Raw genomic sequence first — 144,179 nt, forward strand, 5'->3', positions numbered from 1 at the left:
ATTTTCTGTATGTCAGCAGCTGTCTAAGGACTGTGATGCTTTTAATAATTACAAAATAAGATATCATTAGGAAAAGTAGACCACAAACTTCCCTTTCCCCCCTCCTCCTCCCTTCCTGGTTTATTTTATTCTTGAATGAAAGGCTGGCATAAGTGAAGAACATCTAGCTCTAGGACACTTTATAGGACATAATGTAAGAGTTTTATGCAATACAAAAAAAGATAGTGCTAGGCAGTGCCAGAGGACTTTCAAAATGAGAGCCACTTAAATTTTCTCTGGATGCAATTATTTGTAGCTGGGATGTAAAAGTACTACATGAACCTTTTGGTAAATTCAAGAACTAAGCTTATACAGATGCTTGAATTCATTTGAAGACTGCAGTACTGATGATTTTTTTCACAGAGAAGGACCTCATAGTTTTTACTGCTTTTATTTTTTTTATCTGAGTTTGTTTGGGGGTCTGGTCTTTGATTGCCATTTGCTAGATATTTCTGCAACAGCTCCTCAAAATGCACATTCTCAGAGCAATTCTTCCAAAGCTATTACATATTAGAATCTGTTGTGTCTACTTTGTTTAGCACTGTGCAATTTATTTACTTATCTAAAATGTTACTACTTATCCCAAGTTTTGTTTTTTGGTGATTAATTGGAGTTACTTTTCACATGTTGTCTGATCATTGTGCTCCAGTGGAGATTTTTCTTGGAAACACCTGCTGGAATGCAGTGTGTGTGCTGGATCACCTTAAAGCAATGCAAGCTGCCCAAAAACCTCAGAAATGTGACCTGTGTTACAATGCATCATATCTGACTACAGGAAAATATGTAGCCTGCTTTGGTAAATCCAGCAGACATATGTTAAACATCAAAAGTGTCTGGGGACAGCATTTTATTTTGGACCACTCCATGTTTAATTCCCCACTTAATTGGAAATTATATCTGTAAGAGAGCTTGACGTGAGCCATAGGATACAATAGCTGTAAAAAAGTCATACATTATCTAGGGCAAACCAGCAGGAAGGCAGAATGCAACCTCTGCCTGTATCCTTAGCTCCACGTGAATCCCAAACAACAGAGAACACCAAGAACAAAATTATTGCCAGCCCCAACAAAAAAAAAATCTGTAATTGGAAAAAAAGAGCATCTCCATGACTCACCAGAGCTGACAATCTGGAACTGTGAAAAGGGACTTGAACTGTGTTTTGGTCCAGATTTGCAAGTCATGGGAGCCAGCAAAACACCCCCAGAAAATGCTTTTATTTTTATGCCTTAACATACCTGGTCTTAAAGCATTTCACATTTTAAATTATTATCTGTGAACTCAGGATCAGCAGGGTCGTTGCAAAGCTGTACTACAGAAATGGGAAGAGTACTTTATGCAAGCAAAGAACAAAAAGTGATCCTGCTTAATCGTGCAATTTTTAAGCAGAGCATACGAGCAAAAATGATTTTGTTCTCAGAGGTTGCTCTTCCTCTCCTCTTCTGGACTAAGAATTGGATTGTCCAGGAAATGCTGAAGGAGCATGAACTCCGGATTGTCAGTGCTTCCCTTGCGAAGTGTGTGTTGCTGCATCCCTGGCTGGACTTGGTTGAACAGATTGCTACCTGAGGTGTGATGAGGAATCCAGAACAGCATCAGGGAAGAGACACGAGATGGAGCAGCTGCTGGACCAAGAGAGAGAGGAAAGCTGCCTGCTCCTCCTCTGGAGCCTGGGGCAGGCAGAGCGGCGCTGCTGCGTGACTCAGCCCTGCATGCCGAACGAGCCACGTCTTCAAGAGACTCCTTGGCTCCAAGTGGTTTCTGGGCAAAGTACGTGTCCTCTTGACACAAAAGAAATAAACTTTGCTGCATCGTGTCTGTAGTCCGTGTTATCCTGGGAAACTCGTGCTCTGACCGTGCTGAAATCAGTCTCAGGGATAAATAAGTGAGATGGGAGTGTCAGCAGAATGAACTGGGGTTCCTGCTTCCCTCTCACAAAGACAGTTTCTCCCTCATAAGATGAGGTCAGAATCCACCCAGGCCAGTATATCACCAGAAGCACTCAGGGAGGCAGGAGCTGGATGTACCATACATTACTACTCCCTGCTGGTCCAAGAGCAGAAAAGAATTAGCAGCAGATGTGCCAGGACAATTAGCAACAGATGCAGAGGCTAAAGCTCACAGAATGCAAACATTATTCCTCTATATTAAGGAAGATAAAAGGCCGAATTCTGGTCCTCTGGTGTAAGGTACTTGTGCATGAGATGCTGCTGGAGCTAACTATGGGCTGAGTTATCACTCCTAGAGGAGAGGCAGGCAATGGGAACTTGTCTCTAGCACGGGGGAGGGCAGGTGTTTGCATTGGGGCACTCGGTGTGGCACTCTGTGGGGTGATTTGGCACAGCGTCCCAGGAGGAATCCTGCTCTCTGCCACCACTGAAAGCAGAGAACAAATTGCCTGCTTACAAATGCTGCTGCCCTGTGCTCCTGGCAGATCATGAGCCTGAGCTTGTGTGCTGTGGCCCAACAGCTTCTGGCCCATAGTCTACTGCTGTCAGGGAGGCTAGGTGCCAGGAGAGATGGTGTTACTGCTTAAAGACCTGCAAGCTGCACAGAGAGGAGTCATTTTACCCGTGCTGGGCTTGAAAGGCCTATTCTCTTAGAGAACAGGGGGGGAAAAAAAAATTATGGGAAAATTAATGATATGTCACTGTATGGTCTTCCTCTGATTTGTGTTATTTTGTATTCAGATACCTGTTTGAAGACAGGCAGTGATGGAGAGCTGGGGAAGTAAGTTTTCAGCCATTCCAGAACATTCTGGTGATAGATAGGGACTTTTGGAAAAACCCTAATAACATGATATTTTATTTTTACTTCAGTCCAGATTTCTATTTCCTCCCCTCTGGCCTTTTATAAATTTCAGAGTTACACAAACACTTTCTAAGAATGCCCTTCTCCCTGCCTTTATGTTGGCCTTGCACATAAACAGGGAGAGCTTGAAATCTGATTGTGAAAGCTCCCCTTTAACTGGGCAATTACAGCCCCATCTCCTGCACTATTCATTTGACACAGTAAAGTAATTGTTCTTTGTTAATGATGGGAGCTGTTTCCTATTTAAAAGGTTTTCTACCTGTGTTTTACACCAGTGACATTCATGTGCTGCTGTTTTCATAGTCAGAAATGGGCTGTTAGTTTATATGGCATTTTTCAAGACTCTTCTCTATAACAAGGAAATATTGAATTGCCTTTGCATATTTTAATTCACCTTAATCTGTTTGAGTTGTATTGGTCAAATTTTTGTATGACATGAATTAAGTTGCGTGACTTTTGTCTATTTTTTTTTTCTAAATTAAAACCATTTGAAGGTGCAGAGGAAAGAAGCAAAAGTTTATTTCTTCTCTGACAAGGTTAAAGCCAGACAAAAGTAAGTCAGACAAAAACCCCCAAAAGCTCACACTGGATATGTTTATTGAAATATTCAAATAGAATTCATTCTCTCTATAGAGTGAAACTGTGGTGGCATATGGGGAAGTAAGATATATTACAATAAAACTGATATAAAACAGTTGAATTTAGAAATAGTGGCAGGAGATAATTTTAGTTCATTGTGATTTAATTCAATTAAATGCAACACTGTTAACTGCAGACTAAGAAGTATTACTTGTGCCTGTGCAGGCACACACAAGCATTATTTATTCTCTGCTGCATCTTTCTTTGCAGAAAAAATTACACCAGTGAAAGGGGGGTGCTCAATGCTTTCATAGCATTGTAAAACTCTCTGTACCTCACAGGCCTCAGTGGAAATTTGACCTGAGCAGGGAGAAACATTGAGGTAAGGTGTTGGAGAGTCGACCCCTCAAAACCCAGAATGATGTCCTTGGGTAGTATATGCTCTTTGAATGTCAACAGTGTTGGTGCCGGCTTAATGGTGGATTAATATAGCAGATAGTACCTTAAATGAGGTTGGCACCAGCAGGGAAAATATAACTGCTAATTTTATTTTTTTTTTCCTTCAGAACCAAAAAAATCCATCAGAACAAACTGCTCAGTTTGAGCTGCCTGTGCCTTGTCTATCCCAGGCACTGCTCTGAGTCTCCTGAAGGAGAGAAGTTACTGATCCCTGTCCTCCTCCTGCAGTTACCTGAGCTGTTCCCTGCTCTGTACCCGAGCACAACAGCTCAAACTCACAGAGGCATTCAAGGTCTGTGGATTTCAATCTGAGCTATCTGCCTAAATGCCTTTGTGCATCCGTGCCTAAGGGCCGTGCTGGCCATGTCCCAAATCCCAGCTCGGGCTCACAGCCTGGGAGGAGGCTAATGGAGGGCAGGTGGCACAGGACTCAGCTCTCTCCTCTCTCCCAGGGCTTTCTGACCCTGTGGGTGTGGGATGGTGAGCTGTGACAGAGAGTGTGTTTGTTGTGGTAGTGGGAAAATATTTAGCATGGACCCAAAGGCACCTGCATGAATGCTTGGCATGATGGCATAGAGTAACAGGTAGAAGCTTGGCTGGGATTTTTGTATGGATTCAGCAGAAAGAAATTTCTTATTTGTCAGGTATGTTTCATTTGACTGTGTAAGCTGAGATGTGTGACACTGTCCTACCTGGATCAGGCACCCAGTGCTCATGCTTAAGGATTCCCTATGGTCTTTACAACCTCAGACCCTGTAGCAGATGGTTGTATTATAAAGTCCTTGCTTATGTTTTGTGATTATGTGTTTCCATCATGGCATGGTTTAAACACCCAGCTCCTGTAGCTGCAAACAAAAGGATGCTTCCAGTCCCAAACAGTGAGTCTGCAGTTTAAATCTAGGATAAAATCTTACAGCAAATGAACAATAACTGTGAACCAGAAACAAAGTAATAAAATTTTAATAGTGATAATGATTACCCTTACACAGCTGCTTGACCACTGTCTGCTAATATGTAAGCTCTCAGAAGAGCATATACTGTTGAATTCTTAAGACAAGAGTCAGCCTGGGAAGCAAGAGAGAAACTGAAAAGGGGGCTGTGATAGAGCAATGATTTCATCTGTGAATGCTTTGGGATTGTTGGATATTGCAGGTAACTGTCTTTGATCACAGCCTTATAACCATCACCTTTAATTTGTAGCACAGAGGTTACTATCTAGCACCCAGCTAGCCAAATGAAATGTATGGCTTGATTAAGGATCTCTTTTGTCAGTAATTTGTGCCTAATGTTTTTAGCTTTCCCACGGGCTGTTACAGAAAATGGTAAATCTGGTTTAAATGAAACCTGATACTGTTAATGGTTTAATAGCAGCTGCCACAGGGTTATGGCATTTTTCAACAGATGCTTCTGTTTCATTTTAAGTCTAAACTAAGTCTTAGAATATATTTACATAATTAATATAAAGTACACGTACACAATAATGACAATATTTATAATTTTAAAAGATTTCCTTAAATGACTTTGCTGTTATCTAATCACAATATAAAACTTGAAAAAGGAAGGCATATTATTAGAAATAATAATTTATATTCACCTCTTCAAAAAAAGTTGTAGATGCAGTGCGACTGTGAACACTTGTCATCTCCTAACATGGCAGTTATTGGTGTAGGCAAATCCCTTGCTGCTTCAGAAAAAGAGACAAAAAGCTTCGCTGCACCTGAGTTATGCTTGTTATCTTACCTACTGCTCAGTCAGGAGTATAAAAGAGGTGATGCTTGTATTTAAATATACACATCAAGAAAGAGCTGTGCTGAGGTGTGTGCTTATAAACAGAAATACTTGAAGCAGTAAAGATTTGTGGATGACTATTGGCTGCACGATGTTGTCTGATTGAGGAAGTACCCACTAATTGAAGAAGACTTTGGCATTTTAGGCCTGTTCATAGTGTGTGATTGGTTTGAATGGATTTCTTCTGTTTGGAGGTCTTATTCTTGACTTCCTGGAAGTACTGAGAGTGTATCCTACAGGATATTCAGAGTGAGAGGATGCTGCTGAGTATTGTGACCTCCTTCAAGTACGTGTCCGTTCACAGTGAGGAGAGAAGGAGAAAAGGCTCCTCTTTCTCTGCCTTGGCTGGAAGGCAGGGTAATGTTGAGCAGGCAAGTGTACCAAGGCGTTTGCTGCTATGAACTGTGAAGACTGAAATGGGAACTATAAAACATGAAAAACATGCAAATAACAGAAAATTGTCTCTATTAAAGAAGCATCCAAGATTGTTTATTTAAGAGATTAGGCAGTCGCAGTTCTCTCAGGAGAATGTGTAGGAGCAGTGGTGAAGCAGATGTTTCACTGTGTGAGGAGTGTGGCTGATGTATTTGCTCCCCTTGTCCCAAAGGTGGCTACCCTTCATAGTGGTTAGCCTGGTAAGATGGCAGCCATCTTCTGTTCTGGGTTTTATTTGTCATTTTAAATGTATTAGAATTGTTCAACAGCACCTGGGTCAATGCCTACTTTAATTAATGAAAACAGTTAAAAATGTGGCATAGGACCAAATTTCTTTTTCTTTGTGTTTACTTTTCTTTCTTCTGTACCCACCAAAACCTTACAGATGGATTTACATAAGTTCATTACTTCAGAGTGTTTCTTCACCACTAGATTTCAAGTCTTTGCTATGGGAACACAATTGCTTCAGGCCCTAAGGCATTGGTAACCCTCTCCCACACCTCCAAGCTGCTCAGAAGAATATCTACACCTATCTTATGAAAAGTGTAAACTGTGTTTGCCAGTTCTCTGTGAGAACTTTTTACCTTAAAATCCTTTTAAACTCTACACTGAGGTTCACATACTTTTCACTAAGAGCTTTAATTTAAAGGAAGAAGGCTATTAAGTACCAACATCGTTCCCACAACTGGGTGGAGAAGAATTGGTGACTCAGTGAGGAGCAAGTTTGCAAGTGCTCTTATTGGGTGTTTAGATGAACTTTCCAAAGCTGCTGCAAAACTAATCCAGTGGTGAATCTCAGCAAGCCCTCACAGGGACACCTCAGATTTCCAAGTTGGTTTGTTATTCTCTCTTAAAGATTTCTAGTGGCAATGTTTTTCCACTTCTGGTAAATAAAGACAGAATATGAAAACTTTCTGAAAGCAAAGGGGGAAAGAAAAGAAATCATTAAATAACCACACTTGAAAAAGCACAAATCTTTTGTTGGAGTGGAAAATTGTTCAAATATATGATTTTTGGGAAGAGTTGTTAATTGTTTTAGCGTGCAAAATTGGACCAAAGGTATGATGTTTGTAGAGCTTAATGTGATAAAAGAAAGTCAGTTCTCTTGTGATGTTTTTGTAACAAATAAATCTTTCTTCCTCCTTTTCTAGGTTCTACCACATAGAAAAGCTCTGAAACCAGGCATGGTACTCCTCTTTGAACTCTTCCTTCTTCGTGGCACCTATACCTGGATTGATCGAGAAGCGGGATGGGGAGCTTTTCCCTTATGTGATAACAATTTTAATGCTTTGGAGGGAAAATTTAAATGTCCCTTCCTCAGAGGACATTATGACTCCAAAATTGATCGATTCAAAAAAATCGAAAATTTTATTTCTCAGGACTTGGATCATTGGTTATGCAATCTCTACTTTCAGGTTTGTATTTTAAAAAATTGTTTAGTTTTCTCTATATTTTTCTTTTTGATTCTGAAATTGGATTGTGGCTCATCTCCTATTTACTGGGATGTCTGCTTTAAGCAGTAAGCATGGGGAAGGAATACATGGGAAAATTTTATGGGAGAAAAGTGTAGTACAGAGAAGCAAGAACTTCCTAAAATTCTTATGACAACATCTTGGACTGCTAGGCTTCACAAACAGTGTACAACAAGCATGTTCTGGCTTTGTGGAATTCCAAACTACTTTTTTTTTTTTCTTTCTCTTCTTAGATAATTAAACTACCGCAGGATTCAGATAAGCAAAGTAAGCATGGTATGCATGTTCATCTGCCACCTGAACTTCTTATGTATTCAAGAACTGCTGAAAAGAATGGTGTCTCAGAGAATGTTGTACAGTCTGGACCACAAGGTGATGGATTCAAACTTTGATGTTTACATTCAGGTTTTTGCTGGATCAACCTCTAATTTCATTTCAATGTTGGCTAGTCTTTATTGTTCTTGTTAAGCTAGATTTTCTTCATTCAGATGTGGGTCCAGCATGTGTTATAGCAGGAATACTCTGACTCTTTTTATTAAGGTGATTTAATTTTGTTTTCAGGTGTGAACAGTTCAAACCAGCCTCATTGCTGAGGATGGAATGGCCATGCTGGCCTATGCTTAAGGCTGAATAATGCTTGGAATGTCACAGCAATAACAGTTCAGCTGTTTATGGCTCCAAGCTTACAGGAAGAGAAAAGAAAAAGATGCTTTTTGTGTACTTCTGGAAGAACTTCAGCACCTCTCTGGGCTACGACAAGGACTTCAGCTTTGTCAGGGAGATAGTTCTGACATCAGAAGCAGGCCTTATGCTGCCCTGAAATTCTGTTAAGATTCAATCAAGTGATAACCCATAGGAAGGACAATTATAATTTTCTTGTGTACAGCAGACCTCCCCAGAAGCTTTCTCAAAAAATCGCTGAATGTTCTTTTTATACTGATTCTCCCTGGCCTCTGTGAACCTTTTGATGTAGCTACACTGAGGACACAACTGACCATATTGCAATGGACTCACAAGTTGCTCCTCTACGGGTAGAAATCCAGTAATGAGAAGAATTGTAGGATGCTGCTGTTCTTTTCCTTTTCCAACACATGGGGATGAGACTTCCATGAACAAACAGAATTCATTTTTGCTATACACATATTTCTGTATTTCCTCTTGTTTAATGAACTGAAGCATTCAGTCAACTCATTGATTGTAGTGTATGTGTGAATATTATGTATAGATCTAAAGTAGAGAATTATTTATTCAGGACAGAGGTTCCTTAGGCATTTGAGAACAGCAGTACTGATGCACTGTAGATGGCACAGGAGGATAAAGAAGAGGATATGGAAAGGAAAGAAAGAATGCATAAGCAATAATAATTTAGCATGGTAAATGGGCAGCTCAGGTTGGAACCATAACTTGAAAAGAGTCCAGGAGAAGTATTTTTTCAGACAGTTACTGGTGATTTAAAAGATAAAGAAAATGAGGTTTGCCCTGAGATGCTTTTAGGCTAAGCAGCAACTGCACTGTGATCAAAAGGCTTTTATATAACTACCCTGATAAGAGAAGCATGGAGATGTAAACATACACTATACTGAGGATTAAATTCTTTTTTGTTGTCATATATCTTCTACATATCTGCTAAGTTGCTTTGAGATGCAGCAAACCATGAATAGCGGATCCAAAAGGTAGCATTGCAGGCAACACTTACCAGCAGTGAGGAATTATGGACAAACTCTTAATGGATCAAACTTGTTTGGTCCTACCATCAATCTTCACATGCATTTGGAACTACACATAGAGGGTGCAGCTAGATAGGTCATGCTTTCTGGAAACACTTGGAAAAACTCGTGATGCTCAGTTTGAAAAGTCCAGAAAGACATGTTTATAAGAACTGAAAAGGAGCGTTAGTGTATGTCCTCTTTTGCATGCAGACCTCTGAAATTTGCTGATAAGGCAGTCATGGAAGATCTGTAATTTTCCTGCCAAACAGATTTGTACAAACTAAACTTTTAGGGGTAATTTTTGATATTGCTTATATTTATTTATTTTTCTTGGAGCGTTCTTTAAAGATATTATTAGCTGCCAATATCCCCCATGGGTTTGTTTTTTAATGTATCTATGCAGTGCTACAGTATGCTGTTTCTGCTGGTGATATGTTGCTAAGAGATTTAATAATGGGTAAACAAACACAACATGTGGTAATCCTTTTCAAATTAAAAGTTTATTAAATGCTAGCTTGATGACTTTCTGGCTATTTACAATTAAAGGAACAAACCTTAGAGAACTGGAGATCACATGGTGAAAATCACAACTTCAACATTTCCAGCAGAAAAATGTGTTTATGATCTGTGGCAAGCTGTCGCACATTGATATGTCCTATAAATACAGTATTATATCTGTTAAACCACCAAAAACTGGGGTGGGGAGGGGAAAGCTCTGTTAGAGTGACATTAAGGTGGAGACACAAACCAGAGAAAGCAAGAACAGTCTAAATGAAGACGGGTGCTCTGTAACTCACTCGACTGCAGTAGTCTAAATAGTGAGTGATCTTATATATCAATACCATATGTGGTACTGCAACATATAAGCGAAATAAAGCAGGTTAGGAGATGGTGTTTTAGCCTTCACTTCAAGTTTGTCTTGGTTTTAGAAGCTTAAAACAGAACCTTCATATTATTTCCATTAACTCCAGGCTACGTTATTCCTTTAAGCCACAGCTCCATGTAGGGCTAGGTAAAGCTCTTCCCTGCTGCACAGGCTCTCTGGTCTAGAGCACAGTGCAGGGAAATGCAACATAATGCCTCCCATTCTACCTCGTTTGCAGATCAAAGATGCACATTATCAGATCTGGCGTGTCTCTTAGTCCAAACCATATCTTCTCTCCATTCTTTTGAAGTGGTATTGTCTAAGAGGTTCATGGCAGAAGACAGCTTCTGCTTTTGCCACCACCATCCTTTGTTTTTCTTAGGAAAATATTTTGCTGTTGATCTGTTGCTCCTTACAGGGTCAACAGTCCCTGTCAGAGAATAAATGGCAATTTCTGAGTAGAATTCATTATCTACTGTTGTGTGAAAGGTGGTAACAGCTCTAGTAGAGGGAGCTTAGGTAAGAAAATTTGATGCAACTACCAGGAATGTTGCTTTGGTAGGCTTGGATCTAAGTAATAAGGGCTTCTAAAATGCATGACAACTTCAAAACTGTGAGTCTCCATATAGACACTAAATATACAAATCCATCAAGAAAACATTCTCACAGTGAAATCCAGCAGGACCCCTTTCAACTGTAGGATCCACAGGAAGAGGGGATTCACATGTGCAAAATGTCAGCATAACAGTATTTTTTGGAATTGGCAGCCCTTTCATCCTCAGAATAGTCGATGGACAGCACTCATATATTAGTTCTACAGCTCAAACACTTTTTAGGTCAGACATAGGCTCATTTGAAAAGTATTGCTCCACATTTGTTGGGAACCTTCATCCAAATGCTTTCTTTTGCAGCTGTGCTGTTGATCTGACTTGACACACAAACACCATTTTGTGCCCATCTGAACTTGTGATCAGATAAAACAGGCAAGTGGAAAGCTAGGGATGATGCTATCCACTGTAGGTTTTAGAACCAAAGGAAAACCTTTCTCATTCCAGTTGACATTTATGCCACTTTAAAGTTGGCCATTTTGAAGTCCTGAAGCTATGGTCAGCACTGTACCAGCACATACTGATGTACACTCAAGACCTAAAAAATGTGCTTATAAGGTAGAAGGTGGAACAGTCACTGGAGATTAGGATACTAAAGTAGTACTTTTCTATTTTTTAGTTCTAAGCTTCGTGTATTTTTGGTGAACCTAAAGAGTCATGACTGATTGTCCATTTTTTTTGTAAGCAGTAATTTTGCCAAGCTCTGGAGTATGAAATCAAGAAAGGAGTTTTACTTAGCCTGACTGTGCTGGGGAAGAGGTGTTATCAGACAAGATTTTGAGGGAAAGTGCTCAAAGGTAGCTAGTTAGGTCCCAGCACCAGGATGATCTTGTTGTAGTAGAACCGGTACAGTGTCGCATTAGCGTAAACACACTGCTCCCAGTGTCTGGGCTAACAGAAATGTTTGCTGCTATTGCTTTGTTGGATAGATTTGTCACATAGAAAGACTACCTCAGCTGTTTTGTGTTGGAGTAAACACCTGCATGCAGATTTTCTGAGTCTAAAATCTTCTTTCCACAAAGTCTTCTTGTCCCTTATTCGCCCCGGCTCTCCTGTGGGAGCAAAAAGAAAAAAAAATGCAGCTGTTTGGGAATGGTTTTAAAGACACTAATTTTTTTACAATGAACAAATATCTCATTTTCCCCTTGCACTTTATTTTTTCTTTCCCCTTACAAGGTTTTCTGTCTAACAGCATGTGGCTCCTGTGCCCTATGCATCAACCAGAAAGAAAGTTAGAACTACTGAAATGTCTTTAGTTCTCAGATTATGAGCTTATAACAGAAATAAATATTAGAGAGAGAGACAATTTTCAGGTGTACAATTTTTCTGGTTACTGTACAATTTGGAGTATTTTTTGGTCTATCTTCCTTCTGTCTGTCTGTCTTGCTGTTAATAATAAGGTTGGTTTGTACCACTTGGCTTCAGCAGTCCTTGAAACTCGCCAGGGTTGTAAAGCTTTAAACAGTTGCACAGGTCTTTAATTGTAAATTAGTTTTGACAGGACTGCTAAGACAAAGGCCTGGCCCATCCCATCGTGATGCTAGCCGACAACCCCTTACTGCTCCTGGAGCAAGGAAACATGTGGAAGGAATTGTTCTTTTACATTTCACAGCTTGTCATTTCCTCTGCAGGGCAACCTCTGACCTCCCCGAAAGATCCTGACACTCATAAGGGAAGTATTCCCACTGTTGTAAAGGAAGTGGAAAAGCAGTTTAATGCTGCCAAAGGAGGAGAAGCGTGTGTGTCAGAAGAAGCTGTGAGGAAAAGAGAAGAGCTTAAAATGCTTCCAGCAGGTTAGGACTTTTATTGCGTTACTTAATTTACTGAAAGTTTGCAAGTAGATCTGCCTGGCATGTGTGTAAATACCCCCATTTGCCTTCCCCCTCACCCTGTGATATCATCTCGTCATTATTTCACTGGGCAGAGGAAGTGATGGAAGAGTTTAAATCAATTGTTAGGGATCAAAAGCAGCTTAGGCAAAAAGGTACAGAAGCAGTGGAGTCCCCTGTCTAAAATATATTTGTAGGCCAAATGTGTTAGTAATTACAAGGTGTGTGTGCAGTGCACTGACAACATTAGATTACGGCTGGTGTTTCTGTGACATTTTTACATCCTTTCATTTTATTTGGTCGTTTATATCCATGGATCACAACATGTTGCTGTTAGGTGCTTGGGAAGTACTTGTTTCTTCCTGCAGCACATTAATAGCAGCATCCTTTGTTAATTGTGCCGAGCTAAATTACATAAAAGTGCCTGCCTGTATTTACATCAGGTAACATTTGCTTCTGGGGCATGGGATTTCTTCCAAAGGCAAAGCCTGGCAAGTTGCTATGGTGGTTTTTTATTCTCTTGATTTTGTTGATGTGTTTATTTTTTTTATTGGTTGTTTTTGGGATTTTTGTTAGTTTGGTTTTTCTTTTATTTTGAAGTCACAGTTAAAATGTATATATTTATCTGAGAATTGAGTAATATAACTCCTAGGTCCTCTCCAAACTCAAAGACCACCATGATGGCCAGAGGTGGATTTACCATGGGGCAGGGATTTGAAGGTACCAAGGATATCTGGATATCTACTCCCACTTCATGGCCTAGGCTAGTGAGAGGAGATGAAAGTGCAAGTGGGAATAAATTAATCACACCTTTTGAAGGAGAGGGTGACTTTCCTTCTGTACCAGGAAGCTGTAATAGGTCAGGTTAGACACTGAACTGCGAAATACTAGGTAAGAGAGAGCTACCTGAGGTCTGACAGCTGCCTCCTACCTGTGTGAACAGTAGCTTGTTATCTTCTTCCCGTCTGCAGGCTCCCTGAAATAATGCAGTAGAATTTTGGATGAATGTTATTTTGAAGCTAATGCCAATTTCCCTTTCACAGCAATCCATGAAATGTCATTCAAAAACAGTTTCTTTGGAGCCCTCTTTCTCTCTTGACTGTCCAGGAAGTCTGGAACTATGCATCTCCTATCATACACGGGCTGAGTATCTCATGATTAGTGGGCACAAATAGAGGTAGGAGCTAGTATGGCATTGCCAAGACAGGATTCATAAATGCTGAATATTGATACTGACTATCATAGATGAGTGAGAAATAGAATACAGAGCTGGTGTCATTTTTTGTTAAAACAGTGTTTGTGGCCAAATGTTAAGCATATTACAGAAAAAAAGTAATAATAATTTTCAGTCTTTCAGAGGTTCCCATTACATGTCTTGATAAGATCAACACCTAACATGTCTTTCCTAGATTTTGGTTCTGAGAATATAAACAGAGCCCTAGCTTAGAAATTTTGTTCAACTTCTACATTAGTAGAATCTACTTTGAAATTAATTTTGTTCATTTGCCCAATATTAGTTGTGCAAAGCAGCTTAAAATACTCAAAATAATAAAAACATAAGTAGCCTACAAGAACAAAAGGGTTTTAAAATAATGCCTAGTGGTGTTTGACATTTGCTTTTATCTGCTTTTAATTTTTTTTCAGATTTCTTTTCCTTGCCAACATTTGGATGTTTCCACCTTTAGAGTGTGTCTCAAAACCCAATTATTAATTGTGCGGGTAGACAGGTATTCCCTCTCCCCTCTTCCCATCACTAATGTTTATCTAGATCTAAAACTAGCATGTTGAATTTTTATTCAAAATATTTATGTGGAGTTTGGCAGAGACCCAGTGGCAAACACAGCATTTTAGAACCCACATTTTCAGTTCAAGGCAGCCTCTTACCCTGAAATGATGTAGTTACAGAAGTGGCCTGATTTGGAAAGTACTGAATTACCACAACCTTTATCAAAGCAAGGTTCAAAGGGCTTTATTTTGCATCATAATCACATCTGACTAGGTATATTAAAGAGATAATACTATAATTGACTGAGGACTTAAAAATAAAAAAAAATTAAAAAAAGAAAGTTCTGAGTTTACCTGAACTTACCTGAACTACAAGCGGATCTCCAAAACATACATGCACTTTGAATTAGGGGAAAAGAGTTTTTTGCTTATCTTTATTCATGACACGACAGAAATTTTCCTTGATGAGCTCAGTTTCTGGTACTGCATCTATTGCATATTATTTTAATGAAAACTTGTTTCAAAAGTCCCATCACTAAAGCACAGGTCTTCTGATGGAACACTGTCAGTAATGTCACCACTAAACTCATTATCTGCACTCAGAATGATGGAGAGAAAAAAGCTTCATTTTGAAATCCCCAGATACTTTCTGCAGGATGACATATAAACTAGGATTTGTACTGTACTGGATGTTTAATTTGAAGCTTCAACAGTGCCTGCATTTTTTTCTCCACCAATCCTCATCCCGGCAGGCACCTTATCCCCAGCCTTTCTCTCTTATGAAGCCTAATTTCTTTTTTCAAAGCCCCCAGTTATGCATGCACCACAAGTAAAACCCCTGGAAACATATGAAATATTTCTCATAAATATTGTTAGTCTTAGTCAAACTGTTACAAGCAACTGGCATTCTGCTCATTTTTGGGGTTTGGCAGAACCTCTGTGATTCCTTCAGCTCTCTATTCTATCACCTTTCTAGGGCATACCCAGGATGAAGTTTTAGCTCCTATTTTCAGATCTTCTACCTCAGAAGGAATCTTTTGCTTGATATCTGTCTTCTAAAACAAACTGAGTATTGAAAATAAGGTGTTCAATATTGTTCATATTTAAGATTTCAAATTCAACACCCTTCCTGCATTTGTGGAGAAATGTTGGGAAGTGAATTTTGTCCTTTTGTGACATCAAAAGACATTTCTGTCAGAGCAAAGCTTCAGAATAATGTCTAAGCAAAGATGGCATCAGGCTAACCAAGGGGCTTGTTACAGTAGCAGCAGATAACACTCAAAACTGTATTCAGAATTTATTAAAATGGTCCTTCAATATCAAAATACCAAACACAAAACACACTTCATTCTAATTTTATCATTGCCTTTGGAGAGGAGGCTTTACATTTGTTAAAATGTGCTTATATAAGTGAGAAATTGTTTCATTGAGAGGATTGTATTTATGCTCACAAGTATTTCAGAAGCAATTTTATGAAAAACAGTGAATCTTCATTATAATATTTCCCCTTATACTCCAATAATGTTCTTTCCCTACTGAGGTGCTGTTTGCTTCTACATAAAATTTGTATGCAGATGCAAAAATATTTACCTAAACAAACAAACAAACCCCCAAAAAACCAAACCAAAACAAAAAACCAAACCAAGCCAAAAAAAGGCTATTCTCATTGGCAATTCTTCATGGGTGCCACTTTAAAGGAATCAAAGTGATAGTATAAAATGAAGATTGCTTAGACCTCATTTTTTAATACAGGTAGGGCCCCTGAGGCAGAGCCTCATATGGTGGAAACTTCTTTCTGTGCTGGTCTTTTCCTTCTCTGAGCAGGACTGCATAAAGGATTGCATTGATTTTTCCAGTTAGGATCAAAGTCAGATCCTGCTTCTGGTTCTGAAATCCTCAGAATCCAAACTCTTCCATTTTCCAGCTCTTGCCAAGCTATTTGATTTTCCATAGGCTGGTGCATTACTAGGAAAGGAGTGTAAATAGGATCTTCATCTTATTTTCTGTCCCTTCTGGGGTGATTTCTTTGTCTTCTGCTCCACTCTTGGATTGTACCACTCTAAATCCCTTTCCTACTGACTTAAAGAGAGATTGTAGCTATCAGAAGGCGCTGCACTTCTCTTCTTTGGCCCCATATAAATCAGAAGTAGTTCCCATCAAACTTGTGCAAGGTAATTTCCTAGCTGTGCAATTTCTTTTTGCCCATATTTTATGAAAATCATTTAGACTCCCCATGCCCCCCATACATAAATAATAAATATTTCACAGGATCAGCCCTACATGCATTTAGGGTGAAGCTGAGCAAGGGGATATACTTTAAATGTACATCTCAGGTATTAATGGGCCATCAGTTACCAGGGCCAGACTAAAAAGCTGGTCTGACATGAAATCTCCAACACAGAGTGGGATCCCCACTGTTCAGTGGTGTCACCCCAAACCTTGGTTCCATTCTACAGGTTCACTCCTCTTGCACCACAGTACTTGTTACAGAAGACATAACCAAAGATGATAACTTCCAGACTGAAGACAGAGGGTAAAAATAAGTGTTATTCTCCAAGGGTTTGGAAGCAGTAGGACACCCTCTAAAGGGTGAATTTAAAGGCCATGCTATTATGCTCTGCTATTTCCCTGAAAAGGCTGGTGTGGAGAAAGGTAACAGAGTAGCAGTAATAGTTTTGTTTCCAACCTCTTTCCGTGGTGTTTTGAAAACTCAAGCCCCAGAAGAGCTCAGGGGTTTTGTACTGGTAACGCTTTCTTTGTATCCCTCATCAGGCATGATCCGTGTGGTATCTAAACTATTTGGTTGGGACTTAATATCACCCAAAAATGACTGCTCTCAGCATTGTCAAGGTCTGCAAATAACCTTCATATCACCACAATTTTCCAAATCCAGACATTGGTTTTGTCATGGCCATTCCACCATGGTGGGAAAAAATGCCACCCTGTTTTTCCTATTTGTCTTATATGAAAGTAGACATTTAAACTATTCTGCTGGTCTTCTTATTAATAGCTGATCACAGATCTATATCTTTGGGCTAAGGATCTTATTGCCTTTTCCATGCTCTGGTGTAATCATATTTTCCTGCTTTTATGTGTATGTTTCTTGACTTCCAAATAAACCCATTAACAGAGAGTCTGCCTCTGCCACTGTGCCTTTGTCACAGCTAGGGTACCTGTCTCTGATCATTCTTTCTTGGTGCTGTTTTCTCCTCCACAAATTGTTCATTTTTATCATGAATGATATTATGTTCCCCTGTCAGGGAACAAAATGTATTTTGAGTCAATTTACTAAAATAGTCACTGCTAAGTGTTATATCCGGACAAAGTTGACACCTTTGACATTTTCTAAAATGGCAAAAATAACTGTATTTAAGGTATGATTTATGGGTACTCCATGTCAAAGGAATTTCTGTGCTATTACAATTTCTGATGCAGTAGTCCCAACTCTTTCAATGGAGAAATTGCTGATAGTGCAGCTAATTAATGCTTTATTAGGATTCTGTGGTCAATTATAAAAAGTTATAAAAAAGTAAAATGCAATTTAATAATAAAGAATGGTGTGGTTCTCATTTCTCTCTCAGAACTGCTTTGTTTTTTTGCATGTGGAAGAAAATTTCTGCACAGCTCAGTTTTATAAGACACATTCCCTTCCCCCAACCACTAAGTAGGAGCAACTCCTATGATTAAAAAGTAGACTGGAGTCTTTAAATGTCTTTCTGATTGCTGGCCTCTATTAAAAACTTCTTAAAATAATAGATAGGTTTAATTCCTCAAGCCAAAGAAAAATTGTATCATCTTAAGTATTTTCCATATTTATTATATTGATGAGATTTGGCTACTGAGAAAAAAAGGAAGTAAAATCTCTTGTATTGCAAGTTTTAAATGTACCAGGCTAAGGTTTACTTAATTAGAACCTCCAGGCAATAAAGGAGCCCTTTTTTAAATTCTGTGAATCTTAATATGCTAAATAATGCAAAGCTTCAACTCTTCAAGCATGAGACACACATCTGGCAGCTTAACATTTAAATTACAGAAAAAAAACCCACTTCAGTAGTAATTTTCATGAAGAAAAGAATGGGAAATGTATTACAACTAAATTTAATTTCTTTTTAGATTTTTCATCCTGTCTAATTGCAGGCATTTCCCATCTCCTCTTTTATTTATTTATTTTCATACAGATTTTTTCTGTACTTTTTATTGATCTTTAATTTGAGCAGCTTCTTACTGTTACAGCTATTGAAGAATTACATTGTGTTTTTGCTTAGCAAAAATTGTTCAGAGAAATCTATGAGGAATTAAAGTAGTGAGCTCACTGGTATAGAAAGAAAAGAGCATTCAGAGCCTAACAAATAAAATATAAAAAGAGCACGTCATGATTAAATAACAGACTTGAGTTCCTTCTCCCTCCCATTTCTTAAATGTAGAATATTATTGTTTTCTTTATTCTTTTTATTGTCCTTTTTTTTTTTTTTTTTGCCAAGATAATTACTGCTTTATTCATTTGACTCCAAAAACATTGTTAAAGTATTCATCATTTCAGCAAGGCTGTTTGGAAACCCATTTTTGTGCACTGGGTGAAAATAAAAATAAGTAGAAAAATTAAACAAAGAAAACCACAAGAACCATCTTTACAAAGGTATATTTATATTTTAATGTGTGTTTATGGGTCCATACAGGTATCCCATATACAAAATATGTAGAGACAGTTTGAACAGGTTATACTGCATGTGTGCACACACGTGACATACCCAGCAGCAGTATTTTAAGCTGTCTTGTTTATTTCAGTAGACCTCTTCTTTCACCCCAGATGATGTAAAAATCTGTAAATTCCTCATTCCTCAACATAGATACACCTGTACATGAGTGTATATATGTGTAGAAAGTAAGAAATATATCCATAGCTGTGTACCAACACAGACTTAAAACTGTGACATGGTATGTGCATATATTGTGTTTCAACCGCTGTAACACTTAAGAGCAGATACTTCCTGTACTGTGGTTTTAAATAGGCTTGACTGTCTTTTACTGTGTGGAACTCAAAATATCTTAAAAAGAAAAAATTGAAATAGTTGTTAAGTGTGTTTTTTGCTTATTCTCCTTGTGCCATACATTAAAACATGTAATACAGACCTTTATTTTTGCCACACCACTGCTTACTGTGATGTGGGAGTACATTTTTGTTCATTCCACAGGTCACTGCTTTTCAGGAGCTTGAGGGATGCGTGATTTGTGTTTTCTAAGAAAAGTTTATTCTAGTACTTCATGTCCCTGTGCCTTGTTCTTGATCCGCAACTGTGCCCATTTAAGAAAATTAACCTCCTTCTGTCTTCTGAAGAACACTTCCCAGGGTGTTTAAAATACCTTCTTGAATCTATTATTTCTTTATTTCTAATTTTCCCCCTGGTTTTCATCTATGCAGTTGGTATTTCCAACACCACAGCATCTGAAGTCTTCTCTGCATTTATTATACTAACACTTTCGGAATGTAGGAGAGAAATAGCCGCCTATTTATAACTCAGATGAAGGGGGAAAAATGATCAGCCTGAAGTTAGTCAGCATCTTGTTGGGAGAGAGACCAAAAACCCAGCTGAATCCTTTCCAGAGGTTTACCTTGTGCACAAATATAAAAATAATTTCTGTTTGATTTTGTTTGTGGTTTTTTTTTTTCCTTACAGAGGATTGCCAAGATTGCCATGGCAATGCAGACAAGCACTGTGGCTCGTTTTGGCTGGAGGAGGTCCAAGAAGGACATCACAAGGTACTGGTCTTGATAGGAACATCACCATCTCCCTTAAAGCTCACAGAGAAACCACTGGAGCTTGTGTCATTTGAGAATGATTTGTGGTCTTGCTTGCTCTGGTTGTTGTGTTTCTTTAATCTATCCCTGTGAATTTTTTAAGAGCCACAATAAGGCTTCCCATGACCAGGTGTATTGCTGTCTCCTGTACAGTTAATCTCTCCGGCAATGAAACTTCAAAGGAGGAAAGACCACCAAGCAATCAAACAACAGGAGCTTGATCAAGCTGCAGGATGATATAACTTCAGTAATGTGTAAACATGGGATATGTTTCATATGCATCCATAAGCTTCAAGCTCTCGTGTACTTGTGCAGAGGACCATCAGAAAATTTTAGTATCTGTATTTGTAGTATCCTGGCCAAGGAAACCATTAAGTTGGGAACAAATATTGTGTCCTCAGTACAAGTAACCATGGAATTTTATCTGCAATATAATAACACTTTCAGGGTGAGATGCTAATGAAGCTTTCAGATTTAAGGTAGATCCTGAAAAGTGAGACACAAAGACGATTCTGTATTCCTGAAAATTGCTTCTCTCTGCACTATATTATTAATTTAGGTATTTTCCAATGATAGTTGCAATTTTTTCTCAGTAAGTGTTACTCCACTTCTATCCTTAAATCAGTATGGCTGCAGTGAATGGACTGCAAGCATGAACATTCAAATTAATAATTCTGGTAATTTGTCTCACCCTGTTCTAGATACACTCTGAAGCACTTTTAATCCTTTTAATTGCCCATAACAAAAAATCTCTACAGTACTCAGAGTACCCAAAACCTTGTGCAGTGCAGCACACATACTCAATAACTGGGGATTATAATTACAACTTTCCACTTTAGTAGAGTGATGATCTACATTTGTGGGCAAAACCAGATTGGCCAGCTGGATATTCCCTTGCCTTTCAATAAGTTTCCAAGTGTTTTATTTCTTCAGGAAGATAAAGGTAACTGGAAGAAAACAGAGTTTCATATAAATTTAGCTGCAGACTGAGGTGTGCATGGGTGAGTGTCTTCAGCCTCATATCTAGAGGAGGGATGATTCAAGGACCGATGGAGTGGGTGTAATGGGCAAAGCAACCCGGCCCAACCCATGGGAGTGGCAGAGTGAAATTCATTTCCTACAATCCCATAATAGCACAATGCCTTTGAACAAAATGCCATAGTCTTATAGGAACTTCAGTTGTGGGTGGCTCTCAAAGCCACATTAAAGTGACCTGGTTTCAGTGAGGTGCATAAAACCATGGGCAATTCAGCACTGTCTAGTCCCTTTGGTCTCACTGAAATGACTCACAAGCTTACAGTTATTGACATGTTTGAATAGATTTCTGAACTGAGTCTCTTATGAGAATCCTTCTGCACAAAAGAAATGTGAGCATGTGAAATCTCCTTTCAGAGGTTGTGAGAGCCCCTCATTTCTTAATGGTGTGAGTAAATCCCAATGTTCAGAAAAAACCTTGTTTTAGCATGTTCAGGAGTTAGGCATTTGGCCTGATTTATATAATTTGGGTCTCATTGTATCTCTAGATAGCATCTTCTAAGATTACTTTACCAAACAATTGTAGATAGGAAATAATGACAAACTAATGCAAAGAACATACTTAAAGAAAAAGACACAAGTTCAAGGTCATGTTTATTCTCCTCAGAAGTCCCTTTGCTTTTTGTAAATAGATCTTTGCTTTGCTTTGCTCTGCTTTTCTTCTTATTTATTTTTTTTAATTTTTTGTAAATTTTTCTATTTTTTAAATATATTTTGACTTTATTTTATTTTTAATTTTTTAAAATTAATTTTATTTTTATTTTTATGTTTAAAATGTTTTATTTTTATCTTTATTTTTTATTATTTTTATTTTTATTTTATTTTTATTTTTAAATTTTAATTTTTATTATTTTAATTTTATTTTATTTTATTTTTAAATTTTAAAATTTTATTATTTTTATTATTTTATTTTTTTCTTTTCTTTTCTTTTCCTAATTTTTAAAAATTTTTCTATTTTGTAAATTTATTTTGATTTTATTTGATTTTTTAATTTTTAAAATTTGATTTAATTAAATTTAATTTTATTTTTATTTTTAAAATGTTTTATTTTTATTCTTAAATTTTTAATTTTTTTATTTTTATTTGTAAATTTTAATTTTTTAATTTTACTTTACTTTTATTTTATTTATTTAAAAAATATTTTATTTTATTTTATTTTATTTTATTTTATTTTATTTTATTTTATTTTATTTTATTTTATTTTATTTTATTTTATTTTATTTTATTTATTTTGAAAAGGAATGAGAAAGGTCTTTGAATCCGACCTCAACTTTTTTGGGGAATATAGATTTCTCTGCTTTGCCCTCCCTACCCTAAATTCATCTATACTAAAGAGGTGCAAAACTCTCCCTCTAAGTGTATTCTGAGTGATGGGCATTAGCAACAATTCAGCTTTTGTTGCAATGAGTGTGCAAACCACTGCATGTACTAAGATATTGGATGGTAGCAATAAAAGAGAGAATGCTCACAGTCAGTGACTTCTGAGAGAAGTAAAACACATTCTGTGGTAATAATGCCAACCTCATGCAGCTGACTGAGTTCCTGCTTTTTGTACCTCAGACAAGAAAACACAATCTCAGAGAAATTAACTCATAATACTCTTTAACACCTTTGGGATTTATGTCTTAAATAATGTCTTTACATGTACTTTGCATGGGAATAGTTGAATGGAGAAAATTTCAGTGCAAACAAGGCACCTTGCACACACTACGGATTCTGAAACCTTGTCTTCTAGGGAATAAAGCTGGGCAGTCGTGGTTGAAATCCAAAATGTGCATGAGATCCATGTAATCCAAGATTCAGAATACAAGTTCACCTTTTAAAGCAAAATGGTTTACAGAGTTAAAAAAACCCCAGAACCAAAAATGTAAAACCAGCAGATCTAAACAAAAATCTTTGTAGTTTTCATAATTAGCAAAGTGTAAAGTGATGTGACTGCACCAATGCATCCATCCACTTGTCCTCTCTGGACTTATTCACTAAATGTTAGCCAACCCTTTGCAGAGTTTGGTATTGTGCCTGGGAAGGTATTAATGGATATTGTCATGGAAGTCACCTGCAGATGTTTGTCTGGTAAATTATGACCTTATTGTGTCTCCTGGTGGAAGTGATGTTTGGCTCTCTGTCCAGGGGCAATGCTGCCAAACATCCAGGGAATCTCATAGTCAATTCTGAGAGGCAATGCCAGAGCTGAATCAGACCCTGTGTATGCAAACGTGTTGTTCCAGGGGTGAGCACAGATCAGGATCCTCTGCTTTGTAGCTCATAGAGTAATTTAAATGAGCATAAGCTGGCACCAGCACTGAAAGATGAGGTACTGTCCCTCTCCTTTGTGCTGGCAACTGGGGCAGAGTGGCCTGGATCAGAATGGGTCCAGCTGAGAGCTAACCTAATTAATAAAAAAAAGGAAAAAAAAAAAATCCGAACAGTATTAACTCAATTCCCAGGTCAGTTCCTTCCATAGGGCTTACTTACATCCAGATTTTTGCACTGGCAGAGTGTGATGTCCAAGACTGGAAAAAGCAAGCACGTGGAGGAAGAGTGGCTGACTGCTGGTGCCACCATGAGCTTGCACCTCCTTGAGAGGGATTGTCACAGCCCCATTGGAGCATAAATCAATCCATAGAAAAATATTCTGTGTGCAGCTATAGGCTCCACCATTTTAGAAGGTCAAAAAGGTCCTTGGATGTGTCCAGAGGAGGGGAAAACAGGGAGCTGGAAGGCATGTCCTGTCAGGAATGGCAGAGGACTTGTTTTGCTTGGAGAAAAGCTGGTTCGGGAGAACCTTGTTCTCTTCAGCTTCCTGGGGAGAGAAGGTGGAAAGGGAGGTGCTGAGATCTTCTCTCGAATCCAGTGACAGGACATGTGTAAATGTTTCAAAGATGCACCTGGGGAGGTTCAGACTGGACAGCAGGAAGCAATTCTTTACTCAGAGGGTGGCCAAAAGCCTGGAACAGGCTAGAGAGGTGGTTGATATCACCAGACTGTCAGTGTTTAAGAGGCATTTGGGCAGTGTCCTTAACAGCATGCTTTAACTTTTGGTCAGCCCTGAATTGCACCTCAGATGCCTGTTGTAGGTCCCTTCAATAGGCTAGTCTATTCAAAGTGTTTTGAATACATACTCAAAGCAGCTTTGCCACTGCTGTTTCCCACGTTTGTTATAGAGTGAAAACAGAGCTAGAATTCAAAACAGAGAAAGTGGCACCTCTTACTTTGCTAGTTAATTGTGTCCAGCTAATTACCTTAGTATTCTAACTTGTTTCTTATTTTCATTTAAAGGTCAGCAGGAATAACCCACCTGACCAATGCTATGAATTAAAATCAGGTCCAGAGAACAATGCAAGCCAAGAAGAAGGGAAAACATCTGCAGACAGCAATTTTCATTTGGAAGACTTGGAGAAATATACCTTTTCTGTATGGTAAGTGATCTCAGCATCAAACAGTTGCACAACCCGTAAGTTCACCTTGCCATATGTGTATTACAGAGGCTTCTACTTTTAGATGAAAGTTATTGGGCTAAAAAACCCCTAAAAAACAAAACACAAAACCCATGGTATTTTCTTGGACTTCTTAGGATTATATATGATTGAAGATGAATTCGAAAAATTAGAAGAACTTTTTGTCTGAGAATGCAATTTTGACATTTCTACATTGTTTTGAAAGGCTGTGTCAGGGGAATAAAGGCAAAAAGAATTTCAGCAAAATCTTTTCAGCATTTTAGGAGCAATACACTACCTTTTTTGGATGTTACTTTAAATATTATTACTGTTCTCTTTTATAAAATGCACATATGGGGAATGACTTAAATGAATAGATAAAGTGAAATTAAAAAGACTATATAAAAATGAAATCTTTTCATTTACTTATAATTATATATCCTGGAATATCATCTTCTAGGTTATTGCAAAAGTTGGACAGTTATTTGTAATTAGTAAAAAACAATGAAGACCTAATCCTTTACTAAATGAAAGGATCTGATAATCTTTCATATAGCTCCCTACTGTGCTTTGAATATTCAAAATCCAGCTGTAATGTACATTTCTGGAACCCATAATCTTCTCCAAATCAGCCCCTAGAGTTTCAAATTAAGCATCCAGAAAACAAACATCAGAATAGGGTGCATGTCTATGAAAATTTAATTTTAAATCACTTCCCTATCAAAATATGAGACAGGATTATCTCTCTGGCAAGCCAAGCAGCCCTCACCATCTCTAGTGCTGTCTATGCCCTGCCCTCGTTTGCCTTGGTGCCTTTAAAATTGGCAGGAAGTCAGGTAAAGACCTTACAGACACAAAGTGCATTTTCACTGCGGTAATCTGAACTCATCCCTAGAGGTGATTAACCCTGAATACTAGAGAAGGCATAAATCAGGCAGGAGAATAACATACACTCATATAATTAGCCTTTCATAATTCTTCTGGATTAATTATGGTTATTTTGGACAATTAAGGACTCCCCCATCCTGGCCATAGTATAAGAGTAGATTTTAGAGCAGCAGTGCTCATCCAAATATCCTTGCCAGCTCCCACTGTTTCATTTAACCTACCTCAATTTTCAAATTAAATTGACCAAATTATCATCAATTATCTATCTCAAGGTGCTTGCTTTCTACAGTGGTGAACTTCACTTTTTCTCTTCTGTGTCTTTCACAGTTACAGTGATAGAATTAATGTTTAATTGTATATGCCCTATCCCTGGAAGTGTTCATGGCCAGGTCGGATGGAGCCCTGGACATCCTGGTCTGGTTGAATGTGTCCCTACCCATGGCAGAGGGTTTGGAACTAGACAGCTTTTAGGGTCTCTGCTAACCCAAACCATTCTGTGATTCTGTCTACCTTTAAAGTTAGCAGTTTTGATCCTTTATTCTTTTCAAAGTTGTTCTGCTTAAAAGTATTGGGGAAGGGGCTCAACTTCACTCTAATCAGCCTGGCCCCAGGCTTTGAACTCCATAGCCTTTGACATTACACAAAGTATCTGGAAAAGCAGAGGAGAGAGGCACTTGTCTCTGTTGGCATGCACTTCACCTTCTGATTTGGGGAATAAGAGAAAACATCTGCCCTTTCTGCCATTTTGTTTTCTATTTCTTTTCTTTGTCCTTTCCTAGGAAGCCCAGCTGTCCCTGAGCCCCATGCCTGCAGGGACACTGACTTTGCCAGGATTCCCTGGGCAGGCAGAGTTAAATATGGACACAGGAAGTTACAGGGTATGAACCAGATCTTCCTGGTACAAAACAAAAGCAACAAGGCATGTGTCAGGGTGCTGCCAGTGCTAGCTGAGGCCAGTATTTTGTTATTTCAATATGCCATTCTATTTACTGCATCCATCATCCTGTTGGAAATAAGGACCAGTATTTGCCTTATTTACATATTTGTTATGTTCAAGTCCTATGACATTAGAACTCAACAGAATTTAGAGGGAATCTCTTTGCTTCCTGCTTCACTTGTGGTCATCCTGTTTATCAGAAAGAAAAAAATAGGAAAATGAAATGACTCCACTCTTGGTCAAGTAATATAGGTGTTACACACAGCATGTAGTGTAAAGAATGTATAATAATATAATGTAATAATGTATTAGTAACCTATTTCTTAGCTATAGAGTTATTCAGGTAATTTACTTGGGAATCTGATACCTTATGAGTTGTTAATTCCATTTGTTACTGTACCAGCATGATGTTTCCATTGTTACTCATTTCTGTCTGTCTCCTCCTTTCCTTCTCTTCTACTTTCTCCATCAAAGGGCATCAACTCCTCTTTGTCTGTTTCCAGACCTTCCTCTGTACTACAATTGCTACCTTTTAAAAAATGCAATGCAAGATAATTAGCTACTACAAAAATTTTTAATAGCACTGTAGATCTGGGGGCAGCTTAGATCTCCATAAACTTCAGAGTTTTAGATGCTCCAAGATGCAATCTGAGCAATTTCCTTGATCTTTTATTGCAGCTGGTAAATCATTTATTGGGCTAGGTTATTTTACAAAATCCTCTTTAGAAACAAAATCCCATAAAATGTATTTATCATAAAGTACTGTATGACCAGCAGTCTTCAAAGCTGTGCATACCCTGTATTAATTAAAAGCTAGTGTTGTTCTGTGACAAGGTAAAAGTATGCACTGTCTCAGTCTCTCTCTTCCCCCCCACCCCCTGCCTCTCCCAATGATTTTTTTCTCTCTTCTTTTCCTTCTCTCATATGCTCTTCTCTTTTAGGGCTTGCCAAAGGGGAGATTGGTGAGTAAGAACAAGATATTCTTTTGTGATCACAAATATTTTTCTGATAATTGTAATTTTTCTTTCTTCCATTGCTAGAGCATGCTTGTCCTTTTCCATTCATATTAATTTGGCAGTGGTGTCTCACATCCGTAGGCCATAGACAAACCTCCTTACAGTGGACATTATACACGTACGTAATAAAAAGATCATTTTGGCTGCAGCAGCCCACAGGCTTCAGCTTCCATCTCACAGCCAACACGAGTTCCTTTCCCACTGTGCCCACGTTCAGCCTTGCTCAGAGCAGCAGGCTTTTGCTTGGGTGCACTGAGTTGAGGGTGAGGGGGATGAGTCCAAGAGATGAGGTGGAGGCAAAGAGGTTAAAGGCAACAGGCAGATGTGGTTGCATGTTGCAGGGCCACCCCTGCTGCTGAGGTGGTCAGCTGCAGTCACAGCCTGGCAGGTGCCAGGTACTCACCAAGTGCTTCGCTGGCCTTCCTGGAGAGCTCACCCCAGGACTTTGCCTTGCACCACAGCATGGCTGAAACTCCTTTCTCTGAGATTTGTGTTCCTGGAGTCAAAAGCCTGTGTGATCTGCAGCAGAACATCAATATTATTCGTGACTATTGTCTAAATAATACAGGTGACATCTGTAACCTTGAGAGAAATGGAGGAAAGTTTGGAGGAATTTTGACCTTGCAGCCCAAAACCTGCTCTCAGAAACTCTCTAGCTCTCCTCTTCTGTTCTCTGAAACAAGCAAAATTTGAGGAAAAAAATGTTCTTCATGTCTGTCACTATAAAGCCAGATTTCCTGAACATGTATAAAAAAACAGATGTGAGAAATAATTATAACGCTTCAGTGCTTTAACATTGCTTTTTATGTATAGTTCTAGAGGAGATGTGAAAAAACCCCAGATTTCAAAAACCTTCATTTGTCTTAATACAAAAAAAAAAAAAAAAGAAAAAGATAATGACATACACTTTCTGTGACTTTAGGAATCTTCAGGCTTGAGTTTAAATATAAAAACTAGCAGTTTCAATTGCCAGCAACTTATCATCAAACTCAGCTCTCAAGGGTTAACATTACACACTAATATAAAAGTAACGATCATCCTTTGTCTCCGTGCAATTAGCTTTTTAACAACGTGCCTGTAGCTCCTACCCAGGCTAAATGCTGCTTTGAAATATTTTCTCCTCTGCTCCAAACGTGTTGAGCTGACTCTGGCCAGCTTCTATAAAACCAATTAATTGTTGGGCACTGCCTTTTGTGGGGAAGTACCCAGCGCCCCACGCAGCAGCGCCATGTGCTGCCCGTGGTGGCTCAGCTGCAGGCTGGTCAGTGCAGCACCCGTGCAGGACCAGACAGCATCTTGATGCAGGAGACAAGCTGGTAAATCCTATATAGAGTCATATTCTTGCATGTCTGGAATCCAGAGTGCCGGACCAGCCTTTGGACCTCACTTGCACCCATCAGGAGCAGATGCAGCCCTTGTTCAAGAGAGATAGAAGGGGATGGTGAGGATAAAATAGGCTCTTGGCAGCATGTCGCAGCCTGGGTAGGGTGAACAAGGTTGAAGACCCCTTTACAACCCTGCCACTGCACCTGTGGACTTTATGAATTTTATCAATTTTATTTCAAAATGGAGGAGGATACTGAAAGGCAGGAAGAGTTAACTGTAAAGAGCACAATACAGTAAACTTCTTTTTTATATAAAGACAATAAAATTCCCTTTATAATACACATGTGATTTGACATTGAAATAAATGCAGATGCTTCTTTGCTTGGTGTATTCCCTGTTGTGCTTTCTAAAACACCTTCACATATGGTTTGTCTCATTCCTGTGAAACTGCTTGTTGTTTATGTCATACAAACAGAACAGATTGAATTTATACCAAGTTAGGAGGGTGATGAATCCTGCGTTAGAGGAAAATTCTTGCCTGAGTGTTTTGAATTTGTTCAAAATTAGCGTTGCCTGTTAAAAATTGCCCTGGATTGTCCCCTGAGCTTTTCTAAAGATTTCATTTAAATTAAAAAAAAATAAAAAAGAATTCTGTGGCTGCCTATAAATGCAACCTTTTATTCAAATATGTAACATTTACCTAAAATCAAAGGTCAGATTTTGCCAGTTTTTTATAGCTGTCCTAGTAGGATCTGTTTCATGCACTACATATAAAGTACTGCCATTAAAAGCGGACATTCAACTTTCTTTGTGAAAACCAGAATAACCCTTTATTGCTTGCTTTAAAAAGTGCTAATCTTTTAAAAATTTCTCAGTAACTTCTGATAGTCCACCTAAACCCTGTTTCATTGTTTCTAATTTCATTTTGAAATGTAATTAAAGGCAGGCCAAGCTTGAACTCTTAGGAGAAATCAGAAGTCCCACTGTTTTCTTTAAATGCTTTCAAATCTTTCACACATTATTCTCAAAAAGACTTAAGCTTTAGTTGTGTGAGCACAATTCCCTGATTCTGAAGACTTTGTGGGACTTTTTTTTTGCAGGCAAGTCTCAGCAGGACACAAGTAATATTTTTGTTTTGGTCTGTATTTTTTAACATATTCAGGTATTAGATGGTGTTTACTTTAGTGCATGTACTCAGATCTTTGGGGATTGAATTTTTACAGCAGACCAGTACATATTTCTGTGGAGTTTTTGCTTTAGTTTTAGTCTCATGGGAGATTTTTCTGCTACAGGAAAAGTTTATTTTTTGGAAAGTTATTCTATAGAAAAATCATTAAGTATGACTATGGCATCTTTCCTGTGCACTCTAATTTTTCTGAAGTTGTCAGTTTCTACTTTTATTATATAATTTAATTCATATTTGGGCAAATTCCAATGAACTGCACACATTCAGAGATTTTATTTCTTTTCTCTCTTATGCAGTGAAAGAGTTATTTCCCTCTTCTGGTGTGTTGTGGTAAAATTTTGACAGTGAAAATTGAATGAGAAATAAATTGTTTAGAAAAAAATTTGAAGTCAACAAAAAGTATAATTTCAAAATTAATCTAAACTGCTGGAAAAAAATAGGAAACAAACTTTAAAGACTGAAAATAAATGAAAAAGGTAAGGACTCATAAAAATACATGAGTCTTTGCTAAGAATTGTTTTCTCTGGGAGTCTTTTGCAAACCTCTCCAATATGTATGCACACTCTTAATTTTGTCATGATTGGATATTGTTATGGTGAGGGGAAACATGTATTATTGCAGTTACCTATGGACATCAGTGCAATTCTATTTGATGATAATTTTATTTATATGTTCAGGATGATGGACAGAGTTGGCAGCCAATGCGCTTCCTCCTGCAGGTTCCAGAGCTGCAGAACTCCATCAGCTGAGAGCTGGTCTCTAGCAGCAGAGAAGAGAAATTAGTGATACAAAGAGTTAGATGAGAGTTGTCAGTGACTGAGGAGTCACAATTACTAGGGAGATGTTTGTCTGGTTGGTGCTCTTCTTTTCTTTTGTATTGGCTTTTATGTCCTTGAGCAGAAAGGAATAGTGAGCTTAGTCATGGAACAACTTCAGTACAGACCCAAAGTTTTCCTAGAGATCTTGTCAAGGGAATTGGGTGGTTGACATCTGATTATGAGTAATGGAGCTGAAAGAGCAGGGAAAATGCTCCCCAGTGTTGAAGTAGTTCACAGTTTGACCTAGACCTCTCCAGGACTGTGTGTTAATAATTCCTCAGCAAAATGCTCTTTTTTCTCTTCCTCCATCTTAGAGAATTCTTATCTGGTGAAAGTGAAAGGATATGGTTCAAATTTGGTAATTGTTGGGGGGAAAATTGGTGTGACTACTATGCAGCTCTTTGAAAATAAATCGCTAATTTCTCTTCTTAAATATGGAAAATGTTGAGTCTCCAGTAACTGAGCAATGTGAACTTGCAAAGTTGTTGGAGCCTTTTCCCTGAGTGCAGTCAAAATATCTTCAAGACAGCACTGCCAGCTTTTCTCCCTCACAGGCATTTCACACGATTCAGCTTGGATTCCTGCTCAGCACAAAAGCACTTTCTGACTTAGCTGAATTGCCCTTTGGTTTGTTCAGCCTCATAGGAGAGTAGAAGACTTGGGAAACTGGCTGTGAAACGTGGTGTTGAGAGAGATGTGGTTGTTGTTTGTCATTTAATAAACACTTTGTTTTCATGAGCTAGAAAAGATGACATTACTGATGACTACTGGAGAAAAGTGAAGCTATAAGTGTGCCATACATGGTCATCTCTAATGAATAGAATGAATAAAAATAATAAGTGCATTACATAGCTAACTGTCACTTCTTCGGGGCACTACAGTAAATAAGTGGGAGTTATGCATGTGCATTAGTAGCAAAATGGGTACCACACTTTGGATCCTATTGAGTACAGTGTGGAGAGAAAAATATGATAGATGGCTGCTTTTTATCTGTCACTGCTGTGGCACAGAAGCATAGACCATATGTATGTAAAATGACTTTGTTATTTCAGTAAATTCTCTAACTCTTTCTGTTGTAGCCTGTAGCAAAATGAATAAGTAGCTGAAGATCCTGGTGGGATAGTTCTGATTTTATCAGAATAAAATACCTCTGCAGAGGCATAATTATTATTAAATATACAGTGATGTGTGACAAAACAGCCAGAGAAGTTAGCAGGGTCTCTGCTTTTACAAGTTTTCAGTACAAACTGGGATGCTTCACAAAGGGTGGGAACAAGGAGCTGTGATGGTGAAGCTGAAAAGGGCAGGAAAGTTTGGGCAAATGTGGGCCTTGTTAACTGTGATTCTTGTTTCCTATTTCAGAGGTGATGAGAAAACTGTGTGTGACAGTCAAAATGTTCCTCCTCAATCACCTAATGGAACCAATATTTCTTGCCTTCTATTTTGTCCTTCTTTAGGTAGAATACAGTATCTCCTTCTCTGGCAAAGTCAGATTTGGGCAGAAGAGAACAGGAAGACTTGCTATTTGCCTGGCCTTGGATCTGAACATTCAAACCAAACTGCCAGGTTTGGGAGTCTGGTTACAAAATTCTGAATAAAATGCAGTCTGTCTGCCCTTTGATTTAAGAGGAAGTCCAGCCAGTGAGGAATTTACAGTGGTCATGCTTAATTCTTACGATGGTGTGATTCACTGTCTTGAGCTTAGTTTTTGAACAACTCGGTAACCCTCCGGTGTACTTTGTCTTCGTAAGATTTTCAGCCTGGTATCTAAATCTATCCCAGGTTTTGGTTTAGGTATCTGCTGAAAGCTAATGACTGAAAACATTCCAGACTGGGTTGTGGAATTAACAGTGGTGAAACTCCTGGTTCAGCTATTCTTTCTTGCAGCTGTAGTGAATGCTATGTCTTTCTCACAATGTGAAGAGATGCTCTTCCTGGCTGTTAATTCTCAGTCTAAACCACTGCAGGGGAAGAGAGTTGGGGATTGGAAAAAAAAAAAATCCCATTCCTTCATCAGTTCCATTACTCGGAAATAGAGGGCAAGCTATTTTACAGAGCTTTTAACTAACTACTAATGTAATTTGTTCTGCATTGTTTGCCCATTAATCCAAAAATTACTTTTCCCTTTGAAGCTTGCTTTATGTAGAGGAAACAATGCCACCTTTAACCATTATGTGTATCATTGTATGCAGGATAACTGTTTTTATTTGCCTTGCATTTCGGTTAAATGCAGTACATGGGGCTCTGAGCGTCTTTGGTTGCTTGGTAAGTTATAGTATTTCAAAGTTGGAATAATTTCCATTTCAAAACATTGTCTCATGATCCTCATCTTCTAAAAGACACTTGGATGTATGTTCATACCACAAGTATTCAATTTATCCTTAGATGTGCCAGGAATTTTGAGGAATGAAAGGATTCTCTTGTCTCTTAGAATATGCCTTTCTTTCTCTGGCCTAAAGTGCATACATCAGATACAGAGTTTGACCTACAAAATGTCAGAGGGTGAAAGATATGTATTCAGTCTGGTTTATCACGCATTTCACTATCCTGCACAGTGCACGTGGAGAAATACTTCCCTATCTGCACATGCCTTATATACATAAGCACATAAAAATTCTCTTAAATACTTTACAGTTTTCCTTGAGATAGTTATAAGAACCAGCATCTCCATGATGGGAATGTCTTCCTTATGCCTCAACTTTCAGGAAAAAAACCTGATATAATAAATTAAAGGTTTTAAACCCATAATCCTATTTTTTTTTCCTGATGGTTAGCACTGAATAAATACTGGATTTTGAGATTTGAGGTTTTGAAAGAAAATAAATAACTGGTCCTGGAAATCAAATGATCTTCTCATGGCTTTAGATGGAAATATGTTTCCTCAGTATTTTTAATCAGTCTCTGAGACTGATACTGTGATCATAGCAGGACTGTCCAAACAGTGGCCCAAGGAATGACTCCACTCAGCATCTCAGTACCTTCCAGCAATTCCTTTTGATTGTGTATTCCCAAAAGCTGAACGCCAGCTGTGTGGCAGTCACAGAGATGTGACTGTAGTGTGGAGTCATGGGAGATTAAAAAGCCTACTCTAGTTCATTTGTAAATTGGCTATTATTTTTAGTTAGTTCCCCAGGTGAACGCATCCATGCTATGCTAATCAGTCTGAATTAATTCTAGGAGACAGTTTCCAAAGCAGGCTGGTGTCCCAGTGGTAGGTTCTCTCCTGTGTATTAGTGTGGAAACATGTTACATTAAAAGCTTTGTTTATTAGACAATCCTATTTCTCTAAAGCACTGAGTCTGTATAACCTACTGTGCTAGTTATTTTCCTAAAGATTTCCAGACTTGCATTTTTCTAATAAAACTTATCACCGAAAGAAAAGATGGGTGGGTGGCAAATTCAATGAGATATGACTTGGGCAACGTGAGAAATTCTGAAATCAAGTGACAGGAGAAGTAATATTTTAAGTCTGGCCCACAGAAAACAGAGGCCATGTGGAATCTTCCCATTTGCCTTCGCTGGGCTTTGGATCAGACGCTGGAGATACCAACAATATTTCAAGGGTTTATGATCATTGCTAACTTTGGAAACAGTGCCAGGCTTCAAGAATAGGGACTGCATTCCACATGCAGCAGGAATAGCCTTTTCCCTACTTTGAGTAATGTTACAGGAACAATAAAAAATTCTTGCTGCTGGGAATGCCAGGCTCTGTGGGACTTGGACAGGACCTGACATTTATACAGTTCATCACTACTGTAGATCAAGGAATGCTACTTTTAGCAAAGAATGCATATTCATTCTTTTTTGTTAACCTTTGCTTCAGTGCATTCATGACATGATTGTATGGGTATGTAGCTGTGTTTTAACAGTTTTTTAATTTCAGTTGTTGCTTGAAGCACTACTCTGGAAATTAGACACTTTTAGTAGTTCAATTATTGTTGATTTATTCATCCCTCTTGTAGATACAGTGAATGTAGTTACTATAGGAAGGTTATCTAGTCCTGAATGCCAAATGCCAAGCTTCAGAGCTTACATCTTGGCAACTGCAAGACTTATTGGCTTGGAATTTGTCATGCCAGCAGTGCTGCCTTGTAGCATTTATTTCACAGATTTTCATTAAATGGGGGAAGACAAGAGAGAATAGTGCTACTAGTGACATGATGCATCAAACTGTTTACTAACGTTACAGGGAAATCAGCTCAAAATAATATAACTTCAGGCTTCATTCTGCCATTTTCCTAGACTTCATTGGAAGACTAGAAACAATACATTAAATGTAAAGCATGTCAAATTCCCAACTGGGAAAAATGTTTTAGTTAATGATACCCACTTGGAAAACATCGGAAAGTGTAGAATAGTAAAATAAACTAAAAATACTGTACAATGCTTGGAACTGTCATTAACTTAGTTCTAATTTCTCTTTTGGGGGACAATGAGTCAGCAGAAACTTGCTTAAGTTCCACCACCTTTAGCATCTGCTCTGAGTATGTTGCTAGACAGCAAATGCTGCAGTAACACCGAGGGGCAGATCCTCAGCTGAGGGAAGCTGTTGAAGTGCCATTTCCACTGAAGTGATAACAATTTGCTTTGACTGAAGCATAAACTTTCATGCTAACCTGCTGTAACGCTTTCCATCACCCTGTAGACTGTCTGCATGTGAAATATAATGCACCTAATGGCATTTAAATTAGCTATCATTGGAGGCATCTGTCATACTATAATCTTTCCCAGTCATTTGTAAGGTCCTCTACCACTTAGCCTCCCTCCACTTTTCAGTGGCATCTCTTCTGCTGATGTTACCCTACTACCACAGATATCAGCTCTCATCTCCCCTCGCCACTACTTCCAGCTTTAACCCACGACTTTTACTCAGAGATAACTCCTCAGGAAATCTGTGACGTTTTTCCTCTAATCCCATCCTCCCCAAAAAAGGCGGGTTCAAATCATTAGCACCTAGCTGTGCTTGGAGTGGTGATAACCTGAATCTGCTGAGACTAACATGCTGCTGCACAAAAACACAGCCCCACACACGGCTTTCAGCTTAGGTTTGTGTTTAATCCTCCACTGTGCAGTTTCAGTGCTATGCTACAAGCTCTCTGAAGCATGACTTGACAATTTTACTAGTTCAACCAGTGCCTTAGCTGCTTACAGAATAACCAAACAAGGAATTTGGATTCGCCATTTAGCAACTACAGGATTTCAGCTCCAGGTCAGTGTAATTGCACGGATCTGATTCTAATAGTTCAGACAAAATCTGCAGCAAGTGTCTGAGTGTGATCAGTCTAAAGGACTGATCCATAATCAGCTGATAAATAACATTATGTACCATAGCTGTTATTTCTGTTTCACTACAAATTCTGTCTTTGTTTAGGATTAAAATGAAAAATCACAGATCTTTTCCTTAATCCTTAACTCAAACCTTCTCCCAAAATGACCAAATCAAAACTTTCAACTGGAGAAAAGGACTGTAAACTTTACTTCCACTGTGATTTTTTTTCCTAGAGTTTGAGAACAGTATTTTGCACTCTAAATGGAGATTTTGCACTGAAGCTTTCTTTCTATTTTATTCACCAAAATCTGAAGATTTCATCTTTAGAAAAATGACCCCTTTTTCACTGCTTTTTTTTCTCTGGATTAAAAAAAGCCTTTTTTTTTTTTTTTTTTTTAGGAAACTCAAAATCTAAACTATATAAAATGGTAATATTCTTTTGATCTGTATGTTCATTTCTCATTGTCTTTGAATCTCTGACCCACTGATTGAATAACTCTCTCTTCTTTACCTGGCTAATTTGTGTGTGTGAAATATTTTTGGTTTCATTGCTGTCCCCTTTCCCTAGTTAGTGGTTCACAGTTTTTCTCAGGCAGTTGGAAAACACATGCTGTTGCAGGATACTTTCTAATCCATGTTTGCCACTAACTGAATTATACATGGGTGGCATAGCACATATTCAGTCTTTCATCCTTATCAGTTGCTTCATCATTACTTTCAATCTTCAGTGAAAAATGTGACTAACATGTTGTGTGGTATAAATAGACACTGCAGTTTGAGATCATTTGTGCATGGTTTGAATTTTGATGAAATTTTATACTGCCCTCTGGGCTAAACACTTAACCTAAGTGATTGTCCCAATAATTCTGTTGAAGCAAACCTTTTCAGATGGAAGTTTTACCTTTCATTATCTTCTAAACTGTTTACTATAAAGCTTTCCAGGAGTGTTGAGAAGCAAATAAAAAAGGACACAGTTGCTGTTTATCAGTGATCCTGTGAATCATTATCTTGTCACTGCAAATGAATGGAAATAGGAAAATAAAATACTTCAACTCAAAAGACATTTTTAAGGTGATCCCAGGTCATCCTCAATATTTTTTTTTCTTTGACACCTACAAAATTGGGAGTTATACAAAATGTGAAAGCATAAGTGTAGATTGATATAAGTATTTGTGTATAAATATATCAGGGTTTGGCACCATTCAATGTGCCAATTTATGCGATTCTTTATTTTAATTTCTTTAGTTTCTAATTAGAAACTTCTAGTTGCCACAATTTCATGCTCTTTGCATATTTATTTATTTGCTATTAAAATGACTCAGCAATATTTCTGTCATTTTTACAGACGTTGCTCCAGCTCAGTATTTGGGATAATTCTTATTTCAATGACAAACATTCTCTCTGTGTAGCTTTATTGGTTTGGATGTCTAAAAGTCTGAAGTTAATTTTTATAAGCTGAAAGCAATCGTTGAACACTGACACTTTGAGCATTACAATAATGCAGAAAATCATCATTGACTCAGTTAAGATGTTTCTATTTCTTACAAGAACGAATTACAATACAGTGCCCTTGTTTTTTAACTAGAAAAGGGTCTCCTTTGGTTTTAATCTGAGTCTTTTGAAGAGGTTTTCACTGTTTATAAGCATCATGAGTTTTTGTTCAATCACTTCCTTCTTACCCTTAGCCAGTCTTGGCGGTTCTAATTTGCTAATGAAATTTAGGCATTTCCCCACCCCCTAGAAAACAATATCTTTTCAAGAAAGCTGAAACACCCAGTCCAGAAGAATTAAGTGACTCAGTTCAGAGAAGCTGTCCCTGGATTGCATGCCCAGTGTGGCAGAGGCAGGTCCCTCTGTGGTCCCTGTCTTCTGGTCCCCTTGACCAAGGTGGGACATGAGGGGGTCTCCTGCCCTCCCCATCCTCCTGGGTTTCTTTGTCAGAGCACTGAGTGCAGGTGGAGTGGGTGGGGGGTGTAGGGGATGGCACTCAGCTCTGATCTCCCCCTACTCCTTGGAATCCAGGGCTCCTGAGGCAGGCTCTGTGCATGTCCATGTCCAGGGTGGTCTGTCTGCCCCTGCGTTGCATTTTGGCACACTGGACTCTGCTACACCCAAATGAGGTGATCGAGCAAGAATGCCTCACACTTGAGCTTGTGCAAATGAGCAGCTGGTGACTGATTCCTGTGAGAAGGACTGCTGGGGGGGAAGAAAGTTCTATTTTTCCAGCACCAAAATCTGAACATTTTATCTAGAAAAATTTCCCACAGAAAGGCAGTTTTCTGGCAAGCTCTACTAGTCAGAAGTCTCAGCTCCCCTTCACACAGGAGTCTCGATGGAAAATTTTATAGCTAGCCCTAGTGCAGAGTCTTTCAGAGGTGTTGAGCACCCACTGTGACCATTAATTTAAATAAGCTCATAATGTGGTTTACATTTAATAAAGTTGCAGCCTCTGCATGAACCAGGTTTACTGAGTGTTGCCTTCTTTCCTGCTGGGTCTGAGTCTGCTGGTCTGGCTAGTGTAAAAGTCTTGGGCTCAGAGCACGCCTTCCCCCCGTGTGTTCATTAGGAATATCCAAGAAAAGACTGCAGACTGTGTGTTTTCATCTCCAGTAGAGATGACTTTTATTCAGGGATAAGAATGCACACAAGAAAAGTGGCAAATAAATAGGTTTGTACTTGGAAGAGCCCTTTCGTTTCTTGCCCTACTACTGACATATTAGAATTGATAATTCTGATAAAAGCAATATATTGCTTTAGTACTTACACAGCGCTAGAAAGATAGCATACTATTAATTCTAAAATCTTCAGAGGTAGTGGCAGAATAAAAGGCATCAAGTGCTTATGAAGAAAATAAGCAAAATGAAAACAGAACAGATACTTTGGCAGTGTGAATTAGCTTTCAAGTCTGCTGGCTTCAGCAGGGCAGTAATATGAGCTGAGAAACTGAAGTTTAGCTGCACTGTTTACAAGAAGAAGTATATGCTGCTTACAGAAAGGAAGTGTGAAAAGCAATGTATGTCTGACTTGTTCATATTTACAGTGAGAGAGCCCAAGTAGCTGTAGCTGTAGCTTACACGAAGCATTCCTTACCTTTGGCATTCTGAATTTAAATATTCTGGTGGTGGATGGTTTTGTGAGCAAGCTGGTCTCATAGGCTGGCTGCTTATGCTTCCAACATTTTGTCATTCCACTTTGCTTCTAATGAATCCAACCAGTTTCTTGTTCACCTCTCTGTACCAAGCTCTGGGGTCGGCTGTCTGTCTCTGCCCCCAGACACGCTCAGGATGGTTCTTGCACTCTGGGCTTCAAAGGATGAGACTGGACGCTAGGTTTTCTCGGTCTTCAGAATTGTTTATTATCTCTTATCTAAAAAGTCCTTTCCCTGCCTGAAGGATCTGACCAGCACGGCAGCCAAAGGCACTCTGCCCACCCCTAAGGCGGCCACATCTTTTATAACAAAAACTACGTATATCATATTTACATTTTGTCCCCAATACCTATCATCTTCGTCACTAAGTACACCCTCATCCCAGACCAATCCACAAGTGCCAACACCACCCCAGAAGATGGAAGACAGGAAGAAGAAGGAAAAGCCTGGTGGCACACCCTGATTCCTCCATCTTGTCTCTACAACCCCCCTGTACCGAAACCCCAAAATTTGTGATTCACTCTATAATGATATCTTCCCTTCACCATTTACACCCGAGTGGTTCTCGCAGGTTCCATTTCCTCATACATCGGTGGCACATCTCTAGATGGATCAAAATCAAGCCACCAAGTGCTTTTGGCAACATTCCAGGACTCCTGAGCCCCCCAAGGGTTCTCTCGGTAGCTCTGGACATCAGGAGTGATGTGCTGAGCTCCCACACCAAGCTCTTGTCTACAAGGGAGTCCCAGCTTATTTGCAATAAGGAGGAAAGGAGGATTTGTGGGAAAAATATTTCAAAAACCCACTGACCAGAGTTTTCAGTACTTCAGTGTTAACTGATTAGACAGATCCATAGTCACCTTTTAGCTGTTCTATTTGTGTCGTGGAAGCTTGGGTTTGCCTTTCAGTGGCATACCAGGGGTAATTTGCTCAGTGTAGAGCTCTCCTCTTCTCCGTCTTTGCCAGGGATTTCCCAAGCATTTCCTTGTCCTCCCACACAGCTTGTGGCAGCTCTCTGTCCAAGCCAGAGCACAGCACAGTCTCTCAGCATAAGGTCAGTCCCCAGATCCTTTGAATCACACACAGTGGAAGACATATTTTCAACTTGCACTTCTGACTATGAGTGCAATCTCAGTGCCCTGTATGATCTTTCCCAACACTTGCCAGAACAGTGCCAGAATGGGTGAGACACCAGTATTTTACAGTATTTTACCAGTATTTGTCTCAACCTACCCACTGAAATGAAGGAGCCATATGACCCCATCAGAATCAAGAATGTGTGGTATTACTGCTGTGGTTGAAAGGGTTTTCTTTTACAAAGTGCTTTGCACTGGAAAACTGTGACTTTCAAAAAATGAAATTGTGGAGAAGGATAATTGAAACAAAATTTGCACACTCTTGAAATATTCCATCTTGATATTTTAAAAAGAACATTTATTTGAAATTACTTTATCCCCCCACATTTTAATGTATAAGATGGGTTAATTTTCTATTGAAAAGGTCAAGATAATTTCAAGCTAGTTTAAATTATCAAAACAGGTCTTTTCACTAACCAAAATATCTACACATGAACTTTTTTGTTTTCACCATTTTTATCCAAATTTTGGATCAGAGTTGTCTCTTGAAAACCTTCAAATGAAGGGGAAGTTACTTCTAATGCATCTCTATTCTGCAATTAAAAACTTCTAAGAGATCTTCATGTATTAGTTAAGGTGAGGTCTCACGCAGCATGAAGTAAGTAAGGTTTTCTTTGCCTGCATTGGCCATTACCTTGTGTAACTCCCACATCTCAGCAAAATCTAAAAAAATTGGATTTTGCATGAAAGAAGAACAAATGGGCAATAAGGATATTTCCCCATCTTGCTACTTGCTTGCCTTATCTTGGAAAATATTCTTCTTGTCTGTACCTCAGCATCCTTACTGTATTCTTGTTACAATGTGTGTCATGGAAAAATATTATAGGTACAGACCTTCACGCTCATTCTGCATCACATGCCTTTATTCATGCTTGCAAACTGCCTCTCTTCCATTTCTGCCCATTCTCCTGTGTTTTACCTGCTTTCTTGTTTCAGTTTCTGCCAAAATCAAGTGTCCATGACAATGATAGTTATGGTATTCCCTGAATTTTTAGTGCTGATTGGTTGGATTATTCAAAAATTATCACATAATAGGACACTCAGAGAAATGTTACTGAATTTTATGTTCATTTCTCACCCAGTTTCATAGAACCTGGATTTTCCCAGATTCTTCCTTTTGGGCCTGAGTGAAAGCTGAAGACTTCCAACATTTGTTCAAGATGTCTGGATGTCTTACAGCCCATGTGGCAATTCCAAATGCATCCATTCAGCTGTACAGTCTTTCTCTACAGCACATGAGAAGGAACTCCTCTGTGCCTGAGACATGCTAAATCTATTGTGTGTGGACTAATAGCCTTCAAATGTGCAAGAAATCTGTTACTCTCAGACTTACTGCACACTTGCAGCTCTGTGGGACAGTACTTCTGAAGTGCTTCCTTAACCATTGGATTGAGTGTGTTTATGCTCTGCAGCACGTGCAGATCTGTTTCTTATGAAAAAGCCAAAGGATATAAATACCCTAAGCAGAATGGCAAAGATTATTTATTATAGAATGAAAAATATCTTAATGACTTTTTATCATTTCTTTTTTTTAACGAATCATAAAGATCTGATATGCTCTTTTGCAGCAATTTTCATTCTGCCCAATGAGCAGCATTTTTCCAGTATGAGATTCATTGCTATAAAGGGTTAATTTCTGAAACACATCACTTAATCCACATATGCAAAATCAGCCCCAAACAAATCACATTGAAATCAGGGTTTCTTCAGTTTCTGGGATTATGACTCAGAGAATTTGCCAATATGAAGTTCTCAGATGCTGCTTAATTTTGGGAATCCCGAGGATTTTTGTCCTGGACTACAAACAGCAGATGCAATACACGACCCATATGCCTTCTCTTTGTTTCCTTTTATTCCTAACTTCGTGTAGGACAGAAACACCAACTGATGAAATAGCAGCAACAATTACAATGTTCCATTACATAAACTTAGATGAGCTTAATATACACAGTATAACAGTCTTGATCAAAGGATTTGCTGTCAGGCAGAGACTTGACTAACAGGCAAATGATTGGAAACAGCTTTTTTTCCAGCCTGGATTGGGTGATAATAATGTGAAAAGAATGGAAGCTCTAAAAGGAATGCTCTTTCACTGCCTGTGTTGGAGCAAGCATGAAAGCCTGTCATAGGGTGGCAGAGGCTGTCTCTTTCTGAGGCTAGACCATTGCTGGGGAAGCAGAGGCAGAGAGGATCCTGCCTTGCTGAAAGGAACTCTCACCTAAGTCAAAGCAGTGCACAAGAGTGGCAGGGATGTGTAGAAAGGCTGATACATTTAGGCTTTTTAAAGCTTGTGGGTTTTTTAACCACTGTATGCCCCAGGAAAGATCCATCATTGACACAGCCATCACAAAGCTGCAGTTCTGTAGTTTGGAAGGTTAGACCTGATCTGGAGAGAGGTTAAAGCAGCTGGGGTGCATGCATCTCATTTTTCTGGAGGCCTAACACCCTGGGCCAGAAAGTATGCTGAGAGAGGCCAAGGAAAGTAATGTTAATTTTCTCTCCTAGAAATTCAGCACAAGATCACTGAGACAAAGAAAGTACGCCAGGGGTAATTTGACAATTGACACATCAAGGCTTAGAGGCTATATTAAAAGAACTATTAGACATGTCAATTAATTTTCCTTTGCCTCATTAATGAGCATCTGAGCTATGCATCTTCTGTTTGAAGCAGCAAGTAATCATTTTTCTAGGTTCCTTCATGCTACGACAAGTCACAGCCCTCTCGAGACACACACGAGACAGGGCATAATAGAGTATGATTATTGTTCCTAATTTCATGAGTGACTCTAAACTTTCAAATTGAAGGGAAATTTAATATTTATTTTGAATGTTAAATTTTGCCACTGAAAAATGCAATTCAATGTTTTTCAAAGGACCAGCTTGTTCCATACTTTTAATTTGATCCTTTAGCAGTAACTGAGTTTATCCACTAATTCCAATCCCAGATTCCAACGAAAGCTCCAAAAGAAAAAAGGGGGGGGAACCCCCAACAACCCATGCCCCAAAACCAAAGCTCTTTCTTTTGCTATGGGAACTATGAAGTTGCTGACAACCTTCATTAAATGCCACAGCCAACTTCTGACATGCTCAGCAGTGAGTCTCATGACCCACAAACAGAAAGCCAATCTGAATCATGGAGTGGTTGTATTTGTCTTTTGTGTCTAGAAACCCGCTGCTGGAATTTGCTGAGTGCTTCTAAAAATGTAGCAGAAGGTTCACTGTCAAAAAGCATTGTCTTTGTAAATTTTACCTTCAAACCTTGAGCGCAGCAAGCAAAAACTATTTAACAGGCAGACGAAAAAACCCATGCAACACAAGAACTAAACCACCAAAACCTTCTGTGTCTCTCTTTTCCTGTGATGATTTGAAGTCTTTAAGCTGAAAGAATAACATCAAATATGACTTGAATCAATATACCTTCAGGTTAAAATAGAAGCAAAATTAAAAAATAGTGAAGAGTTTTAAACAAATGTTAAGGCCACACAACTGAAACATCCCCATCATGATACTAGATTTGATAATTAAAATTTTAATGCAAATATAAGTTCTGATGCATTGTAGATCATGCAAATTTTAGGTTGATCCTTAAGGAAATAAAGGTTATTAAAGCTACATACTAAGCTGAAAAAGAGGCTGTGAAATGCAGAGGACCTGAGAGAGCATTATTGCCTGAGGCTTTGAGAGTAGCCTGTATCCTGTAACCACAGTGTTCTAACTTTAGTTTGAGGTTGTCTCATTTGTTTTGTTTTTTAGCTAGTTAGTTTTTTATCTAGTTTAGATTTTTTCTAGTCTCATTTTAACTGCATTTCATCAGCTACATTCTTTTGCTGTCTTAGGAATTCTCACCCTGACTGCCCCCAGTTTCTTGAGGCTCTTGCATCCATACGTTGCTCCCTAATTTATTGGAATTCATAGGAAGGTGAGCAGGCTACTTTGCTGAGCAAAATTAGGATTGTTTATGTGGTTATTATGCAATGTTTTGCAATTAAATAAAAAACTCTAAATAGGAAGGAAGGAGCAATAAGGATCCTTCTGTAAACATCCTATCAAGAGCCGTAGGAGTGGCAAAGAGCATCAAATTCACAGCACTGTTAGTCTGTCACCCTGAGTTTTGACAAGGGTAGGTTTTTCCATCTGAGAAAGATATGACTATTTTGTAGGTGCTTCTATTAGAATGACTTATGAATCACATGGAGTCAAAGGAGCACAGTGTACTACAAGCCAGTGTAATTCTGTCTGAATTCAGACCAGTAGTGGGAAACCTTATGGGTCAAAGATAAGGGGACTTTGTCCTCTGGGGTTGTGATTATGATTGTTTCTATTGTACGTAGAAAATGAATAAGCATTATGGATGATGGGCAAACTGATCTTTCCCCAATAATCCAGCCTTTCAGCAGAGGAAACTAAAACCTAAATTCAGAATCACCTCTGTGGTGACTCCTTGAACGTTATTTAAGTCTTTCTTGTGTTTATTGTCTGCCTGAACTTGGCTCTTTGAAAAACTGCACTATGTCTTTCAGGTATTTAGAGTTCTTGGACAAAAAATCTAAGGGTTCCAAGAAAAAGCAGAATCATATCTTTGTAAAAAGTTAAAAATAATATTTTCCATGAGTTTAAAAAACAATAAATCTTTCAACAAAGAATATTATTTACAAATACCCTTTCAGGCAAATATACACAGGGGGAAAGAAAAGCCCAAACCAAACAAACAGAGAAGTTAATTTGCATGGTAAGTTCAATACCTGCCAACTGTTGTTTATCAGAGACAGCAAAATAACAAGCCTTTTGTTCTGCCCAAATGCATTATTCTTCTGTTTTGGAAGCTTTGGTCTAATGCCTCCTGAACACTGGAGTTTATTTCTTTGCCAGAAATTTTAGCAAGGCAAAGTAGATGCAGTAAGGCTGTCTGTCAGTCTTCCCCAGTAACTTCTGGACCTGTTGGCCAAGAGAGGTAGAAGGGAATTACTTCAGTTGCTGCCTCCACAGAGAGAGAAACACTCAGACCCAACCTACTAGAAAGTCAGCTCCCTTCTTCCTAAAAATCCTTATTTTATGAGTGAAGTCTGAGAACTGAGTGTCTTTTAAACGTTTTCTTTTTAGAAATTGTGCATGGGGGTCGATAAGCGGTGTGGTACTTTGTATTTGAATGGGTGGAACAAGCTTAGTGACATCTCTAAAGTGTGTGCCTCTTCTTTACTCTTGAGCAAATCTTCTGTTTGGGAGTGTCAAGTCCAAAATATTCTAGAGCCCATAAAATATTTGATTATTTTCTTTTATAAATGCTTCCCTTGGTTGTTCTTTTTCAGTCTGATGAAACTGCAGTTACCTAGGAGCCATATCAAAACCTCTTCAAAACTGTAAAGATTCACATGGATGTTGATTAGGTATCAATTTTTATAAGTGAGATTTATTTTATTCTTAAAGGAATGTGTCTTTTCTATATCCTAGTTTTCTACTCTCTAGTCAGATAAAGCTTTTTCTGGTGGTGCTGGTATCTTAGGCCAGCACACTATGTTATCTCTCTCTCTCCTCGGCCCATAGATGCACAAATGTAGCTGGTTTTTTTCTGGGATGTTTTTTGTAGGTCTAGTGTTCTTTCAGTACCCCAGCATCCTATACTTACCTCTCTGCTTCTTGTTACTCTTTGATACTGTTGTTTCTCATGGTGACACTCTTTTGTGCTCTGGCACAAGCTGGAGTCACTTAGTCACATCTGGGATAGGAGTTCTGAATGTGTCTGAGAGGAAATGCACCTGAAGGAAAACATAGACCCAGAGCACATTTTTATCTAAAGCATAAAGAAAAATCATAATGAGCTTATTTTATTGCATTTTCATTATTGAAAAACAACTTCTCTAACTGGAAAAGGATGACATCAGCCTCATTTCAGCTTCATTTGTTGGTTTTGGTTTTTGGGTTTTTTTTTTTTTTTAACATCTTTTTAGAGATGTGTAATACTATGGTCCTGTGCAGTAATTAGCAGAGAGTTTTAGGATTTCTTAGCATCAGTCAGAAAGCTTTTCTTCTCATAGCAAATGTCCCCTTTGGGAAAAGCATTTCACTGGATCAATAGATGACACCAACAGAAAAGGAAGCTGGCATTTGTCTTGTCGTGTCTTACATGCAGCTATGGGCTATAGAGGAAAGTATGTTATCTAGAGATTGCCTCTGATAAGGGGATATCCCTCAAACTCCCAGTGCAGCTAGCAATCACACATTGATTTTTGAGAAACAAGCTGTAGCAATTTTTAAGTTTCTGTTTTATCCTGTGGAACCAGAGGAATAAACGTTGTCTTCACACTGAGGGAAAATTTGTGAAATTTCTTTCCAAAGGCAGCCAGGCAGGCTATTATAGCACTACCTGGACACCTTAAACACAGCTAGTATCCCTTGTGTCATACAGTATAACAAGTGGGAAGGAGACCACTGCACAAGGAATTATACTGTTTTCCTTCTTTTTCTTTTTTTCTTTCTTTCTTTCTTTCTTTCTTTCTTTCTTTCTTTCTTTCTTTCTTTCTTTCTTTCTTTCTTTCTTTCTTTCTTTCTTTCTTTCTCTTTCTTTCTTTCTTTCTTTCTTTCTTTCTTTCTTTCTTTCTTTCTTTCTTTCTTTCTTTCTTTCTTTCTTTCTTTCTTTCTTTCTCTTTCTCTATTTTTTCTTAAAGGCGGAAGACCTGATTTCTGTAAACAACCCCCTAAAGGTACTCCCCCACCAACAGCAGCCCACTGTAAAATGGATAAGGTTCTCATTATGTATCCTCCATGTCTTGATCATAATTTCTTATCATGGTTGACATTCTGGTCCAGTTATATCAGGTACATTCTGTGTAAGTCCTTTAGAAGACCGGGATAAAACCCTGCTGAATGCAGGATCATTTTGCCTTGGGCAGAGAGTTAGTCAAAGTGCACATAGTTCAAGGTGGATTTCTAGTCAGATTCTGCAGTACTGGGACATTCTGAAAGAAGTATTTTTGAATTGAACATAGCTCAGAAGGAATTAAATTAGTTCTTTAATGCTTGGTTTTTCTCCAGAGCCATCAACACAAATTACTTTCTAAAATAGGCAGCAAATATAATAACACAGCATTAAACTGAAAAGAAAAAGTTAATACTGTTATTACGTGATGCATTTTGTTTCACTAAATTGTATGGATAATTTCCACCATAATTTCAGTGGTGTTTACAAAGATCTTTTAAAAATATTTGAGTTTTACATTTGCTATAACTGTGTTTTTCATAATGTAATTGATTTTAAGATATCTGTACAGTATCTCAGTTTTCTGAGATAACTGTTTAATGGTGTTTTTTTCTGAGATAACTGGTAAATGGTGTTTTAAATATAATAGTGTCCTAGAGTATTCTGCACATGCATATAAGGCTTTTCTTTCTGAAGGCTCTTAAAGATTTAATTAAGGTGGCCTAATGCAGGTTTACTTTGAGAAAGCATGTTGTGTTAAAGCAAAAATATTTTTGTAGTATGCAGTGTAGTAGCATCAGTCATCTGCTCAAACCTGAGATTGTTCTCTTTCATCAAACTGTGAAGAAGAGTTCTTCCAAAATTGTTATAGGTATATTTGGAAAATGTATGACTCATAAATACTCTAAACATTGCAAGCAATTTTCTGTTTGTGAGATTTCTTTTTTTAATGTACTACACTTTGTTGTAGTTTCATGAATTGCCTTGTCTGGCCATGTTTAAATCTACAGGGATTTATTTTTAAATGTATTCTAATAGGTGTTACCTGGGTCATGTCTTACTTCATTCTCGTCACGGGGGCTATTCCCGAGTCAAGCACTTCTGTTTGTGGACACGATGCTTCACAAAATAATAAAAATCAAAAAGCTCTAATTGATATAGAGCAAAAAAAATAATTTCCAATATCAAAATTTCTCTAAATACACGCTCCATTGTTCCCACAGACTCCAGCCATTTTTTTTTTTTCTGCCTAGTTCTTCCTTGTAAATTTGCTATGAAAAAGAAAAGGTCATTTTTGTCAGGTCAGTACAGAAACTTCTGGAGATCTGACTGGAATAACACTAAAGGTGTTTTAGAAGCATTTTTATACACAAGCTTACACCTATAAGTTAACTTTTTTTCTTTCTTTTTATCTTTACACTCCCCTATTCCTATGAGGCATAAGAATTATAAATCTGCACAAGAAGTGAATGGTGCATTTGGTTTAACAGCTGACATCCTAACTCCAGCACTTGCACATACATACAATTTAATTGTGGCAAGAGAAGCAATGCATGCAGGAATTCAGTTTTTGTTTCATCCTCTTGCTGTGAACACCAGACAGAAGTCAAAGGGCTTTGACTCATGGCTTGTCTGTGTTTGTGTAAGATGAAGTTTCATTGCTGTATGGCCAGGCCTTCAGAAAGAAAGGGAGGATCAGTTGTGGTGTGCTGTCTTCTGCCTGCTCTGCCCACTGCAGCCGCCAGTCTGTTGATTCTCATGGAAGGAAGGTGTTTGTTTGTCTCCAGCTGTACAGGCCCATGCTCCTAGTGTGATGCTGCTGCTAATTAAGCACCGGATGGAAAAGATCAAAGCTGTGCCTTTCCCTCCCCCCCCACCTTTTTTTTTTTTATTTTTTTTAAATCCACTCCACAAGGCTGTTTCTTATTTTGGTGTTTCTCTGCTGCAACGTTTTTTGGTAATCTCACCAGTTTGCTTGGTGGAGTTTCAGCTGGTGCTGGATTGCCATTTTAACTTGGCAACTTCAGAGTCTTGTTTCCCAATGGCCTGCCAGCTAAATTGGTGTGTTACAGATGAATGCACAGCTCACAGATGGTGTTTGAGTGTTTAGTGGCTCTCAGAAGTAGATATGTATTTGGTCAGGAGGAAGATTGCATTTTTTCTCCAGACAGAGCAAATGTCCTTGGGGAGGTTTTCTGTGTCAAGGTAGAAAACAGTTCCACACATCAGGTACAGGGGACTCTCCTAGCTTAGGCACAAGTACTGCCTACAAATATATATGTATTTCTTTTTTTTCTGGGTAGGGTACAATGCTCCTATTAACATAAACAAGAAGTTTTAAGTCTTGATTCTCCTGAATGTCTATAGACATTTTAAGGCCAGCATTTCACTTCCTGTAGCCTTTCATTTGTTTTTTAACTGAGATAACTTGAGAGTGACCCTGTAAACTTCTTCTCCAGGTCCTAAATGCTGTTTTATTGCTCATGCACAAGATTGAGCATTCAGCATTACTTACTGGGTGAACAGCTTTACAGATAATGCTGGCTTTTTTTGCAAGCTATACTTCCTCTGACGTCTTGCATCCTCCACTCTGTGGTTTGTGCCTTTTTCTCGTTCATTCATTGTCATCTTATTTACTTAAAGCAGTCAGAGGGCAAGAAGTAGGGGAGGAGTTACATGCCTTCTTTTGCTTCTTGACTGGCCTAGTCATGTCATGAGGATGAATAACAGAGGCTGTCTACTGCCTTTTGTTCCTTTCTAGAATGAAATAAAAACCAGAGCTGCTTAAAAGTTCTGAAAGCTGCACTCGATTTCTTCACTTCATGTTTGTACCCATCCAGAGCTGGAAGCAGCCAGACTGGAATATTTTAACAAAGTCTGTTCTTGTAAGATTTCCAGACTGTTTTGCCAAGCCACTAAGCTCTTGAAAATGCAGTTAAGCATGAAATAGGCAAAGTTTTAGTTGCTTACCTAAACAGCGGCCATGATGATAATAATTTGGTTTTTTGTAATTTTTGCTTTGTCATTGTCAGATGCTGCTCAAATCTGGAATGTGCAAAGCTTTGCCAGCTCTCCACAAGGAGCCACACTGTCCTCCACCACTATTGCCACTCTGCTTAAATTTTGTGATTCTTTCTTTGTCCAATGCTTTCTTGCCCAGCTGGGTAAGAAATATCTTCTTGCAAATGTCTCCGTTAATTCCCTTAGGAAATTCTTAGTTAGCTAAAGTCAGGAGATGAGCTCCTCTGCCAGCCTAACACTGTTGGGTAAAGGGACTGCTAAGGACATGAATCTGCTGCTCTTTGCCAATTTTCTGTTGTCATAAACTCTTTTATAGTGAAAGCTGACTGTCCACCATCTTTCAGGCTAGCACAGTTATATCCAGAGCAATATGAATCTGTCAGCACTTTCTTCCCATCCTCTTTAATGAATATTTCTTGGCCCACTGACCCAGAGTGTGCCCCCGCCCAGTATAGAAGAGCATAGTGGTTCCTCCAAGGCTACAGCTGTGCCAGCACATAACCCCAGGAGTGTGTTGTGGGAAAAGTTCAGCTGCTGTGTTTGTTCTGGCTCTTGGCTATGCATGTAACGCAAACACACCTAAGATGTAGCTGATCCAGAGTTTACTGCTTGCTGGCTGTCTCCCATGAGTTGGCACCTTGGAAGAAGAAGCCATCATCAGCCTCCTCCTCCCCAGCTTGGTGGGGCAGCATGGATGTTTACAGGTGCAGTCACGTACCCGTGTCATATTCTTCGCAATAACTGAAAAACAATTATTGCAGTTATTGGATTACTCTTTTTTCCTGTTTCACACAAGTGTTTAATTCCTAAAAGCCCTGCTTTTGGATTTTGGATTTTGCTTCTGGCAGTTTCTTTTTCCCACCACAGCTGCACCTGAAAAATAAACGTGCCATGATTTCCAGCATTCCTTCTACATCATGACTTTGGGTTTTTCAGTAAGCAGTAGGTCAAATTCTCCTATGAGCATTTGTATGTTGAGGAACTACCTAATGCCCCCTCAGGTCTTTTGTCACCTCTCTCACAGCAGACAGCCCCTAGGCAGCCCTTGTAACTGTTCATGATACCTGCTTTCTTGGTTGCTTGCAAACTGAAGAATATGAAGCATAGGTGTGTCCTGGAAAGAGCTAGGAAAAAACAGTGCCTCCATCCTTGCCAAATGCTCTCCCTGGTTATATTCGCTTTGCATACAAATAAACAAAAAAGTAATATTTTATTAGGAATCCAGTGGGTAGAATAATGGACTGTAACTCAGCAGAGCTCGGTTCGCAGCTCTGCCGTTGGCTTATTGGGCAAAGTCATTTGTGTCATCACCATACGGCCCGGGATAAAGAAAATTTCTTTGTAATGCAATATGAGCCTTGAAAAGGAAGAATATTATGCAGAGGGAATAATAATAAAGTCCTTCTAACAATAATGAAATTATGTGCTTTATATATATGTTTATGTTGTGCACAGTGGAACGAAGCACATTCTCTTCTGTCTCATCCTTCATCAGTGGTGCTTTGAACTGGATTCCATTTGAAGGGTTACATGTATTAGTGCACTAATTTTAGATGTGCCTTCAGATACAGGTGTGATTTTACCCTGAAGGTGATAACATTTCATTGTACTAACACTGGGCAGCATTTCCTGCATCTTCATTCCTGTTGATAAGCCATAAAAGACTAAGTTTAGAGACCCTGCCATTTAGGGTGGTGGTGGGGAGGGCTATCTTTTATTTGTGAACTGGGTAAACGTGTTGCACTGACTCTTGGGCTGTAAAGACTGCATACGATTCCCTGAAGGTAATTTGCATAAACTAATTTATATCTGCATTGGCTCTTTAAATCTTCTCTATCTGTATGGGTGACAAAGAAACATTTATTTTGCCTTATTTTATGCATTGTAAATAATAGATACATTCAGGATAGATCCTGAATACCTCAGCTGGTGAGCACCAGTGTAGCTCTGGAGTAAGCAGGGTTGCATCAGCTGAGCATCTAGCCCGCCATCAGCCCTAAGTGCCAGCCTTGCAGTGCATTATACAAATGTTCACCGTAGTTTGTCAGCCACAAAGCTGTCACCCAACAGTACACACTGCCTTCTATCAGCCATTACTTTTCTGTCATCATCATCAAGTGCAGCTTAAGAGAATCTGTGCATCGTTTCTTTCCTTCTGAACAATTTCCATAGAAATAATTGACCTGCTTTTATGGTAATTCGGTCTCTGCTGTTTGTTACTGCAGCATTTCCCAAGGAAAAATGCAAAACTAATGCCCTAGAACAAATACATTCAGCCAAATTACTTACCAGTAATCCAAGGAATCATGGATAAATCCATTGCTCAAGTGGCTTCTCATTTGGAACTTTATATAGTTTTCACCCAAGGGTTAAGGTTTGGTTTTTTTGTGGGTGGAGGGGTTATTTTGTTTTTGATGCTCTCTGCCCTACAGCAACTTTATATAAATCTCTTCTGAAAACTGTATCTGCCAGCACTGTCACTCCACCCCCAAGCTTTTACTACTAACACCAGCAAAAAATATTTAAAGGGACTGTTTCCACTTGTTTGGTGCATTTCATTTCATGTTTCTGCCTCTTCCTTTCTTCATTTTTCAAAAAAGTCAATAAGGGAGGTTATTTAAGCCTAGTGTTTTGAAGTGGCAACCAGTAAACAGCCTTACAGCATGATTAATGAGTTCTCAGGAGCAGTTTCCTGAAACTCACAAGTAAGTTGGGGCCAACTGATTTTGTTTTAAAGTAAATGAAGATATTCCAGTTATGGGCTGGGACTTTCACCAAGTCACTGTGTAGGCTACATTTTCCACCAGTTTCTACCACTGGCTGATGGTGCTCATGTCAAGGTATAACCTTGGGAAGTATAACCTAGCACAGAAGTGACATTCCAAATCTGGACTGCCAACAAGATAAACAAATAAATGCTTAATTTCCATTTAAGAGCAGGAAATTGTGATCAAGGCATTTGATGAGAATCGTGAAGTCTTAAAAAGGATAATTACTGTTACAAAAATATAAACAAATGTCGTTTGATTCTACCCAGTGGACATATTTTTCTTGATTTCTTTGACTTCCAACAAGCTTGGGTTTCTGTGGAGTTTCTAGGCTGCTATTGCTTTTGTCAGAGGAAAGGTGGAACTAAGCAAAGTCATCATAAATGCTGCTCTGCTCGTTTGGGCAGGGTCATTCTGTGGAAGGCTTTTGGGTTTGATAAGTGAGCACATTCTGAATTTCTCTACTTTCATTTATAAGTTTATTGAGCAGATGGCTGACAGAGTCAGCATCTCAGCAGGGATGACATAGGGGAAGACATCAGTTCTCTTTTGACCTCTTGAAAGTGGGAGTAGTGTGTGGAGCTATGGAGTGATGGAAGCACATATTATTTTCATTGCTGCCTAAACCCTCGGGGAGTTCCATAGCCACACTTTGTATGGTGTGCTCACACTGTGTACAGAAGCACCTTCCACACAGCAAGTGACAGAGCTGGAGCAAGTGTGTTCATGGAGAGTACTGACTGCCCTGGGAGGTCCTGCTGCAGTGAGCAAGGGCTTTACCCACCTTCCCAACCAATTGTTTTGGTCCCCAAGGTTTTTCACTATTCCTGGTGCTCGAGGACTGCCATGAATGAAAAAGGATTGACTATTTTTAGTGCTCTGAGCTGTGTGCTTTCCTTCTCTGTATGCTGGGTTGGAGGAAGGATTTACATTCTTGAAACATTTTACAGGTGGTCCATTGAATATTTTGTTCTGGTGTTGCTTATTTAGAGGTAGCTTCAATTAGTAAATTGAGACTAAATGAACTAATAGTAGAGGATTCTTACATAAAGTGTTGTGCTAAATCCAAATTTTTTTTAAATATACATGGTTACTCGTGCTCTTGGCACAGAGATGAAGATTGGCTGTGATCCCTGTAGGATGTGGATTTCTGACATGGGTGAGGCTGGATGGAACGTCTATGTAATTCTGCTTGTTTGATGAAGGATGAGTATTATGAGCTAAGAGTATTTTTTTTTCTTTTTTTCTTTTTGTTTTTTTTTACAAATAAACTATTTGGTCTAACTAAAATACAGTGTGGTTAATCCTGCCCTATTAACTTTTCTCAAGGAGTGAATGCTTTAAGAGTAAATTTAATGGAAGTTATTAAGGATGACAAAAACTTCTTTATATGAAAGGAAGTGTAGTGCAATCTAGCTGCAGAGTTCAGAACATTTAGAATTCCGTGGTTATTGTAGTATAATACCACAGTCAATTATATTTCTTATTTTACATTTTTCCTTGTCTCTTTCTCACACAAGCCTAGACTATGAATTCATAATGTTAATGAAAAGTGTTGTGATGTTCCTGTAGGCTGCTGTGGGAAAATAACTACAACATGAGGAAGGTCATTCATGATGTGGCCCTTCTCTAAAGCAGGACTTTGTGGTTGATGAGGACATAAGCAAAATGGACTACATAACTTGAAAAAACCTTCAAAACTCCTGATAAATCAACCTACAGTCGCTGCAAGAATCAGCTTTCTCAGCCCAACAGATCTTTCTCCAAGAAGTTTTAGTTATTTGTGCTTGAGGCCTTTAGTGACCCAAACCCTAAGTTTTGGTGCTGTGCCCCTGACAAGTTCTCGTCCTCTCCTTCTCCAACCATGTAACTAAAGCCTGAGCCTTCTCATGAACAAAGGGGTTGGCTGACAGCCTGCTATCTCCTCCACATGCATCCTGCTCAACACTGAGGATCAGGAGTAACATCATGCCAAGGCTGGTCTCAAAATCCAGCCTTATGGCTGGCAGATTTGGGGGGGTTTGTTTTTTCCTTCTCATTCAAACCTAGACTAAATGTAGAAACCTTTCAAGTTTCCTCTCTTTTGTTATTCACAGTTCTATTTGTGACTGCTGGAGAAATAGATGTACACAGCTACTTAAGAAATATGTGTAGACAGGAAAGTTCTTTAAAAGAGCACAAAATACAGTGCAAGTATGTCTGCTGCTTCTTCTTCAGTCACATGCTACAGTTTAAAAAGCCAGCATGTTTTCATCCACAAAAAGACCTTTATATTTCTGAACTTTCAGAAGCCTTAATCAATATAAATAACAATTTGAGCATGATGACATCATATTCAGTCCTAGAGTTGTGCGTCTCAGCTGCTTAGTCATTTAAATCAGTGGAAATAAGCATAGCAGTTAGAAGTCTTAAAAGGTCAAAGAAGCTACTGTCTTTTCAGCTTTGAATCAGCTGAGAGACTCCAGTTTCTGGGAAACAATGCCAAGGCTGCATCTTGCCATCTCATTTCCTCCCTCCCCCTCCTTTGAAGCACCACAGTAGTTAGCTTAAAGGGAAAATCACACCACATTTAGTAGCAGAATCCTTTACAGTGGAAGTTCCTTTCTATTTTCTCTTTTACTTGAAACTAAAGAGAGTTTTAGCCCACATTGTGTCCTGAAATATTTTGACTGAAGTGCTCTTACCCAAACGCCAAAAAGCTGTTCACAGGTTTTCAGTAAAATTAATACTTTTCAGTACAAATATGACAAGCCTCAAGCACAAATAACTAAAGTTTACCATTTTCTCAGAAGGAAAACAAGTGATAAAGTGTTCCTCAGAGAACAATTTGTGAGAAAAATTAAAATAAAAATGAAACCAAAAGGCTTTTAAAGCCTTTGTTTTAAATGTGATTTGTTGTCCTTGTAAAAGTGGCGGTGTGATTTCTGGGAGGAAGCCACCTCTCACCTAGACTGCCATTAAAAAAACCACTTTTTTTTTTTTTCTTGTTTTTAATGTCAGGTGCATTGTTTAATCAAAGTTGTAATCAGAACCTGTGCTACATTATCTGAACCTGTACAGCAGGACTCTGCAACTGCTGCTTCTTATGTGCTTTTGTGAATGACTCTTTGTTTTGTTTCCATGCATCTCTAGCTGCCGCTCTTCTGCTTCTGCTGATGTGAAACTATGCAGGCAGGTTGTGGAGCGTTTCCATTTCGTGGTGTACACGGCCTTTTCAGAGCTGGGAGCCACACACTGGCGCTCCAAGGACTTTTGGCTGCTTGCACTGCTGGTAGTTGTGCTTTGGTTCCTGAGACTTTACCTGCATTATTTGAGCCAGTGGCTCTTCCTTCGGACCATCTCAGTTCCTGTTGCAAAGTAAGTCCTGCTAAACTCTTTTCTCTGTAAGGATATTTCTCCAAATATCTTGATTCAAAGCAGGTTGTTTGCACTACGAGGAGAACTGATGGCTAAGACTCATGCTGAGAGCCCAACATGCAAGCTCTGACAGGAGCCCCTGGAGAAACTAAGAGTGCAGAACAAGGACTGCATCCAGAGTCCAGTGATCTGATATGCAAGAGTGTGTATCAGGTGAAGGTGTTAGTTATGCAGACTTTAAACCCAGAACATGACGTGTCCATTTGTGAATCTTGAGTCATTCCTACCTCTCTCGCATCTGAAACACTCAGCAGGTTATGTATCTTCCAGAAGATTAATTTATCACTTTGGATAAAGTATTTCAAAATGCCTAAGGAGTGCACAAAACTGAAGAAGCATTTAAATCATATTTCATGCTAACAAAGTGATCTATGAGTAAAATACTTATAAGAATTTAACTTTGATATATCAGTTTTACTGTGAGTACTGCAATGAGTTGACATATTTTAACTGTATAATACATTAACTTTAGCTCAGGAATTAGACCTCTCTAGAGTGTTGCAGGAAAATCATTGCTTGTCATTACCTGGCATGAAAAAACCCAGAGATGGAGTACAAGTCCACTAGGTGATAAATACCTGATTCTATTCATGTTTCTGTGTGGTAGAGAAGGGTTTTACAGAGCAAAAAGGTTCCATCATGCTTAGGAAAGGAAATATTTCTCTGATAGAAACCTTTTTTTTTTCTTTTATTCATCTCAAAGCTTCACATAAACTTGAATCAGTCAGTATGAGCCAGTAATTTGTAACTCTCTGACCTATGTCTGGTGTGGTAGTGGTATTGATTATTGGCTGAAATTTGAACAAGGTGTCTGAGCAGACTCTGGACAGTGCTGGGTATTGTTAAGGTGGTCTTTTAGATCTTAATGCAAAGCCAGCCATCTCTCACTTCTGGCCTTGCACAGCCCCTGTCAACTTAGCCAGCTGGCACTAAAACTTCTGGGAGGCCAAGCATCGAGAGTCTGTGAAAACAAAGGGAACTCAACAGAAGGAAGCAATGCATGAGAGAGTGGTGGTCATGTTCAAAGCCACTAGTCACAGCTGTCCCAGGCAGTCAGCTAGATAAAGGATAATGGTCTCAAGCCAAAATGCCCTGGATCAGCATCCCAGTCTATAACTGTGTGCCTGAACAATGAGACTGAGCTGAGCACTCTCTAGTCCTACCAAATGTAGAGGTAGCACTCACAAGGAGGGAACAGAGTGAGAATCAAGCCACTTCACCTTTAGTTAGGAGCAGAATTTAAACTATTTCAATAGGACTGAATATTTTGCCTCAATTTTCTTCATCTGTGTGTAGCTCACAATGCCATGCTGTTCCTGTCTCTTACAGTGCCAGTAAACTTGCTCATGGTATGAGCTTTGCAAATCCCACCATCTCATGGTGGTGAGAGGGACATTTCCAATCACTTTAGGCGTGCTAACTTTTAGCTGTGTCTTCCACAGAATATTTTCTACTTTGTGCAGTGCCCAAATATGCTGCTGCAGAGGTGGGTGAGCTCCTGGGACCTGTGCTCATGTTGGTGTGTCTGGGAGGTAACACCTTCCTATAGCCTTTCCTGAACAATCCCTAGAGCCTGGATGTAAACTGAGAGTCAGAGGCGACCAAGGATGCAGAGACAGGAGGAGGAAGAGAAAGTGGTTTTTTTTCTGACTAGCTTCATAGAGTTTTTTGGTCGGAGTGTTGTGACCCAGATAGGGATGCAACTTTACAATGCAACATGCCTGATTCTACCTTCTTTCAATGGCTTGCTCAGGAGCACAGACAAATGCTCTCCTTTTGCTTCTTTACAGATTCCAGCTCCTCCCTCACACTGTGGAGCTGTGCTACCAGAACTCCCTGCTGCACACCAGTGAAGAGTTGGCCATGGTTGTGGTGGGACCCCTAACCTTGAATGCAGTGCTGCTTCTCATGGTCCTGATCAGATGGGGCTGTCAGCAGCTGTTTGACTCATTCCCTCCCTTCTTGTCAAAGTTTATCATAGCTATGGGACTATGGACAGTGCTAGACCCCTTGGCAGTGTTTGTAGTGGATTCATTCCTGGGGGTGAGTCACTTAAAATAACTTGGACATGAGAACTTGACGTAGAAGTTTGTTTTCTTCAGTGAATCACTGAAAGATATGAAAATCCACCCCTGGCAATGGAACATGAAAGTTAAAAAGAAATTAAATAATAATGTTTTACATTACCTTTTTATTAACAAAATTCCCATCTAATGGAGTCACTGTGTTTCTGCATAAAATTAAGAGCCCTGTACATGCCATATTTGGAGATAAGAAAGTAAATCCACTGCTGGAGTGATTGCATCTGCTTTGAAAAGAATTACTGCAATTTTGGATGTTAATGGGCATGGTTTAATGAGCAATCCTGATTATAAACGCTTCAGATTTTTCTAAGCATCGGAACAGACAAAATTAAAAAAGTGCAGGTTATCATGCACTTCTCTGACATGCAAGGTAGTTAACATAATTTACTGGCACATCTAAAAAGACTTGTGAGATTGAAAGACAGGCAACTTTCAGGAGAGAGTTTCATCATATGAAAAAACAGGAGAGCAAAGTTCCCAACTCTGTCTGTGCCTGTGTATGGGCTGTGTAGCCCAACTCTTCTTGGGTGGCTGCAGACTTTTATCACATCTGAGACAATGCCCAGCATCCCAGAGCAGAAGTTTCGAATTTGGGTCTCACTGTGTATGTGACACAGGCTCCTTTCAATGGTTGCAGGATGCTGAGAGTTTTTCTGGGATTGTGGTCTTGCTCCTCTTCTGCCCTTGCTGGTCTTTCAAAGTCATCTATGTTTCTGATACTTGCTCCAGATAAAGCACTAATTTACAGGTCTTGTTGTGGATTAGGCTTTCTCAAGTCTCTTGGTTCTTTGTCATCTATCCTGTGCTCTGCAGGGGATTTTTCGCTCTTTACACAGTGTTTTCCATTGCAGTGGTTTTGAAAATTAAAATTCAGCTCTTCAAGAACTTTAATTTATGCTCACTTGAGAGGTAATTGCAATACTTTAACCATGTGGCAACATTCTCTAGTTTTTTCTTGGGCAGCCTGCATTTATTTATTTATTTTTAAATTCTATGATGTAAAATATGCATAGTGAATTTTAATTGTAATTATTCAGATTATGATTTTTTTTTCCTAAAAGAAAAAGGTGAATTTCCTCAATAACCAGGCTAGGAATGCTGAAATGTTTAAATGGATTTTTTATCCCCTCTAATACTGGTGTATTAATAAAAACTGGAAGAGAGAATGAGGTCTGCCTTATCTTTCTCACACTTGCATTGAGAAAATCGTTGCCATTGACTTCAGTGGAATTATGCTCAGTTCTACACAGACTGGATTACTTATCAATTTCAAATAGCACTTGGTCGGGGGAAACGTGAGATACAAGTAAAATAACTTAGTTTTTCATTAAAGTGTTAAAAATGCACATACTTCTCTGTACTTCATATTGAAAATTTGGCATCTTACCCACCAAGATTATCTTTGGTAGAAACTCATTTGTTCAAATATTACACAATATACTGTATGTATCCTTTCCAAAATGAAACTATATCTCTTACATGTGTTTTCATTATTACATTTGTAATTTTTTTTCTCTTGGCATTCTTTCAGCTGCTATTTCAGATTTGCTTGCCAATCTATTTTAGATCAAGCCTTTTAAAAATACTGTGTTGTGGTAATATGAGTTATTTTAGTGCTAGAATGTATTTTAGTATTCAAAATGGCCTTAATACTTATGAAAGATGACAGATAGCCCTGGAGACAAAGGTTTCTGTGTTTACTAACTAATGTTTTCTATTGTTAAGGAAAGGCTAGAGAGCAGTTGCATGTTTGGGGGGGTTCAAGTCATCATCCAAAATGCTGTGTCAAATGTGTTCTTTCAAATTTCATTTACTGTCAGCTTGTAGAAGGATGTTTCAGGGATTAGAAAAATTCCCATGCAGTTCAAGTTCCTGTTCTGTCAGAGCTTTCCTGGGACCTCACTCACTTTGTCTGTCAGTGGCTTCCAAGATGCAGAAAACAATAACACCTCCTTGTCCACATGGATGCGTGTCATTATGAAAAACAGGAGTCATTGCAAAAGGCTCACATGACCACCACATGTGGTGGTGTGATGAGTACCTGAGAGAGATATTACAAATGTTATTTAAGCTATTTAAACTGAAGACACCTTTATTGGATCATGTCTTTGAGGACCACAGTAGATGTACATATTGACAGAGTACCTTTGTTAGGAAAAAAGTATAGAGAAGTAAAGTTCTCCCACACCACTTTTGCTTTGCCAGAGAGAATTGCTTGGATAAGGGAGAAATTTATTCTTATTTGCCATTCAGACTTTTGCCTCTCTGGAGGAATGTCAGGACGTGACTGCTGTGCAGAGGATTTTCCTTGGTAGACAGTTGCTTCAGTAGGAAAGCAGTGGCAGCAGCCAACTTGTTCTTTTTACTTTTTTTTTTTCCCAAGAAGAGAAGATGGGACAGGGAGATAGAAGAGAACCAGGGTATTTAATTATTTTTGCAATAAATATGTGACTTGTCTTCATGTCATTACCAGTCTCCTGGGACCTTTAATTACCATGACAGAAACATAGTAGCATTGCAAATGGTGAAGAGAGAACAAAAATATACTCAAGAATCACAGTCCTTCAATAGCTGGACTTGTAGTTGTCCTTCCTTTTCTACCTCCATTATTTTACTATGCACATGAGTGCCAAGGCAGCCAGAAATGTGCAGAAAGTTATGACACTTCCTAAGGGTTAATCTAGGCAAGTTGCTCAGAAAGGTGCAGATTTCTTGAAGCCTAAAGGTCACAGATCCTCTCTGAACGATGGACACTGGATGCTTTGGTAGTGCGGTTTCACATCCTTGCAAAATGTGTCAGCGTGATCTAATATGGATATGGCTGTCACTATGTGACTTTAAAAAGGCAAAAGTGGGGAGAGGAATTTATTTTAGTTCTGAGCAGTAGAAGACCCATGATATGTAGTTGAATTCTTCTAAATTGATCCAGCAGAGGGCAATAATATGTCAATACAGTAGCTAGTTCTTAAGAACTAGATATGAGGGAAAAAAGATAAAGAAAGGAAAATAATAGATTTTTGGAAAATAAATAATTCAATATTATGCCTCCTTAGTCATTACATAAAGGCAAATTTCAGCCTTCTGCCCCTGCCACTTGTCCTGAAATACACTGAGAGATTTCACTTCAAGCATTTTCACTGTGAGATGGGTTTTGTTCAATGAGGCACCTCTATATGGTAGATTTTAACTGTACTAAATAAAAGCTAGAAAATAGTTTATTTCACATTCTGTGCCTAATTTCAAATTCTGTCTAGCAGACTCCTAAGTTTCAGACTGTGTGCCCCACAAATTACATTTAAATCCTTATTGTACAGAGATTCATGTTCTTTTGTCTCTGTAGTCTAATCAGGTGTGACATTTTCTTATGCTGATTTTTTCTCCATGACAGCGATTTGGGAACAGCGTAGAGAAACCCATTGCTGATGCTGCAAAACTCTCCTGGGTGTTTCTAAGAGCAGGGGAGTCAGGAGTTCCTGGTGCCTTAATCACAGTGATGCTTTATACCATCCTGTTCATGATCTCATCAACAGTGTTGTACCTGTATTTTTTAAGGTATGTCTCTTAATTTCATTATTCCCTTAGGAACTTAGGTTCGTGCCTCTTCTCCTGTTAGATAAAATAAGGTGACATCAGAAAAGATGTATCAGTGTCACACACCCAGAGACCAGAACTGCAGATAATCAAGGAGAGGTTTGCTCCTGCTTAACTTTTAATGCACTGGGATTGATGGGCACAGCAAGTCAGAGACGGAGTCACTTATTTCCTCAACAGGAACACAATTGATATAATGATTTTTCATAGATTCTAGAAGCCTCTGCTTCTTTGGCTTCAGGCAATTGTGTCTATGAAAGGACTTAAGCTGTAAAGTATGTGTACCTTTCATTTAGGTACTTTGGAAGATGTTGTCTTTAGCCTTACGAGAAGCGGTTTTGTGAGAAATAGGAAAAATTTCAGAAAGCTACATATGACATGAAGTGCAAAATCTCTGAATCTGCAGTGGCTTCCAGAGCCTTATAGGCCTTTGATGATATGGGATTTTTGACTTGTGACTGGGTCATCATGACAATATTTAATCCAAATAATGTTTCTGTGACATAAGCTCATTTTCTAAACTCAGTTCCTCATGACATTTGGCCGACTACTTTTCTTGCCAGCTTTCTAGTAGACACCATCAGCTGTGCAGTAAATAGGGACAGGTATGGGACACTGGAAATTATTTAGATAGATTGTCAAATATATTGAATGAAAAAGTGTATATTTTTTATAAGTGGGTTGTTTATAATGCAGTAGGGATTTTGTGCTGGCCCTCAATTCACCCAGGGATGAACATTGGCAAGCACCAATAAAAAGGCACGTGCAAAGGCAAGATGCAGGCAGGTGTAAGAACAGAAAATCTCAGCATACGCCCTCTGCCTTACTGTATCACCCCTTGGTCCCCCTTCCACAAACTCTGTTGCAGCAGGCAGAAAAAGATAAATGGCATTCTAAATTTCTGCAAAGTATTTCAGAGCTCCTACGTTCCTGGGAGCTGTACACAACTCCAATGTACTGGCAGTCTAGTTAATTAGTTTTTGAGACGTTAATGCCTTCTTAATCATTGACTTAATAGTTTTGAATAGCTTTGTAAGTTTTAGCTGCTGTCGTTTATTACTCAGGAAAATTAATTTAAATTAAAACATTTGTAAGGCAGGTTTTTATGAGAATATTACCAACATCTTCATTGTCTGGGGAACAGGTGCAAGATCATCAAAGGTATCTTTCCTTCTGGATCAATTTTCCTGTAATGTTTTCCAATAAAGGGGTGGGGGAACAATGTTACTAGGGGGGAAAAAGTTGTCTTAGCACAACACATTTTAAAAATGATTCATAGCAAAGTACAAAAGCAAAGGGAAGATAACAAAATCTGTTACAGTGCATAAGGTCTTTGAAGTTCTTTGCTTGATAACAAAAGGAAGCATTTTGAATATTGGAGTCTGTGCCGAGTAAACTTATATAATGAGCTTCTGCAATTGTATCAAGTTTCTCTTCCTTGAATATCTACAGCCAACACCATGAGAAACTTGGACCTAGGTAGGACTCTTGAGCAGCACACTGTCAGCCTAATAAAGATAGAATTAAAACCTTTTCAAATGCTTTTAAGGACGACATCTCTGCATTTCATAACACTGTTTCCTGAATGTGGATGTAACAGCATCTGTTTTCAAGAGAGAATAGTATTAATGCCAGGGCAGTAGCATCCCTTTGCGTGAGTATTTCTCAGATGCCATATCTCAAATACCTTCAAGTGGAATGTTGCTCAGCACAGAAAAAATGTATTTGTAAACAAGCATCCATCACATTTTTTGCTTGGAAAGTAAACCAATATAAATATCGGGGGATTCCTTCTGTGCCCGAAGACTCCAAGCCACAGGGGAGATTTTGGCTGTTGTATGGAGGAGGTGGTGCTGTTTATTGGAATTACTCAGCAGTTTGCCATTAAACTGAAGTGTTTTGGTAGAGTGTAAAAGAAGGGATAAGAGCACTGAACCCCCAATACCACCAAAGCAAGCAGGGGGAGTGTCTGTTTCTGCCACAGCTAGAAAACTTCATGGCAGCACTGGTGAACAGCCAGGAAGATAATGAAATAATGGGCTGGGGTTAAGTAGCATCTACTTGTGTCTTTAAAGACCAAAATACCTCAATAAATCTGATTCCCCATGCTTGTGTTGGGAGTCTGTAGTACAACTAGCATAGAGAAATACTCTAATTACTTTTTAGAACCATGAAGAGGCATTGGTTGCAATTTCTTTCTTTTAATTCTACCAGATATTAGAAACAGACAGGAGTTTGTTGGTGAAATATTTTCTTCACTGCGAGAAAATGCAGACCCGTCTGAACGAAAAGTGGCTGGTGGAAAGCATCTGAGTTTCCTGGTATTGAAACTTTTTTCAGGGAAAAGCCTCAGAAATCTACATTTTTCTGTGTTAATAGCAAAACTGGTTTTTGTATTTTCAATGGTGGTTTTCCAAAAAAGGATGAGAAAGGCTCAAGCTAAGAGTAATAAATTGTTTTAAACCACTAAAACTACCCTTTAATTTTTGGTTTGTGTAATTCTTTGAAAAGCCCATTTTTTAATCAGACTCTTGGTAGGAAATAATTTCAAGGTTTTCTGTTCTTTCTGATAGGTAAATAAATGAACCTGTGGACTGTTATACTGGTTCTCATATGTCTAGAAAACATAATCTGTGTTTTGTTCTTTCTATTGTATTAGCAGTAAAAATAACTACCCTCATGCTTATAACAAGGTATGTTAAGGTATAAGAAATGTTTTATTCGTTTTCATGCCAAAGAAAAGAAATTAAGGCAGGTAACAGGAGAAGGCTGAGTACTTTTGGACAAAAGGAACAAAGCTGAAAGAGAGGCTTCATGATTCTTAATTAATTCAAAGTTAATTATATTGTTTATAACCATGTGCTTAAAATCTTCATATAGAAAATGTTTATGGCAGCAAATAGACAGTAATTTAACTGCATTAAATTTTACTTAATTTGAAATAAGAATGTTGCATTAAGTAAGCTTAAATAAATGGCAAGGTCTTTCTCTTGTTTAGCAAGACAAGTGGCAAACAATTTAAACTGCTGACCTGGAATGTCATACACAAACACCATGGAATAATATTGCTTCAACATGAACAGAAGGTCTGAAAGTCCACCAGCTTAACTGCTAGTTTTTCAACCAAGCACAAGATAATTCTAAATTATGAGTAAATTCTTCCAAAAGATATCTATTGCATCGAAAGAATATCTAATGTTGATCCAGAGATTAAGAGAAAAACTTTTTATTTAAAAATATTGTGGAGTTTGGTAAATTATTACATAAAGGGTACTAGATACTTATAAAAAAATAATCTCTTCTGTAGTGTGTTACTACTTTAGTATCCTACTCTGCTTTAGCACTGATTTGTATTTCACACTTTAAAGCATTTTCTATTATTCCTGGATAGCCAGTTTGTTTATCTTCCCAGACTACCTGCATCTTGATCAGATGATCTTCCACCTGCTCTCCCCTTTTGATAAGAGAATCCCAAAATGGCATCTCGGAAACTACAGCAAATTTGGGGCTGCCAGTTCAAAAAGGAATGTTTCAAAAAAGAAGGGTGGGGAAAAAAGTACAGAGAGAACCTTTGCAGCAAAGCCTGAGATATAAATTCTTAATCTGATGTTGAGTCAGGCTGCCAGATTTTGGGATCAGAATAGCTACTTCATCACAGAAACTCTTGGATATGGTGCTTGACCTTGAGGTACATATTCCCCTTTGAAGAGAGAGCTAAAGCTCCTCCCGAGATCAAGTTGAAAAATTGTTTGTTGGTGCATCTCCTTCTTTCTGTTCCATGCTAAATCTCGGCTGTGGGCAAAATTGTGCTAAGCAACTAACTTGTTGAGTGTGCTGCTCTGCACTTGCTGTGAGCACTGTAAGGTGTGATGTAGAGCTGGTGTAAATGTGAACTTCATTCTGGTTTAGCTGAACAACCTTCTGCCTCTGCCAGGCACACACGTTGTTCACCACATGCAGGCCAACACAAGACCCAAGGATAAGGACCAGCCACAAGAACTGGCACTGGTGCTGCTGTATGTGAGAAGGGTGAGAATTCAGAGGGCCTAAGGACTTTGGGCCTGTGCTTCATCTCCCACCTGCCAAGGAATGAAGGACCTAAACAGCTCCACAGAAATCCAGGCATTTTGTTGGTTGCAGTGCCACAGCAATCCGTGCACTGCTCATGATTACACAGCCAGTCTATGGAAAGGATGAAAATATTGAAATTGGCACCAAGAAACAGCTGAATTGGAGTTATGTTGGAACAGTATTATCTTGGAAAAGGGTGCAAAAGAGAAGACCTCTGTTCAATATCCAAAACTCAGACTCTGGATTTTCTGATTTCTCTTTTCTAAATCCCTGTTTTTGGAATAAAAGAAGAATGAGAAAGAGATTAATTGAAGAGGATCCATTTGACTCAAACAGCACTGTTTTGATGTTTTAAAGTTCAATTTAGGTTAAAAATGTGACACCAGGCTTTTCCAAAAGCCCCACAGTATTTCTTGGTTTCACCTACATCAAGAAATGCCACACAGCAAGCCTTTCTTGTGGTAGAAAATTTTACTGTGTGGTGCTTAGTCAATTCCTTACCACAGAACAGAAATGTCATGGAAAAACAAAGCCAACAAATGAAATGAACTTTTCTAACATCAAGAGAAGTTTAGATTGTATAGGCTTCAGGCTTGGGGTTGAAAAAAAGGGTGAGTGGTTCCCTTCTATATGATGTGGTTTGCCCATTGTTGAACCCTGGCGCAGCAGGACTTCCATTCATGTCTAACCATGCTACTGGAACTAGTTACCCTGCCCAGTGCTGAGGACAGACATTAGACATTTCTGAAGGGAAGGAATATCAGGATCTTTTTGAGAAGTCAATATCTTTAAATAATTTAAAAAAAATTGCTGCTTACATTTATGTGATTTTATTCAGGTACTGTAAATTCTCCAGAGGGCTGTGGAGGGCTGTATGTTGGAGATCTTCTTACTCATGGGCAGAGACCATGGTCATGAAGGGAAAACCTAAACATAAGTCTACAAAAGAATGACTTATTTTTCTTTTTTTTTTTTCTATTAAGAGTCTTTTAAAAGATGAACAAAATATGTAATTTCTATCTTTAGGCTACATAGTGAAGGTTGGCTGTTGGATGTATTTCGACGTATCCATGGTGAGGAAGGCACGTTCTTTGTTCCACTGGACTTGGAGATTTCCATTCAGGAGCTGAGCTACATTATGAAGAGGGCTGAGCAGTGGAGAGGAATCAATGGTGAAAGACGGGTGGTGAGTGGTGAACAGTCTCCAAAAAGAGTCTCTGGTCCATTAATGCTTTGCATTGCTTAGTGTTATTCAAAAGAATCTAGATATTAGAAAATTATTCTTAGGGTGCTTCGTTGAATGGAGAAGCTAAGAAGCAGCATGTTCAGGAGAATTTTGTGACATTGCATGTGCATTGCCTGAACATCCTGAGGGGTTACAATCTGCTTAGTAACCAAAGGCTTAGATGCATCCCTGATGTCAAAAATTATCCGTGCTGTCTGATGGTTCTTCACTGGCTCTTAGAGACTTCCTACTGGTTTAAATATCAATATCATCCCAGATGATTTCTTAGCCAGCTCAGCAAACGGAGTATTTCCATGAACAAGCAGAATTCATTCCTTAAGAGGGCATGGGTGAGGCTGCCCTGAGAAGGGGATGTGCTTTCGGTCTATCAGATATGACAGCCATGCTCTTCTCCCTGGCCGTTTTCCTCCAGAATTGCCCAGAAGAGTGGGCTAAGCTGGAAATCTGCAGGGAAAGGTACTCTGCTTTGGTTATCAAAATAATTCCTCTTTCATTTCCATTAAGTCCCTAGCCTCTAGTCACATATAAAGACCTTAAGCTGTGATGTATAGGAAATACAGTCTGTGTTTGCAAAGGGTCCAGTGGGGAGGAAGTCATCCACAGTTGAGGCTTCTGGTCATGATTGCTTTCAGAGAACTGAAAATAGAAGAAGTAACGTGGTCAGTAGTCTCTGAGGGACATTGTCCTCCTTCCTTCCTTGCTTTATAGCTTTGCTTCAGTGTTATTAATTCCCATAGGACTAATTTACAAACCAGCTCTTGGACAATTGGTAAAGTGCTCATCACTTTGATCTATGTATCTGTGAATGCCTCTGTGTACAATGCTTTGTTTGGTAACTCTCCTGCTTCAATGTAAAAAAGATCAGATTCCCCAATAGGAAGGAAATTAGTCCTCTTAAGCCTGTATGAGTTGTTTTGTTTTTCTTTTCTAACCCTCTGGAACAAGGGACTTAAGATTAGGGTCTGCAGGTTTTTCAAATCTCTATAACTACCTCTGAAAGATCAGCAGTTTATATAAATATATAGCCTCAGTTGTCACTGTTATAAACATCTGCCACAGCTGTAATTATTTTCCACTTTTTTTTTTTTCCTGTGATGACAGTTTGGACCCTGAAAGGAAAAACTGAATGAAAAAGCAGATACTCAGTAAGCTGAATTTTTGTGGGAAAGTGCAGAGCAGCACATGGAATTTCAGCAGAGGGGAGGGAAAAGGTTTGAAAGAGTAAACGTGCTTCCACAACCACCTGCCTCAGACATTCCCTCTTTTTGTAGCTATAGTACTTATTTTGTCTTTCCCAGTAAGTAAAATAACTTTTTTTTTTTCTTCCACTTCAAAACTTTCTGCAAAAAGTCAAAGTATTACCACTGACAATTGGTTTCTATTATCTTTGTTACAAATTAAGTAAGGTCAAACAAAGAATACATGTAGTGGACCAAATTTTGCATGCCAGGACCACCAATGGCATTTGAAAAAGTGGCAGATAAAGAAACTGCAAACAACTGCGTTTTTAAGTACTGAATAAATTTCTAATGATATTTCCAGCATATAATTTCTTGCAGCAGAACAGAAAGGGCCAGATAAGGTGAACAAGAAAGAAAATAAAAAGAAAAGAAAAACAAAAAGAATGGTAGGAGGAAAGGAGGAAGTGTGGGGGTAAAGACAAATGGAAATGAAGGGAAAGAAAAATTACTTCTCCGTATACAGGTAGTCTGTACCTGAATGGAGGAAACCTGAATGGGTTGTCCACTGCTACAGTAAGACATAACTCAAGGGACAGAACATTGAAAGGCATGACCCATAGCTATAGAAACATGTAAGTGCCTAGTTTTACTCCCAGTATGCAGCCTAGCATGCATGAAAGGCCACACTGAAATGTGAAACCTTAGTCTGAGATCCTTTAAAATGGACCCAGCCTCAGCTGGTTCCAGCACCTCAGAGGGTGCAATTGGAACAGATGGAAGAATCCCGATGCCTCACAGGGAGCAGCACACATTTCATTCCACAAAGCAAAGTGATGTACAGTTTTGTCTTTACTAAACCCCTAAGTTTCTGGTTCCTATTCTGTTTCTGGTTCCTATTCTGTCTACATCTGCATGAATTTCATGCCTTTTCCTTGACGTCATCCCTAACCAAAAGCTAGGCTGTGACAGTGTTAAACGTTTCTATTCTCTGGGGGAAACACTGGTGCAGACTATATGATGTAAGAAGATATGAGCAATGTGGAAAGAGCACAGGAATTTGCCTCACTGGCATCTCTAGAGATGATCTCCACCACCTACTTCAGTGGACACAGGATCTGCCTCACAATGGGGAAAATTTGTGAGTGGAGACTAGTGTTCAAAGGTCCTGAATTATCAGTACAAAACACAAATACTGTGAAAAAAGAACCAGTCTTCAAAAATCAAAACCTTCCCCATCTCATCCCTTTTTCTTTTTTTTTGGTGTTATTTTGATGAAAAAGGGAACCATCAAAGGAAGTGCTGTTAGCTCTTTACAAATCTAGTTTTGCAATAAAAACTTGCTCCATTCACAAATATGTTCCCCACATGGAGCAACACCCTGCAAGAGTGGGAGCTGTATTTGCAGGTCTTTTTATGCTCCTAGGCATTGCAGATACTGAAAGACCCTTTTTTCTGCCATAGATTTGCATAAGGTATTTATCTTGTCCCTTTCTTTTTGTATGTCTAATTGTACAAAGTAATCAGTATGGAAGACACATCACTAGGTCTTATTGCGTGCATTATTAATGTGTTAATTTTTAAATAAAATACGAAATTAACTGTGAACAATTTTTATAAAGGGAAGCATGAGACTGCCATATCTTACATCACTCCATATAAAAAATATATTTTAAATGGAGGTCATTCAAGTAAATAGTCAGTCAAACCTTCTGGAAAAAATAGGTCCACATTTTTGCAATATTTTCTTGCTATTAACCATGTGCTTCTCATTTTTATTCACTGGATTAAAAATTGCCCCATAAATGGGTATTTTATAATATGCTTAATTTCCTTTTATTAAATTGATAAATGCAGCAGCAGAGGACACATTTACAATATGATGAGAATTTAAGGTTATTGCATTTTATAATTTTTATATTGTTCAGAGGAGCGATTTGTCATTTGTGGAATGACATCCATGCCATCATTTCAAAGTATTTTCAGTCTTTCTTTTGATAGGAAAAAGGTCACTTTCTGTAGACCAGAAAGACATCAGTCTATTAAACTAATTTGCCTACATGCAAATTTTGTCATTTTTACCTCATTAACTATTTATCATAGAGTAAAAAAATATATATATTCATGAAGGGGCAGCTAACAGCCTGATGGAGCTGGAACTAATATTTTGCAACTCTAATGATTTTTTGCATCCTTAATTAGATAGCATAAGGTTGATATGATTAGGTCAGGATGTAGTGTTTTTCATTAAAATACATTTTAGAAGCTGTATTCATAATCTGCCCTTGCAATTAAATAATGAGCCTATGAGTTTAATATTATCGACCCAATTATTATCCCACGGAAAAGTATACCTTTAATAAATTTGTGCCGTAGGACGTTCATTAGCAACAAAACGAATTATATTTCCAGGTACACAGATTACACGGCCACAATCACATTTTTGGAGTGGCTGGGAAGGCACAGTGCAGGCAGAGCTGCCGTAGCCCTGTACCTCACAGAAAGGCCCTTGATTATTCTGGAAAAAGCCGTTTACAATGCCTTTAACGAGGAAAGCTGCAAAGAAGTAAAAATGCCACCTACAGAGGCAGGCAGAAACATTTCTAGAAACAAACATGCGCTGAAGCAGCGTTCTGTGCACCAGTGCTAGGAGGAATCCTGGGCCCCCATTCCTCCATTCCTGTTACAAACATGGAGGCAGAGCTGAATATTTGCTGATCTTTTATTAGAGGCAGTCTAGTGGTAAATGTGTGTCAGATTCTAGAACTGGTAAAATCAGGACCAGAGGCAGACTGGAATATTTTAATCTGCTATTGTTAGCAGATCGGTGATGAGGGCAGGAGCCTGAATTTTAGCCAAGAATTTCCTTTTCTTTCTAGAACTGGTAAAAGTGACAATATCTTTCTGTCCTCACTGAGTAATTGCTTTTTCAATGTTAGGTTATAGTTTACAGCCAAGGTGTGAGGTAGGGTTTTCTTTTGTCTAAACAAATAAGAATTAAAAAAAAAAACAAAAAAAAAAAAAAAAAACAAAAAAAAAAAAAAAAAAAAGAGGGGGCAAGTATTTCTAGTAAAACAGCTGACCAGAGATAGTCTTTTAAGTGGGATCTGTTGTGATCTGATTGTTAGGTGTGCATCAGTTTGGTCCTGTCTAAAGACTTTGAACTATTTATCAGATCAATTGCTATTAGCAGGAATAAAAAGGAAAAAATATGGCCCTTGGAGGTTGTTACTAGACTTAGCCCTCAAAGTACCAGCCCTGCTTGCAGTGGGACTTTTTATGTAGTAATACTAACGGTGAGAAAAGTTGTGCAAGTAGAAAGCTGAAACAAAACTGCACACCAAGCACAGGCCCAAAATATTGGCACATGAGAAGGTTTTCTGGAAAAAAAATTCAAGGTCTGTAGGCAAGAAGATAATGTGAAACTTACACTTGAAATAAAGCCTGATGCACTGCAAAATTATTTTAATGAGACTAGGGCTAATTTTCTAATTTTAAAATGATATTATAGCAAACCATAAAAAATTACCCGGCAGTAGATTTTTGAAAGGAAAATATATTTGTAATTATCTTGAACACACAAGATTACTTCAGGGCCTATTATCGACACAATTTTTGGTACCACTTTACACTAATTTGCATTTATTACTCTCAGGCCAACTATTAATATGTTAATAAATAAGTCATTAATACTTGTTATTTAATTGCTATCTATTTATTCCTGTTCAATAATGCATTAATTACTTGTGAATAGTTGAGGGCAAAATTCTGCCCTTCCTAGTGGAATCAACACTGGCAGGAGAGGAAACTGATGTTGGATACAGCAGCATTGCAAGGGCTGCTGGAGAGCAAGTCTTTTAACTCATTTAGCACAAGGGGGTTAATTTTGATTTTGTCTTGGAGGAGGCTTCATGAGCCTCCAGCCTGTGCTGCAGCAAAGCTGCTGGACCACAGGTGGAGGCTGATGAAGGCAGGCAGTACCACACCTGAGATTGATGCAATTTGCCTCTTGTTATGGTCCTGGTCCTGCTCCAACACTGCAGTTTGGAGCTTGCTTGCACATATAGGCTCATGGATAAAGAGAAGGGAAGGGCAAAAATCGAAGTAATCTGAAGGTCAGCTCTACACAGGGGAAACGGTGGCACATAGTGTAGAGTGAGAAATGGAAATAGGTACATTGCTTTCTTGCTCTTGGATATTGGAAAGAGAAAACGTAGAATCCCCAACTGTGCTCTAATTCAAAATCCCAGATTCATGGTCTCCAGAACCCCTTGTGTAAATTGACTGTAGTGTAGATCAAAAAAGGCTGAAAAATATACTGACATCATAATTGGTGTATTTTCTGTTTGCAGGTTTACTGAATCACTCTGAATGTGATTTCTTGACTTTTTTTGATGAAAAAAATGGTGAGACCAGGCCAAATTCTGAACAAGAACACCAGCCTGTTTTTGTGACTAACAGATCTGATCATCTTAAATTCGATCTTTTTGGAGTTGTAGGGTGAATTTTTCCCATGAGTACAAACAGAAAGTTTGCTGTCCCCTTTCAGGAAGACCAATTTCCAAAAGACAGGTAAAAAATTGCAGGGGTATTTTGACTTGAAGTAAAAAAATTATTGAGGAAATGAACAGGAAGGGATAATACCATAGTACAGATTGTGGGGGCCTGAAGGAAAAGTCAGAAAGCACAAGGTAGTAATAGGAGAAAAGAAACAGAAGTGGTTCAGGAATTTGTGCAGAAGACAGAATCACGCCAAAGAAAATAGAAGGAAACTGAGAGAAATGCAAGGTAAGAGAAGTTGTTTGGAAAGTACAGCTATACATGATAGCTACAGTCATGGTTCTGTAGAAGAACTCTTCTCAAATTGCTGATTAAGATACCATTGATCTGCAAATGCAGACAGGAAGACATGTTGAGGAAGCAGAAGTATACAAGATGTAAATTTCTTTTTTACTCATTCACTCTCCTGTTTCCAAACTTTTTTTTTTTACTTTGAGTTATACCTTATATATAAATATATCTCATGTACACTGTATTATGTGTTTAAGAAATAGCAAATGGCTGACATCACTCAAGCTGCTGCTCACAAGATCTTATAATTTTGATCTGTGGTTTCTTCTCCCCAAACTACTTTCAGTGATCTTTTAGAAATCTAGCATTTTGCAAGTTTGCATTTAGATTTCTTTGTCCTAACCTTAACCCATACTGCAAAATCTTTTGGAGCTGCTAACTGGAGCTCTCACTAAGACGTCTCCCACAATTTAGATCAGATGAAGAATCAAAACTTCTATGCTGTAAGAGTAGCATAAAAAGCAATAGCAAAGCTGATTGTGAGCCTATCTAGAAAAATTAGCAGTAGTATAGAATTTAATTCCTTACATGCCAGTATGAATAAATCACTGTGTTGATCTGGGGTAATGCACAGTTCTTACAGCCAGTACAAGCAAAGTACCCTGCTAGTGCAGAACAATGTAGCTCAGCATGTTAAGGTGACTTGTAATCACCTGTCTGCTACAGAAATTGCAGGAGGAGAACATCGACCCCTTGCAGTCAACAGCAAAACTTGCACTGACTTTATTAGGGCCAGAATTTCCATCTGTCTGTGTAAGCAAAGGGGAGGGGAGGAAATAGGGCCATGTCCCACTGAAATTCTTTGTGATCTGTGTGTATAAGGTCAGATTCTCATTTGGGATAAATTATTGAAGGCAGGGTCTGTATTTTTTTTTAAAGATTAAATGGAGATTGAAAGTCAGAGATGAGCAGAGGGAAAGCTCAGCCCAGTAATGAAACAGAAAACAGCAAAATGTAAGGTCAGAAGAGAGGGTAGCACCCTCTTGCCTCTTAGGTTTAAACCAAAATGATTTCTGTATGAAAAGACAAGGCCTTGAACTGTGTAGGATTAAAATGGCCATATGGTTCTGAAACACTTTGCTCTCTATTCCTTTAGAGTATTTAGTCCACAGGGAGTGGTGGGTGAAAAGAAGAAAGGGGGGGAAATGCAGATGCTCGGAAACATCTGGACTAGCCAAATATACTGACCATACCCAGGCATGCCATTAAACCTCACAACTGTTGATTAGTACTTCGTCAGAAAGTGTGCAAGTGCAAGCTTTGGGAAACAAGGTAATGCAGTCTAGGTAAAGCAAAACCTTCTTTTGCCTGTGTGGATAGGTCTAACGAGTGGAACTGCTTAAACAGATGTGCACACAAAAAGAGGCCTTGTAATAAATTACAACAATGGTAGAACAGATATAATCAACAAGTAAACTAATGGAAACAGCATTTGAAATTGAGCTGCTAGAGTAACACTGCACAGCACTTCCTTGATTCCATGTTGTATCCCATCTTAAAGAGAAAAAATAACTAAAATAAGGAGAAAATGGGGATTAAAACCCCCACATCTATGAAAGCTTCTCTGAATCTGAAAGTTGCATGACAATAAGTTAATAGATTAAAACAGATAAAAATAATAGCAAGCTATGCAAGCTATGTGGATGCAAGTACTATGAGTTACTTACAGCATTTCTTTTTTTTGGTTGGCATGCTCACGGTAAGTCTATAAATTGAAAACAAAATGATTTAGTCAGACTCCATGGAATTTACTTAGAGAGGTAGTATACATTATCTTGTGTTTAGAAAACATGTATTTTATTTCCCCTTTCAGTTTGTATTTTGCTTCCCTTTCAAATGAGAACTGATTTATTCAAGTCTCCTTTACTACCCCCATTATATGCACAGTATAGTATTTCCAGAGTAAAAGGTAACAAATCATTTTAATCCTAAAATCAATAAATTAATTATATAAAGGCGTTAGTGAAGATGAACCAAACTAATAGTCTGCTGACATCCTTCTGATTATACACTGGCAGAAAGGTGTTAATTTCTCTAATACTTCAACAGACATCCAAACTCTTTTGTCAGAGATGTTGGACAGTGATGGAGGAGGAGTACACTTAACTGTAATTTTTGTAGTCATTCATGGGAAGCCTCATTGACATGTGCTAATGGCACTTGATTGCCCTCAAGATGTTTTCACAACAGAACTCTGCAAGTGCCACATCAAGGTTTGCTCAGTCAAATAGTTTTTTCTCCTTGCATCTAGATAATTTGTGACCACAGGCAAACTTTTGAAAATCCAAGGTGGTTTGCAACACTCCGTTGGGGTGAATCTGTCATCAGCCGGCTGGTACAGATCGGTGCACTAATGAAGAGCAAGCTCTTTGGGTTTTTTGTCATTTCTGTGCAAGCAATCCATTTTGTTTCTCCTCAGTGGCAGGGTATGTTATACATCTCATCCCGTATAATCTGACTTACATTATAATTTGATTCATACACAGCCTTTCCACAGAGATTAATTAGCATCAGGCTTGAAGTTTGCAAGTGAAAATATGATAATTAGTTTTCTTGGAACGTTAACATTTCAACACTTCAGGTTCTCTCCATCTTTGTCTTCAATGAAGCTGCAGTAAACGAGCACTATTTCTCTTCTAAATCAGACTCTTGTGAGGTTTGAAATACAGACATTTTCATCAAGCTGGATAATTTCCATAGAAAATTTACTAGCTCATGAAATATTGCAGGAGTAATTCATACAATGACTCCCTCCTCCCCTTGGTAGGTTGAAGTATGATGTGAGCAGTTCTGAAAACCCCCAGGACAGTCACTTATTTAACAACGGTGATTCCTACTCTTTGTAACAAAAATCAGCTGACTCTTCATTTTTTGCACAAGACAGAATTAGCCAATAGGTCTCTCCTGTGGTTGTCGGGTAGCGCTGCAAACAAGGTTACATTAGTGCTGTAAACAAGGTTACTCCCCGCACTCGTTTGTTCTCTCGGAGTATTTCGTACAGGTAACTCATTTGGCATATACAACATCTCAGGAACAGTAACTTAGCAGGATTCTGAAAAAAAAATAGCAATAGATCTGAGTAATGAGAACATTCAACATTACAATAGTAAGTAAAAATGTTATATGAAATATCAACCCTGATGATTTAAGGACACAATGTAATCGCTAACATATGGGGCTTAAGAAGAAACTCACATTACGGAAAAGTTATTGTGTTGTTGTCCATTATGTGTGTGTGTAGCTGTTTAAAAACCAGTACTTGCTTAAAAATTTCTGATTTATACTCCCTGGTGTTAAACAAATTTCCTTTTACCAAGGATGTGGATGTTTTAAAACATCTCAGTCTTCTCTAATTACTAAATTCTCTATTTAAGATGTAATTAATCTTATTGCAACTCTGGCATCAGACATCCTCTGAGCTTGGGCAGCATACTGTTGATGCCCATTGATTTAGTCATGTTAGGGGTAAGTGAAATTCTTAACCAAGGTAGAATCTAAATTACCATGTGGTTGTGAGCTTGCATATGTGAAAGCATGGAGTTCATGTGTCAATTGTGTATGTAACTGTGAGATGGTTTTGCAGATCAGGCTCTTTTTTTTCTTCTTTTAAAGGAAATTAAATTTGCTACCATTTTGTGATTGTCACACATAAGGCTGCTGACAAAGACTGAATTACTTTAGATGCACTAGAGAACACTTAAACAATGTTATGAAACTGAAGCCTCAGTAGCTTGCTTTCTAGTAATGACCTTTAAATATTCTGGGAACTAATGATATTTAAATGTAAAATTCCACACACTGACAGCAGAGACTACTGAAGACACTTGTGCAGGGCAGAGCAAAATCTCCTTGCCCACTAAATGGGGCAGGTCCATTCTCTTCTTTGTCTTAACCTGACCTCAGAAGGAAAAGTAAACTGTGCCTGAGCCTACAGGTGAGCTTTGTCAGAGCTAAAACCAAGTGCAGGCAGAATGAATGTAGGTCATAGGACTCAGCAAGGATACCTGTCCTTCCTGCTATAGATATGCTAAAATTTCTGGTCTCAGTGGGTTACAAAACCCAGCTGTGGATTTGAAATAGCTACCCTTGGAAGCTTAGAAATAGGGGATGGATTAGACTTCCTCTACTGAAGCCTGAAAGCACTGTCCAGAGCTTATATGCTGAAGTTTCCTGAAGGGGTCACGATTTTCACCCTGACATGTTTGTCGGGGCAGAAATGTGCTCTCACCAAGCTTCCCATCTACATCATTTTTCCTATCTTAGCAATAATCAGGGCATCTAAACCAACAGTAATTTCCTGGGTCTGTCTGAAACCTGGTGTGAGCGTCTCTGAGGCCAGCCAGCGAGACTTTGTTGTTGAACAGAGCCTTGTTTTCTCCTGATCGACAAAGGGGGAGAGGAAGACATGCCCCAGGGAGGTGAGGTTGTAAGGAATTCCTTCCAACAACAAAAAAGAGAAGGAGGCAAATTGACTGTTTTATTAGGAACATGATCTGTAGTGTTTTTCATCTGGAGAGAGGATTGTTGCATGCTGATGAATAACGGGTATCGTATCACAAGAGTGCTAAAATGCCCCTGAGCAAGTTTGTTCCTTCAGCTCTCCTTCAGCAGCTCCTGCTATCCCAGCCACTGACCTGTGAAATGTGGTCGCGTGCTCTGGATTTTTTCCTGTATTTTGAAAGCTGTTCTTTTCATCTTTCAAAATATTAGGCTGAACAGTTAAATGGGAGTTGCATTTGTAAGAGTTTGTGTATTAATATTAATGGAAAGTCTGACAGGTTGGGTGGCCAGAGAGGAATAATCATGCCTTTCAGGTGACATGTAAGTATACAGCAGGTTATATGGATTTATTGTTTTGAAACTTAGTTTTGTCAAAAACAGAATGGCCTTCTAAAAATCCATATTTTTGGAATAAAATACTATGGTTCTAGAGAGAAATGTCTAGAAATGATCAAGGGAAAAGGTTGGCTCCATCTTCATCAGAGCATGCCAAAGTTAGAAGCTCCAAACTTTGAGCCTCACTCCACCTTGATCGAAATGCACACTGTTCAGACAATCTACTTTCCACATGAATCCTAGGGCCTTCCTTCTCTCCTGCTGCCTTTGAATACCTCTCACTGTTCCTAACACAAGGATCACCTCGACAGCTCTGAGGTGTTTATTTCCTCCACTGGTCGGGGGCAGGGACTTATTTGCACATCACGCTCCCTGATTATAGACCTAAAGTGCATAACTTACCCAGAGACACTAGAATCAGCATATTGATATAACATTTCAGTGCTACCATCAGGCACTAGGACTGAATTCCTGTTTCCTCAAAATGAGAGAGGAAAAAGGAAAGGGCAAAGCTAGGCAGTGCCTTAGGGAGCTGTGCTCCTCCTGAACCTTGCCTGGGCTACAGCAGTGGGAGCAACTCATCTGGTTTTGTAGGGCATTTGTCTGGCTGGAGTAACCATGAAAGGTTATTTAAAAATAGGAAAATTGCACCTGGTCATTTAAAACATTTCAGAAGGGGTTGTTGCGCCTGTCAGATGAACGGCCATTGAAATTGGCACGTTGGCCATGACATGAGTAATTCTTCAATGAATCAGTCTTTTTGCATAGAAAATTATCCCATCAGAAACACTCTGAGTAGCACTAGCCTGCAGGCTTGAAGCTTAAGCTCAGTCACGGCATAAAAACCTCCCCAGCCTTGTTTTCTTTTGCAGCTGAGATTACCCATTTAGAACTCGTAATTTAGACTTTTCTCAGATAAACCCCCTTTTGTATTAATGAGTCTTGCCTGAGAGAGCAAGCCTGCCAACTGGATCCTTACTTCACTAGTTCACAAAGAAAGATGCTTATTTTAGCCTTATGAAGCAGACTTGGGCTATGCATTGCCATTTAACAAGTGGGAAATAATGTACTAAAGGTAGAAAGCTGGTTTCTGTCTCTTTCAAAGTCAATATACACAGAGAAAAAAAACATACACGATAGTGCCTTGTTAAGCTTTTTAGGATTACTCTTCTCTTTACCTTGATTATTTCCTCTTTGCTGAAGTCTGATGGGCTTCAAATATACTGAAGGCTTGTGAACCTGGGAGCCTAAGCCCTCCTGCTGCTAGGGAAAGGTTTACAGACTAGTTCCTTTCATTATCGCTTTATAAATGGCATTGTTTGAAGCAGTGTGTACTGCAGCTTGAATAACAACTTGGAGGATGTTAGTTAATTTGCTGTTTGCAAACTAGTGTCTTTTCAAGTGGTGTTTGCGGGGTTCAGGTAATTGTTAGTATGTGGGACTGATGGGAAATATTTTATCAGCAAGTTATCCCACTTCATGCTTAAGTCTGGGCAGCACCCATTGGATGTATGCAGGCCTTCAGGGCTACAGATATCTGTGGGTGCCTTTGGCTCAGTAGCTAGGTGTAACACTGACATAAGCCCGGCATATTTCATCAGGCCCTTGCACAGGATGAGGGAGTCAGAACCTCCATCAGCACACAGCAGACCTCTGTGGGTCACTCCTCCCTTCAAACAGCAGTGCCGGGATTGGAGCAATGTATTCACGCACAGCCTGGTTCAGCCACAATGCCCTCCCCCATTGGGTGATCTTCTATTGCTTGGTACTGTCAGCATCCCCCTTTCAGAATAGCTGAGTCTGTGGTGTCCACAACACCAAATTGCTTGCTCCAGTGGCAGAGAAAAAGAACTTTGGAATGGGAAAAGGTCTGGGATGTCTGACGTTTAAAGTGTCTTCTTGAAAGCTCTGCCCTTTCTGTCATAGCCCCATCCATTATTGTCTTCCTCTCCAAACTTCACAGAATCATCAAAGCAAAGAATATGCTGATTAGGAAGTGACCCACAAGGATCATCGAGTCCAGCTTCTGACCTGCATGGAACAGCCCCAGGAATCACACCATGTGCCCAAGAGCACTGTCTGAAATCTTCTTAAATTCTGTCAGGCATAGTGCTATTACCACTTTCCTGGGGAGCCTAACCATCCTTTGGATGAAGGACCTTTTTCTAATATCCAGCCTAAATCTCTCCTGACACAACTTCAGGCCATTCCTTCAGGTCCTGTAACTGATCACCAGAGAGAAGAGATCAGTGTCTGCCCCTCCTCTTCCCCTCATAAGGAAATTGTAGACCAAAATGACGTCTCCCCTCAGTCTTCTTCAGGCTGAAGACACCAAGTGACCTCAGTCACCCCTCATATGGCTTCCTCTCAAGGCTCTTCATCATCTTCCTCACCCTCCTTTGGATGCTCTTTAAGAGCTCAATATCTTTCTAATATTGCAGTGCCTGAAAGTGCACACAGCACTTGAGGTGAGGCCACCTCAGGGCAGAGCAGAGCTGGACAATCCTCTCCCTTGACTGGCCATGCTGTGCCTGATGCTTCCTCGGACATGATTGGCCAACCCAGAGTCTTCTTGCTTGGTACCATGGCTTCCTTGTGTTTGCCTGATAGGATAACCTTTTTGGCTCTGTACCTGAACAAGCGAGTCCTGACCACTGTGGTGGTGCCAGCTCAGCATGGGTGTCCAGAGGAGGACAATTTTAGGATTTGAGATGCATTCTTCAAAGAAAACAGATGTACAATCAAATAGTTGAAGTATGTTGAGCATCCACAGTGGCACAGATATATTGCTTATCTGAAAAACACTGCAAGTTTTTGTGATGTCTTTAAACTGACCAGATGTCCAGCCAGTGACTGAGAACGTGCTTTAGCCTGCATGAGGAGAGCAGAAACCTATTGCAGACCTTCCTAGCAGGTTGAAATGCCCCCTTTTCATCACTTTTCATTACTCTTCATCTAAGATGGAGATCCTTATCTGTGCTGGGTCAGGGACCATGGCTCCCTCTACACGGAATGGCTGGAGAGCCCTGGACTGTGGAGATGCTTGCAAAGAAACTCAAGGCATGCAGTTAGATGTTGTACAGAGAGACTAAAAGAAAAGGAGGCCCAGCAATAGTAAAGTATACAAAATATTTTCTTGATCAGTTTTAGCAACTAGAAGTATAAACATATGTGCATGAGTGAGAATGATATGACAATGGATTATGACTGGTTTTGAGTCTTTACCCTCAATTTCCTCTTGCTTACACTCTGAAAAGCATGCATGTCAACCAGGATTGATGTCACTCATATACATCCATCTCGAGAAGCTATAAACAGCTTTTAGACATTACAAAAGCAGTTTTTACATTGATTTCAATGTCTCATTGGTGTTAATTTATTTGTATGTGGTACTAAATACTTGAAATCAACCCTTTAGATAGCTTCCAAATGAGTACCCTGTGATGAAAAATACAAGCAAATGGAATGAGTTTTTGAGGGAACAAAGAGGGAGAAAACCACCAAAAATGGCAAATAACAAACAAAAAGCCTCAAAACCAAAACAAAATACTGGAATCTTTTAGTAAACACAAAATTCTTCTGCACTGTTTACACTCCGAATGCTGGGATATAGCAGAGGGTAAGCAATCAGGAGTGAGACAATATTTCTATCATTATTAATTACTATAAATGCCCATTGAATTTTTATTTATTGTCAAGCTGAATGCAAAACACCATGAAAATAAGTGAGTCAAATTTTCCAGAAAATAAAACCAACTTTGTTTTTGCACAGGTGATGGTGCAAGTAATGGTGTCTGTTGTAAGGGTTTGGGGTCTGACTCTCGTATATGCTCTGACACCTCGACAAAGCTCTAGCTTGGGCATAAATGCATGCCAGAGCTGTGTGAAAAGGCCTGAGCAGTGCACAATGAGACAGAGATTTATGATTTTCAAACCTGACAGTGCCCTTTAGGCTAACCATGGAGGAACTCTGCTTGGTCTGCCATATATTGCCTCATCTTGGGTCAGTAAGGGTTACTTATTGCCATTTGTTGAATTTGTAATAGGATCTAGAGATGGATTAAGCTAAGTGTTTTGGCTTTAAAATATTGTTTTGCTTTGTTTTTCTTTAGTTTCATGGAACAAACCTCACTTCTGCCTGCACAAGAAAGGTTGAACAGTTTAAATGGAACCTAATGAAAATTCTTGAATAAGGCAAAGATGCTGACGTTCAAATACGTTCATTCTGGTTTTGTGGTGATGTGGCATCATCATGACTAGAGTTTCTTGTTTGTTTTCCTGACTGATGTGCAGCCAGGCAGAGATTCTAACTTAAAAGCTTAGGATGCAGATTCTCAGCCCAGACATTTCTGGAGAATCATTATCACTGCAATTGAGCAAGGAGAGGTTTTACGGAATAAACAAACCAAAAAAAAATAAACATAGAGCTCACAGCATTTTTTCATGTTTGCAACCCCGTAATGTTTTGTTTTTCATATCTGTATTAATCATGTGATGTTGAAAGTTACCAAAGGTCAAAGACTTTTTCTTATTTCCTGAAGGATTCTAATACTCCATTTTCTTTTTCTTTCATAAGGGAGTAAAAGCTGTTTCAGAGCACAAACAACCATTTTCATAACTTCCCTAAATTCAGAGAAATAATGATACAATCAACTAGGCTATGTATTCAGTGGAGTGCTGAAGTATATTTACTATGACATTAATCCTGTTCTAATGCAGTTCTTTCAACTGAAAGTTTTTTTCTCTGGTCTGGGCTGAATTTTGCTTATTCTAGAACTCGGCTGTGTCTAGGAAGAGAGAGAGGAAGAGAGAAAAGGGGCATTTCTTCATTCAAAAGATCAAGTACACGCACATAATTCACTTGTGCCAGGAAGCTGATCCCTCTGCTCTGGGTTTCTGCTGCTTTGCCATCACCCACAGCACCTTTTCTGATCCTTTCAGCGCAAGGACAGGCCCTAGCAGGTATGTTTGTTGCCAGACTGGCAAGGTGCTGTGACCTGTGCCTGCCACGTGATTTGTCAGATCGGACAAATGATTCCTGTATCTGTGCCTCTGTTACCTCTGGAAGGCATTTTCAACTCGCACACAATCCTGGGAGTTGTTGCATTTAGACTGAAACAATCACAGAAAATACAAACCAGAACCATATCACGGCACTGCGTTATTCAAATGAGAGGTCAAATTACCTCCACTGATGTAAGCAGGGTTGCCAAGGTCTGAACGAAGACACAACTTGGCCAAAGGTCTGTTTCTAATGTGAGGTTTGAAGGCTGGTAGGTCTTGACTCTAATATCAAACAGCTGCAAGTCAGTACCAGCTCCATTGAAAAATACACATGCATTTCCAAAAAAAACCCTCCACAAACAAAACCATAAAACCCAACAACTCTGAATCTTGATATGTTATTTAAACTTTGGCAGTGTTAAACTATGGTTGCTCATTGTTGCCTACTATTTTAGCTCGAGTTCCCTGTATGAGACTATTTAGGTGCATTAAAGCATGCTAAAATATTTCAGTATAGTGCTCACACTGCTTCTCCTCCCTGCTCTCTCTCTCTCACACACACACATCCCCCCTCAAGGCCCTTTACTAAAGTGCAATCTCGGTTCTTGTATCATTTGTACCCCTGTAGATCTGTGTCAGCTTCTCTTCATTTGCATTTAATAGGAGAAAGGAAATGCTGGATGTGAATTTAGTGAACTGTTAGCATGAGCAAGGAGGGAGGTCATTTATTAATCCTTACTTTCATTTTGCCATGCAGCTTCTGGTGTCCTAAGATTACATGAGAAGACACTGTTATAACTGTAATCACTCAGGAACTCAACTACAGACATATATAAAAAATGTATACATTGCTCAGAAATTGTTAATGGCCAGCAAAGTGTTCTTTTTCTGAATTACTGCCAAGTTTCAAAACTGCATGTGTCATCTTATCACGTACTATACATTAAGTGTTGGTCATGTAAGTCAGATCTGCCCTATGGGTATTTTAAATTGCAAACATAACTTTTTGAAACTCTATTGTAATGGTTTTTATTTGGCTTGGTTTCTAAATCAACATAGTTTGTTCATACCACTTCAATTGCTTTTTCCTTATTCTTTGCCACTCCTAAATCCTTTATCTGAACAAGATACAAAGATCAAGTAATTTGTTTGGTAGCTGAGCATCTAATGCTGCCTAAACTCTCCATAAAATATGTAGTAAATTTATGGTATGTACCTTTTTTTTCATATGTAACCAGTATAGAAGTGGAATAAAAACAGCGTTGAAGTTAGTAATGAAAGAATGTTCTTTTTTTTTTTTTTCCCCATCAATTTTTGGCAATAATAAACTTAAACCATTAAAGATAATAATGATCTCAAAACATTTGAGTTTAGGCATCTTTCTCTGATGTACAGTTGTAGTTTTCCAACTCACCTGAAACCCTCCTGCTGTATAACATAGCTCTTAGTTTGGATCTAGTTTTTTGTACAATATCTTTGAGGTTTCAACCCATTGCACATCTTTCCTCCTGCCTGAGACCAACTGGACTCTAACAATACCCAATGCTTATTCTGGTTTCTTTTTTTCTTGCCACATAGTGGCTGACTCTATAAGCAGTTGCTCTTGAAATTCCCAAACCAACAAGAAGAATGTGAGAACATGAGGGGATGGTGCACCAGAACCTAATTGGGTTGTTTCTGCCTTGGATGCTATCTGTTCTTTTGAGAGCATTTTAGGTAGAAAATCTTTACTGTTGAGAGTGGTAAGTTACTGGCACAGGTTGTCCAGAGAAGTTGTGGATGCCCCATCACTGGAACTCTTCAGGGCTGGGTTGGATGGGGCTTTAAGAAACCTGGTCTAGTGGAAGTGTCCCTGCCCACAGCAGGGGTCTGAAACTCGATAGTCTTTAAGGTCCCTTCCAACCCAAACAGTTCCATGATTCTGTAAGTCTATGGTTTTTCTTCTGTCATCTTTCTGAGTAGAAAAAAGCAGAAGATACTAATGTGCAGATGAAAGCTTTGAAGGGAAATAGATAGAACTGTCTCCAAGAGTTACAGGTGGACTAATGGATCAGTAAAGAGTTATATATTACGTGCTAATATATCTGTGAGGTATGAACAAACTGTGAGGAAAACACAAGTCTAGAAAATGGAACTGCAACATCTCAAGGCAGAGAAGATTAAAGTAGTTCTTCCAGCCATTCTATTTCAATGAATTATTGTCTATATAAATCCATTTATGCTGGAAATTGGAGAGGTCATTTGTTTCACAAATACTAGTGTTATCCCAGGAGATAGAAACGGGATTCTGAAATTAGTTAATAAAGATCACACTTTAGTGATTAAGATAGCTCGAGTTCCAAGGGGCCACACATGATATAATTCTGGGAGTCAAATTAGCATTCTGTTGGAATGGCTTTTGCCAGATAGGACACTACAGCTGCTTTTAGCTAAATCCAGAAGAACAAATCCCATTGTCATCAGTCCTTGTCCACAGCATCTCAAATTCAAGGTTTCTTTGCAGCACAGGTAAAATGGGATGCTGCTACCACAGGGTCAGGGTGGTTTTGGCTGCTGCATCACAGTTATGATGGAGACTCCCAAGCTACCTTTGGTCTTGCTGTCTCCAGAGGAGCAGCCCAGTATGAGGATCTTCCCTGGCTGCAGCAGCAGGCATCAGTGTGGCTGCTGGGGCACTGCTGCAGGCAAAAGAGATGGAGAAGACAACCTCATGTCCCAGGCACCTGCCTGCTTTAGTTATGCCTGAAGCTGGTCCTGCTTCAAGAAAGCAGATAGTCTGGGCAAACAGAAGAGTGCTTTTCATGGGTGATTGCATACTAACATAGCCTGATCTTTAATCTGCAATCTTAACTAGAAATCCAAGTTACAGTTGGCTAGAAAGTGCTTAAATAAGAGCAGAATCAAGTAGGACTGGTGATCCTCTTGCAATTACAGGAAATGTGCCCTTAATATGAAAGAAAATATCTTTTCATAATATGCCTTTTCCAGATTAACTCCCAGAAAAGATCTCAAAATATTTTTCTCATTATTTTTTCTCAAAATATATTTTAGCTTGAGAAAAAGATGGAGCATCTCCACTTTCTATGTGCCAAGACTTCGGAAGTCAACAGCCTTTTGGAAGCATTTCTCTAAAACCAAACCATCAAAATGTGCTGGGAGTAAGGGATATGTTGAGTATTTTCTGATTTACTTTGAATGGGGTTCACGCCTTCCCATAAAAGATCCCCATCCCATGTAATGAGAAAAGAAACCAGCAAAGAGCTGAGAAATGGTGTTCTGATTAGAAACTCACACTTCTGCATGTACCATAAAACTGGGGTGGACAGTTAAATCAATCTAAACTAATTTCAGTAGCCAGAAAAAAAGCTCTTGGTGCTCTCCATCCTTGAAAAAGATCAGCCAAGTTTTTGTTAACTCTGCCAACTTCAGAAGCATTACACTACACTTGGGTACACGTGCCCCTTTTCTTCTCAAATAATGCACTAGTTTGATTGATTTTTTCTATGCTTACCATTCTGTGGATTGATATGTTTTTCTTTGACAATGTGGAAATGTTCTGGTTACAGTTAAATAATATGAAATGTATGAGTGTGATAAATTCCTGTGCTGCTGTCCCTTACTCTAATTTTACTTGATCAAAGTAGCTACATCACCATAAAAGCACCAGAGATGCAGTGAATCAAGCACACATGCAAAGCAGAAAACATATTTTTTAATGAAATATGAAATTACTTCAGTGTACTATCTAAATTATGATACAGTATGTTTTCTACTGAAATGATTTATGCAATGTGATACAAATCTCACTGTAAGAGACATATTTACTTACAACAAATGGTGAAAAGACGTCAGATCTATATTATTAAAGATCTATTGTTAATTTTACAAATAATTTTCTCAAAATTTTCCCTTTTGAAAATAGATATGTCAGTAACAGGTGCTATTTTTTGTATTCCCTGTAGCAAAAGCTCAGTCATCTTTACTCAGAGCAAAGTAATTTTCAGTGTTCACCTTTTTAAATCTTTTCTTTACGTAACAGAAGTCTAGTATAAAATAAGAACATCTTTCATTAGTTTTTCTGTGAGTGGATAAGAAACCTGTGCTATATTAAGCAATCAGAATTGAAGCAAAATCATTAGGGAGTAAACAATCATCTTCCTGCTCAGTGTCCACTGACTGATGTAATGAGGATGGTGAACTGCTTGCATTCCTTACATGATTTGTGGGAGGAATTGCTATCCAAGCAGAGCAAAAGATAGATTCTGGTATAAAACTTTGTTAAAATTTAGACTCCCAGATCTGTTTGGTTTGCCAACCCAGGATCCTGAGGTTTGGTCTCTTTGCTATTATGGTCTTCTACTCAGACTTAGCTGCCTTTTAATATATCAGTTGGGACTAGCTTAATTTATTTGGGTTTCTTTTCCACACTTTACCATTTGTAACTTGTGATATACCTCTTGTGGTAATATATGAGTGAACTATAAGGTGCTTTCATACATGAAAGAGATATTACCTCCCCCTCTTGTGGACTGAGGGCTCAAATTATGCCCTCCTAGACTGTGCCCTTCCCAGGGCTCCCTTCCCTTGTCCTAGTGCAAGCACTGCTTGACACTGCTCCCAGGGGATTTTATCTGGCCTCCGGCCTCACTGCTGTAAGCGCCTCAGTGACCCCCAGGAGAGAGGACAGTATGCAGTCCTTCTCTGCAAGTGGGACAAGTGGCATTGTCCTCCTACCAGAAGACATGGTCACCAAACTAGAAGCTGTGGGAGGAAAATGGGGGAATGACTATTTCTGAAACTTATTAGGATGCTATGTTTGGGCAAAATACATTTTATTATAACTGGATTTTACTATGAGTAATATTTCCTAATTAACCACAGGGATTCATGAGCTTTGCAGACTGAAAGACTGAGCATAGGAAATGTCCCAGGTCTGGTTTTAATCAAGTTTATGTCCTTATGAATTGCTTGCTTTTGCAAAAAGTTTCAGGAGTAGCTAGTCTGAGGTTACCCAGGGGGTGTAACAATACTTCCAGTTACATACTTGAAACATCTCTGGAGCTGTACCTGCCTTAGCTAGAAAAGAATTATCTCTTCAGAGCTAGAGCACACTTCTGAGTGGACATGGGAATGGCAGATGATCTCATTACTTCCATCCTCCTTAGATCTATTTCAAACCTTTTCAAGCTCCTTGGGGACTGTCTTCCAGTCCATGTAGACCTTGGTGGGTCATGAATCTGCAAGCTGGATTTTTGCACACAGAGGACGATGGACTTGCAACTATGGAAACCTTCAGCTCTCAAAAATGGTTGGGTTTTTTTAAGAATTCCTTAATGGAAAATACTTTTTTTCTGGTGTGGATCAGGCTGATTCTGACTGGGCACACACACACACACACACACACACACACACACACACCAGGGCTATCAGTATATGCTGTGTGTTAAAAATGTGGCAGCAGTAACTGTGTGGATAAGTGCAGGGGGACCCTGTGCTCATGCAGTTGACAGTATTAAAGAGGGAAGAGGAAGAAGAAATTGCAGCATGGATACCAAATTTACCCTGGGTCACACTGGGTCTGTATGTCACTCAATGTCACAGCCCTACCCAGAACAAAAAAAGGCAGCATTTATCAGAGCTAATGCACAAGAAGGTGTGACTAGAGTACACATTTTGACATCTTTCTTTTTCATGGCAAACTTGTGTAAAGAAACATGTTACAGCTAGGAGATGTACAATATTTTTCTGGCTTGTGGCTATTCTCCAGCCAGGAATATACTGTTTATGAAAATTAGTGAGTGGCTACTTCTGATAAAATTATCGTAATCAGAAACTTAAACAAAAAAGTCCTGGATTTCTTCTTCTCAAAACCAAACAAAAACAAGAACAAAAAGAGCCTTAGAAAAAAGATTTTCTGGTTGCTTACTTCTATGTAGGGGCAAACGAGGGATCCGAGTGCACTGTTGTGATCCTATTGTGGAGTCACTGATGGCACCAGAAGTCAAAGTGTCTATGTTTATGTGGCTGTGCCAGTGCACCAGTGTTGTGAGGAGCTCTGTGTAGTGGGCACCTGCTGAGCCAAAGATTTGAGATGAATAGCACCCATATTGATTTGCCTATAATGGAGTGGAAAAGAAAAATGTCCAGGTTTTGTTGCAGGTATTTTCATGGGGTATTAAATTGGTGGATTAGTTGCAAACAGCAGTACTGATAAAGTCTCCTGTCCATCTTGATGGTTGGGCCTTTCTATTAAAATGACACATAAATAACCTATTATGTCCCCCACCCATGGAAATTCAAATGCACCTGTCAAGTTGATAAAGCACTTGCCTGGAGGGAAGCATTGTTTACATTTTCACTCCATTCTTCAGAAAAAGTGAGATTCTAATTATTTTTCCCACTGTAAATTAATGCTGACTATGATGGTTAGCATATCTCTGTATTGTTATATCTATGCAAAAGTTAAATAATAGAACTGATCCATCATGTATTATGCAATGTGCATTTTTATGACAGGCTTCCCTCTGATCTTATTATGCCTTTCTTCACAAATACTTACTTTTTTTTTTTCCTAGCAGCTGGGGGAATCTTTGTTGACTGCTGGTTCAGAAGTTGAAATCTGTCCTGTGTGAAAAGAAAAAGGCAATTTACATGTTTATCGGATGCTGAACTCTGCTATCTTCCAAGAAGGAAAAAATAAGGATATAAGAGTATACTCCATTAATAATAAGCTTTATTATAATAGGCAATTGGTCACAGTAGACTAAACCATTTTTCTACAAACCAAGCACATCAAATTCAGTAATACAATACAATTGTTTCTGGATATCTCAGACAGTAACTTTTAATTCAGAAATAGTAAACTAGTTAAGGTAAAATCAAATGCCAACAGTATCTTTCCTGCATGCATAAAATCACGCCCCACCTTTGCACAAAACTTTAAGCTGTACCATAAACCATTTCTTAGGGTTCCTAGCAGTCATTTCTGCTTTGTTTATAAATTATTTTTTTGTACATTTCATGGTTCCTATTTGAACTGAAGACAAAACTGCTGAAATTCCGCAAAGGGGCCGTTTTTGCAATAGGGTGCTACAAGTGGAAAATATTGTGAGAAGAATTTTGCTATCTGGTTTCTTAACTGAAGCAGGGAAGAAGACATTGCTGAGAGGCTCTTGGTACACTCAGAGAGCTTTGGGAGACAGCCTGATCTTGCAAGTTACATTTGCAAGTGTGGCAGACCCAACTGGTTTGCATACCCTGTTGAAGGCTCATGCAAACTTCTCTGAGCCTTTTACTCTTTGTCTCTTCTTGCTACAGTGGATTTCCATTCCTAGATTTCTAGAGAAGCATCAATTCCAGGCATGGTTAAACTGTTTGCAAGTGTCAAAAACAAAACCCTGGCACAGAAAAAGAAAGAGTAAACTGACAAGGAAATACCTTGGCAATTGAGGCACTTTGGGTTTAGTTTCTGATGAGCTTGCAATTGGGATGCTGGCCCTATGGAGGCAGAAAAAGCATCCTTGGAGTGAAGAAGGCAGAGGGGATGACATGAGAATGGTGAGTGTCAATATCTTAATCACAAAGAAATACCCAAACCTCTGCTTTCTTAATTTTCTTCCTTCCCTTCTTTTCCATAACGAAACCAGCATTTACTTTAGCACCACAGCTTACAAAAATATGTCATGCCCCTCCACTACTCTTTCACAAACACCTTGCCAGGGAGGTGTTTGTGAAACATTTTTTTTCAGTTCTTCCTCCATGGCCTATTTCTGCAGTGATGTCTGCAAGAAAGCATCTGATTGCTGGTGATTATCTGGAAAATCAGAGGAGATAATTTATGGGCAGTTAAAGCAAGTAGCCACATAAATGTCCTCTGATCTCAACACAGACTGCTAACTCCTTGTTATGCAAGCAGCCCATTTCTACCTGCCCCTACAGTGCTGAAGCAATGGGGCTGCAGTGGGAGTGAGAGGTTCTAGATAATTCTGTGGTAAATGTTTGCTAATAATTAACATCTGTGCTGGAGCAGTCTGTGTACTTATTAGGGTTACTGAAAGATCAGAGCAAAATTACAGTATTTCTATAAGAGGATAACCACCCTTCACAGATGTTCACATATGTTTTACTAAGTGTTTAAATTTGCTTTTCTCTTTCACTGTCATTTTCTTAGACTCCTTCCATCTGCTTCAAAAAAAAGCTGGATCTAAACAGGCAAACTAGGAACATTTTGGTACTTAGCAAAACTTTACAGCAAATTTGCTATTGTTTGAATTAAAAAAAGGGAAAATATAAATTAAAATTCAAAAGGCACCTTCCACAAGAGCACAATTGCTCAACCCCACTAGCACAAGGATGCATTATGCCACTGCCTGCACAGGAGGAAATTTTCTGAAGCTGAAGAAGATGCAACAAGAAGCCACTAGTCCAATGTATTTTAAGTTCTCAGCTTACTGTTCATGTAATGATTCAGGTTTAAAAATGTTATTTAACTGCCAGGAAAAGATCTGTCCATCTGATGTAAGTCACAGGTGACTAAGAGCCTGTCTCATTTCCAGACACACATCTTGAATGCACAAGGTCTTGGACAAATTTAGTTAAATCTGTGAACATGGACTTGTTTCTTTTAGCTATCTTTTCTCTGCATTTAATCAGTTCCAAACAGTAAAAATAAAATGCTCATTGCCAATAAATTAGTTGACAAACTTAGCTCCTTTGTTTTCTGTTTACATATTAGTTTTGAACTTCATTGTAACTTACAGATCTGTCAGGGTTATTTTCACAAATTTTTCACAGAATGTCTTCTGTGGGCAAACTTTATCCCATAAGATGAACTGCTCCATGGATCTATTTACTATTTGTTGTTTCTGGTATATTTTTGGTCACCAAAGTCATATAGTATTATTTCTGCTTTCTGACTGCATTACATTTGTAAACAAATGAGTAATGAATAACAAATGTTGATGAGCAGATAATGAATAGCAGACACTCTTATTTACACAGATATGCCCTTGTATGCATTAAAATCCTGACTTCCATAGGAAAAATAACTTTTCCTAAACACTTTTGTATATAACATCCTGTCTGTCTGAAGTTACTGAAGATGCTGTCTTAAGTAACTGATTCCAGCATCCCTTGTAAAATTTGGGAAATGAGGCATGGAGAGAGATTTCTCTTGCCGATCTGAACCAAACCTACTCTGGGCTTGGAAGATAGCAGGATTCTCTGGTGTAGGACGGGGATGTATTTTTTTCTCCTTTCCTTAGGGCAAATCAATGGACAAAGACATTTCTATGCACAAGGAAATGCAAGAAAGCTGTGGCCTTTAATTTTTACTCACTAAGGTTTTTTCTGCATTGAATATCAGTTTTCCTTGAATTAATTCTTGAGATGACTTCCCCTCCCTCCCCCAGATTTATTATTGTTTGGAAGAGACTATTTCTACATTTGTTTTTTTTTAATGGGTGACTGAAGTGTGGACACGTAAAACCACAACAGATTGAGATCTGAAAAAATGGGATGGTGAGCAGCAGACTACACAAGCAGGGTGTGCAGTTTAGCAACAGAATATGTGGCTGCACTTTGCAACATCTAAAAGCAGGAGATGAAAATCATTCCCTAGAAAAGATCTGCATTGTTGTTCACTGGACATATCCATAAATAGGATGCTATTGCAAATCAGAAACAAAAAGACCTGCTGCTGTTTCCTAGTGCTATGGTGCTAAGCAGCTTTCCATAAATCTATTCTCGGATTTCTCCTTAGCCATTTACAAAGAGGTTATTCTCTGTGTATGCCTTTTTTTCACCATTTAGTCTGTCCATGTCTGTTTGTTAAATAAATCAGGGAAGACTGTAACAACAATGCTTCAGGCATTCATAATTTGAAACAAACAATTCCCGGATACTACTGGTCGCTTATGCTGGTCCATTATGTTGATAAATAGGATGATCTAGAAACAAGGTATCTCTCTGCAGAGTTACCAGGAGCCCACAAAGGCCTTTGCTAACCTGAGACACTCCCATGGCTCATTATTGTCCCAGGAAGGAGAGCACACACCGCTGTCCCACCAAAGCACGCTGCACTCGCATAAACGTGCGTGAGCGCTTTGTGCGTGTAAGGGTTAAACGGGAGGGGTGTTGGTGTGGCTTTCTCGTGGTGGTATGATTTTTGGCAATCCTAATAGCTTTTCTTGTTCTTGCTTTTGCTTGCCATTTCTCCAATTTCATGATTTATTCAAACTGAGTTGATTTTCATGACTTGTGAAGTGCCCCATCCTTCCTACAGTGGCTTGGAAACTTTCCCCACTGTCACATCTGATTCCAGCTGAGGTCCAGTGACAACCTCACTGGAATCTGGACACCACCAAGGTGCCTTTGACACAACAGGAGGGATGATTTTAGATATTTCCATGTAAATTCTTCTTTTACTAGACCTTGATGGCAAGGTTTTTAGCAACAGTTTGTCAGAAATGGGGTTTGCAATGCTTAAGGGGTGCTGTGCTTCCCTCAGAGGTTAGCACTAGCCAGCTTTTGTTTTTTTAATTGTAAAGCTACGCTGGTTTAACAAAGATTGCCTCCAGGACAGTAATTCCCATATTTACGACTCTTACCACAGAAAATGCATTTACCATGTTTATGAAAGTTACTTGAAGTAAATATGGCACTCTTGACTTTTGATGTCTTTTTTTTTCCCCTATCATTTCAACAGCTTTTTGCCCTTTTGACTAAAGTTAACAGCTTGTAACTTCTACTAATTATTTGTCATGACCAGTGTTCAGTTCCACCCATTCTCAGTTGGTTGATTTGATCCATTTGACTCATTTTATGCATTTTTTTGAATGCTGTTTTCAAATAGTTTTTTTTATACATTTTGCAATGCATGAGCCTGGAATTGATTCACATGACATAGCTAATAATCATGCTGCTGCAAACAGTTAAGAATCATAATCAAGTGTTTGGACACACATGTATATTTCTCAACTTTTTAAAAGAGCTTTTTCATGCTGATGTCTTTGTTTTTAGACACTAGAAGTCAGTCTTCCTCTCATTCTCACTGCAGCTCAGAAAATCTGAGGAAATAGTCTTTCTTCTTTCACAAAAGCTGTCAAACAATAGAAAACATCACAGTACCTTTACACACTAGCATGGCATTTTCCGTACCCTGACCTCAGAAATATTGGTAATTATAATTGGCTGTGCCTCAGTTGTGTAATATATTTATAAATATGCAATTATCAAAATATATTTGTGTTTAAAATGTGTTGTACTTCAATAACGTATCTCTCTACACTTGGTGTGGCATAATGCATTTATACAACAAAATACATTTGTATTTGTACTTACAAATGTATTCTTGTCTTTTTTCTAGGTTATGCCCTATAATTTCCAAAGGGTTGACATAATTTACCTTTTTTGTAGGAGAAACCAGTTCCATTCTCTTAAAACCTGCATTTTTACGTCACAGTGTATGCTAAAGGAGCAGTGATTGAAATAATTGTTGTCAAGGAAGAAGGTATTAAAATTATTAATAAGACTTAAACCCACATGAGACTTAGTGAATCATCTGTTCTGACCTAAATTCATGACCCTTCCTCCCAGTTCTTCCCTTCTCATACTTGCACAAAAATAGGAGGACCAAAAGGAGAAAAAACTGCCAACATAATGAAGGCCAGTGAAAACTGTACATTTGCATTAGGTCGACATAACATTTTATGATTATAATAATATAAACAAATAAACTATAAGGGCACGCACATCAGACCTCATTTCAAGCTGAACTATTATAAAGCGATTAACAGCTTCACAGTCCCGCTTTAATTAAGTTATGTTGTGAAATATTCAGCATTTGAACCTGTTCTGGCCTGCCTCTTTTATCATTGAATTACCATCCTTAATGTGTTTTTCTGCTGAAAGATGAATTTCATTTAAGGATTACTGTACATTGCTCTGGCATTTTGTGGTTTCTTGTCAGCCCTCGTGAATCTAGATCACTGCTAACTTCAGTTTCTCTGACATGTCCTATATGCACAGTCTCTTGACTAGCCTGTCTCGATGGATTTATTAACTCATATTGTATTCCTGTAGAAATGAATGGACATTTTTGATTAACTTAATGATAGAAATTTCAGATGACAGTACAGTTTACTTTTGGAGCTCACTTCAGGTTATGTAGGCCACAGCAGCTCTCTAGTGACCTATCACTTCACAGAAATGTGTTTTGAGAGTTTCAAGGCAGTGGACATCTGTCTGCCAAATACTTTCAGATGGTGCTAGCAAGGAAGGAATGGAAAGGGGTCTAGAAATCCACAGCCACAAACAGAGCTGCTCCCCCTTCCTGGGAGTGGTATTCCAATGTTATATCCCTCCACATATTGAAGAGCCTGCTTTCAGGCAAACTCACACTACCAGGTGACTTTGAGGACGAGTTAATGAGTGACGCTCCAGCGAAGGGTCCTCTTTCCTTCCTTCCTAGTGCCCACCCCAGACCAAGGCTATGCAACTCACCACAGCCCCATCAGTTTTGGCAGTGCCTTTTCTCTTTCAGTTGTCAGATGATCAGTCTGTGCTTTTAGGTTTATTTTGGTGGGGTGGGGCAGGGGAATGGGAGGAGGACATGCAGAACAATGTTCTTTTGGCTAGTCCCATCAATGTCCTCAGAGGGAGTTCACCAGATCTTGAAATGTGATCACAGATCAGACGGGTTTATTTACTCCCACTATCCTGCAGAATTTTCTGCTCTTGGGGAGGAAGACAGGGACTTCTGATGCCATACCTGGTCCCATATGGATATGGTGTTCTGGGAATGGCACCTAGAGTCAAGAACTTCCAAAGGAGGTCTTTGCCCTGGCATGGTGAAGGTTTGTTCAGGCACAAAGGTTTGAGTAACATGGCTTGGGCTTCCCCACAGTACCATTTGAGAGTTGTAAATTACACTCAGATCTGGCACTGATTGAAAAAATAGGTGGTAATTTATTTGTGTGAAAGTAGTGGAAGATCCATGCTCTTCCCTGTGCTGGACAAGTACAGAATGCATATTTTTGCCCCCAGAGCTCACAGCTCAAACAGACCAAACAGAGCTGAAAAGAAGGAAGTGGTGTTCATATCCGTGGCTTGCAAAACACACAGTAAATAAGCCCTCTGCTAGTTGATAGGGACAAGCACAAGAGAAGAGCAAGCAGATTCAGTGAAAGTGAGATAAGATGAAGGTCAGACAAGAAGCAGGGGAAAGCATGGGACTGATTCAGGAGGAAAGAAAATTTTGAAGAAAAGAAGCTAGCAATGCAGGGAAAAATGCATCTAGCATAAAAGAGGATTGAGACAGAATCATCCTGTTTGCTGTGTTTCCTGTAGACTGAGGTTCTGAGCTGGGTCTCTCAACCATCTATCTTTCCTGAAGCCATAGATCAGGGAGGAGACATGAGGCCAGGAGAGCCTTGGTGCTCTTGAATTGGACAGGTTAGAGGTTCTGGTAGTGAAACACTGGGATGAGAGAGGAGGGTAAACACTGCAGGGGCTGTGGGGTGGCAGCTCTTGCAGCTGCTCCTCTGGGCTCGCACTGTACCAATGGAAGTTGCCTTCCTGCTTTCTTGAAACCACTGGCCATGTTAATTCTTATGGAGCACTGTGTAATGCAGGGCTCTGTCTTGTGTGCTAGACAGAAGAAAATACAGGCCTTGTCCTGTCCTTATGGCCACTGTATGTTCCTAATATTGCTCCTGTATGTTCTTAATATTGTTGTCCTGAATGAAAGCCTTTGAACCCCAGAGACTTTGGTGTGGAAAATACAGATTGCCCTTATTTTACCTTAAATTACAGATGACCTTTCCATTTTTAAAAATGTAAAAAAATTTATTAGGGCTGATGTAAATGGAAGCTGGTGCTAAAATGAAGTATCCTATTGTTCTGTTGTTCCTGGAAAAGAGTTGGAGATAATTTTCTATATGTGTTCTTGCTTTCTTAATTCACCTAAAACAAATCCTCTCCTTGGGCAGTGTCTCATAATAGCAGCACGCATGTCAGGATTGTGGCATTGGCACACTGTGCTAGTTATGGGATTCCTCGTAATGCGTAAGAACAGCTGAGGAAATGTGAACTGGAACACAAGCAAACTGAGCTAAATCTAACTTTTCCCAAGTGAGGGGAAAAATTTGTATCTGGTTTTTGCGGTCTCTTGTAAGAATCTGACCTCTTCATTTCAGCAAAAACTAAAAGCAAGAGTATGCAGAAGAAGGTTTTGATGTACCTATCTTTTCCTTAGCTAGCTTTGTGAGTAAGTTCCAATCATTTCTGCCAGTGTAATACACATTCTTGAAAGAAAAAGCTCATGCTAGGCCAGCAAAAGTGGTATTTTGTCTACATGAAATAGAGGTGTTAGGGAAGAGCATGCTGATGTATTGTAAGGATGTAGCAATATACAGGAGTAGCATCTCCTGGGAGAAAATGAATGACAAAAAGGTCTTGCAAAAGTGAGGGTTAAAAAGCTTATGTTTGCACTTCAGGGGAAGTATAAAAATAATGCTTCTCATCATCATTTCTAGTTAAGGATAAAGAGTGCTTAAGCCTTGTGCCATGATCCGTCTGAGGCCTTGAATTCTGCTCAGCCTGTGCAAAGAATTAACATGAAAGGGGCTAAATGGAAATTCTGACTGATGTAGGGACATACAAAACCTACCAAAGCAAACATTTTTAGAGCAAACTAGGAAGCTAGGTGACTGTTAATAAACTAGCTTTACACAATGCCCTAAAATACACCTAATTTACTCTGCCTCATCTACAATTCAGTTAGCAGCACAAGGTTATTTTAATATAATACAGAGATCAGAGACTGAAAAGTGCTTGTGGGTACAGGAGCAAAGGCTTCTCAAAGAGAGAGAAATACAAATACTCTCTCACAAAATTCTTGGGAAGCTTTTTTTTTTTAATCAGCATTGCCATTTTATTGTTTAACCTACCCTGCTTGATCTCCCTACTTTTGGTTAATACGGGAGTCAATTACAGCTTCATCTGTGCAGAATTAACTTTATAGAATATACACTGGGGATTTGTCTATCTCCTCTATTTAGATCTATGTCATAAAAAAATATGTAGTAGAGAACTGTGTGCAAGCACTGCATATGGTACAGGCTTTGCAGATTTATTGTAAAATCATTTTAAATCGGTTAAGCTCTTGCCAGAAGTTAATTAAATATGTTCCTTTGGTGGGGGGCGGGGGGCCTCTGTGTGTGTGTGTGTCCGGGGGGCGGGGGGGCTGTCTTTCACTAGGTGGCAGTGTCTGATTACATCTGGAAGGACCACGCCAGCCAGCCTGGTGGCTCCAGCTGTGACCTCCAGCTCCAGGATGAAATCCCTGACGCTGCAGCCAGCTGGGAAGGTAGCACCACTGTTCACGTCTGTGTCTACACGGTTCACCTCAGCGGCTTCCAGGAGCTCTACAGGCGCTTCCTCAGGCTGCCTGATGGGGCTATCATTGAGGTAGGTCCGAGCAGGCTCCTCGCTGCCAGATTTTGAAGGCAAAGGGGTGCATTTCAGAGCTAGGCACAGTCAAAAGAGGAAAAAAGGCCGTGCCTGACCCTGCCCAAAATACACACTGAAAACTGTAGGAAGACCTCACTCCTGAACAGAAGTGTATAATCAATGAGTTAATGCTTTTGCAGTGCAAAGTAGCAATTTTGGATTGTTTATAGAGCCATTTAAAGGCAATTATGTAAGATATACATTGAAACTACACACACAGAGATTATTTATAAATATATATCACTTAGAACCACATAAAGTCATTCTGTGCAGGAGTTATTATATATAAATATACAAGGTAAGGACTGTGCACATTTAACGGGCAGCTATTACTACGAGTATGGTCATTCACTTAGTTTGTACTCAGATACACAGAGCTAAGGCACAGTTAGATTACCTACTGGCATCTTGTATGTTTTAGATTGAATCTTGGATGTTGTCAGCATTTCAGCAGCTTGTGCACTAAAATACAATACAGGATGTTATTAAAGAGATGTATCACCCATTACTTGTTTCATGGGCTGCATTTTGTTCATTGCTTTGCCATTTTTGTTCTAAGTGCTTTGAAGAAGAACATTTCCTTTTTGCCTTTGGTCTTGTGTTGAGAGACTCTTAAAAAAAGATTGGCATTTAAGAGAAAGTAGAGTCAAAGAATATTACCTTGCCTACCCAGATAAGAAGTAGGAGCATCATCACAGAGAACTTGGCCCAAGTGATGATGAAACACATTTTCATCTGCACACTTCTAAGGTGAAGGTTCGAGTACATCTTTCCAGCATGAGGCAAACATTGCTTCTGCTCCTTTGGTTAATGGTTCAAGGCTGATTTCTTCATTAAAGATTTTGTTCTTAATGTCTTTGCCCTACTTGGCTTTTTAAGGAAAATTTAATTTAAAGGAAACTGTCCTCAAGGATTTCAAACATAATTTTCTGCCTGGGGAACTTGTGATTCACCAGAGTGAAGACACCAGAGTCTTCAAGCTGGCCAAAGAAAACAAGAGAAGGCATGTGGCCTACATGAAGTAGAACCCAATTACTGGAACAAAGAAACTGGCAAATCCAGGTCCATGCCCAAATCTGTTGAAGAAACTCCTCATGTGAATAATTGCCCAGACTTTTGCAAAAACACTCCTTTTCCATGTTGGAGGTCAACCAGGCGGCCCAACTCCTAGTTTCTGCCTGTTACAAATATACCTTTTTGTAGAATGGTTTTTCTCAGTTTTTCAGTGGTGAGATTTAATTCAGCTTCCACCAGGCATTGGAAGGAGGGTCTTTGAACACCTGAGGCAGTCTTCATCCAGTGCCCTGTTTCAGTTCATTAATCTGTTTTTTACTTCTGAGAGAGAAGAAATGTGTTCTCATACGATGTAGCTTTGTCTTCCCAGGTTTTGAGAAGCTTCCAGCATCCACAAAGTAAGCAATGTATAATGTGGATAGCTGAAGCCACTTCTCGATGGTTTCCCACATCAGATCATAAGGTAGCCTATCCCTAAAATCCATGACTGTGTCTTACCACATTGTCTTGAAAGCTGGACATCTAATTTAGGAGATCAATGCATGCTTTACAGCATTTTTACTTGTAGATCTAAATGCAATTACATGTAAGAAATGTGCTTTAATTGCAGTAAAGTCATATACAGATCTTACATTTAGCTGATAACAGATGTAATTATACATTTGTGTGTTTTATAGGTCAGGGCTTTCCACTTCAGTTCCAAATTAGGAATATTTAATGAATTTTAAAACTATACACTGACAGATGAGAAGTTTGCTGCCATGGGGAAAAATACACCTGAGCTTTACTACTTGCTGCTGTTGTCACCCCTCAGGAACATTTTTTTTCCCCCCTTTGCTGCAGCTAGACAAGCAGGGGTACTTGAGTGGGGCTAGAAAATTGTTTTGGAGTTGAAGTGTGCATTGCAATGTTATGTATAGTTTTTAAGAGTGCAGGAGACGAAAGGCACCTGTGCTTCTTGGAATAATCTTTTCAGCTTGCTCCCTCTGTTGACAATTTGTTGTGTACAAGCAGTTTCAGTTTGGCTATCTAGAGCTAGTTCTAAAGACTCAGGTGATTTAGTTACCTAACCCTGGTCTGTTAGGATTAGGTAAATTAAATTTTGCTCCCAGTGACTCAATGGAAGATTTTTCTGGATCTTACAGTCTGTTTGGTCAGAAGTCTCCTCTTATTCTAAATTTAATCAGCTTCCGTTGGATCACCCATTGGTGTAAATAAATTTCCCTTTACCAGAAATCTACCTACATAATATAATTTCATAATCTTACCTGTTTTATTCTGGAATGCGTACAAGATGAGGTTGCATTTAGCTTTTCATTCCCCTCCTCTCTTTTCCAGCAGTGGGGAAGGGGGAAGGCTTTTCTTCTACATTGGTGAGGGCAGAGAGTATGATCTATTCTTTCTCCCTGTCATAGGAGAGACAGGGAGACAGGGAGATTTCTATGACATTCTGTCATAAAAATGACAGCTGCCTTTCTTATTTCTTCATGATCAGCACGCCTCTTTCTCCTCACCAGAGACTAGATATTTGTATGAAATGTTGTGTTGGGACTGTAGGGACACGACTTGTGAGAACAGGGGTGGTCTGTGGCAATTGTGACATGCCCTGCCTTTGTATATACATCTACATGGTCTGCAGTGTTCACAGAGTAAGAAAACAATCAATTTTCACTTATTTTGTTCTTCTGGATGGGCTAGTGCAGTTGGACAACTGCGGAATGCAAGGAGTAATTCAACAGCATCTAGGAACTGGTGGTTACATGCACCTTCTTCCTGTGAAACAATCCTCCTTTTTATTACAGTGACATACCAAAGGTGAAAATGTAATTATTTCAGTGTAAAGTTTTGTTTGCTTGTTCCCTTTTATTATGAAACTCTGAAGGCATGAAACTCTGAAGATAGGAAAATGAAAAGACTTTGATTTTAATCTCTGTAAGTTTCAGGAATCACACATGAAAGAGACATAACACTTGTTCCTAAATACTACAGTGGAACCTCATGAATTTAGGCATTTGGGGATTAAGATCTGTCCATCAGATATTTAATGCTTTGTGCCATTTACAGCATGATGGGTAGGTAAGTTTTGGTGGGTGTTCTTCAAAAAGAATATGTTTAATAGGAGGAAATGAGTGATTTGGAGAAAACAACACAGGAATTATAATAACTTTGAAAAAGTATTTACAGATATAGGCATTGTTCAGAGGGCACCACCAGCATAAGCAGTAGATTCTTGCATTCAGCTAACTGAGGGTGTGTGCAGGCTGGTGAGATCTGGAGCTCTGTTTCTCTTGCCAAACAGAGGAACATGAGAAGACCACTGAAATCACCAGGCCAGATTCTGCCTCAGATTCATGTGCTCAACTCTAGGTGACTTTAACTTCAGATATGTTTTTGTATCTGCAGATAGTCTTTGACAGGCATAAGAGGAATTTTGCATAATCTTGCTGTGAAATCCTTGGATCCTCCTAAGGAACTCACTTCATATTTACAGCCTCATCCTACTCTTTTATTCTTCAGTAAAAGCAAGATCTTCTCATAGCCCTAATTCAGCAAATCACTTCAATGTGACCCTAATTTTTTCCAAGGAACCAAAGCTCACTTTAATAATAATTTCTTTTTTTCTTTTTCTTTTTCTTTTTCTTTTTCTTTTTCTTTTTCTTTTTCTTTTTCTTTTTCTTTTTCTTTTTCTTTTTCTTTTTCTTTTTCTTTTTCTTTTTTTCTTTTTTCCCAGTAAGCAAAGCCAGTTTGTAAGTGCTGTGTGCAGAAGTACACTAGCTAAGAATAAATGTCCTCTAAGTAATAGCTTCTTTAAAGTACTTATTTCTTTTTGTGTGGTATTGCTATTAGAGGTCCAGATTTCCTGGTATAACTAGAAATTTCATGTCTGGTGTGAAAAGTAGTATTATAGGTTTCATAGGGATGAGGTAAAACTAACTGTTTTAAGAGGAGCATTAAGTACAAGGTGACATGTATAAATTGCCCTAGAAATGTTAAATAAAAAGATTTTTTTTTAAATGTGCAACGTAAAAATTATAGAGGTTAAACTTGTAGGTGCAGTCTTTTTATCATAAGCATTGTAAAACTCACAGAATTCACATGCAATAAAAACCATTTTCCTTTTTACCTGTAATATATTTCCCCTTTATAGTAATTCAATTTAACCGTTGGCTAACCAAGGAATGACCTTCCCAAAATAAATCACTTTTCATGCTTTTCGGTATTCATTAATGTGATGTTATTGTAATATAAAGGAAATGATTGAATTTTAACATTTTAAACATATTTGAAATCAATGCACAGGACAGTTAATGATAGTGGTACGTGTTTGCTGTCTACGTGGTGATAACACCAACTTGCTGATTTTTATCTCGACTGTTGCTGACTGGAGTTGATTTCTTATTAAAAGGGCAAAGATAAGTCACTTTAACTCAACAAAAAATCAGTTTCCTATTATAGGCCTAGTAAACCTCAGAATTGTAGGGAAAGTTTTTGTATAGTATGATTTTATCTATCAAATAAGCTTTCACAAATGTCAAGGATTCATCCAATTTAAACTTACTGGATAAAAGAGATCTGTTTTCCCTAATTACTTGAAAAGTACCTAGCAGTAATAGGATAAGACAGCGTAGGTGACTAGCCAATTACTTAGTTTAAGCTATTTACATCAATCCATATGCTATAAATTATGTCTAAACCCTCCTGCACTTCTGGAAAAGTGAATAAAATCATATAAGTTTATTTTGAATACAAGATCAGATATGGTATGCTGAGTGACACTTAAAAAGAATGAAACTGTAACCGTAGCTTATTTTCTGAAGCAATCTTGACACTAATGCTAAATTACAGCTTGGAAACATCTAGCATTTTTACCTTTATGAGAAAAGGCTTTTTACATATTTAACATAATTCTAGGGAAAATATACTGGAATTATGTATAAAGATATGTACACTGTAACCAAAGGGCATTTATAGTCCCCAGTAGAATACTTACAACAATTTTATTGCCATTTGGTGTCATTTTCTAACAGATATAAAATACAGCCAGTAAACAAACTAGACTTTAGATTTAAGCTGACAGCTGTTCCTTCAGAAGCAATATTCAGATATTTAATCTTAAGAATACTGAATATTTTACAATTGTTTGAGCAAACTATACTTTTAGCATGTGAAGGACTGCATGCTTTTATATACAGTTCTTGGATCTGATAATGACACTAAAAAACAACCTTAGAATAATCTACACATTTGTTGCTCTCTTATATTCCCTGGGCAAATCAACAAATTGCCTCATGTTTTATTCTTAATTCCACAAATTCTTTTTTTTATACACAGTGTTGCTATGAATATTGGGCCCTATTTTTTCCCCTGTGTGTGCATAAGCCGTGCAGTTGACTCCAGCACAGTTTATACATGGATGCAAGTGCAGCTTTTTCTGGCCCTAATTTCGTTAAAGGAACAAATTCACCACGTTTACTGCACAAGCCCCATGTGCTGTTTTCATGAAGAGTCTCACTTCAGTGGTCACTAAAGGTCTGTGGAGGAGAGAAAGAGGGAGGATTGCTCCAGATCAGTACCTGAGGTTGGTGCCCTTCCTCATGACTTCATCCTCATCTCACCAGACACTGGGAGGGAACAGAACAGCTTTGGCTTTCCTGTAAGCTGGGCCAGCTCTGGGCAGTGGGTGAGGATGCTCTGGCTGGGAGAGAGGCTGGGCAAAGGTAATTACTTGGTCTAAACTGACCCACTTTGGCTGGCTTCAGCAGCTTCATGCCAGGTCATCCACAAACGTGGCTAATTCAAACCAACCATGAGTTGATTTCCTGGAAATCCCTAGAAAAGCAGGGATTAACAGGAAAGGTTTGTCCCACAGAAGAATGAATAATGCATGTAGATGTGTACATACTGGTGGGGTGAACGGGCTTTTCCATGTTCTGCCTGCCTAATTCTGAGATTTAATCTTGTCCCATTAAAAACGTAATATATTTTGCAACTGCATTCAGTGGGAGCCAGATCTCTCTCAACATGCATTGAGGTTCAGTTGGGAATCATGCATTTTACCAACTCTGCTAAGGGATACTCCCAGGGACACAGGCAATTGGATCAGTACACCCTGCAAACTTACAGCCCTTTTGTTGAGGGTTGTGGCAGTATAGCAAGTTTCACTTCAAATAAGAAGTAAACCAGACTGTTTTAGGTTATTGTTACCAGCATATATTTCTCCTTTAATGTTATAATTTAATTAAAGGTAATCAGTTTAAGAAAGAAATTAGTTGTCCAGGCAGCTCTTTTCATCCCATTGAAAAGATGAGAACAAGGAAAAAGAGATTTCCTGGAGAAATCTTGTGCTTGTATGCTTTGTTCTTAAGTTGATCCAGCTCATCTCACATGTGACAAGTAAGCCCTGTCTTGAAATGGACCCAGTCTGTTGCTCCTTGCACTTGTGGTGGATAAACCAATCCCTCTGCTGCAGATGAAGTGGATGGGCACGTGTCTCAGGTGAGCAGAAGTTATTTCTCCAAATCTTCTGTTTCAGGTTGTTTTCCCTGTGAAGTAAAATATTATGTCCTCGCTTTTTTTTCAGTAAAGTATAGGTTAAATGGAAGCTGTTTCTATTAATTGAGAATTTATTATCAGCTGCAGTCAAAACTATGTTGCAACAGGATGGAAATGCAGAAGGCAGCCTTGCAGCAGAAGGCAGCCTTGCAGCCTGTGGCCATTACCACCCTCCCTAGTGTTCTACAAATCGAAGGTTTTATACACTCTGTACCCCAGAAAATCACAGAGTCATGTGGAAAAAGATTTCTTTCCTCCAAGTGGCCATGGCCTGCTTATCTATGCTGCTGTCTGTGCTCTGATAGGAGGACCAGGAAAGGAACGAGAGAGGGCCACTGCTGGACCTTTTCAGCAGGACTCACTGGCTTTCAGAGAACCAAAAAATTACTGAAATACAGAACTACAGCATTATAGCCTTGTTCTGTATATGAATATTCAATTTTAAATCATACTGGCGTCTGTTTTGCTTGCAGAGAATGTGGGGTGAGGCACAAGTGTTGCCTACCTAATCAACACATACACAAATATATTGTGTTAATGGAAATTTTAATTTCTTTTTCTTGGGGTCCTGAAGAGTTAGAACTCTTTCCCTCAGTTGCAGAAGGAGTGGAAGCAACTTGAAGCACACCCATTCAGTCTGAGCCAGTGCTCAAGGGAAAAATGCTGCCATAGCTCTCTAGTTGTTTTATTTAACAAACAGCAGTAAGGATAATTAAGGGGTACTTTAAAAGAGTTATTTTGTATTAAAAAAATACATCCTTCAGTTTCAACCCACTTTAAACACCAAGATTTGCTGTATTTTCAGTGATTTTCAGAACAATTTTATGCTAAAAGGGCAGAGCCACTGATTGTTGCAGAAGGTATTTTGTACTTTTAAACACTTATAATCTTTATTCATCTATCACAGTTTTACCTGAATCAGCAGTAAAATCTCTGAAGTCAAAGGATAATTGCCAAAACAGCATTAACTTACTTTATCTGAATAAAAAAATAACCTTTGAAAAAGTACCTTGCAGCTACACTGATTGACAAAATGCATCAATTATATTTTTGTTCACTTTATAATTACACTGCAGTAAGTACACAGTGAACTTTACTGCATGGTTGATTAACCATAAGGTTACTGCTATTAACTCACTCTCAGAAACAACAACTTGGACTTTAATTTAAGAACATAACTCTGCACAACATCTGATCAAGTTTAAAAATTGGACATACCTATACCAGCTTCAATATAAAGTTCACAAGTAGATAATAGCCCCTTAATTGTAGCAAAGAGTTCCTGTTGCTTCTGTTAGACATGCTGGGTATGTGAACAATCAGGTTTGGAAGAGCTCTTGGTATGTGTTAACCAGCACCAAAGGAAAGGCTTTTCCAGTGAACTCTGAATATGCCCTGTATCCTTGTTTTTCTTGCATAGAAACAAGTCTTATGAAGAGCAGAGGAGAGAGCTGGGGTTGTGTAGCCTGGAGAAAAAGAGAAAAAGGGTGATCTTATCACACTACAGCTGCTTGAAAAGAGGTTGTAGTCAGGTGGGGGTTGTTTTCTTCTGCCAGGTGGCAACCAACAGGACAAGAGGAAATGGATTGGATATTCAGAAAAATTTCTGAAAGGGTTTTCAAGCACTGGAAAAGACTGTCCAGAAAAATGGTTAAGTCCCTGGAGGCATTTAAAAAACATGTGGATGTGGCACTCAAGAACATGGTTTAGTGGTGGACTCGGCAGTATTAGGCTTATGGCTGTACCCAATGATCTCTAAGGTCTTTTCCAAATCTATATAAATGATTCTGAAAAATGAAGTTCCAACTTCTGGGGAATTAGGCTTGCAACTCCAGGTGTACACTGATGATATTTCCACATACTTTTCTCAGATTATTGCAGCTGGAAAAATATGTCTATTTCTGTTAGCTCACTGACACTGTAGACCCCCTTTATGTCTCCTGTCTTCTTGACTTTGTATAATGCAAGAGTGTTGCTATGAAGTCCTACCATGATGTTGTATCTCTTTTTGACCTGCCCTGATGACTGTTTATGCCATGAGAGAAACAGCTTTGGACAACCTAAAAGTGGACTATCACTTAGTTTGAAAGAACAAAACTTAAAATAAAGTAGCAGCTGTTGTGTGTCTAGGTGAGAAGAGAGAATAGCCTGGTACAGAGAAACCTGCCTAGGGTGTAGGATGCGCAAGACCACTCCAATATTTAGTCTCAACTTTTTATGTGAGGTGGGGCATATTTTCTTTGTTGCCTGTTTCTCTCTGTTCCTGGGGTAGCAGCACTTCCTACCTTCACAGTGTATCAAAACAGTGCAACAAAGACTCTAAGATGCTTCAACAGACAGAAAATAAGAATATGCAAAAACATACAATAGAAATTACAGATTATTCCCTTACACGTACCTGTGTTTGGAAAATTTATTATAGCTGTGCTAAACTAAATTGAGAACAGCAAAATTCTTTAAAATATTGCTATATTACTGGCTCAACCTGTTTTTTCATGCTAGCATTTGAGTAACACCAGCTAGACAGAGCTAAGCTCAGTTACCTCTCAGTATCTGAAATTTGATTTCTGCTCAAATTCATCAGAGCAAAGTTTCTCTTATATGGGCACTCCAAAACATGAAAACAATTGGAGTTGGGGCATTCTTGTGCAAAATGCCACCCACCTGACACAAGCTGTGCATCTGACATGTGATGTGGTAACTACTAATGAACTGAGCTGAGTCTAGTGCAGTGCCTTGGCTTTATTTATAACCAATTTCCAGTCCTATAACATCTCCTCCTCATGGCCATGATTTCCTTCTTTGAGTGTATATTCTTTATTCATTCAAATCTTCTCCATGTGTCAAGAACATCATAAGAAGAAATTATGAAAAGCAACGAGTGTAAAAATCCCCATTCCACTGTTTTTCTAAAGCATTTAGAGTGAGAAAAATTAGGTGAATTCACATTTCACATGTGTTTAAATTGTTAATCTCACTGCTTTATCTGTATTAGTGAATACATTTACAGTAAGTTTTACTTTATAATATTTTGGCAGAACTGTTAGAAAAATTGTTATAAGCCCAGGAGTGGAACTGAACCATGAAAGCTAAAATGTAAGCTTCTGCAAAGCTGGGTTATTAGTATGACAGAATAAAATTTCACACACACAAAAGCTTCTAAGCTGTGATATTTTGAAAGCAAGAGGAGAGGGGTGGGGAAGGGTAATCAAAGTCATCTATGTTCCCTCTGATATTTCACTGAATGCTGCCATAATAATATGTTGGTTTTGTCTGTTCTGTTTTTCAGGCATTTGGTGATGTTGGTGAGGAAAGTCTTTTGTGTAAAGTGAGCACAGATCAGGAGCGTAAAAGGGAAAAGGATGGTGTGCTGTGTGCATCTACACTTATCAAGCTGAGGGAGAGGAAAAAGAGTACAGCAAGGTGGAAAGGTATTATTTTCAGTTTCTATATCTAGATAAAAAACCTAACAATCCTGATACTGAAGCATAAAATGATGGGAGGGATAGAAAAAAGCAAATAATTTTAGAACAGTTTCTTTTGGGAAGGCTAGGGTGTGATCAGCGACAGCTGAAATTTCACAGTTGTGTTTTCCAATGTGTCTCCATCCCTGGGTAGTTTCATCAGCTGTTGCAAGAATCATGAAGTCTGAAGTGCTGTCATTTACCCAAACACTGTCACACTTGTCATTCAGAATCCTAATACAGTAACGCAATCCAGAGTGATTTAACTTAGGCAAGGACCAGCATTATGTTGAGAGCAGGCTTAAAGCAGTTATTGTATACATATATTTAGGTATGTGTCCAGACTTTTTGGTCTAAGTGCAAAAGTCCAAATCTCTCAGACTTGTATTGTGTTTTCCACTGTGTATTGAGAGCCACTGGCCCCCTCACTGTGCCTAGGGAAGTACATGCAGAGTGGAACATCTGTGTCAAGTTTCCAGTGGAGTTGCTCCTGACCAAAGGTAGCTTCAGGGTGTTTGATGACAGAGCACTATGGAACATGCTGGGTGTCCTTAGGCATCACTGTTATTATGAGATATCAATTTCCTCTTCTTCCTTATCAAGTCTTGTTGTAGCTGGATCCACAAGATCTCTGCACTCAGCTGAGTCCTATCACTGCCGGTTTTCTAACACCCTCTAAGGAGTAAAATTCAGTCAAAAGCACCTTGTGTTACTTTTAAATTTACAGTAATCTTGTTTGCTAACAGAGAAACCTTGGAAAGTTCACATGTGCACAAAAGACACTTTTTTTTAAGGAAACCTAGTAAATGTAGTGTACGGGCTCTTGCTCTATACCCCTTTTGTTGGGGGAGGGAGGTCATACACTGCCGTTGGTGTATTTACATCATGTCTTTCTCTACATCCTTTTTTCTAATCTTCAGGAAATTGCATTGTCTCTGACAAGAGCTAGTTCCTGCAGTAACACATGGCCTGTGGAGTTGTTCACATCATGATCCACATCCATGGTATGGCTACTGTCTGATAGGATTTATGTTCCTGATGGATGCATCTCTGCCCATGCAGCGTTGTCCTGCGAATGCTCCCTTCGTAGCTCCTCTGTGGCTTCGACAAGCTGTGCAGTGTGGTGAAGTCACAGGATCAGATCACAGACTGGATCATGAACTCACCATTATTTCATGTGACTTTTTTTCCCTTCCCATTGCTAGATCTCTCAGGTTTGCTTGTTTCTGCTTTTTCAGCTTTGCTTGTACCTGTTATTAGCTGTGGTGGGGAAAGTGTTGATGATTTGTATTTCAGGTTTCATGACTAAAACATTGACAGTTTTCAGTAATTGTTCAAAGCATGATGCTATTGTAATTGCAAGACTGTGAGAATGCCCAGAAGAGGAGCAGTGATAACTTCATCCACCAGTTAGGCAAGTCCCAACATGCTGCAAAATTTACAAGATCTGATAGATCATTTTTTCTGAGGCTTTTGTGGTGGCCATATCCTGCTTTCCCGTGAGCTACAGCAGCTTAAAGCAACCTGGAGGTTATGTTCATGCTTTCTTAGAAGTATTAAAGTTAGAACCAGTCAGTTCTCTTTAGTTAGAACCAGTCAGTGCCTATTCTATTTGGCTCCATACAAATGTATCAGAAATTGTCCATGCCCCAAAGGCAAGAACTATGAAAGACAACAGAAGAGGGTGGGAAGGGGAACACAGGCAAGAAAGGTGAAATCATTTGTGCAAGGCCATCTAAGCCAGAGGCAAATGGAGAAATACAAGGCAGACTGCCAGCATCCTGGTTCAGTCTTCCCTTTTTGTCCTGAAAACGAAGCTAGAAACCAGAAGAAACTTACCTTACTGCTATTTTGAATCGTTTATGTAGAATAATGTAGTCAAGGTAGTAATCAGTCACATTTTTCTAGCATGTAATGATTTTCTGGTGTCCCTTTGTTCACACTGCTATGGTAAAAGTTTTTCAGATGTATTTATCTTTGTAAGATCTTACTCAATATCTTAAGCATCGTCGATTAATAGCATTACTAAAATCTATAGTTCTCATCCACCTGCATAAACATTAAATTACATTAGGTAGTAACCTAAAGGTTTAAATGTCACTCCTGAGCACAGTTTTAGTTTGGGAATACAAGATAGTGGTTTGGTTTCCACCTTGTTACTTGTTTTTTTTTCTTTTTTTCCAGTTTATTTGTGTGTGTGTGCATATATCTGTGGACATTTAATGACTTATGCACAGGCAGAAATGGTGTTAAAAAACTTCTGAATATCTACAAGAATTGATGTGATTTTTGTGGCTTTTATTGCATAAGATGTTACTTGGATTACTTCTCTCTATCACAACTGGAATAAAATTGCCTTTTAATGTTTGCTTTGCCTGTTGACACTTTAAACTTTTCTACATAACTTTGGAAAGCAAACTAACTGAAGAGAAACCACCCAGTGACCTATTGCAGTGTCTGGGTGACAGTACCAATATGCTTTGGGCAGTATCTTACTACGTGAATCTTCCTGGCCTCAGTTTTGCCTTTCAGCATGACTGACTAGAATGATAAAATCCCTTTGGCCGGCATTATACCCTGAGTTTCTCACCACTGAGTTAAGATATCCCAGTCTGGTTCTGGGAGATTTTAACTTTGGTGTTGGTAATGCAGTGTTGGAATTTAGTCTGATGGTGGGTTGTGGAACCGCCGTAGCTTAAATTCTGATAGGACTGCGTTGATTTTTCTGACAAATATGTATCTAGAACTGAAACTTTGTTCAGCATGAGGGACTCGACTGACCACTTTTATTCCTCCAGTTATATTGGAATGTCTCCACTGACTTACATTTGATATAGGATGTACAATTCTGTATATTACATATTTGTGAAAGTTGAATTTAAGGTATGTTTAAATATTAGGCAAATTTACCATATTTTTTTTAATGTAGCATCCTGCCTATTAATTTTGATTACTTGCATCTTATGAGTTCCTATGTTTGTTGGTCAATGTGCAGTGAGTGGCATTGGCTTTGAAATTGTTTTCTGAAGTGCTCTTATCAGCAGCATCATCCATAATGCTCAGTTATAGCTGGATAGTAATTGCCTGTCTATGCAGTGTTCCTTTGCAACAATTTTCTCCTGTGTAGCTATATATATGTAGTCATTACTGAAAAGTGTAAATAAAGAATCCTTTTAGTGGTGTAGTTTCCCTGGGTACCTACTGTGCTCTTATTATCTAAAACATACTCCCCATCTGTAGTTCTGTTCTATTAAAGGATAAAGACATAACTATGAATTAAAAATTAAAATGCTTGTTGTAGACTGGAGAGCAGGATCTATTAGAATATATCTGGAGCTAGGCTTCCAGTACAGTAGATAGATTACACAGAGCACCAGTTAAGCAAGGGGATGAAAAATGAGTGATTTTCATCATTCAGTTAAATATAGTGCTAAGTGGTATGTGCTAGCATTAAAAGCAAATTACTTAGCACTTCACCAATCACAGCATGAGAGCATTCCATTGGAAACACTATTTTCAGTGATGCTCAGTCCTCAGTTTTATTAAATAAATCCACTGTTAATGCTTAAGGAAGCAGTAGAAGACATATTGCTATGATAATAAAAAGATTGAAAATGTAAAAATAAAGAGAAGCAGTACCTCATTTTAATAAATGTGCTAAGAAATCCTCCCTCTCTCTTAACAACAAAACTCCAAAGTGCTGGTTGATCTATAATTTCCTGTACTTTCTTTAGGTCTCTTCCTTCCTTCCTTCCTAATGAATATGACCTTTCCTTTTTTTTTCCCCTTCTTTATAATGACATCTTTTTTTCTCATAAATCTGCTGCCATGTCACCGAACATTTTGATGAGCTTCTCTGATTCCCTCTTATATCTCCTTGATAGGGTATTATTATCCAGTAATCTAAAGATGGGGAGCCTGATCGTCAGCAAAAGTACTTTTTGGCTGCTCAGTTAAAGACAATGGAGATGCGAGAATTTACAGCACAAGAGGTTTTGACATAGTTTTTTGGCTGCCTTTATATCACATAGCAACATTACTTCCTCCACAGCAATGGGCATTGGAAGACACTCAAATCTGTTGTCTGAACATATGGAAGATAAACGTTTCTGAGTCTCAAACCATTCCTAAGTCACTGCCACCTCCTAAACAGGAGTCAGGAACCACACAAAAAATTTCTTGGGAATGACACATGCAGGAGATAGTCCAAGGTCTGAGCCACAGATTGATCTTCACCAGCTAGATCAAATGTTAGAGGGACATAGAATTACAGTACAAGATCAATGAGCCTACGCATGAAGCTATTTTGAGTCCTTCATTTCCCCTGTAGGGTCATCTTTGGGGAATCTTGTTCTGAGTTTTCTCTTACAACTAGATTTGAGGGCTGTTTTCTTTGTTTGGCTGACATGGAGTCCATTTCCTTGTGGCAGTCCTCACAGTGCTGTTCTTTGCACTGGCAGCTGGAAAGGTGCTGCTGCCATGCTGGTGTTATGGCCATTGCTGGGACATGCTCACCCTCTTTCTCCAGCATTCTCCTCCTCACCTGCAGGCTGGGCATGGGCAACAATTTGGGCTGGGACACAGCCAGGACAGCTGACTCCAAGAGACCAAAAGGATATTCCACGCCATATGGCACCTGCTCAGCAATAACAGCTGACAGAAAGCAGGACAAAAGGGCAGCATTCAGTACTTATGACATTTGTGTTTTGGAGCAACCGCTGCAAATACCAAAGCTCTGCTTCCTGAGAAGTGGCCAGATGTTGCCTGCTGATGGGAAGTAGGGAATAAAATCCTTGTTTTCCTTTGCTGCCAATTTACCAAGCTGCCTTTATCTTGACCTGTGAGGGCTTTTTCCATCTTATCTTCTCCCCACCCCCATCCTGCTCCCCGCTATGGAGAGGAGTGATAGAGCAGCTTGGTGGACATCTGATGTCCAGTCAAGGTCAACTCACTGATAAAGAGGAACACAAGAAGTGATGTAGTTCATCTATTTTTAGTACAAATACTGACTGGAGGTGTTTTGAGTTTTATTGTGTCCCAAAATTTCTGGGGTTCAGTGGAAATTATGTGATCTTCTCAAAACAGGTACTCTTTCCACTGTTGCTTAATGTGTGCTTAGTATTTTAGTGAAATCAGTGTATTCTCATACAGCAGAAGTCTTTTCATTGGCAGTGTAGGATAATGACCTTAGACCTGAAAGAAATGTTTTGCAAAGTCTAGACCTATTTCAAAAAGTTTCCTTGTGAAAAGTATAATGTGGCCTTTTTTTAAAAATATATATTTTAAAAAGCAAGGCATTTAAACAATACTTTCTTCCTTTCATGCTCCTTCAAGTATACTTTTTATTCTCATTTCCCTGTCTTTTTCTACTTAAATATGCACTCCAAAATTGGCCTTCACCCCCCCCCCCCGCCCCGTTTTACTAGAGCCCAATAGAACCTTTCCTTCTCAAAATATTTGAGAACATGATATTTAACATCGATTTCAAAACATAGAATTGCTTTTTTCATTTTCCTGGCTGGCATATAATGGTTCTGATGCATCTTTCCTGGATATGCCAATCCTGTCATATACACTAATATGAAATAATGACACAAGGTTGACTTAACTAGACATAATAGGGCATTTTTCTAAAGCATTCTGTATGGGAGGTATATGCACAGACCTTGCTACTTGTTAATGAAATTGGAAAACTTCTTCATCTGAACTATGACATATATTTATAATAACCTCCTACTCCAAAGGCATGGAGTCTTAACACAATAAAATAATAAAAATTAAAAAAAGAGAAGGGATTTTTTTTTCCTCTTCATGTTTAAAATTAATTTTAAAACTTCACCATTCACAGTGAATTTGGAGCAGCAGCAGCTGTGATTGTGTCTAAATTCAGTGCAAGAATATGCTTATATATGTGTACTCGTGTACAGAATGAGAGCAGGACAGATTTCAGTGGCAAGGCTCTGTATTTTAAACCTTCCCAAGGTTTTTTCTGTTGTTGATGCGGTTTCAGTCTTTATTTTCTATCTTGAATAAAAAAATCACTGTTTGAAGGCTTTTGTGTTTTTTCCAGATATTATCTGTGAATTTATTAGAGAGGCTCTGAATATCAGAGAACATGCTTTAATTTTTTTCATAATATCTTTCAAATTAGAGTTGAAAAAGCCAAAATTTTTTAATGGTCTCCTCACATGATTTTTTCACTAACAAGTGTTGGACAGGAATGGGTTGTGGCTCCTGATTCCCCTCTGCTCCCCCTTCTCCCCCTGCTTTTTTTTAAGCACTGAAAAACTTACCATGTTACATTGACCCACCAACATCTCTTAAATGCTGATTTTCCTTATGAACCAATGACTTCATGCATGTGTATCTACCTTATCAGGGACACAACACTTTATCTGAGTCTGGGGCTGAGTGTATAAGGGCTAAGTGCTTGTCTCTGCCCCTCTGACACCCTGAGGGATTTTAGAAGGGATGTCAAAAGAGCCAATACAGGCATGACTTTGTCCAAAAAGAAAATAATGAGCACAGACTAAGATGTTGCATTCAGGTTGCTAATTTCTGGCTTTCTTCTTCTACCCTTGCTGTTGTTGTGGACATGCTCTCCTTTGAGCACAGCTGTGCCACCTGAAGAGATCATCTACAGCTGCTTTTTCATGCAGGAGAAGCTCCCACAGGAGCTTTCCCTCACCCATTTCAGATTGAGCAGCAAATACCTTCTGCTCCAGCTGCTCAAGCCTCACAGGACCATGTTTAGCCAAAGCAGGTGAGAAAGCATTCACATGAGCAACTCTGCTAGCTGTTCTGAGTGCACTCATCTCTGGGAGAAAGATGGTGAGGACAGGTGGGAGTGATGCTAGTGTTCCCTCATCCAATACAACTGAGACTGAAGTGGATTTCTGACCTGTGTGTGTGTGTCAGGTTTAAAGGCTTATTTGTAAGTCCTGTGTTTCTTATTTGATTATGAATGTTGTGAGTCCTTGAGGTAGGAGTCCTTACCAACAGCCTACTGGCTGGGGATGAAACATGGACTTTAGCACACATTTTAGGCAGAGATGAAACAGAAAGCAGGAAGTGTGTGCATATTACATTACATAAAATGTAATTTATGCATTTTTTTATTATTATTATCATTATCCTTTCAATTATATACTCTGCTACTGAGAAACTCAACCTGTGCCTAATTTACCACTCACATACCTTGGGGTACGAATAGCGCTAAAATGGGAGTTGGCAACCAGCTTCAGACTTAACAACACTGAAGAAGGATTGGAAGCCTCTGTATGTTCCCTGAACACACTGGACATCAGCCTTAAGAAGCAAACAGGATAATGGTTTGCTATTTAGAGTGCCAGCAGCTCTGTGAAGCTGTGCAAAATTCTGTGTGCTGGATAAGGAGTCGCATTCACTCTGCAGGCTGCAGAGCCCACTCGACCAGGCCATACACAGTCCCAGATTTTATAGTCCTGGGTAGGACAAAATAAAAAGATGCTGAGATAGATACTGCTTTGAGTGAGGGGCCCAGTGAGAGGACTTCTCAAGGCTTCTGATCAGATGGGACATGAAGAGGAGAGAAAAGGAGCTTCCTACAAGGTCAGAGCTTTGTCAGAGAATGCTGCAGCGTTTCTACTAGCTCTCCAGAAAGGAGAGTGATTTGCCTGGGTAATTAGGTCAGGATTGTAGTAGTTTGGCCTCCTTTTATCCTTGTTATGTGGATAACTCGGATTTACTTTTTCTTCTCCATGGACTCAGCAGTACAATTTCAAAATTGACATGGTGCTTATCAGAAGTTCGTAATTGGATAGTGAACCCATTTGTTTGATAAAGCTGAACTGTTCATTTTTGGCTTCTAAAAGCTAATAGGCATTGTTCTTTCTTTGACATTTGATTTTAATGGCTGTAATGTTGCTCCTGTCTCAACAGCTATATGTCTGGGTGTTTTCCTTGACTCCACGCTTCCTCTGCAGGCTTCAGGAGACTGTTTTTAACACTTTAGCTTCCAGAGTAGTTTCCTCACTCCTCCATATGCTGCTGTATCCTGTAGAGCTGGCAAAGTCAAAGTGCTAGGATTCAGAGGTGGATTAAAGCTGAAAGCAGAGGTACAGGTTTTCCCAGGTCTGCATTGCTCTAGTTTATTTAGAAATGGTGTACTCATAAAAAATCTCCAAACCCCAAATACTGTCCATTATAGTTTTGCACCATCGTGATTCTAGGAAAGATGGTTAGGTGAGGCAAAACCTTGGTACAAAAGGAATGTGTAAAACTCCTCTGACTCATTTGGCACTGAATGGACTTTTGTGAGGTATCACTTTTTTTACTGTAGGACTGGGATATTGCAGCTCCTTTTTCTTCGGCCTTCGAGCAAAATCAATTCATGAACTATGCAACACTGCTTCAAGGCTCTTTTTATGAGACTAGACTAATCTACATATGGCATTGTCCCTACTTTATAGTCTTTTAATTGGCTACAAGCAGCTTACCATATTGATTGAAAAATTCTTCTAGTTACATTTAGGGCTATGGCTAATTATGATCTTTCTCCTCTCCTTGTCTTCTTGATTTGTAGTTCACATCTCCTTCTCAGGAGCTCACTCCTTTCTCTTTCAGCCTGGAGTCTCCTCTATTGAGTCTCATTTCCCTCCCTGGTTTCACAAAACCTCATGGCTGAGCTGCTGGTGTTAGAAAGATGCTGAATAAGATGAACCCGGGGCTGAATGGCAAATTCTTCTTTCCAAATAAACACTGGAAAGCTCTTGGTAGTATCATTATGTTGTCTAAGATTGGCTGTTCAGAGAATATTTCAGTACAAAACAAGAAAATAAAAATTAAAAAAAAAAATCGACCCTAAATATTTTGTTTATGGGGGCTAAAAGAGAGGTTACAGAGAAAAGGTCAGTTGGTAAATAAAATGCATATTTCCTTCCAGTGAAATACAGTGGAATCCTTACTCAAAGGGCTGTTAAAAACAATTGTCACTCTTGATAACTGTAAATGTGTAGCAAAGTTAATTCATTCACTTATTGTTATGGAAGGAATACCAAAAGAAAATGCTATGATGAAGTATTATTTTCGAGAAATCTGACTGTAGTAATTTTTCCTAGATGATGATCCAATGATCCATGAACTTAAAACTCCTGCAATAAATAAAAAGTGTTAAATATTGTGGAATATCCATCTTATTTTTAATGCTGTTGCATCAAATTGCTCTACAATACTCACTGTTGATGTAATCAATGGGGAATCCTTCTAAGCAAGAAAAATGTGAATGGCATGGCACACTGTCATGAGTAAAGCTGACTGAAAAATTCTAACTGACACCCTGTGTCACAAACTGGGTGCAGAAATTTTAGCACAATTCAGGAACTAAAAAGAGAGTTATTCCAAGACCTGGAAAATGTCATCACTCTCTTCAGAGTAAAATGTGTGAATTACTTTTATTGTTGCATTCTTTAGTATCCATATTTCCTTCTTCTGCACCCTATTTTACACATTTAATTTAAATGAGAGCAAATGTGTTCTTGCTGAATGTCATATACATGTTGTATATAACAGAACTATGATTAACTGTATGAATAATTACCAGTTGCAACTAAACAATTCAGATGGATAGTTTCATTAAGAAAACAACATGGGGTCATTATAAGGTTCTGGTCGCTGCCCCCAATCTTAGAAAAAAAATATAGTTCTCTGAACCACCAATCTGAACTGGTGATAAAATATCCCAAGTAGGCTCACATTAAGCTGTATAATATGCAGGCTGCTTGATTTGTATTGAATATGTGTCTGGTGGCTGGAACCCACTGTAATGAACTAGCCCACAAATCACAGCTTAATGGGAATCTACTTATACATATTGCTTAATTAAAAGTTGTGAGCTTATTAACATGTGTCTTTGGCACTGAGCTTTGGGGATGTAATCTCTGTGCAAATAAGACTAGGTTGTAAAAGTTTTATAGATTGACAATGATATTAAATTCCATACCCTTAATAACCCATCATTTTCTCAAAGTGTGGTTCCTGTTCTGTATTTATTCAAAGCCGTGACAAATTGTTTGTTTGTAATCCTTTACTGTGCTGGACTTGGTGTGCTTGCTTTATCTCAAAAATGGTACTGCAAATGTCTCATCTACTTCTGTCAATTTTTTTCTTTTGGGTGTTGCTAGCTTTTCTGGCTGGCATACAAGCTCAGAGAATTTTTTCTATTATAGAGGCACCCCATGGCACAAGACTTTAGTTAGAATTGTGCCAGTGTTTCCATTATAAACCTCTGTTTTCATGGGTTTATAACTTTACTGTAAAAATTTGCTCCAGGCTCAAACTTGGACTAGAAGTTCCAAGAGTGGGAGGGAGCATTTTTTAACAATTAGAACAAAAATCTGCAGTATGTTGCTCTTGGTTACATGACTTTCTTCATTTCTGTATGGGTAGTTTCAGAAACCCTTTTGTCCAATTTTTGTTCAAATTTTTTTTTTTTTTTTGCTATATCACATTTATCTCAGCTACTTCCACTTCATGTTCATTACTGAATTGATATTACTTAAAAAGAAAAAAAAGAATAAAGCACTCATTTTTAATGTTTTAAAAACATGACTTCCTTCTCTATGGAAAAACTCATTTCAACCTACTTGGCCCCTTCCCTTAGACTTGGCAATTTGAGGATGCTAATAGGGGAGAAGAAGGGAGAAAACTGGTAAATGGAGACAGATGAGCTTTCAGAGGCTGTTGTAAGATTCTAGTAATTTTCATGAATATTGCATATGTCACAGCTGTCCTTTCAGAAGAGAATCACACCTTTTTGCATTACACCTCTGAATCACAGATCTGTTAAAGAGCAAAGAAAATAAAGCCCTATTCTCTTTAATTTTGGTGTCTTTCTCTTTGGGAACTCAGCTTGGGAAGAGCTAACTGTGGATATACCTCTTCCCCTTAATGCCTTGTTTCCCATCCCCTCACCTCAATGTCCACCAGAGAGCAGACAAGGTTTTCCCCAGCTGACCTCTTTGCCAGAAAAGGGTTAGGAGCCATTTCAAACAGATGTACTTCTTCATGAAAGAAAATTGTCTTTCTTGCCAGAATCAAATCACTCTAAGTGCAAATGGAAACTTCTCTCCTTAAAGGACTTGAAAGTGAGAGGAGACCTTGAGTCTCCATGGAGGACGGGAACACAGGAGGAGAGATCAGTCTGAGGGGAGCTGCTCTAAGCCTCATGATGTTTACCAGAGGTCTACACAGTTTTTCTGCCCTTGAGGAGATGGGGGATGTGTGGTATACCTTTGTCTCTGTACTTTACTATCATGCTGTCCCTAAAAACATACCTGGGGGGACAAAGATGGATGGTTGTTCAAACAAGCAAGTGGATGGGCAGGATTCTGGTATGTCAGACCTGTCATACCTGACAGTCTGAGACCTGTCATATCTGACAGTCTGAGATATGTGCATCTGTGTCTAGCCTGAAGTTTTTCTGCAGCAGCATTAAAACTGAGCAGTGCTGTCATATCTCTTCCACAGTATTGTGTCACCAAACCAGGATGGTTACCAGTCCTTGGAGATTGACGGTGAGAATCTCACATTTGAGATGCCCTACAAGAAGGCATCTCCTCCACCCTGGAATTCAGCTTGTGTTCAGTTACTGTCTGTCCTGAGGCCCAAATGCTGTTGTGCCTTCTAGAGCTTTGGGCTGAGAGCTTTGGGGTAGATCATTACTAGGAACCTACTGCTAAGAGAGGTTTTTACTGAGGAAAAGGAAGGAAAGAAGGGTCTGTCTCTGGAGAGGATTTCTGAATGGCCTGAATCTAGTTTCTACTCCAGTCTTTTGTAACATGCTGAAAAATGCAATGGGATCCCATTGCAACAAACCAAGACCCAACAGCCAGCAGATCTGGACCAGGCTGTGACATCTCACAATCCTGATTTGTACAGGTGGTCCTGTTGGAGATTTTACAGAGAGCTTTCTTCAATTATGAGGGATTAATCACAAGTGACTTGCAACTAGATAGTTCTTTCTAGAACAGGATGCAGATGAATATGTCCTAGTTGAAGTAATAAGTATTGTTTTCAATACACATGCTGAAATATATGGTATAGTTACTCTGCATTCACAGCAGTTTACACAACGGCATGTGACAACTGAAAAAACAAAGTTGTAATAGAATATCCATGAAAGATTTTCTATTCGTAGCCCACAAATTTTGAGTTCTGTACACAAACTGCTTTTATTTCAGATCCTTACTTTTTTGCGTTCATCAGCAGTTCTGACAGCTCAAAGAATAATTATTTCAGTTTGGCACAGAACTCAGTTATTTTGAACAATTGATTAGAAAAGAATCAAGTCAGATGTGGTTTTGATTTCACACTTCACAACTGTGTAGCAAAAAGGAATTCTCAAACAAATGATTGCTTCAGCCTGAATTGTCAAAATATTTAATTACAGAATGAATGCACTGACAGCACTGAATTTCTTGAAGGAAATTATTTTGACAAGAAGTTCAGCAACACGTCCATATTTTCATAAATCCATTTGATGGCACCTTTTTGTTTAGCAAAAATTTTCCCTGCTTTAATCTGAAAGCCAAACTATTAGGACCTGACCCAAGAAAACAATTAAATACCACTGAAGCCTAGAACTTGAGAAAGCATTTGAAGTGTTGAACATGCTAAATTTCTGGCCTGATTCCTTCTGAAACTCATTCTTTAGAAATCTACTCCCTCTTAATTAATTTGATTAAGTAGCATTTTATCTGAGGCACCCTACATCGTGAAGAAAAGGAAAGTAAGAGCTGGCTGGCAGTTAGACTAACGAGAAAATGATAATTTCTCTAATACCCTGCCAGGGTCCAGTAAAATACTACTCGCATTAAAATAAAAGTTATATTTCCCTAATCTTTTAGAGATCTGTGATTCTTTCAAAATTATATTAAAATAAAAGATTTATTACTGTCCCAAGCCTCAGCCCATTTGTTCTAAGAGGTATGTTTGAATTCCAGGGAAGAAAATGGAGAATTAATTGCAAGTCTGTCTTACACACTTCTGTATTTTTTTTCACACTTTCATATTATTTTATTTTCATAATAATATGGAACCTATGTATGTCTTTTGAATATCCTGATGCATTAGGCAGCCAAAGGTTGCTTGATTGTGGTAGAAAGAAATATTTGTGTGTGTTCTTTTACCTGGGTAGGAGACTCAGAGGCAATAACCCAGCCTTGGGGTGAAATACAGACGGCTGAGAAATTAACTCATGAGCATCCCCATGTAGCCTCACTCCTCATGCATGTTGGTTGTGAGAAAGCCTCACAAAGGGTGCCCAGAGACACAGCCAAGTCGATGCCAGGGTGCAAGGAGAGTAAGGGGCAGCCAGCAAGGGTGGTACCATGTGGGATGTGTGCAGGGATTCTGGTGGCGCAGCACAGATTGCCCGGCTGCTGTCTTGGGGGTGATGGCAGTGGCTGTCATGGCAGGGGTAATGGCAGTGGTTAGTGGCAGTGGTGGAGGCTCCAGCAGTGACAATGATGCAGAGCCACAGAATCTCTTGCATGCAGCTGGCCACGTGCCTTCCTGCCTTTGAAACCAGCCCATCCTCATCCTCCCATGCTGCCGTGCTCACTGACTCCCTGAGACTTTGGAGGAACCTGTGCTGGCCGCACAGAGGGACTGCACTAATTCTGCAGCATCTGGGCTACAAGTGACCACAAAATGGGCAAGACCTGAAAATCAAGCTAAAAATCAAGCTGAAAATCAAGACCTAAAATCAAGCTATTGGTGCAGCTGCCTTTGGCAGAAGATTTTCAGCTACTGCTTCTTCTATGCTGCAGCAGTCAAGCACAAAGTGACCTGCCAAAACCGGGGGGAAATCCAGAGCTCACTGAGGTTTGCAGACACTCCTGGGTGTCTGCAAACCTTATGGGTCCCACTTAAGCAAAGACAAGCTGAAGCCATTAGCTCCACTCTTTTTGGATCCTCTGCATATGTGACTCAGACTGTCTCCAACACAGCACACGAGTATACTTTCTCAAAGCTCTAATTGATATTCAGACATAACTTTCTTCATATTAATGGAATTCACAGTTAATCTTCAGGGAAAAAATCAGCATTTTTATGTGAATTTAGGTGTATATTGCTTAATCAAGGCTTTTCTGAATTAATTCACTAACAATAAGTATTCATGCTGGTTCTCTTTCAAAAGTCTTTTTTTCACTACAGCTGATAATTTTTTAACAGTTACAGCTAATTATCAAAGAAAACCTAATGAGGGTGTTCATGACATAGTACAAGAACAATTCCTGTTGAAATATTATACTTTTTTATCGTTGAAATGCTCATACTTCTTTTAGATTATTCCACACTGTAGATATCCCAGAAACAAATTATGTTTTATCTGCTACCCCAGAATGCCATTGAACAGAATTTGATTTTCCACCAAAAAAACATCAGTGCTTTACAGAAAGAGGAGTCAAATCCTTCCTGCAGCAGTACCAGATCAGCTTTCTGCCCAGACACTGAACCTGGCAGAAAAGATGCAGACTACAAAACCAAGAACATAAATGCAATTGGAGCAAGGCCAAGAGAGGTGAGATCTAGAGAGACATGAGTAAGGGGTACAGGACCTGAGGGCCAAAGTTGCCTTTGACCAGGCTGATGCTTACAAAGTGCAAAGTATAGAAAGTTATTTCAAACTGCAGAGTAACGAATGCCCACAGAGCCTGACATCTGGATGTGCACTTCACTGTATGCCCTTGGATGAAACCCTTCTCACTCCAAAATCGGCTGGAACTTTGCCCACCTACACCAGGGAGCTGGCATGAATGCTGCACAGCAACCAAAGGAAAGGGGTATGACAGTATTGTAGGATGTGATCCCCTTCACTCAGGAAAATAATCAGTGATTACTCAAGCAACTGAGACAGAGATAAACTTCTTAGGTGATTAAGACAAACAAGATAGGGCTGCTGGTATAATATTCTGAGAAAAGCCATTTGTTCTCCAGATCCCATGAGAATGAAAAAAAAAAAAAAAAAGAAAAAGAGAGAGACAGAGGCTAACTATTCTCTGGATGTGTGAGTTCCTGGATGAAAAATGGGAACCTGCTTGTGTTGTCCAAATTTCTTGAGCTTACTGAGCAGGAACTGAAGGAATAAGAGGTAATACTTTTCATTCATTCAATCATGGTCAAGGAGGAAGTCAGTGCAGTGAAGAGATAAATGAAAATGTTCTTCAGAAAAACAAAAGAGAAAAACAAAAAAGAAATTTATTCTGACCTTAAACAGAATAATGAAAAGATCACTGTCTCTGGTTTTAAAATAAATTCACATAACCATCTGGGCATAAGTGGAACACTTGCTGAAGATTTTACATGATGATAATGCCAAAGATTTCATTGTTTTTTCTGCCCTTCCATGAACATACCCAAAAATGAAAGGACTGTCTTCATCCACCATGCAAATACAGCTGAAAGATTGCCAATGCAGGCTTTTCTGTCTTGTCCTACTAATCTATGCATCCCTAAAGGTAGGATGACAACTCATTCTTTTTTCCTAGAGCACTCTGGACCATAACACTAAATGGGAGGACTGTGTGTTCTAATTCTGAGGAATGAGAATAAAAATACCCGTATTTTTGACCAGATCATTGACCACTGGGTAATCATCAAACAGTAAAAGCACCCAGAGCTAACACAGTGACCACAACAGACAGAAGGGATATTTCCATTATCTTCACTGGGTTCTTTTTTGCTCTTGGGCAAGATTTTATCAACAAAACCAACAAAAGATATATCTGTGCTGCAATAGGTATATCCCTTCAGAAGCAACTACTTACAATTTTTCCACAGACATTTGTATGTTAAAACTTTAACTAAAGCCCCGTGTTACAAGGACTTATTCTGCTCATAAGTTATCTTAAATATACAATACACAAAGCATTAGTCCATTTTGGTAAGCATGGCAAGTGACTTCTAAGTCTCAAAGTCTACTTAAAATGGTGTAAAACTTCTTGCCAAATTGTTAGGTAGGGATTGCAAGCAAAATATTAAGACCTACCTTTAAATCCAGTGACTTAACCTTTCTAAAAACAAATATAAATTCTTGGGTAAGTTCTTTGTTCTTTTCTAACCTGGATGTGCCAAGTGATCAGGGAAGAGTTGCTTATTTTTGGTGTAGTTAGTTTTTTTGTTGTTGTTGCCTTTTTTTTATTTGTTTCTTTCTTGTGGCTTGTTTTGAGGGTTTTTTCTTTGTTTTTGTTTTTTAATTTGAGCTCAGTTGAGAAACACAAATTTTGGAGCTGTCACACCTGATATTTGCTGTATTTCCTATGTAACAATGTTGTATTAGAAGGCTTGAATAAGCATCATAACACCTGAGATTTTCTAATTGCTGGCTATAATGAGCACCTGATGCCTTAAGATAATACAATTTCTTTTCACCTTTCCCCTATGAAGACATATTGTGCTGTGTTTCTCCATGCTGAACAGAAGAGTGACTACTGGTGTCAGATGAAATAAAATCAAGATATCTCCCAATAATTTGAGAGCCAATATATGTCACTGCTCTAGCTCCCTCTGCTCTTGACATCATTTAAGGATTTCTGTGTGAACCCACCTGGGAATGACAGAGACAGACAGCAATCAAGGCAGTCCTTCTTGAAGAAACAACTGTAGATCTGACAGGGAATGAGTTTATTTACTCCTTTGCTTCTTCAGACCTTCACAAATCCATTTGGGAATTACACTGGGATGGATATGTGAATATGACCACTGTGAACTCTGCTTACTGGGAGAAATCTCTTACTTCTCTTATTGCACTCAATCAGCACATGAAACTTTCTTGGCAATACACACACACAATATCAGGAGTTTTACCTCTAGACATCTCAAAAAGTAATAAAACCAACACTTTCTGATAAGAAGGAACTTACAATTAGGCAGTGCGTTCTCTTGGTGTTGCTGACTCTGCATTTCTAATATGTGGGATCTGAAAGCAGCTGCTTTATGAGGAAGCAAAGCCTGAACTGGATAAAAATTGCATGGTCTTCCCCAGGCTACTCTCTATCCTTTCTTAATTTGTGAGATCAGCTGTGCTTTAGAGAGAGAATTCCTTCTGCCTTCCCTTAGTCTGCATTCATGTCTGCTATCAGAGGTCCTAATTTAAGAATTACCAGCACTGGAATGAATCTCTTTTCTGTTCAGGATGTTGGTAAGATTAAGTGTATGTCTTTCACTTGTTAACCTTTTCACATGTGATTACATTCAGCAGTGCTGAAAATCCTTGGATGTAACCCATCGAGGAAATACCTTGTTATGTTGGGCAACGACCAGCTGCAGATTCTGAGGCTTCAAGCAGCAGAGTTAGATTTATTCAGGGGATTGAAGGCAGGGCAATAGCTCTGTCTCCACGCCATTGCAGGAGCAATCCAGCTCCAGTCTGAGAGCACACATATAAATGGTAGGCATAAATATATTGTGGCTTTGACTCCACCATCCTTTTCTTGTTTAGCGCTACATTTGCATGAAGATTGGGTAAGTCACTGCTCAGTCTAAGAATGGGTGGGTCCATACACTTGCACGTGTTTAACTCCTGGGGCACGGCTTATTTATGCCTTTTGCCTGCAGATATTTTGTTAACTCTTTTTTTTTTGTGTGTGTGTGTGTCTGTGTGTGTGTGAATTTATTCTAGCGCTCAGACTTTGTGTTTAGCACACTGCTATTTACTGCCTCTTTTTGAATGGGAAAACACTTTTTCTGTTTTTAACCATTTTTGAACTGTATTTCCACTAGCATTTTAGTTTACAGCACTGGAATCAAAAGCAGTTATAACTGTGGTACAAGTAACTGTGTGGCTTTGGTTTCTACATAGTTAAGCCATAGTTAAGACTGTACATGTGAACTGCTGGAACGGTTTCCAATTACTCCTTGGGGTTTGGCCATTTACCTCTGCATCTCAAGCTTTCAACTCATGTGAAAAGTAAATCGCATTATAAGTTTATCTATATTGTCAGAATTTTAAAATTTAATTGGAATTGCTTTTAGCAAAAGCAGTGTGTTCAAGCAGCAGCAATGTCAGTAGATTTCTGGGAGAGAAGGGATAAGCTCATACTTTCAGCGCAATAACTGCTATATATCTTAAAAACTTGGTATTGATAAGAATCAAAACGCTTCCTACAAAATAAAAAATATCTGAGTTCTTTGATTCCTGAAAAAGCACACAAATCCCATGTTAAGTATTTTTTCTCTCAGGTCAGTGCTGCTTTCTTTCTCTGGTTCTTCTCTTACTTTTCCTTTTACTCAATAAAGGCTCTGGTTCTTGATCTCTCTCTGTTTCTGAGTCAGAACGAACACAAACTCATCTCCTTTTGTTTTGCCACTGACTCCCACTGCTACCTCACCTCTTTAGACCTGTTTCCTTCTACCTCAAAATACCAGCTCCTCTCCCTCTCTTCTGCCTCTGAAGTGTCTCAGATCTGCTCTGAAGTCCCCAAGGCTCTCATTCTCTTCATTTTCCATGTGCAGCAGATCCCTGTCCTTTTTGCCACTGCTGCCCACCCTCCAGGGCATTGTCTCACTCCCTCCTGAGCCTTGCAGATACACAACTCTTTATCTTGGAGAGGGTGCTGCTTTCTCAGAGCCTGTCCAAAGCAATCCAACCACCTTGGTTAACAGCTGGAAGGCCACCCCAAGGAGAAGTCATTTGTCAGTTGCTTTGGCTGTGTTACTGCTCTCCAATTATCTCTTCCACATTCACCTCAAGCTTCTGTACCAAGTGGGTATGTTGGCTTCTACACACCCCAATCCCCACCACCCTTCCTTTTTTTTTTTTTTTTTCCAGTGCTCAGAAACACTATTGCTTTTTTTCACAATTCCTTCACAGCCCTGCCTCATGACTCTCCTTTAAATTCCTTCTTCGAACTCCTAGTTTACTGCGCTGCAGAAAAATTACTGGGCTTCTGCCAAGTGCTCAGGAAGAGTCTGATAGTAATTTACTGTTATTCTGCAAAAAAATATTATTTCATTTTTCCTCTGTGCTCCCTCCTCTGTCTGACTGTCTGACTTTATCTCTTGTGTCTATCAGTTGCATTCAGAGCCCACATGCAAGTTTTCTCTGTCAGAGTCTGTACCATTTTTTCTATGGATACATATCCTCCAGCAGAAAAACCCTGATCCTAGGAAATGCTGAGCCAGCAGCAGAAGATGATGTTTGGCTAAAGATTTTTGCAGGTTTTTTCCCTGTTGTTTTGTTGGTTTTTTTTTTTTTTTTTTCCCTGGAGATTCTTAGGGTTTAGTTTCTTTTCTTTTCATTTTTTCCTTTTAAATTTGATTTTTTTTTTTAATGCATCTGGCTAAGAATGGCTTTGAAAAACAGTGATGGATACCAGTCTAGCTCTTGATAAGAAGCTGTCTTTAGACAGATTATTGAAATGGAGGAAAGTAAGAGTTCTACACAGCAGAGGTAATCCTAAAACTGACATCACTGAGTGCTTTTTAGTTGGCAGAATAAACCCTCATAAAGTAACCAATACTGTCATGCAATATTTACATTTAAACTTAAATCAGGACATACATATGGAAAAACTATATATGATGACATTGCAGATTGCCTTTTTTCAAATAGGTCCTTCAGGGTAGCAGCTGGATTGGTTTTTATATAGGAGCTTCTTAATCCAGGCAGATGTAGCTCTCATCAGAAGTTAATTTGCAAAGATATTCACATATGCAAATCATGTCACAATGGTGAAATGCAACCACGTAATGACTGGAAAATGTTATACCCATAAATCATGCTACCACGATCATCAAAATTTCCACTCAGCCAGGACAAATTCAACAGCATTTATGTCTTTCCAGCTTTTAGCCCATAAAAAATCTGTGTTTTTGGAGACTGTGTTACACTGGTGATCTTAAAACTCCCAAGTCTGGTATAATGAGTCCTCAAGTGCGTTATAACTTACCAGTAATTACATTTCAACATTTCTGCTTTCAGCAGTTAGTGTTTTATTCATAAACATTTAAACACTGAATTAGGCATAAAATAAGAATGTTGGCAACAACCGGGCTTAATTTCATTAACTATTAGGTAAACGTAGTATTGCTTCTTCAAATAATCCTTGGTTTGAATGCTAAAGATGTAATGAACTTCATGGTTCATAGCATCTGACATTGCTTAATTAATGGGTGCATTTATAGTACATAGGCCTCGGTAATTGATTTATATGCATGATTTGCACATACAGCTGTTAGTTCCTGTAGGAAAGTCATAATTCAAATGTGTGCATATATTCAAGATATGGGGAAAGGAGAGAAAAACCCACCTCACAAAGTTGTCGAGTTCCCAATAACAAACTAATAGCACAAGAAATATAAATAGCATCAGAAAAAAAACTACCAGAAGAAACATTAATGTGATCACTTTGAGTTTCCACAGCTCACACTTTTCAAGTGGAAAACATGACAAAATGCTTCTCAGCATTTTTTTCCTCTTTACAGTAGATGTGGTTAAGTCTATATATGCCCACACACCTCTGTGAGTCTGTTCATATTACAGCATATATAGGGTGAGTGGAGTCCACATTTTCCATGCCCATTTGAGTTCCTCTCCCTCACTCAAATACACATAAACTCACCCAAGGTATACATAATTTAGATTTAGGAGCAAGAACAATAAAGCTAAGAAAAGGTTACGCTTAATATTACACATGTTGAGTCTTGGGGCAAATCTTCTCCTAACCAAAGCCAAACATTGGAGGCGAGGGAATTCAGCACAGGTTTTCTAGCCTGTCCAACAGATTACTTGTGAAAGCCAAAGTGGTGTGTTGAGAAGTCAATGCTGAAGAATAACTGAGCTCTGAGTGGAAAGAGGTCTCCTGTGGCAGTTTAAAAAGGTCGAGGAAGAGAAACAGCTATTTCTGGATTATCCATTACCTTGGAGTTAAGACTGCATCCTTCCTAGTACTTTCCTTGCTGTTCGGTGTATCCCAAGCAGCAGTCCCACGTGCTGAAGGAAATGTCCTCAATCCAGCATGCAGTTCCAATTTCCCCATTTTCTCCCTTACACTGACAACTGCCCCAGTATAGCAGCAATCCTTATTTCAAGGGTTCTTCCAGGAAGCGCTTGCCATTTTAGGGTTTTTGGTTTCGGTTATCAAAGCATTTCATTGTACATTAAGGAATGCAGAGCTCAGGCAGCTTGATGGCTTTCACAACCCTGGCTCCATTTCCTGGTGCTCTGAGGCAACACTTAGCTTTTCACTCTCCAGACCCTTATACACCCTACATCTGCTATTCTAATGCCTGCATTCATCAGTAGACTGGCAATAATAAATTTTCTTCTTTCCCTTCTCTTTTCTTTCCAAAGGCTCTCCCTTGTACACACGTTTGTCATTTCTTCACTATTGACTGCTGACTGGCCAAACCTCCATGAACAATAATTCCATTATAATGTAAGCCAGAGGCATGGCTGGCTTTATGGTTTGACTGGAGGCAGGTGAAAGGGTGGAAAGGAGATTATTTTAAACTCTTAATCGTCACTCATCTTTTTTCAATATTCATTGACAAGCTGTAGTGGAAACTATATTTTTTCATGTGAACCCAGGCGCTCTTCCAGACTCTTATTCCTCAGTATTAGCCCAATGCTTTCTTTCTGGGAGTTTTACTGCCGTCTTCTGAAATCAAATCTTTCCCACAGTGTTAGTGACTATGCCCTTACAGTCTGAAAAGGCCTAGCACCCAAACTGGTGGGCTAAAATAATTTACATCACCAACACCTAAGAGGCATGAAGAGCGAGAGCTGAGGGCCTGAGCACAAGCCTAGTGCCCACACAGAGCAGATGAGCTTGTGCTGTGAGGATTGAAAGTCTTGTACCCCAGCTATCTTTTGAGAGATGCTGCTGAGAAATGCTGAGTTATTCCATTTGATTCAGAAGGTAGATAGCTAAAAATAGAGATGGTGGTGTATAGCAGCATCTCCTTTTCTCCTTGTTGTAGATGTAGAAGCAGTTTAGAAAGCTGTGGAGTGCTAAGGGCCAGCTCAGCTCTTATCATCTCCAATGCAGCATTGATGGGCACAGTGGAGCTGTTGCAGGAGAACTGAATCACAGAAAAATTTGGCTGTGGGGATATGGTGCGCATCAGGAGTGAGCTCAGAGCCAAACACTATGACCCTATAAATATCCCAGTGTTCACTTCAGTGATATGTCCTTTTTACTGTCTCTACATGAAACACAGGCCATGCTCCAGTTTTCTTGGAAATGAGCAGTAGCCAGGATTTAGTCCATGGACTGAATTGCTATAGCTGCTGCTAATTTTATAGGGGAGGAAACAGAAAGGCAGACAATTCAGCTATGTTTAGGAGACATTATAGTAATATTGGCTGATTTATATAATATACATGTAAAAAGCAGTAATTTGAAATCCTAAATCTAAAGAAAACTAAAAGTAGGAGAGGAAAAGAGAAAAAATGTATTGCAGTTTTTGAGTCAGATGATTAAATGACTTCTCCCCTTGTCCTCCTCAGCCTTGTTTTATTGACCAGACATACTGTTTGGAAGTATTTAAATAATGGGTTTAGATTTTCAGAGGGGGTGACCTCTGAAATTATGCTGAAATCATTACATATTTTTCGGAGCAGCAGAATGAGTTTCTTGGAATATGTAGGCAGAGATGGTGATTATCTAAGATGAAAAATACTATGTAAACATTTTCTGCTAATGCTTCCTCCTCTCCAATGTATAATCCAGTTCTCATTGATTTCAAAAGCAGTTGGGTTTCATCTGATCACTAGTTATTAAACAGCTTCTAATGCTATAAAAAACCCCAAAGCTTTGCTAGAAATAATCTTTGTTTTCTTGCCAGACTGTAACAATAATAACAATTATATATAAACATGCATATACACACATTTCCTTTCCATTTTTATATCTTCAATCATCTGGAGTTCTTCAAGCATTTTATGCAGGTGAGTAAAAAATAATTATCTTTGTTTTGCAGCCACAAAGGGAACGTATGGTTGAAGTTGTCAGAAAAAGGAGTAATGTGAATTTTCCACCAAGATTAAAAAAGATCACAATTATATGAAAACTGCACTGGGTTTCTTTGACCAAGCAGCTATTCAGTATTTTTTACCCTTTCCTTTAATTCTCCCAGCCTCCCAAGTCTCCTTGAGACAAGGTTTGAACTCTTACATCAGTCTTGGCAAAATTCATGACATAAATTCAAACAATTGTTAGAACATGTGTTCCTTGTGTTCAGGTAGGACCACTGCTAGGTCTGCCATTTCTAAGACTCTGATTCTGGTCCCTGTGCTTTCATTTGGTGTGCTTTTTCACACCACATCAGCTGCCGGCTGGCACTGCCAGCAGGGGCCAGTCCCTGGCTGCCCATACCTGTCCCTGTGCCCAGGCTGTGCCAACAGACAGCATTCCTGCTGGGCAGGCAGAGGTGGAACTTCTCCTGCCATGCCCAGGAGATTGTTGTTGTTTTGTTGTGTTTTTTTTTTTTCTTGGTTACAAGCCAAAAAGCCTTATCAGCTGCCCACAGGACACATGTCCTTCTCATCCTGCTGCTCAGCAGGGACTGCTCATCTGCAGCAAGGTGACCACAGTCCTTCCCCGACCCAAATCTGTCCTTACCCATGCAGAATCACTGGTATCTTCAGGGATAAAGGTAGATGAAGAAACAGGCAAGACTTAAGGTGTTAGCTGATTTATTAATGTGGCAGGATGCTATTTACTTTACATGTGATAGCACTGAAACAACTGATTTTTCAGTCAGTAATGTTTCTTGCTGGAGGGGTGAATCTTGCTGTGTGACATGTCCTCCTGACTGGTTTTAGAATGTGTTCATTCCCATGCAATGGTTCCAAAGTTTCTGTGTGTTTGCACAGCAGGGAAACATGCTCAAAGCTGCTGTAGTCTCATCTGAACTTTGTAAAAGCATATGGATGTGATCTTGTGATTAAAAATAGTTTCCTCTAAACAGGTTCCTGGGGAAGTATTCGTCTGTTCTGCAAAGGGATTGCAGTTAATTCTAACTAAGGAACACTTTAAAACTATTAGAGGAGAGTAATTTTAACAGTTCTACAGATGATTAAAAAGTCATTTTCTAAAATATTCTCACTGGAATTTTTTTTCTTTTCTTAAAGAAAACATTTAATTGCTCCAATCAACCATAGCTACTTTCTGCTCATGATGCAATTTGTATACAAGATATATGGTAATTTTTCATTTTTGATTAGGAATGTATTCCCTATAGTTTCTATCATTCACCTTTAATTGACTATAACTCACTCCTCATTAAAGAAAGAAGGACTACAGTAAGATGGAGAAGGGGAGCACTTTGTTTTTGCAGCACTTTGGTTTAGCATACTTGGTGATGTCCCTTTGATAGAAACTTCTATTATTTTTCCACTCCTATTACACCAGCAGTGGAAGCCCCACCTCACAGATAGGTGAGGCCAGTTTTGATTTTAGTTCCAGAATTTACATTGGCATCACCCACTTGTGTACTACAAAACCAGTGTCTCTGATAAGCAGAAGAAATTCTGGCCAGCAAATGCCACCAACACTTGACAAGACTTGAAGTACTGAATAGCTCACGTGGTCAGAGAGTGTGACTCCTCTTTCCATCCTTGATGCTAAAGTTAGGCATCCCTACCACATAGCAAAGAAGGCTGTTTCCAACACTCCACTCCTTGAAGACCTGGCATGGTAAGTAACAATAGAGCCCTTGTATTTTAATGTGTTTCTAACACCCTGTCTAAGCCCTCAGTTCTTCCTGATAACTTATCTTCAGGTCTTGGGTGAGAAGTGACACAGGCAAATCAGGTATCCAGCCAATCTGCAGCATGCTGGCAGCCTTGCTGGTCTTTAGATTCTTCTTGTGCAATAAATCCAGCAAGTGATATGGCAGTAGCTATTGGTAAGTGGTGTTCATGGAAGGGCAGCTAGGCTCCCACCTCTCTGCAGCTTCCTCTTGGGATAAACACCTTCTTTCCATTACGAAAAGCAATTCCAGCAAGCGTCACTACAGATCTTTGAGGTTCATTCAGTGTCAAGTGTCTGTATTACCTTTTGTCTCATCTATGGCAGACCCTATTCAGTGATGTCTTACCATCCATTGCTTTATGCTTATTTTTGTGAATTTGTTTCCTCACTAGAATATACCCAGACACATTTTCTGTGGTATAACTCTGAATCCTCTTTTTTTTTTTTTTTTTCCTTGAGGGAATTGTTTTGTCCTAAGGACCATGGTAGCAACACTGAGCTGCCCATGGTGGAGCAGTTCCATCCAGTTGGGATATCTGTTGCTGTGAAGAAATAGCTGCCAGTGACATAATCACTAGGACCACTGTAACATTATTTGTTTTCAAGGACTTAAATCCCAGCTATCTCTTTCCAGCATTTTGAATTTTCAGACCTTGTATGATAGCCCACTGAAACCCAAAACATCAGTATGTTTTCCCCAAGAGTTTTCTCAGAAGTTTTGAAAGCTGAAGCATTTTTATTTTCTTTATAATTGTTCCTAGGAGTACCTGTCAAGGACTGGGTACTCTGATGTCATAAAAACATGAAACAATAGAGTGCCTGTAAGCAAAAAACCATCCACAGTTCAGAGCAGCAGAGCACTGGCAGTGACTTGTTGGACTCTCCCTGTTCACACTGGTCGTGCTCAAAATGCTTTGGTTAGGCCTTTGAACTAAGGAAAAAAGAGACCTGATGCTGCCCAGATTATTCCACAACATGCCTGGCCTTGCCAAGCACGGACTGCAGCTTCCCCTTCACTTGTACCTTGGCTGGAAGCAGTCACGGTGTTCCTGCTGATGCCTCAAACTCCATCCACCTTCCCAGATTTCTTGAACTCTTTGCCTACATGCAGCAACCTGTCTATTCTCCAGGTGGTTCCCTTAGAGGAGCAGTGTCCACACCTGTGTGGCTGTGACCGTAGCTGAGCTTCTGCTGACACAAGCAACATCATCTTTCGAGTCACCACAGAAAACTGACCTCGCCCAGGATGACTTGTAGCTTTAGCAGCCGGAGGACTCATTGCTAATGAGAAGTCTGGCCTTTTTTTTCACCTTCTGGCTTAGCACACCACAGTCTGACGGTCTACAGGAAAGAGTGAGGGGACTAATCAGGACACTATTATTAGTCCTTTTCCCAGTCCATATTTCTGTTGCCCTGACCCACCCTTTTCCCAAAACACTGTGGCTTTCAGCATGTCCTAATAGAGAATACTCCATCCAAAAAAGAGATTCACACTAAGGAAACCATTACATTGTTGTGCAGTCCTCTTTGTTCTGTAATATTAAAATCTGGTAATTTGTTCTGACAAACAAATAGCTCATTTGTGTAGCTACTTAGTAGTTCCATTTTCCTCCCTGAAAACCAAATACTTAATTTCATGACCCTCTAATACCTATGTTTGGTTTGAACTTCTGAATCTACACCATTCCCCAAACTTTCATCAAGTCATGGTCCCTTGCTATCCCTTCCATGTGACCTCACCAAACAGTCATGATGCCCTTTGCCCCTGGACATTATTGTTCTTCACATCAGTTCATTTTGCCCTCACAGGAGTTGCAGACACATACCTGTCTACATATACTCCCATGGAAAAGAAAGAGCAGAATTAAACAGGATGATATTTCCCTCTCACACAGCTTATGCTATCTGTGACCAAGGCTCTGTGTAGCTATCCTGAATTGGTAACTTTTCTGCCTGCTTTCTCATCTCTGAAACCTCCTTTGCAGAGGCTCCTTGAGCCCTTTACCAGAGTAACCTTTCCTGAAAGCCCAGTATTATAGTAACTAAAAATATAAATCTCCTTTTAAGCAATGGAGGCCTGCCTGGCCAGTGTGAGGTGAGTCCTGAGCAAGCATTGCAGAGTGGTGAGGAGAGGAAGGATGCCCCAGACACCTGTGTTGTGTTGAGACCCACCTGAGAGATGGCCTCTGGTAGATATAGCATAGAACCTCTGCTGACAAGTGTCATCTGCTTTCTAGATGGCCCTGTAAGCAGGGACATACAAATGGATATTGGTAATTATTGTGTCCCTTTTTTGCTTTTTCAGACTTTTGTTTTATCAGAAACATTAATAAATCCTTGCAGTACATTACACCTATCTGTTTTCTACACTCATGAATCCAAACAACTCTTAAAATTATCTGTTAAAATCCATCCCAGGGAAATGTGCTAAACCAATCTTGCAATTAAAAAAAAAAAAACCATTTGATCTCAAAATGTAACATGTGATTCATGTGTATTAACTCATTTTGGTCCCAGGACTGGGGACAGGGGTTGGTTTGTTTAGTAATCTGAAAACCCAATTTTTTCAGATTTGTGCCAAACACTTTTCATTTCTCTTATCCTAGCACTCAACATCATGTCCAACAAAAGGCTGTGTGCAGCCAGAGACTGCTCTGACTTTGCAGGTGGTGGCTCTGGTTGTCTTTACAGTTCTGTGAGTGCAGGCCTGGGAGTAAAGGCATTATGCCAGCTGTACCCTCTGCCTTTTCCAGAAAGGCTGAGGGTGGATACAGCTTCTGATACCAATCAGTCTCAAATGGTGCCATCACTAAGAAATCCCAGAAGGCAGCTGTGTCCTGACAGGGGCCCCCTTGCCATGATTTAAACCACTGTTTAAATCATGGCAAAGGGTTCTATCTCGAGTGAGGAAATGAATTGGAGTTGAAAGAATTTGGCTGTCTGGGGATGCATTTTTCACACTGAGTCTCCCTGGGTGTACAGCTCTCTGGATTTTTGTTGTGCTCCACAGAAAACATCAGGTTCAACAAAAAAAGAAAGCTGCGTTATAGCAAGGGTAAAAAAAGACAGATTATGTAATGAAACAGAAATAAAATTGAAAACAATTTCAGTTAAAAAAGTTTAAATGCTTCCACACATCTCCGCCTCACTGTGGAAACTTGACAGTCGAATATTAAACAGCACACCATCTCACTGAATTTTATGTCATTATAGTAACAACGTTATTAAACTTGATATAGTTTTCTTTTAAATTTCAATGAAACATATTTCCTGATCTTTTCATAAAAATGACCTTTGGGAACCATAGAAATCTAGACATTTCTTTATTTATGCTGCTGCATCAGCTAATACTTCCAGTCAGAAGCTATATTGGAAAGCATATGAAAGCCCTTATATGATACAGTAATATTGCCAGCTAAATGTTGCATTAGAACATTTTAAACTAACAAGTAGAAAGCTTTCTTCTATGAAATTACTTGATGTGTTTCTGTGAACAAGGTAGTGCCAGTGGATCTGTAATATTTTGCAAATATTTCTCGATACTTTTCATTCTATTCTGGAATTTTAAACCTGTTTCTTTCTGTCTTACAAACTTTCTTTTTATAATGCATCTCTTTCACAAAGTAAAAGAAAGGCATATAGATACATATAGTCTAAATATGCCATTATTAATCTTTAAAAAAAGCAGGCAAAACATTTTTGATAGCTCTCCATTGTATATAGTAACATAAAGTATTACTATAACATATAATATTACTGCATTGATTTTCACTGTTTATTGAATTTTATGGATAGCTTCATTTTCTGAGAACTGTCCAATAGTCAGGAAGTTCTGAAGGAATCAGGAAATCCTGAAGCCTGGGCTTAATCCCATCTTCCCACTGACTTTCTTCAAACAACATAGCTTTAAAAAAAAACAGTTTGGAGTTAATGAGGAGAATAAGCCTAAAGGACACCAAAAGTCTTGTTTGACTTCTTTGTGAATGATCTGAATATTTCAAAATGAAGTAGTATTTGAAAATCTAAACTGGATTCACAAATGGCCAAGTCTCCAAAAATCACAGACAGCTTCTGAGAAAATGGACTTTAAATGCTGGTCCTTAAATCCTTTTCAAATCACATCTTAGAAGAAACCCAGCCTAGTATTCAGAAAGTTGGAAAAATCAAAAATCATGAGAAAAAAAATTTGTCTTACTGTCAAACATTCATCAAGTGAGGAGAAGAAAACTTTAGAAAAGAGAAAAGAAATTATCACATCCATACAGATTTTAAAGCAGGCCAGGACCAACACAGAGATTGCATTCTGTATGAAGCATTGCAGTATGGATTGGAAATGGAAATAAATAACACCATAAATAAATATAAATAGAAATATATTAAAAAAACCTTTTTTTTTTTTTCAGAATTGATCTATTAATTTAGAATAAATATGCACTGCAGAAGTTACGTTCCAACTTTCCCAGTGGCAGAACAACTAAGAACAGTACTGACTAAAATTGATGTATGACTCCTCTATTTGTTTACTGCATTTTAGAATTTAGTGAAATTTAGTATTGGGATGAATCTAACATACATTTCTGACAGGATCAAAGAAATAATTGACTTGTTGACAGAATTTTCCTTCATAATTATCTTGAATTGTATCAGTGACCAGAAATGGAATGTACTCTGTTGGACTTGTGACTAGAAAACTGAATTTCTTAGAAGAAGATAGAAAAGAACAATTTCTTCCTTCACTTATATTCCAGGATTTCCTCAAAACATGGTTCTTTGTTTACAACCTCAGATACACCAGTGTAATAAAAGGAAGAGTTATATGTATAGTATTTTCCACAATATATTTTGGCATCATTATGTAATTTTTAGCCTGAATCTTTGTTAACACAAAAAAGTTAAGTCATTTCACAGACAACAGCATAGTGCTTTGATTAAATCTTATTTAACAGCAAATCATTATCTTATTGCTGATCTAAGCTCACAGTGAGAGTCAGGTCAAGCAAGGAATTTGGAGATCTGAGTTATATAAACAGTTGTAAATATAATTCTGCAGAAATACGTATGAATATGTAAACCAAACCACAATTTTTAGATAACACTAAGCACATATCACTGTATGTCAGACCCATCCAAAATGAAGCCCTTGGATCAAATAGATCCACACCTGCTTACCTGGGAATTAACTTTAGGGCAGGACATCAATTAGAGTAGGCAGTGCTGCTGTTTGACTCTGCTAATGAGGAAATGAAATGCTGAGTATCAGCCCCATTTTTTTACAGAATGGGCCAAATGCTGCCCTTGGTTACATTCCCAAGCCTCAGATAACATGAGTATAATTGAAAGCAGTTTTGGTTCAATATTTCTTGTATTTTAGAAGCTATGGAGCAATCAAGCAATATGACCTTTTAGTGGTCCACCAAAGAATCAAGTTCTGTTCTGTATGGGATCCAGACTAATCAATATCCTATTACGATCACAGCCTGTTGTTTGGTTTTTTTTTTTTTTTTTTTTTTTACAACTGAGACACATTGGGAATAGCTTGGGCAAAACATTTCTCCCTGCAACAGCTGAGACTTGGCAGATTCACAAACCATTAGTGAGTTAAATCTGTGCTTTTCAATAAAATTACATGAATGTTTAAGCTGTACTGTACAATGTAGTGCAAACATACCCAGACTTAATTCATTCAAGCACTCCTCATTAAGCCAAATTTCCAAACAACATCCACAATGAGAGGGAGTTTAGAATGATACACATGATAATGCAATCCTTATGCATTATTAAATTCTTAAAGATAGCAAGCTCATACTGACTCATCAGGTACAGCAGAGTTTTAATAATCAGAAGCATAGGATGAAGTCCTTATTGGTACAAGGTCTAATTTTTCTCTTGGATGACAGAAAACAGAATTGACTGAAGGAAATCTCTGAACAACACAGACAGCCAAAAATATTCCAATGAGTCAGGATATCATCCACCATTTTCAAGCACAGGGATGACTGGTAGCTTCTTTGACTTGCAGAAATACAGGGTGAGACCCTGGGGTGAGGGTCTCACCTTGCCATTGAAGTCCATGGCATCTCTCCAGCTCTTCAGCATGGTCAGACTTCCACTGGTGAGATCAGTGCGAAATAAAGATGGCACCACAGGTGTGCCTGAGCACACATCTTGCATACACATTGATGAGAAGAAGGAAAAAAAGCTCTGGGCCTGTTCTTATTTCTGGGCCTGTTCTTATGTCTCAAAGGAAGTAAAGCCAGACTGTCTCCATGTGCACTTTCTGTATTTCAAACCAGAAATAAGGAGGAAAAAGTGTAACCCCAACACAACCCTACATTTTTCTTCAGAATGGGTTTGTTTTCTTAAAACAAAATAGCCACAACCTCCTCATTAAAATCAATAATGAACTAAAGTCAGGTCATAGTTGTTTTTTGGTTTTTAGGATGAACATTTCTGAGGAATAAATCTAGTGGACTTCTAGGTCAGAATAACAAAGCAGTTTCACTTGTTTTTGTTCACCTCCCAGTAAGGCTTGCCTGTGTGTATTTTATTGCTTAAAATTATTACCCTGGCCATCATGGGAACAGTGGGGTAAAGGATAAGAATGCTGCAACCTCCAGGTTGTTTTTCAGTGAAGGGGATGTGGGCAGGGGTCTTGCATTGCCACATTCCTGCAGCAACATGATGCTGCATGGGGACACACACCAGTGTGGAACTGGAGCCTGTTGTCACCCAGTGAGTCCATCCCTCTTGGATTTGAGTTTCTGTGCTGTGCCTACAGCAGGCCATGAAGAAAAAAAAGGTAGGTAAAGTGCTTTTATTGAAATTTCATACTGCACAATATTTAATATGCCTTTCCCTGGATACTTGTTTGAAAGAAAGAAGGAACCTCTAGAGTCCCTCAAACTCCTATTTGAACTTGGTAATGTGCTAAAGTAAATGTATGAAACAGTATTTTTCTTATTTATTTATTTTTACACACATATGCAAGCAGGCCAGAAAATCTGTAGTATATCACTCCATATTCTGCATCTACTTGATCTCTCCTTGTTGTGCTAATGAAAAACTAATGGCATTCGACTTTCCTGTTTGCAGGAGGAAAGTATACTTTTTATAAGAATGAGCAGAATTTAAAAAAAATGCTTTAACTCCTTTTGGAGTCAAAACCATGCGACCCTGAGGCCATGGGCTGAGCTCATGGTAAGGCATGAGCTATGTATGCATCCTTAAAACTGAAATAATGGGAGGTCTGTAACTGTTGTGGCATGAACACATTGCCTGTAAGTATCTAAATGAAGCTGACCTTTTACATACTAATGTTCCATTGCTGCTAATTAAAAATAATCCCACTTTTTTCAGAGGCAGGAGTAGAAAGAAATAATACTAATACTTTAGTGAGATCTATGTATTCTTTCTGGAATTAAATGAGAAAGGTCAAATTTCCTCTCCCATCCCTTTTTTCTTTTTGTCTTCTCTAACTTCTCACCCATCTTTGTTGTACTAATGAAATTAAGATATCCTTCATGATATAACTGTGAGCTAGGGGGATCTAAATTACCTTCATCTGGCATCATTCCAGTATACTATAAATGAAGTAATTGTCCTTGACTATAAAATTTGCATTTTCAAGACTTAATTGCTATCATTACATCTTTTTGTAATTCTATTAATTTAACTGAATGGAGCATTTGGTTTTATGGTAAAAAATTTGCATTAAAACATTGTACATCTAAATAGAATTTTAATATTTGTGTCAAAAGCTCAGTACAGTTGTCCCGCAGGACTTAAAAGATTTCACAAGAGGAGAATAGGAAGCAGTCGCACTTTAGGTCAACAAACAGGTTTCCCTTTGGTGAATATTAATAGAACTTGCTGTAACTGGCTTCATGTGATGAAAATCACTCCTGCCTGATCTCTACAAAAGTTTTGTTAATCTATGAATTCCATGCCATAATTCTTAACAGGAAACGTATTTGCCCAGATGCTGAATAGCTAGGACATGGGTTTGTTTTGTCAGGAAACAAACTCTTTTATTTTTGTTCCTTTCTTCATTCTTTTCTGACAGAACAAGGTACTTTGGTCAAAGACCATGGGCAAATGGCTGAAGCAGTGTGAGGACTCTGAGCTGGCTGAATGCACTGCCATTGCAGTGATGCCCTGTGTGCTTTTTTATACATGGGGCCCCGTGGTAAGCTAAGACTGTGTTACCAAGTACACACAATTTGAAACTAGGTTCATGTTCTTGCAGTGAATTTATGTGGTACTTGGGGACTGTGACCTCTCATTAGGTCTTTGGAGGTTTTTAAGCCACTGGAGCCCTTGGGAAGTAGGTACCCTGTAGGTTTGGGGTCCCACTCAGGCAGCACTACGGGCAGTCACTCCAGGCACTACAAGAAACGACTAACATGTGGATGAGTAAACTGTGTTTCGTGTTGATCACAAAAGTCTATATTATTTTCCATTTTGTGTTAACAAACACCATTGAGTTGTATAACATAGTATTTATGCAAGTAATCAAGATGGATTGGCTTTACAATGAATTGGTGTGGGTTTTTTGTTTGTTTGGTTGGTTTTTTAAAATTGTTTTTTTTAACATATGAGTAATATTTCACAAGAGTTAGTGACAGAAATCTCATTAACTGCTCTTAATATATCTTGTATTTACTGGACTTCATAATCATTGGGTAATTAAGCTTCACAACTGGCTTGTGAAGCAGAAAAGATGAAAGATGGCTCCATGAAAGCAATTTATGGGATGATGAAATTAAACACAGATTTCTGAAAGTGTATAGATACCACTTTTTGTTGGTTTTGGTGCTAAATACCTCTCAGGGTCCAAAGCTCTTGCAAAGCTATGCAGTGAGGCACTGGTACCAGACTAGACCAAAACCTGGGAGCACAGGATGAAGCCTCTATTTGAGATCATGGCTTTTGGGCAAGTGCCACAGTGGCTCCGCCTTCTGCCCTTGTCTCTTGAATGGGAATCACATTTACTCACTTTGTAGATTGTGTGATGGTTCAGGGTAAGCTGGAAATGCAATGTGAAAGTCATAAGAGCAGGTAACCTGCTTCTTCTACTGCCATCTATACAGGCATCATTTCTATGCAGGTGTTGGCCTTTATTAGAAAAGCTTCAGCATCACAGATGGGGGATGAAGGACTGACAAGAATTTTAGTTCAGTGCTGAATCTCCCAGACCTACAAATATCAGCTCTACTGTGCCATTGGAGTCTGCTCTGTTGTTGTAGGCATGTGCACAGGGTAGGAAGGCTCACAGGGGATCTGCTGTACACAATGACTGCATTTTTTCCACTTCAGGGAGGACCCTGTGTATGATTTTTCTTAGCGGGCGAATTTCATTTGATGTGAACATTATGTTAAGGCTGAATTTCTAGGCAGATTATATGATAGTGCATTAGAAGAAAAAAAACCAACCCACCCCACCACCAACAAAAAACCCAAATCCAAAACAAAACACACATTCTTTTGAAAAATCCAGGTCTTGCTGTTAGTGTCAATTACTTCAAACACCTACTGACTTTTCTGGCACATCTATCTCATTGAATCTTGGAAGTGATTTTATGTGCTTTAAGCATTTGATCACATAATCAGCTTCTGCATAGCAATGCAAAGGATCCTGAGCATTGTCCTGGCAGATAGTCAAGTCAAACCTGACATGGAAACAAACATAAGGGAACAATTGTTGTCAAAACACATTGCATCACTTTGCATGCTAAAGCATTTGTTCTGGTAATCCACCATGCTGACGTGTCCCTGTGCTGATGCCATCTGAGCAGGGACTGTATCCTTAAAGTTGACATGTGCATCACATTACAGCAGTGATTTTGTTATAAATCATCGGCATAATGGATATTCAGAAGAGATTCATAATCTTGAAAGGTGGCTTGAATCCACAGATCTCATCCATGTTCTGGTGACTCAGAGCATTTTGGAAACTCATTTTATAACATCTCACGCTGGCTTGGGCAAAGGCAAAGTAAACAGTCGCCTAGGGCAGCAGACTTGGGAGGGAGGCAGTCCAGGTCTCCTTTCCTACTTGCTCTCTGCTGACAGCAACAGGAATACAATCCTTTAACCTGCCTCTCCACTGTCCTTCCCACTCCCCTTTCCAATTTAATTTTAATGGAAATCTAAAGACATCTTTTTGCCTTCTCCCCGTCTCTTTTTCATACTCTCTCTCTAGAGCTCCTACTGGTTTCTCCTAGGCTTTGTCTTCCATGGAAACTCCACTGCCTCCTTTTTGGGCAATTCCAGTCCTGTGAGAGGGTTCCAAGCCTCACATTTCTTTCTGCAAGCAGCTATTTGTTATTTATGATTTGCCACCTTTGCTGAGCAGCCTCAGCAGTCCTGAGGTTAATGGTAGAAGGAGCTGTGTGAGTAATACAAACTGTGAAAAAGTACGCCAGATCATTTGCCAGTTGACAGCCATTGCTTTAAAAGAGTTTTTTGATATTGGGGGAAAATCCAGATAGCTGTAGGAATTTTTGCTGTATTGTTTATGACTTATGAGATTAAATGAGACAAAAGTAAGATGGTGTCAGCATGTTACTGAATCCCTGGAAAGGTGCGGCTTGCTCTGTCGGTAATGCTAGTCATGCAACATGAAATTAGATTGCAGAATTCATCGCCATGGGATGTTAGAGAAGCCAAAAGGCATAATCCTGTTCAAAGGGGAATTAGGAAAATTGTTCCATCAATGACTGTCAAATGCAGTTATCTAGATGCAGCACCAAGCACAGGAAACCCCTAAAACACAGGTTGCTGGAAGATATTTGGCTGTAGTCATGCAAGGATCACCCTCTCCTTGGGT

General features: G+C 38.9%; 2 protein-coding genes across 2 annotated transcripts; both read left to right on the plus strand.

The window, feature by feature from the left end:
* The first annotated feature begins 5,930 nt into the window (after nt 1–5,930).
* Nucleotides 5,931–56,153, plus strand: LOC132324865 (uncharacterized). The gene is made up of 7 exons (XM_059841497.1): nt 5,931–6,044; nt 7,260–7,523; nt 7,814–7,952; nt 12,394–12,555; nt 19,992–20,074; nt 24,428–24,567; nt 55,925–56,153. The coding sequence occupies exons 1-7, from the start codon at nt 5,931–5,933 to the stop codon at nt 56,151–56,153; spliced, it is 1,131 nt and encodes a 376-aa protein (XP_059697480.1).
* Nucleotides 56,154–58,005: 1,852 nt separating this feature from the next.
* On the plus strand, nt 58,006–111,838 carry LOC132330387 (uncharacterized). The gene is made up of 6 exons (XM_059852617.1): nt 58,006–58,252; nt 61,682–61,845; nt 66,982–67,141; nt 98,329–98,538; nt 108,437–108,578; nt 109,532–111,838. Exons 1-6 carry the CDS (start codon nt 58,073–58,075, stop codon nt 109,558–109,560), a joined length of 885 nt encoding a protein of 294 aa, XP_059708600.1. The 5' UTR covers nt 58,006–58,072; the 3' UTR covers nt 109,561–111,838.
* The last annotated feature ends 32,341 nt before the right edge of the window (nt 111,839–144,179 follow it).

Source organism: Haemorhous mexicanus, chromosome 1 (genome assembly GCF_027477595.1).
Source record: "Haemorhous mexicanus isolate bHaeMex1 chromosome 1, bHaeMex1.pri, whole genome shotgun sequence".
Taxonomy (NCBI): Eukaryota; Metazoa; Chordata; class Aves; order Passeriformes; family Fringillidae; genus Haemorhous; species Haemorhous mexicanus.

Excerpts from the sequence above, each read along its gene's own strand:
- LOC132324865 (XM_059841497.1), top strand. The coding sequence starts at position 5,931 with ATGCTGCTGAGTATTGTGACCTCCTTCAAGTACGTGTCCGTTCACAGT. Across the intron at positions 6,045-7,259 it reads GGCAGGGTAATGTTGAGCAG|GTTCTACCACATAGAAAAGC; the intron begins GCAAGTGTACCA and ends CTCCTTTTCTAG. Across the intron at positions 7,524-7,813 it reads TATGCAATCTCTACTTTCAG|ATAATTAAACTACCGCAGGA; the intron begins GTTTGTATTTTA and ends TTCTCTTCTTAG.
- LOC132330387 (XM_059852617.1), top strand. The coding sequence starts at position 58,073 with ATGGTTGTGGTGGGACCCCTAACCTTGAATGCAGTGCTGCTTCTCATG. Across the intron at positions 58,253-61,681 it reads TAGTGGATTCATTCCTGGGG|CGATTTGGGAACAGCGTAGA; the intron begins GTGAGTCACTTA and ends TCTCCATGACAG. Across the intron at positions 61,846-66,981 it reads TTGTACCTGTATTTTTTAAG|GCTACATAGTGAAGGTTGGC; the intron begins GTATGTCTCTTA and ends TTCTATCTTTAG.